General features: G+C 46.6%; 2 protein-coding genes across 2 annotated transcripts; one reads left to right on the top strand and one right to left on the bottom strand.

Annotated features, from left to right (window-relative positions):
* Window positions 1-27,238: 27,238 nt before the first annotated feature.
* Window positions 27,239-105,102, bottom strand: WDFY1 (WD repeat and FYVE domain containing 1). The gene is made up of 12 exons (XM_029069056.2): window positions 104,942-105,102; window positions 75,137-75,204; window positions 67,429-67,502; window positions 62,650-62,704; window positions 59,875-60,025; window positions 58,466-58,578; window positions 51,542-51,668; window positions 45,184-45,289; window positions 40,423-40,524; window positions 37,296-37,426; window positions 33,225-33,333; window positions 27,239-30,582 (listed from the first exon to the last, which is right to left on the bottom strand). The coding sequence occupies exons 1-12, from the start codon at window positions 105,076-105,078 to the stop codon at window positions 30,523-30,525; spliced, it is 1,233 nt and encodes a 410-aa protein (XP_028924889.1). The 5' UTR covers window positions 105,079-105,102; the 3' UTR covers window positions 27,239-30,522.
* A 3,698-nt stretch (window positions 105,103-108,800) lies between these two features.
* MRPL44 (mitochondrial ribosomal protein L44) lies at window positions 108,801-120,870 on the top strand. The gene is made up of 4 exons (XM_029069624.1): window positions 108,801-109,006; window positions 113,279-113,747; window positions 116,755-116,933; window positions 120,522-120,870. Exons 1-4 carry the CDS (start codon window positions 108,816-108,818, stop codon window positions 120,700-120,702), a joined length of 1,020 nt encoding a protein of 339 aa, XP_028925457.1. The 5' UTR covers window positions 108,801-108,815; the 3' UTR covers window positions 120,703-120,870.
* The last annotated feature ends 5,579 nt before the right edge of the window (window positions 120,871-126,449 follow it).

Here is a 126,449-nt window from a genome sequence, read left to right on the forward strand (position 1 = left end):
AAACCACGACCTCTGACTCCCGATCAGAGATCAGACTATAATCAGAGAAGAGTTACGGCCCATAGGCATCTTTAAATTTGTCCGTGCGGGATGAGTCTACTAACTCTCTTCTAGTAATAATAGTTATGATATTTGTTAAGCCCTTACTATCTGCCATGCACTGTTCTCAGCGCTGGGGTAGTTACAAGGTGAACAGGTTGTCCCAGGTGGGGCTCCCAGTCTCAATCCCCATTTTACAGATGAGGTGATTGAGCTGCAGAGAATAATAATAATAATAATCGGGGTATTTGTTAAGCGCTTACTAGGTGCCAGGCACTCTAAATTAAGTGGCTTGCCCAAGACCACATAGCAGACAAGTGGCAGAACCGTGATTAGAACGAATAAGTGTGCTCTCCCAAGCGCTTAGTACAGGGCTCTGCACACATGGTAACGGTTCAATAAATAACAATCTCTCCATTGCTGCAGAAGCAGCGTGGCGAAGTGGATAGAGCACAGACCTGGAGAGCCAGAAGGTTATAGGTTCTAATCCTGGGTCTGCCACTTGTCTGCTGATTCAGGTTGGGCAAATCGAATCCCGGCTCTGCCACTTGGCAACTGTGTGACTGTGGGCAAGTCACTTAACTTCTCTGTGCCTCAATTGCCTCATCTGTAAAATGGAGATTAAGACTGTAAGCCTCACGTGGAACGACCTGATTACCCTGTATCTGATTACCCTGTATCTACCCCAGTGCTTAGAAGAGTGCTCTGCACATAGTAGGCGCTTAACACATGCCAACATATTATTATTATTATTCTCTGGGCCTCAGTCACCTCACCGTAAAATGGGGATTGAGACCGTGAGCCCCACTTGGGCCAGGGACTGTTTCCAACATGATTTGCTTGTATCTATCCCAGCGCTTAGTACAGTGCCCGGGACATAGTAAACGCTTAACAAATACCATAATAAAAATTATTATTGTTATTGTTGAGCACTATATTAATGGTTGATTGATTGAAAGGTGGCCCTATATAAATCAGACCTTACCCAATCAAGCCTCTAATTTCCTCAAGTCTGGTTCTCTTGGCCTGTCAGTGGATCCCTTCACCCTGATTTTCCAGAAGCAGTTCCTGCCTGGACAGTGGTGCCTCCAGCAGGCAGAGGTCCCTAGGGCTCGCCCACCCCCTTGCCCCTCCGAGGGCAGCCTGATCCCGTTCCCCGTGAAGGGCACCAAGCTGAAGCTACAGTTCACAGTTCTGTCTTCCATGACAACAGAAGGAACTGCTGGGTAATAATAATAATAATAATGTTGGTATTTGTTAAGTGCTTACTATGTGCAGAGCACTGTTCTAAGCGCTGGGGTAGACACGGGGAATCAGGTTGTCCCACGTGGGGCTCACAGTCTTCATCTCCATTTTACAGATGAGGTAACTGAGGCTCAGAGAAGTGAAGTGACTTGCCCCCAGTCACACAGCTGACAAGTGGCAGATCTGGGATTCGAACCCATGACCTCTGACTCCAAAGCCCGGGCTCTTTCCACTGAGCCACGGGGTACTAATCCCAGCTCCCTCCATCTGTCAGCTGAATGACACTTCAAGTCACTTCACTTCTCAAGGCCTCAGTTACCTCATCTGTAAAATGGGGATTAAAACTGGGAGCCCCATGTGGGAGGGGGGCTGCATCCAACCTGATTACCTTGTATCTACCCCAGCACTTTGAACAGTGCCTGGCACAGAGTAAGTGTTCAACAAATATCATTAAAAATAAATTCATTCTTTCAGTAGTATTTATTGAGCGCTTACTATGTGCAGAGCACTGAACTAAGCGCTTGGAATGTACAATTCGGCAACAGATAGAGATAATCCCTGCCCGTTGACGGGCTTACATAAAAGGAAAAGATGTCTTACGTAGCCTGTTGAAGGCACATCTCTTCCAAGAGGTCTTCCCGAAGTAGGCCCTCATTTCCTCTTCTCTCACTCCCTTCTGCATCACCCTTGAATTTGGATTTGTACCTTTTATTCACCCCTCTCTCAGCCCCACAGCACTGATATCCATATCTGTAATTGATTTCTACGAATGCCTGTCTCCCTGTCTAGACTGCAAGCTCATTATGGGCAGGGAACATGTCCCTGTATTCTACCAACTGCTTAGTACAGTGCCTTGCACATAGAAAGCATTCAATAAATACAATTAACAGAGGCATTTGGGTCTTAAAGTACTTCACAAATTTTACTAATTCCTTGCAGTCCCATGCTGAAGCTTGCAAGAGACACACGATATTTAGTTTTTGGCAGTCTGTGGTAAAAGAAATGCAGGTGAACTGCAGCAGCACAAAATAGCCTTCAAAAACCTCAGCTTCATTGCCTGTCTACTTGTTTTGTTGCCTGTCTACTTATTTTCTTTTGCTGTCTGTCTCCCACTTTTAGACTGTGAGCCCACTGATGGGCAGGGATTGTCTCTGTTGCCGAATTGTACATGCCAAGTGCTTAGCACAGTGCTCTGCACACGACAAATGCTCAATAAATACGATTGAATGAATGAATTGCTAAATTGGTGGCTTCTCTTCCTTCCTATCCTCTTCTTCCTTTCTTCTAGACCCCGTCCCACCATTTGGCCTTTCATCTTTCTCCTTTAATCTTTAACAAACCTGCTGAGGAACAAAGAATCTGTCATATAATAATAATAATAATAATGTGGTATTTGTCTTAACACTTGGCATTTACTATGTGCCAAACACAGTAACTAAGCGCTGGGGTGGATACAAGCAAATCGGGTTGGACACAGTCCCTGTCCCACGTGGGGCTCAGAGTCTCCCCATTTTACAGATGAGGGAACTGAGGGCCAGAGAAGTAAAGTGACTTGCCCGAGGTCACCCGGCAGACAAGTCACGCTGTCCCCTGAGGGGAAGAGGTGGAGAAGCCGTAGCAAAACCCATAATCTCGCTTTAAGTAACTGAAAGTTGACTGTGTTTACAGGGGGAGAAGCTGGGCCCAGGAAGCTCAAGCTTAAAGTCACTTGGAAGTAAGAGGCAGAAGAAAGAGTAGATGATAATAATAATAATAATCATGATGGTATTTGTTAAGCACTTACAGTGTGCCGAACACTGTTCTAAGCACTGGGGTAGATGCAAGGTAATCAGGTTGTCCCTCAGGGGGGGGGCTCACGATCTTCATCCCCATTTTACAGATGAGGTCACTGAGGCCCAAAGAAGTTAAATGACTTGCCCAAAGTCACACAGCGGACAAGCGGCGGAGCCGGGATTAGAACCCGTGACCTCTGACTCCCAAGCCCGGACTCTTTCCACTAAGCCACGTTGCTTCTCTGCTAGATATCCGGCCTTCAGTCCATCAGTTAACAAGTACTTATTGGAGGCTCACTGGTGTGTTGCACTCTCATTCTTCTGCTTGAGCCTCAGGACTGCATTCCCTAGACAAGGAAAACATTCTTGGACTATTTGATCATCCCTGTGGGAAGAATTATAATATCTTCACATTCCCATACAGTTCCTGTCCAGCTACTTCCCAGAAATACCTTTTGGCCCCCTACCTCTTGTAGCACTTCGGTTTACTTCAGCTTCACTACAAATGCTAAATTTTGCAGACGTTAAATGGACATTCAAATACGCTGGAAAAAAATCAAGCCAGAACACTGTGATTCAAACGGCAACATCTTCACCAACTCTTCCTGTATTTCTTCATGCCACAGAAGTTATGCACTTCGCATCAATTTAATCCGTGGCCTAATGGAAAGAGGGTGGGCCCGGGAGTCGGAGAAGCTAGGTTCTAATGCTAATTCTGCCAGTTGCCTGCTGTGTGAACTTGGGCAAGTCACTTAATACCTCTGGGCCTCAGTTTCCTCATCTGTAAAATGGGGATTAAGGCTGTGACCCCCACATGGGACGGAGACTGCGTTCAACGCTTGAACGTATGAATCCCAGCTCTGACAGTGCTTGGTATATAATAAGTGCTTAAAAAATCCATTAATATTCAAGGGAAGGGTGCTCTTTTTTTGTCTCGGCTCTGAGGCCCCTCTGAACAAAGTTTCAAAAGTCAAAAAATAGACCTTAGAGGGTTATTGCTAGTCATTTCAGTCTATTGTGATGATGTGGATTCACCGACATTTTAGAATAGCTCTTCTGAGTCAGAAAATCTCTGTGAAATAGTAGCTGCTTATGCAGCTAACAATATCATTATCAAAGGTATTTACTGAGCTCTTACAAGGTACAGAGAACTGGTAGGAGCTGGGAGAACATAAAGAAGCGGTAAAAGATGAAGTCTCTGTCCTAGGGAAAGTTAAAATCAAACAGAGGGGAGGCAGATCAATTGATAAATAGGCCATGGTTAAAAGCGAGAGACTTCCCTCTACGCTGTGTGGGTAGGGACGTGTCTACCAACTCTCTTATATTGTACTCTCCCAACTGCTTAGCATGGTGCTCTGCACACAGTAAGTGCTCAATTAAGACGGTGGATGGAATACAGACCATAGACCCTAATGAGTAAGAGCATAACTAATTCTCTTCCCCTCTTCAAGAGCTCACCTCCTCCAAGAGGCCTTCCCAGACTGAGCTTCCCCTTTTCCCTCTGCTCCCTCTGCTGCCCTTCTACTCCCCCTTCACCTCCCCTCAGCTAAGCCCCCTTTTTCCCCCCCTTCCCTCTGCTCCTCCCCCCCTCCCTTCCCCTCCCCTCAGCACTGTGCACGTCTGCTCATTTGCATATATTTTTTATTACCCTATTTATTTTGTTAATGAGATGTACATCACCTTGATTCTATTTACTGCTATTGTTTTAATGAGATGTATATCCTGCTGATTCTATTTATTGCTATTTTTTGGGTCTGTCTCCTCCGATTAGACTGCATCAATGGGCAGGGACTGTCTCTATCTGTTGCCGATTTGTACATTCCAAGCGCTTAGTTCAGTGCTCTGCACGTAGTAAGCGCTCAATAAACACTCTTGAATGAATAAATGAAGTGATGAATAGATGAATACAGAGGTGGGGGATGGGATGGCAGGATTATCAGGGCATGCCTCCAGGAGGAGGTGACCTTTTTTGAAGAGCTTGAAGGAGCCAAGGAAGCAAAGCAATGTGAAAGATGTGAGACTTACTAGCAAGAGAGTGTAGAACGTGGGTCTGTTTGGAAAGAGTGAACGGGGTGAGGAGGAGGAGAAGAGAGCAGATGAGAAGCAACGTGGCTTAATGGAAAGAGCCCAGGCTTCGGAGTCAGAGGACACAGCTCTGCCACGTTTCTGCTGTGTGGCCTTGGGCAAGCTACTCAACTTCTCTGGGCCTCCGTCAACTCAGGATTAAGACTGTGATTCCCAAGTGGGACAAGCCGATTCCCTTGTATCTACCCTAGAGCTTAGAACAGTGCTCGGCATGTCGTAAGCACTTAACGAATACCATAAGTATTATTATTATTATTATTATTATTGTATGCAAGAGGGAACCAGTGGGTGAAGAGGTTTAAAGCTGGCTCAGTGGAAAGAGCACGGGCTTTGGAGTCAGAGGTCATGGGTTCGAATCCCCGCTCTACCACTTGTCAGCTGTGTGACTGTGGGCAAGTCACTTCACTTCTCTGGGCTTCAGTTCCCTCATCTGTAAAATGGGGATGAAGACCGTGAGCCTCACATGGGACAACCTAATTATCCCGTATCTCCCCCACCGCTTAGAACAGTGCTCGGCACTTAGTAAGCACTTAACAAATACCAACAACAACAAAAAAGCTAACGACGGAGTTTTTATCTTATGCGAGAAACAATAGGGAGTCTTTCTTTGGAGAATTTTGAGGAGGGGGATTGATGCTTTCCATTTTGTTACTCATCCCAGCCCCACAGCACTTAAGTACATATCCTCTAGACTGTAAGCTCATTGTGGGCAGGGAACGTATCTGCCAACTCGGTTGCCTTGTAGTCTCCCAAATGATTAGTACAGTGCTCTGCTCGTCGTAAGTGCTCAATAAATACCAAAGATGATGATGTCCTTATAGTCTACTATTCCCCCCCATCTATATTATACTTTAATGTCTGTCAACCCCTGTAGACTGTAAGCTCCTTGTGGGCAGCGACCACGTCTACCAACTCTATTGTACTGTCCTAAGCACTCGGTACCGTTGATGGATGGATCGATTGAAAAAGATGATATGTCCAGTTTTATGTGAGAGACTGATGTGCTTGGCATGAAACTTGATATTCAGCAGCCACTAGGTAAATACAGTTGACTGATAGATTGAAAAAAAATGTTGGTATTTGTTAAGCGATGACTACGTGCAGAGCACTGTTCTAAGCGCTGGGGTAGATATAGGGTAATCAGGTCGTCCCACGTGAGGCTCACAGTTAATCCCCATTTTACAGATGAGGTCACTGAGGCCCAGAGAAGTGAAGTGACTGGCCCACGGTCACACAGCTGACAAGTGGCAGAGTGGAATTCGAACCCGTGACCTCTTACTCCCAAGCCGGGGCTCTTTCCACTGAGCCACGATTGAAGAGAGGAGGGAATGGAGGCAGGCCCTAAGGAGGCTATTATTAAAATCCATCTGGGTGGTGGTGAGATCCTGGGTGGTGCTTGTACAGGCCGGGGGGCACCGGGAAAGTATTAGAGACAGAACCGGCCACTTTTAGAGAGAGACGGTGTAACTGGTGAACGAGAGTGAGGAACCAAAGCTGACATTAAGGTTACGAGCTTGGGGGTCGGGGAGGCTAGAGTCCACAGATAGACTCTGTGAGTTATGAGAAGCAGCGTGGCTCAGTGGAAAGAGCCTGGGCTCTGGAGTCAGAGGTCAGGGGTTCGAATCCCGGCTCCGCCACCTGTCAGCTGTGTGACTGTGGACAAGTCACTTAACTTCTCTGTGCCTCAGTGACCTCATCTGGAAAATGAGGATTAAGACTGTGAGCCCCACGTGGGGCAACCTGATTCCCCTGTGTCTACCCCGGCGCTTAGAACAGTGCTCTGCACGTAGTAAGCGCTTAACAAATACCAACATTATTATTAGTGGATAGAGCAGGGGCCTGAGAGTCAGAAGGACGTGGGTTCTAATCCTGACTCCGCCACTCGTCTGCTGTGTGATCTCGGGCAGTCACCTCACTTCTCTGGGACTCCGTTTCCTCATCTATGAAATGGGGATTAAGACTGTGAGCCCCACATGGGAGGGGGACTGTGTCCAACTCGATTTGCTTGCATCCACCCCAGCGCTTAGTAAAGTGCCTGGCAGTAGTAAGAGCTTAACCAATATTATCATCCTTTTTTTATTAGAGTCATCTCTTCTACAGGTTGATTTAGAGCTGGCCCAGGCTCTAGGAAGTGGAAATCTGGGCAGGAGTTGGGTAGTAGCTGCCTGGAAGTTCCAGACGAACGTCTCCTTTTCCCCCAGGCTTCCACACACAATGGGGGTAGAGCAGGAGGAGAGGAGCAAGATACCGCGGGGAGGGCAGAGTGCTTTTTGTGAGCCTACCAATAACACTAATAATAATAGTAGCAGTATTTGTTAAGCACTCACTATGGGCTAAGCACTGAGGTATATTCAGTACAATCAGATCAGGGACAGTCCCTGTCCCACGAGAGCCTCAAAGTCTAAGGGGGAGGACGAACAGGTATCCGATCCCCATTTTGCTGATGAGGAAACTGAGCCAGAGAAATAAAGCCATTTGCCCAAGATCCCAGAGCAGGCAAGTGGCAAAGTCAGGGTTAGAACCCAGGTCCCCTTAGTCCCGGGCCTGTGCTCTTTCCACTAGTCCGTGCTTCTCCCTCATTAGTTCAGCTGTCAGCATGGAGGAAATTCATCGGTAGAATTTTTGTTTTTTAAACGCCTAACCCAGAAGAGGTTAGTGCCCTGGACCCTGCCCTGACCTAGAGACGTTCCTAGTGATGGAAAAATTGGAGAGAGCCAACCCAGCCCGCATACTTCACTCCTCTAATGCCAGCCTACGCACTGGACCTCATTCTCATCTATCTCGCCCCCGACCTCTCACCCACGCCCTGCCTCTGGCCTGGAATCTTCTCCCTCTTCATATCCGACAGACAATTACCTCTCTCCATCTTCAAAGCCAGAGGCCTTCCATGACTAAGCCCTCATTTTCTCTTCTCCCACTCCCTTCTGCGTCACCCTGATCTGCTCCCTTGATTCATCCCTCCCTCAGCCGGTCAATCAGTCAATCGGTTGCATTTACTATGCACTTACTGTGGGCAGAGCAGTCAGCCGTTCAGTCAGTCGTATTTATTGAGCGCTTACTGCGTGCAGAGCACTGTATTCAGCACTTGGGAGAGTACAATATAATAACAGAGGCAGTCCCAGCCCATGACGAGCTTACAGTCCAGAGGGGAGATAGACATTATTATGAACAAATAAATAGCCGATACGGACGTAAGTGCGGTGGGGTTGGGAGGGGGGATGAATAAAGGGAGCGAGTCAGGGTGACGCAGAAGGGAGTGGCAGAGGAGGAAAGGAGGGCTTAGTCTAGGAAGGCCTCTTGGAGGAGATGTGACTTCAATATGGCTCTAAAGGTGGGGACAGTCATTGTCTGTCAGATATGACGAGGGAGGACATTCCAGGCCAGAGGCAGGACATGGCGAGAGGTCGGCGGTGAGATAGACGAGACTGAGATACTGGGAGAAGGTTGGCATTAGGTGAGTCAAGTGTGTGGGCTGGGTTGTAGTAGGAGAGTAGCGAGGTGAGATAGGAGGGGACAAGGTGATTGAGTGCTTTAGCCGTAATTCATTTATTTATATTAATACTAGTCTTCCCCTCTAGAGTGTAAGCTCATAATGGGCAGGGCATAGGTCTGCCAACTCTATTACATTGTTATATCGTACTCTCCCAAGTAGATCATCTTTCTACAAAAACGTTCAGGGCATGTCACCCCCACTTCCCCAAATTCCCCAGTGGTTGCCTATCTGCTTCCATATCAAACAAAAACTCCTCACCATTGGCTTTAAAGTACTCACCTTTTCCCTTCCTACCTCACCTCGCGTCTCTCATTCTACAACCCAGCCCGCATTTTTCGCTCCTCTAGTGCTAACCTTCTCACTGTGCCTCGGATCTCACCTGTCTCACTGTCGCGCCCTGGCTCACATCCTGCCTCTGGCTTGGATCGCCCTTCCTCCTCAAATCCAACAGGCAATTACTCTCCCCCGCTTCAAAACCTTATTGAAGGCACATCTCCTCCAGGAGGTCTTCCCAGACTAAGCCCCATTTTTCCTCATCTCCCACTCCCTTCGCTCCCTTTGCTCTTTCCCCCTCCCAGCCCCACAGCAGTTATATGTATTTAAGTATATCTCTATTGATGTCTTTCTTCCCCACCCTAGACTGTGAGCTTGTTGTGGGCAGGGAATGTCGCTGTTTATTGTTGTATTGTACTTTCCCAAGTGCTTAATACAGTGCTCTGCACACAATAAATACGATCGAATGAATGAATGTGCATCCCTTCCCTGCCTCTGTGTGTGTCTGCATGCCTTTTCCCTGCCTTATGTATGTTCCCCTCCTGGCTCTGTGTGTGTGTGTGTGTGTGTACTTATAGTACTTGGCAAAGCCCCTGAGACCACTTTCTTTTCAAGGTATTTGTTAGGTGCTTACCAGGTGCCAGGCACTATTCTAAACTCTGGGGTAGATTCAAAATAATCAGGTTGGACCCAGTCCATGTCTCACGTGGGGCTCACAGTCTTAATCCCCACTTTTTCAGGTGAGGGAACTGAAGCACACAGAAGTGAAGTGACTTGCCCAAGGGCACGCAGCAGACAAGCGGTGGATCTGGGACTAGAACCCGGGTCCTTCTGACTCCCAGGCCCGCGCTCTATCCACCAGGCCATGCTGCTTCTCAATCACTTCACCAGTAGCAGTAATTCAGATAGAACTTCTGCTCCGAGTGGCCGAAGCTGGTGAGTCCCTTGTGGAACAAAGTTTCTATCCTTCCAGACTGTAAAGCTCGTTGTGGGCAGGGAACGGGTCTATCAACTGTCTTATAATGTACTCTCCATAAACCCTCAATAAATACGATTAGTTGATTGGGATATTTGTGATGGGTGATAGGATTACCTTGTATCAGTCCCATCAGTTAGCAAAGTGTTCGGCACATAGAAGGCACTTATTAAATAAAATGATCATTACTATAGCCAAGAGAGGTTTCTGCCTGTTTCTCGACATATGTTGAGAACCTTCGCATGAAGCAAAAACTCCTCACTGTTGGCTTCAAGGCTCTCCATCCCCTTGCCCCCTCCTACCTCTCCTCCCTTCTCTCTTTCCACCGCCCACCCCTCACGCTCCGCTCCTCTGCCCCCCACCTTCTCACCGTCCCCCGTTCTCGCCTATCCCGCCGTCGACCCCTGGCCCACGTCCTACCTCTGGCCTGGAATGCCCTCCCTCCTCACCTCCGCCAAACTAACTCTCTTCCCCTCTTCCAAACCCTACTGAGAGCTCACCTCCTCCAGGAGGCCTTCCCAGACTGAGCCCTCCCCTCCCCTCTGCTCCTCCTCCCCATTCCCCCTACTCCCTCCCTCTGCTCTACCCCCTTCCCCTCCTCACAGCACTTATGTATATTTATACATATTTATTACTCTATTTTATTAATAACGTGTAGATATCTATAATTCTATTTATCTATTTTGATGGTATTGATGCCTGTCTACTTGTTTTGTTGTCTGTCTCCCCCTTCTAGACTGTGAGCCCATTGCTGGGTAGGGATTGTTACTATCTGTTGCTGAATTGTACCTTCCAAGTGCTCAGTACAGTGCTCTGCACACAGTAAGCGCTCAATAAGTACGATTGAATGAATGAATATGTATGTAACTCCCTGGTCAAGGACCTACTAAAAATCTGTTATAGGAAACTGCCTCTTGCTGATATAAAATGTAAGATTCCCCTTTCCAAAATCTAAATCAAAATGATACACTTTTTCCCGGAGTTAAAACTCATAAATTTTAGGATTTTGGTTTAACATTAAACTCATTTGTGATTGAACACTAAATGCATCTGGCCTGGTGATGGGCCCTAAAAACAAGGTGTGAAGATATAACATCTGAATCACAACGATGCCTCTAATTTATTTATTCATTTTTGCTTATGTATGTATTTATTTATTTACTTGGTTATTTATTTATTTGTTTATTTATTTAGATTGTCTGTCTCCCCTTCTAGACTGTGAGCTTCTTGTGGGCAGGTAATGTGTCTGCTATACTCTCCCAAGGGCTTCCTACAGTGCTTTGCACACAGTAAGTGCTCAATAAATACAACTGAATGAATAAATCTAGGGAAAGATAAGAAAGGAATATAAAGGACCACTGCCAGAAAAATACTACCAATTCAGAGTGGGGTTAGACATTGGTTAGTAAAGCAATTCAATTTGAGGTTTAAAGATATTTTAGCTGTGCCTTTACTTGACTTCCGTGGTGGTAACTGAGTTGAAGGGGGAAAAAATTGATTCTTTTAAATGGCTCCGTACTGAGCCCTAGGCCCTTAGAATGCAACCATCCATAATTAAACATATTACAATCTAATATTACACATTCCCTCCTCCTCTCACTGCAGTCAGCTGTCCAACTACAGGTAGATCTGACACTGGGCAGGCACACCCACAATACAGCCGGATTCTGTCCCTTGAATTGTGAAGGGCTATAATCTGGGATATGTTTTCCCATAGTTTTGCATGTTACAAATTCATTCATTCATTCAGTTGCAATTATTGAGCACTCACTGTGTGCAAAGGACTGTACTGAGCACTTGGGAGAGTACAATAAACGAGCACCCATTCCAGATCCTTGAGAGAAATCAAAGAAAATCCTTGGGTGAGCTATCAACTGTAATGATAAATATCACCAACCTATTGTTTAGTCATTTTGAAAGTAATTCAGAGCCTGTGTGGCTTTGGGCAAGCCACTTAACTTTTCTGTGCCTCAGTTACCTCATCTGGAAAATGGGGACTAAGACTGTGAGCCTCACGCGCGACAACCTAATTGCCTTGTATCTACCCCGGTGCTTAGAATAGTGTTTGGCACATAGTAAGGGCTTAACAAATACCATTATTATTATTACTGTTATTATAACACCACATTAACCTACTTTTCTCTCACTGCTCCTAAAAAGAAATCCATTCAAAAATGCTAAAGCACAGAGTGAAACAAGAAGAGATTCAATACCATAATCCTAAAATGACAGAATTACCCAACAGCTTGGAGACTCATGTGTTTCCTGGCAAAGTGCACTGCTCAGATGAATGATGTTAAGAAATGCGATATTTGTTGAGCAATAAATCAATCAGTGGTATTTACTGAAGGCTCACTGTGGGCAGAGCACTGTGCTAAACACTTATAGACTATATTAAGCATGTACAATTAGCCAAGCACTGTACTAAGCACTGGGGTAGATGCAAGACCATCAGGTTGGACACAGTGTCTGTTTCACATAAGGTTTTACGTAGCAGGGAGATTGGGTATTTAATCCCTATTTTATAGATGAAGTTAAGTGACTTCCCCAAGGTCCCACAGCAGAACGTAGTTCCGGTCTAGGTGATGCCACCTTCTGCCTCCCCCTCCCCACATTTTGCGTTCCTCGTTGTCCAGCCCCCAACGGGAGTGGAAATGACTTTCAAGGGGCACCCCAGTTATCACTTCTCGCCCTCTTCCCATGGCCCTGGCCCACCCCTTTTGTCAAAATACTTAATACTAGTAATTATAGCATCTGTTTACTATGTGCCAGACACTGTACTAAGGGCTGAGGTAGATACAAAATAATCGGGTTGGACACAGACCATGACCCAGAAAGGGCTCCCAATCTCAATCCCCATTTTACAGATTAAGTAACTGAGGCACAGAGACGTTAAGTAACTTCCCCAAGGTCACACAGCCGACAGTCGGCGGAACAGGCATTAGAACCCTGGTCCTTCTGACTCCCAGGCCCGTACGCTATCCACTGGGCAATGCTGCTTCGGGGCTCCTTGCCCAGCCTCTCTCCCTCCCCTCCCCACACCTGCCACTATTCCCAGCTCCTTTTCAGGTTCTCCCATGCTTATTATGCACTAAACTTTTCTGGGTTGCAGTCCCATTTCCCACAGCTAGAGATAGTAGTAATAATAATGATGATAATAATAATAATAATAGTGGTATTTGTTAAGCGCTTACTATGTGCAGAGCACTGTTCTAAGCACTGGGGGAGACACAGGGGAATCAGGTTGTCCCACGTGGGGCTCACGGTCTTCATCCCCATTTTCCAGATGAGGGAACTGAGGCACAGAGAAGTGAAGTGACTTGCCCACAGTCACACAGCTGACAAGTGGCAGAGCTGGGATTCAAACTCATGACCTCTGACTCCCAAGCCCGTGCTCTTTCCACTGAGCCACGCGGCTTCAATAATAGTGGTATTTGTTAAGCGCTTACTATGTGCAGAGCACTGTTCTAAGCGCTGGGGTAGACACAGGGGAATCAGGTTGTCCCACGTGGGGCTCACGGTCTTCATCCCCATTTTACAGATGAGGTAACTGAGGCACAGAGAAGTGAAGTGACTTCCCCACAGTCACACAGCTGCCAAGTGGCACAGCCGGGATTCGAACCCATGGCCTCTGACTCCAAAGCCCATGCTCTTTCCACTGAGCCACGCTGCTTAATAACAGTGGTATTTGTTTAGCATTTACTATGTGCCGGGCACTGTACTAAGCACTGGGTTGGATACAAGCAAATCTAACTGGACACAGTCCCCGTCCCACGTGGGACTCGGACTCTCAATCCCTATTTTCCAGATGAGGAAACTGAGGCACAAAGTGAAGTGACTTTCCCAAGGCACCACAGTAGCCAAGTGGCGGAGTCAAGATTAGAACCCATGATCTTCTGACTCCCAGGCCCGGGCTCCGTACTGTCAGGGCTAGATGGGGCAGTGGTCTCTACCAAGTCACCATTTGTCACCACCATGTCACCTTCCTCCATCCTACCCCCATCTATCACTGTCTCCAAGCTCCTGACTGCAAGATAGAGAAGGGAAAGTGATAATAATAATAATTATTATTATGGCATTTATTTAAGCGCTTACTATGTGCCGAGCACCGTTCTAAGCGCTGGGGTGGATACAAGGTAATCAGGTTGTCCCACGTGGGGCTCACAGTTTTCATCCCCATTTTACAGATGAGGTTTCTGAAGCACAGAGAAGTTAAGCACTTGCCCAAGGTCACAGAGCAGACAAGCGGCAGAGCCGGGATTAGAACCGGCGTCCTCTGACTCCCAAGCCCGGGCTCTTTCCACTGAGCCACGCTGCATCTCTGAGCCACCCCGCTTCTGGCAGCGGAGGTCGTCAGAGCCGTCGCAAGAATCCCGCACGCAGCACAGGTCCGTACACAGGAAGCACAGTGGGGTGGAGGTAGGGAGGGCGACATCATTTTAATATCTGTCTCTCCCGGGAGACCGTACGCTCTCTGTGACCAAAGATCGTCTGCCGACTCGATTCTATTGTACTTTTCCAAGTGTTTTGAATCATGCTCTGGACACACGGTAAGCGCTCAATAAATGCCATTGATAGATCGGGTCTGGAAGGCAACCGGAATTAGGGAAAGAGAGTCCAAGGGGACAAGAAGGAAACCGATGCCTGCGGCAATTGGACATTACGCCCGGGGCGAGTTTACAAATCCTAGGGTACGTCTGCAGTGTTACACGTATCTCTGGGGGTGGTACTTACGTTGGGGTTTGGGGGAAATGGCCTGTACTACAGGGCCTTGCAAGTACCTCTCTCAAAACCAATGGAAGGAAAATATCGACCTCCCACTGCTGCCTTTTAGACCTAGAGACTTAATTCTTTGATCACCCAGACATAGAAACCACAGGGCCTTCTCTGGGCCTCAGTTCCCTCATCTGGAAAATAGGGATTAAGACGATAAGCCCTATGTGGGACAGGGACTGTGCCCAACCCGTTTATCTCGCATCTACCCCGGCGCTTAGAACGGTGTCCGGCACGTAGTAAGCACTCAGTCATTACTATTATTATTTCTGAGATAATCAGACACTAGATTAGGAAGCAAAGAAATAATCATTTGGAAAGTGGGTAAGGAGGGCAGATGGGAGTAGATCTGTGAAGCTGATTCTTTTGGCTGGTCCAGTCCCTCCCTCAACAGCTAATGCCCCGGGTGCTCTGTGAAGATAACGCCCTGTACTACAAATTACCTTCCTCTGGACATTTCAGGTGGTGAGGTGAGCCCCTCCACCCCACACTCCGTTGGTTTCATCAAGGGGATTCTACTTTCTCTCTAAGATAGAAGAGAGGAAGAGAAAGACATGGACAGACACCCAAACGCTGGAGGATTAGTAGTAACTGATTGAACTCGAGCCACATCCCGTCGTAAGCGCTTGACAAATACCATTATTATTATTATTATTTTATTGTGACTCCCCCCAGGGCACTGGTCTGCTGCGTTACCTTGTGCGAGGTGCTTCACCCCACTGGGCCTCGGTTTCCTCTTCTGGAAATTGGGGATGGAGGCGGTGAGTCCGTGTGGGGCGGCCTCGTCACCCTGTGTAAACCCCAGCGCTTAGAACAGTGCTCGGCACCTAGTAAGCGCTTGACAAATACCATTATTATTAATATTGGGCAGGGACTGTATCTGTTGCCGATTTGTACATTCCAAGCGCTTATTACAGTGCTCTGCACATAGTAAGCGCTCAATAAATACTATCGAATGAATGAACATCTCCATTTCCCTCGCAAAGTAAAACCGAAAGGCAATCTTTGCCTGAATTATCCAGATCAACCTGTTTAAGCTGGGGGACACCCACCAGTACCAGGAAGGGAGAATAGGGGAGAGGGCCCATTTCTGGCAAATTTCACCTCGAGGATGGGTGTCCCTCCACCTCCCTGAGGGTGAGGACCTTCCATTCCCACCAGTTTTTCTCGCCTGTGGTCATATTGGCTCCCTGGATGCCAATCCCGATTCCAATCAAGAAGCCTGCAGGCTCTGACGGTGGTCTAAAAATGGCACCAGAAGGGCCAGAAACCAGAAGAACAGATTGCCTTCCCTCCCAGTCGATGTCTTCCTCCAGGGGGGTCACCCCCCACTTCTCTTCAACACATAATTGGGAAGAGCAAGAGAAGGGAGAGAGGTATTCTAGAGATAGTTCATGGGTCAAACCGAAATCTCCACATGGCCCTTAGGCCTGGGAAAGATCAGGATGATTGAGATAGTCGCTGTAATTCTCTTCTCCCCTTGAGCAATGGACAGCCGGTTGAACGATTTCAACCCTTGTGGTAAGCGATGTTCTTGCCATATTTTCCAGCCGCTTCAACTGCCTACTGGTTTGCAAATCTCTTACACTGCAGATTTTCACTTAATAAGAAACACTTGGGTATAAAATCCCCCCCACCCCCCCACCCCCAGCATTTCTGAACCTTTCTTTATATTCTGCTGCTTCTACTGTCAATGTCTGTGTCCTCAGCTAGATTGCAAGGTCCTTGAGGGTAGGGATCATGTCTACTTCATTCATTTGTCGATCGTACTTATTGAGGGCTTACTGAGTGCAGAGCACTGTACTAAGTACTAAGTACTCTCCCAAGCGCTTAGTAGAGAAGCAGCGTGGCTTAGTGGAAAGAGCCCGGGCTTGGGAGTCAGAGGTCGTGGGTTCTAATTCCCACTCCACCATTTGTCAGCTGTGTGACTTTGGACAAGTCACTCAACTTCTCTGTGCCTCAGTTACCTCATCTGTAAAATGGGAATCAAGACTGTGAGCCCCAAGTGGGACAACCTGATAACCTTGTATCTATCCCAGCGCTTAGAACAGTGCTTGGTACCTAGTAAGCGCTTAACAAATGCCATCATTATTATTATCATTATTATTATTCAGTGCTCTGCACACAGTAATCACTCAATAAATACCACTGGGATACCTTGGTCATTCATTTCCTTTCACCCAAATTCCAAATCATTCAGCTCTTTCAGGAAACATCCCTTTCCAAATCATTAGAAAAAGAAAAGCTAATTAGCACTTTTTAAAAATTTGCTTGATCTCTCTTTAAGGTGCCTGCTGGCTTTCACAAATAAAATGCAAAACAAGAAAACCAAACAAGACTTAATGAATGAATCAATCTAACCTTTCATATAGTTGGAAACTCAGAGGCCATTCCGAGAGGTTATACAGCAAGTTCTTGGTCCAGATGAAAGATGATTTTCTATCAACTGAACAAAGACTTCCTTTGAATTTAGTGGTTTTTGAAAAAGCGACCATCGAATACTAGTGTCTGGTTAAAAGCTAACTAGAAGCTTTTCCAAGAGTGGTCAACATTCCTGATTTGGTGATAGTCTGGCTGAAGGTTACCTCCAGGCTACCTAAACCTTGTCAGCTGTGTGACTGTGGGCAAGTCACTTCACTTCTCTGTGCCTCAGTTCCCTCATCTGTAAAATGGGGATGAAGGCTGCGAGCCTCACGTGGGACAACCTCATCCCCCTCTATCTCCCCCAGCGCTTAGAACAGTGCTCTGCACGTAGTAAGCGCTTAACAAATACCAACATTATTATTATTATTAATAAACATAAACCGCTGCTGGCTACAGAAAAGAAACAATGACTGTCATAAATGCATTTGCACAAAGGCAAAGAATTCATTCCATTTGTCTTGAGAAAAGGCAGCACGCTTGTTTAGATTTACCGATGGACCCCAGGAAATCGGAGCAATTTCCTCAGATGAATGAGTGGTCAGTTACTGGTTCAATGCCTATTGGCTACCCTGCAGCTTGGGATTTGTAAGAAATGGGTTAGAAAAAGTTTTATCATTTTAAATAGCTTAGAATTATAGCAAAACAAAGACAAGAATGGCTCTTTTCTTCAAAAACCACAATTTTCTCTTCCCGTTTTAGTGGGTCATTAGAAAAGCTTCTCTTTTGGTATTAATCGTAAGCAATATCCTGAATCTGAAAGATTCAAACGCAGAGGCTATCTTGGCTCTTGAGGGTTGAGATTTTTATTAGGAGGTCCCTAGTGTTACTTATAGCACCAGCTTTGAGTTTCTGCCTTTAGACACTCTTGCATTTCAGCGGTTTTCCTCCGAAGGCTCATTCCTGTGCCCTCTGCTCTTCTCCCTTTTAATTTATTCCTTCAATTTCCCACTAAATGCACCTGGTTCTCTCTGCACATCACCGCAACTACAGGCTCCCATTTCTTGTGGCCTCAACATTTGGAGGGTGCGAATCCTTACCTAAATCTAGTGATGGCAAAAAGAATAGCTTATGCTTCCCCTGTTTCACTGCCCCCGTGGAAAATCCAGCTTGGACTACGGCTATCCAGAGGCAGCAAAGGGTCTGGGTGGATCAATTAATGTAGGGGCATCACTGCTGAGTGAGAACCAATTAGGAAAGGGGTGTCCTGTAGGAGCTTCAAAAAATCAGGAAGATATGGAAGTCGGGGCAGGTACTGCGGGTAGTAAATGAAACAGTACCGCAAGGGAAAACTTTTGCATCCATGTCTCTAGTCTGTAAGTTCCTTATGGGCAGGAAACGTGCCTACCAAATCTGTTATATTGTACTCTACCAACCACTTAGTACCATGTTCTGCACACAGTAAACCCTCAATAAATATGATCGATTGATAAGGATGACCTATAGGCCTCATCAGCCACATTTAAACAACTAAAATCTCACAGGCAATATTTTTGTTTGCAAATCTTGAGAGACAGCACCTAGTATTTTGATCTGCATTGCCTCCTGGGTGACCTTGTACACGTCTCTTAACCTCTCTGGGCTTCAGTTTCCTTAACTGTAAAACGGCGGGTAAATATTTGTCATTCCTCCAGCTTAGATTGTGAATCCCATGTGGGACAGGGACTGTGTCAGACCTGTTCGTCTTTTATCTACCCCAGTGCTTAGGCCAGTGTTGGGTGTAGTCCAACTGCGTAACAAAAACATTATGATTATTATTGCCGGGGCCCCAGTAATTACTGTAGATAACCCTTTGACGTTCGTTTCATCAGCAATTTGTTGTGCCTTGGGTAAATAAATATTAATTAAAATGTTATAAGCCCCCATCAAGCAAAGCATCCAAAGCTACAATATGAAGGGGAAAAAGCATGCAGTGGGCTAAGAAAGCCCAAGACAGCATCATAAAAAAAAATTACACGCTGCTTTAGTAGTAGGTAGTAAAGAAACCAGAATTCTAGGGCTGGAATGGGAGTCAGGACCCATAAAGAGTATCCAAACTTCCCAGAAGCTGGTGTCTGAGCTTGATATGGCCATGCTCCCACCAAATAAAAGCAGGTAGTTTGGGCAGAGACAACCTGGAGCAGTCTTTGCCCAGTGACCACAGCTCTGAAATGCCGGATTTATAACATCACCATAAAGAGCTGCTTCCTAGGAAAGGCAGGAACTGACCTGCTGCTTATCAGAGTAATTGATAGGCATTTTCAGTCTGAAACCGGGTCTGCAGAGTGCAGTAAGTGTGTACCTATCCTTATGCCATCATCGATGGTATATATTGAGCACTTGCTATGTACAGAGCACTGTACTAAGAGCTTGAGAGGTTACTTCCCCTCCCTGTAATTTATTTTAAGGTCTGTCTCCCTCACTGGACAAGCCTACTGAGAGCTCACCTCCTCCAAGAGGCCCTCCCAGACTGACCTTCCCTTTTTCCTTCTGCTCCCTCTCTGCTCCCCCTCCGCCCTCTGTTCCCTCTCCCTTCCCCCCTTCACCTCCCCTCAGCTAAGCCCCCTTTCCCTCTGCTCCTGCCCCTCTCCCTTCCCCTCAGCACGGTACTCATTTGTACATATTTTTATGACCCTATTTATTTTGTTAATGAGGTGTACATCCCCTTGATTCTATTTATCATAATTATGCTGTCTTGTTTTTATCCATCTGTCCCCCGATTAGACTGTAAACCCGTCACTGGGCAGGGATTGTCTCTGTTGCCAAATCGTACATTCCAAGCGCTTAGTATAGTGCTCTGCACGTAATAGGCACTCAATAAATACTATTGAATGAATGAATGAATAGTAAGCACTCAATAAATACTATTGAATTGTAAATGCCTTGAGGACAGGAATTGTGTCTATTAACTCAACTGGATGCTCCCAAGTGCTTATTACATAATAATAATAATAATGTTGGTATTTGTTAAGCGCTTACTATGTGCCGAGCACTGTTCTAAGCGCTGGGGTGGACACAGGGGAATCAGGTTGTCCCACGTGGGGCTCACGGTCTTAATCCCCATTTTACAGATGAGGTAACTGAGACACCGAGAAGTTAAGTGACTTGCCCAAAGTCACACAGCTGACACGTGGCCGAGCAGGGATTCGAACCCATGACCTCTGACTCCAAAGCCCGTGCTCTTTCCACTGAGCCACGCTGTCCTTCGCACACAGCGTGTGCTCAGTAAATACCACTGATTGTTTGGACGCGCATTACCTATCCTAACACAATCAGAGCCAGTTGAGTCAAATGTTATTGCTTAGTTTAAGGCGATATTCATTATAAGAAAAAAATCATTTCCTAACAGCTATTTCAGATCATGATAAAGCATGCCCTCTTCTATATATGACACTGACATACTATAGAAGCATGATAAAGTAACAGATAATATTGGAAGTCTGTGGCTAGAACTTAAATATTCTAATGCTGAAATCATATCTGTGTTTCACATGAAACCGAAGTACATTTCATAGGAGCGGTAATTAAACGTTACTAGTAAAATTTGTTGCAAGTTTTAATAAAATGATTTCAAAGCCATTTATTGACGTTAATTAATGCTCACAACACGCCAGTGCTCATTATTCATATTGTACAATTCTTTAATGACTGAGGCTTTGGGCAGGTTTCTTTCCTACGCTACGCTACACTATTTCCTCAGGAAATTCTGGCTGCTGAGAACCTATTTATATAGTACAAACCAGTATTTAAAGAATGTTCATGGGTAATAGTCACTGGCTGTTAATAATCAGCCTTTTTTTTTATCAGGTTTCATGAGATTTTGTTTACACAACTGACAGGAATTTAGAGAGTGATGGAATTTTTCTGCTGAAACTCGACTGCTCCCTTTCCCCATTCTTCTCCGCCGGGTTCCTCTCCCTCCTACAGGTTTTTCTTCTTCCTGCCCTAACCATGTTTCTTATTGCTCTTCCTTGCCAAGCTGTTCTTCAGTTGTTTCCTGCTCAGCTGCCCTACGGTAACCAGAGCATTGAGCCTGAAAAGGTGGCAGCGAACCAGGAGCTCTTCTAGTCCGGCCAAGGACGTGTAATTAAACTAAAATGTTCAGCGGAATCCCCCCATTTGGCAGATTAAGAAGAATCAATTACAGTCACAGATATACTGCTGACACCACGATCTGTAGATGCTCACGATATTTTGGTCTCTTGACTGGTGAAACAATACGGAATTCCCTGATTAGGCATTTGGATCTTGCCACAGTTTCTCTCGTCCCAGAAGGCCAGGAGACGGAGATCCGGGAAGCCTGAATCGTCTCTTCCCTGTTTGCCTTAAACTAGGTTATTTTTCAATTCACGCCTGAACCCACGGTACCAATTAAACAGGAAAGACTTGAGCCTTGTTTACTCGCAGTATCAGAGATTCAGAACAAAAATAAGCCCAGTTTCTTACATAAAACACAAAAACAACTTGGTAGCACAATAAAGAAGTCAGGGTAAAGGACTATAGAATTCCCAAGGCGTAGGGTAAGCGGACACAATCCCTGCTCTCGAGTTTACATTCTAGTCGGGGAGACAGTCAACCTTGTACACAGCTTTCTGCTTCAGTATCTCCTGTATCGTCTAAAAATTATTCCCTTCTACTCTCACCAACACCTGACTGTTAGGGATTAGTTTATCAAATCAATCCTCCTTCCATGAGCGACGCTAATTCTTTTATTTATTTAAGAAGTGATCCTCAAGTAGACTTTGGTCTTATCATCAGGTCCCTTTGCCGATCAAAGAACATTCGCTGTGCGCTGTCGCCTGCCTTATCGAAACGTAAAATAATCAGAAAATATGAGGTCGACGCTCTCTTATCAGAGAGATTTGATTATTGGTAGCAAAATAAAAGAGAACCTTTAAGCGTCTCGAGGGATTAAATAAGGAATTTGTTCAGTATTGTGGCTTCTGGAAAAACAGGCAAGGACTGGGTGACCTTGGGGATATTTTATTCAGTTTTTAACACAGACCTTTGCATCTGATTAAGCCAGACAGAGTATCGTAGCCCTCTTGTGTTCATTTTTATTAACGGCCATTAGTCGGTGCGTCTTTCGGGATTGAAAAGCAGATTGAGTCAGCTGCCATTCTGTCTTGATCAGATGGGGTCATATTCAACCCTGGGGCACTCCTTCAGTTACCAGTGACCTCTTTCATTCACGAGACCGCGCATGCCATGAATGCCATGCTTCGTATGATGCTGCAGAGAGAGCCTCACTGTCTTCTAGTCCGGATTGGCCCAAGGTATTACGGATAAGCGGCTATATGGCCCCCCAAAACTGACTCTATAATGAGGTTGACGTTCGACGCCGAAAGCTCGGCGGAGACCCATAGTATGATAATGGTGGTATTTGTTAAGCGCTTACCATGTGCAAAGCGCTGTTCTAAGCGCTGGGGGATACAAGGTGATCAGGTTGTCCCACGTGGGGCTCACGGTCTCAATCCCCCTTTTACAGATGAGGTAACTGAGGCACAGGGAAGTTAAGTGACTCGCCCAAAGTCACACAGCTAAGTGGCAGAGCCGGGATTCGAACCCATGACTTCTGACTCCCAAGCCCGGGCTCTTTCCACTGAGCCACGCTGCTTCCACATAAAGTTCATGTCCCGGCTGTTTGAGAAGGATGTTAGACTGTGGGCCCCGAATGGGACCGGGACTGTTTCTGACCTAGATAGAAGCGTGCCTTAGTGGAAAGAGCTTGGGCTTGGGAGTCAGAGGACAAGAGTTCGTTCATTCAATCTTATTTATTGAGCGCTTACTATGTGCAGAGCACTGTACTAAGCACTTGGAATGTACAATTCGGCAACAGAGACTTCATTCATTCATTCAATCTTATTTATTGAGTGCTTACTGTGTGCAGAGAACAGTTGGAAAGGACAATTAGGCAACAGAGACAATCCCTACTCCATCAACGGGATCGGAGTCTAGGAGGGGGAGACAGACAACAAAACAAAACAAAACAAAACAACTAGAGAAATTCTAATCCAGGCTCCGCCACTTGTCTGCTGTGTGACCTTGGGCCAGCCACTTGACTTCTCTGTGCCTCAGTTACCTCATCTGTAAAAATGGGGATTAAGACTGTGAGCCCCAAGTGGAGCAACTTGATCACCTTGTATCTACCTCAGTGCTTAGAATAGTGCTTGGCACAAAGTAAGCGCTTGACAGATACCATTATTATTATATTATTAAAAGGCTTGGACCTACACCGGCTCTTTGAAGTGTCTGACATGTATAGTAGGCACTTCAGAAATATCATCTTTTTAAAAAGTGTCCAACCGCAGGACAGATCAAGACTGTGAGCCCGTTGTTGGATAGGGTTGGTCTCGATCTGTTGCTGAATTGTACTTTCCAAGGGCTTAGAACAGTGCTCTGCACACAGCAAGCGCTCAATAGATACAATTGAATGATCAAGGAAAAAAGTATGAGAGAACTGGAATCATCATTTGTCTACACTGCTTCCTAGCTTCCCAGTGGGACTGCACAAGAATGAGAAATCCCTTAGCGGCACACAATTGCAGAATTCCAGAGTCAGTGAGTTCCAGAGCAGTTAGGAGCATTTCAGCTAAGTCCACTGGAGATGTTGAGAGAGGACGCCCAGCATCCCTCTAGCTTCATTTAGGCTAGTGGGAAAAAGGGGGCATTTCTTCCAATCCTTTCCCATCCATCCCCTGTCCAGTCCATCCCATTCTCCCCATTTGGGTCGGAGCCGGCGGAAGCTGCCCTGTCCAGATCTTTTAAAGATGCGGGGGAGGAAGGGGTAAAGGGAGAAAAAGAGGACGACGGAGGTGGTGAGGAGGAGAGGCCGAGGTGGGTAAAGGAAGGCACTTACTGGCTCTGCCATTGCTGTGGAGATTTCTCTCGCTCGCACTCAGCTCTGGGGGATGCTCTGAGAAGAAGGGGTTCGTGGTCCCAGGGCCCAAAGGGGGACTGGATTAAACCCCGTGAGGCCGTAGTCTTCATCCTATTTTTGACCCAGAGCTACCAATCAATCAATTGTATTTATTGAGCATCGTACGAAGCGCTTGGGAGAGTACGGTATAAGAAGAGACACAGAGGGGGCGAGTTACTACTAATTACTACCAGTAACCGGTATTACTTGTACTCATTCATTCAATCATATTTATTGAGCATTTACTGTGTGTAGAGCACTGTACTAAGCGCTTGGAATACACTCATGCTACATAGCTGTCACTGCCTTGGGATGGAAGTCGGTGCTTCCCCCTTTTCCCTCTGCTCCCTCTACCCCCCTTCACCTCTCTGCAGCTAAACCCTCTTCTCCCCCCTCTCCCTCTGCCCCTCCCCCTCTCCCGTCCCACCCCCTCGGCACCGTACTCGTCCGCTCGACCGTATATATCCTCATCACCCTATTTATTTTGTTTAATGAGAGGTACATCACCCCGATTCTATTTATTTGCTATTGTTTTAATGAGATGTCCTTCCCCTCGACTCTATTTATTGCCATTGTTCTTGTCCGTCTCCCCCGATTAGACCGTAAGCCCGTCAAAGGGCAGGGACCGTCTCTATCTGTTACCGATCTGTCCATTCCAAGCGCTTAGTACAGTGCTCTGCACATAGTAAGCGCTCAATAAATACTATTGAATGAACGAATGGAAAGTCCCACAGACACCTTCACTGACTTCACATCGCTATACCCGAAAAAGATGGTTCCTTAACCGCTGCCTGGGGCAGAAGCCAGTTTTCTAACAGCCCCTTCTGGGTGGACCAATCATGGCCTAGTGGAGAGAGCATGGTCCCGGGAGTCAGAAGGACCTGAGTTCTAATCCTGGCTCTGCAACTTGTTGGCTGTGTGACCTTGGGCAAGTCTCTTCACTTCTCTGTGCTTCAGATATGTCATCCGTAAAATAAGGATTAAGACTGAGGGTCCACGTGGGACAGGACTACGTCCAACCTGATTAGCTTGTATCTACCCCAGCGCTTAGAACAGTGCCTGGCGCATAGTGAGCCCTTAACAAGTACCGTTAAAAAAAAAATCGATCAACATTTATCAAATGCTTACTGTGGATAGAGCAGCGATAGAGTTGGAAGGCAAAATCTCTAGACTGTGAGCTCGTTGTGGGCAGGAATGTGTCTATGGTTATATTGTACTCTCCCAAGCGCTCAGTACAGTGTTTCGCACACAGTAAGTGCTCAATAAATCCATGAGTGTCTGCCCTCAAGGAGCGACAGTCTAACAGGGGAAATGAAGGTGTCCCTGCCCGCACCGTGAAAGGCCTGCGGCTCTGAGAGGTTTGGAGATTTCCTCTGCCCTGGAATCCCTGCTCTGTACCTTCCTCTACTTCACACAGTTCCAAAACCTTTGTGTGTATCTGAGGCACATAAAGTCCCAACTTTGGGATTTGGAGAGCAGCGTGGCCTAATGGAAAGAACCCAGGCCCGGAAGTCAAAGGGATTCTAATCTCAGCTCTACCACTTACCTGCTGTCTCAACTTGGGCAAGTCACTCGACTTCTCTCTACCTCATTTCCCTCATCTGCAAAATGGGGATTCAACACCCGTGCTTAGAATGTTGGTATTTGTAATTGTTAAGCGCTTACTCTGTGCAGAGCACTGTTCTAAGTGCTGGGGTGGATACAGGCTAATCGGGTTGTCCCACGCGAGGCTCACAGTTAATCCCCATTGTCCAGATGAGGTAACTGAGGCCCAGAGAAGTGAAGTGACTTGCCCACAGTCACACGGCTGACAAGGGGCAGAGCCGGGATTCGAATCCACGACCTCTGATTTATTGCTCTGGGCCTCCGTCGCCTCATCTGTAAAAATGGGAATTGAGGCTGTGAGCCCCTCGTGAGAGAGGGACGGTGTTTGGCATATAGAAGGCTCTGAAATACCGTAATTATTATTCTTGAGGAAGGGGAGGAAGGGACTGCCATAAAACATCTGCAGATTACTGCGGCCATTACTTTGGCCTTTAGCGGCCCCCTCCTCTCTCCTGCTCTGATCAGGTCTTGGAGCTCTGGACAGTAGAAGCTGAGGGCTGGAAGTTGAAGAAAGAGGAAAGGTGATAAGGAGACTGGGCGGCAAACACAGAGAGGGGACAGGGATGACCCGTGAGGAGGGAAGGGAAAAGGTTATGCAAGTATCTCACTGGCCTGGAGCTGTCCAGTCGGACCCAATATTATTCATCTCAAAGAGGATGTAAACTCAGTGGACTTGCGAAAGCCAGTTTGGTGTATCAATCAGTCATAAATTGAGGACTTCCTGAAATTCCTCTTAGAAGCAAGCATTAACTTGTGGTTAAGGAACCATCAGAGAACAAACCATCTAGAGTTCCACGGCGTAGTATGGAGTCAGAAGGTCATGGGTTCTAATCCCGACTCCGCCACCTGTCTGCTGGGTGAGACCCTGGGCAAGTCACTTTCTCTGGGCCTCAGTTCCCTCATCTATAAAATGGGGATTAAGACTGTGGGCTCCATGTGGGACGGGGGCTGTGTCTGACTCCATTTGCTTGTACCCACCCCAGTGCTTAGTACAGTGCTTGGCACATAGTGAGCACTTAACAAATACCATGATTATTATTATTATTATTAGAGTGTAAGCTCCCTGGGGGCAGATCCTAGGTGTTGTGCTTCTGTTGTTTCCCAAGTGCTCGGTACTGTGTGCTGTATGCAGAAAGCAGTCAGTAAATATCTAAATACTAAATGAATAATAAAGAGGAGGAGTCTTCCTCCTCCTCTTGACAAGTTCTCGATGCCACATACCTAATCGCACCTGGCAGTTTAGTGTGGAAGCCTTACGGGTCAGGAACTGAGCCTGAATCATAACCCCTGAACCTTGCTCCAGGGTTTAGAAGAGGGCTTGGCATAATCTAAGTGATTAGCAGAAGTCAGAAATCCAAACAGAACAGTCAGTGATACCTGAGTCACTTTCTTCCCCTTTAAGTTCTTCTAAACAGAACAGTCACTGAGGCCTGAGTCACTTTCTTCCCCTTTAAGTTCTTCCAACGGTGTGGGGAGCGGGGAGGAAGTTGCCATCACCATTCTTCATTTTCCCCCTCTGGGTAAAGAATGTTCAGTTATATTTAACTGACTGCCCTGGAGGAAAGATTTGTTGGCAAAACACTACAATTCGGGATCTAAAATTACCCTCTCGATTTCCAAAGGGTCTTATAATGAACCATAAAGACAAGTTACAAACATTAACAAGCAAGAAACATTTTATTGTATATGTATTCAAAATTTAAAAAAAAAAAACACGCAGGGGGCAGAGGAAAATTTATTTAGTCCCTCTGACTTAAGTAGGATACAGTATTTTGCAAGAACACAGCCAGTAAGAGACAAAAAATACACTAAGTAGTAATATCTTTTTTCCCCCAGTCAAAAAAGCCATACAAGAAAAATGCATTAAACTGTTTCCTAAATATAAATCTGCTGCACAATTAAATTTAAACTCATTCAAATAGTTATTGTATATTAAACTGTATAAATTACAGTTGACATTCAATAATCTGCTTCCATTTAACAACTAAGCAATAGACACTTAAATACAGTCTGTATCACTCATTTGTTAAACCTCATAACGGACACTTGATATTTTGCTAGTAGTAGTAACTATTTGGTTAAAACTTGAGGAACCTAATTCACTGCAAATTGATGTTAACTTAATGCAAATCTGTGTTTTAAAAAGCACTGCCCGCATTTGAATTATTGCAATTTTTATGCAGTATGATCCAGTTTAAACAGCTTTAAAATTTAGAACTAGATTGCCAAATATAATTCTTCAGGGAAAGAGTTAGAAGAAAGAGACAAATCCTATAATATTTTGAGTTGCCTGAGGCCGCAAAGACAACCAAAAAGGCAGAAGCAAAAACACACTACACAAATTGGGATCTAATGTATTGGTGTCTACTTGTTGCTAAAGGATTAATTTTATTTGGACAAATACTGGGAAATAAAGAACAATTGGTTGTTTTTTTACAGCAACGGATATTTCTTTGCCATAATTCTTCTCTTGCTAAATCTAGTACATGATTCCTTTTCCCCCAAAATATAGGTTATCCATTTCTACTGCTGCTGAACAGTTATATGCGAATATGGCAAAGAAACTCATAGGTCCCTGTTGCATAAATCCTTTCCCGAACAAAATCACTGATGCAACGCTGTCTAAATAAGAAGGAAGTTGCTTCCCACAGTGGCCCATCCACCTCTTGTAAAAAACCAAGCTATAACCGAATAGTCGAAGAAGCACCACACGCCTCTCCGAATGTAAGAATTTCTTTCTGCTCCTGTATCGGTGACGGGGCAAAGCAAATTTCTACAATGGAGAGGGATTTGTTTTTTCCCCCATTTGTTTTAAATAGAAAGTAGACAGCATCTAATCATTTCTCCATCTTCCAAGTGCTAATACTTTTCTTCCCACCCCTCTTGCTTAAATAACAGAAACTGACAATGGAGGAAGGTGATAACTCAAGAACCAGTTGCGCTGAACAACTTTCAGATGATTTTATTATGTAAACAGTTCTAACCTAAGACTCCTGCCATCTACAATGACATGCAGTTTAACTAAAATCTCTTTGTTCAAAACTTACACAAAAGTGACAGTGAGGTGCAGTAACAACATAGTGTAATCGAGTCCATTTGAGAAAAAATAAAATCCCTGGGCTAGCACCCTTTTTCGAATAGGTGGAAAGGATAAGCATCTACCTGAGTTGGTTTCCACGATGTTTAAAAAAACCAACAACAAAGAATCACCAACTCACATTTCCCAACTGGACATTAGTAACAGATTTTCTGCTGAGGGCCCAAGAAATGATATCAAAACCAAAAATCTTTTCCACGTGATTTAAATATAAAATTAAAATGAATAATAAAACGCTGTCATTTCCAAAGACCAATAAACTCTCCTTAAGAACCAGTCACGCTGTTTCCCCTTTCACCAACATAGATGCTGGCTCGGATATTTAGATTTCAGACGGCGGGAACCAAGTTTCCGAAGTCCGATACTCCGGTTCCGTTGCTGCTTCTGAACAGCATCTAGGATTTACCTTACTATCATCTCGATTCTCAATTCTCTGAACGTATCACCCTGTCAACTTCCCAACTCAATGAAATAGAGCAACCTTACCAGACCACCTACATCAGTCAAGCTGCAGAAGGCATCAGTGACACTTATTTTAACTCATCCTCCAAAAATGCACACCCCCTCTATAATCATCTTGGCAGCCCTACACATCATGGGATTTGCAGTTTTAAAATACTACGTTGCAAATTTCTCTGTACGAACGTAAATGGAATGCTGAAAATTTTTCCAGGAAGTTTGAGCAGCCAGTATTTTAGAATATGCTTCTCCACTATGGCAACAAATTAATCAACCATTAAAACATGAGGGGCTGCCTATTAACAACAATTTCCACGCAAGGCCTTTATAAGACCCACGGTCACTAATCCTTCCCAGGAAGTCCCGCGCCCAGCAATCACCGGTTAAAATACATTCTACTTGGCATTTTTTTTTTAATAATTTAACATTTCTTCTGGGTAATTCCCTCAGAGTGCCAAACATTCTGCAGTCAACGTCACACATATTCATTTTAGAACTGGAAATCGGTTCTGTTAGGATCAGGTTGGTCTGAGGAGCAAATGGATTCTTTCCTACGGCCGTCAAGCTGGTGGAAAGGGACTTTTCCACCAGTTACACTTGAAGCAATGAGGAAAGGTGGTCAGATTTGGGAGACTTACGTTTTAACAGGCCAGGCACAGCTTCTCACCGAGCAACCGAGACAAAATCGTATGTCCGGAGCTGCCTTTACCATTATCAAAAGTGCACAACTCATAAAGAATACCAGTGGTGGTTTAAGTCAGAGGAAGAAAGCCACAGAAAATGACAGGTAGCCTGAAATTACAGGCAAATTAAACTACCTGGAAGAAACAGATATCAATAAATCTGCAAGTAACTTAAATGCACAGAAATTCTCAGATACCGCCAGCAGACTGAAGATATATTCTGGTTTCTGACTTCTATTGCCATCCCTCCAGAGAGAGAGAGAGAATTTTTAAAAAAACCAAACAAAAAAACAAAAAAACTCCTTCTTCCATCCCACTTCAACATAATAAAAATCTCCTTTTAAATCATCCCAGACTGACTGTAGATTTAACATTTGATGAGAATTTTGGCCTGGAAATGTCCATGATTTTCCTCCCCGCTAAAACTCACGGGGCTTTCAGAACACTGCTATTTCGTTAGAGAACACACTCTGTTTACGCTAAAAGGTAAATTAGGTCGAAGTAGGTCCACCGTTCAAGGAGCCGTGTTCTACGGAAACCTTTTGTATGATGTTCCCACCGGCCACGTAGGTGCCCTTTCTGTAAGACGATCTCGGCGTGTCCTACAGAACAATTTTGTTTTCGTAAAGGCCGTTGTCCAATTTGAGGAGGCGGAGGAGGAGGAACGCTATACATAAGGTGCATAAACTGCCAAGATCTCCGGTCAGCCGGAGGAAAAGCCAGTAGCCAGACTGCAACCGACGACAGGTGTCATATCCCAGATCTGGAAGACAAAATGAGAGCAACAGACACTCAACAGAGCCTGCTCGGTCAGAGTTCAAAAAAAAAAACACAACGACAACAACAAAAAAAATCCCACAGAACTTGAAAACCGGAAAGCTGCTGAAAATGCAAAGGCAACCAAAGCACGAAAACGAGCCGAAATACACAACTTAATGCATCAGGTAATTCACCGATTCTCACAACCTCCCTTAGATTGGGAGAGCAAGGACTTCGAAAGGTAACGATAAGAGAGGAGTCAAAAATAATTTCCCCAAGGAAGAGGCAGCAGGACCAGTGAGTGACCTGAGCACAACAGCAAGTTGAAGATTGGGAATTCTGCCATCGCTGCCAAAGATTTCCATTATGTCTCCCGCCTGAATTAAGATCCCAGTTTCATCTTGAAATATATAGTATGGGAGGGGACTGAAGCCCCATTGGGACCCAACTGGGGTTAGAATCAAGTCATTTGGGCTGATACAACAAAACTGGAAGAGATCTTGAACTTTCTTCTGAGATACATGAGAAGCAGCATGAGTAGCAGCATGGCCTAGTGAACAGAGCACAGGCCCGTGAGTCAGAGGGCCCGAGTTCTAATCCCAGGTCCACCATTTAGAGAAGCAGCGTGGCTCAGTGGAAAGAGCCCGGGCCTGGGAGTCAGAAGTCATGGGTTCGAATCCCGGCTCTGCCACTTGTCAGCTGTGGGACTGTGGGCAAGTCATTTAACTTCTCTGTGCCTCAGTTACCTCACCTGCAAAATGGGGATAAAACTGTGAGCCTCACGTGCGACAACCTGATTACCCTATATCTACCCCAGCGCTTAGAACAGTGCTCTGCACATGGTAAGCGCTTAACAAATACCAACATTATTATTATTAGAACAGTGCTCTGCACATAGTAAGTGCTTAACAAATACCAACATTATTATTATTATTATTTGTCTGATCTGTGACCGTGGGTAAGTCACTTCACTTTTCTGCACTTTAGGTATTTCATCTGTAAAACAGGGATTAAGACTGTGAACCCCATGTGGGACAGGGACTGTGTCCAACCTGATTATCTTGTACCTTAGAACAGTGCTTGGCACATAATGAGTACTTATCAGATACCATTATCATCATCATCATACATACTATCCACATTCCAGCACTCCTTGAAGTGAGGCCTAAACCCCTGGGGCTAATCCCTGCTACTGCCTTGGAATTAAAAGAAGTGGGAAAGGTTGAAGGAGGCCAGGACCAGCCTTGAATTTTCAAACTCTCACAGAGCCTGATCATCACAAGAGTGGAACCATTTTCTTCTCTCAAATCAATGGCTATTTCTCCTACTTAAAACTGTATTCACGGAAGTACCTGGAAGCACACTGAGAAATTAAACTATCGTGGCAAATATGTTGGTATTTGTTAAGCGCTTACTATGTGCCGAGCACTGTTCTAAGCGCTGGGGTAGACATAGGGGAATCAGGTTGTCCCACGTGGGGCTCACAGTCTTAATCCCCATTTTACAGATGAGGGAACTGAGGCACAGAGAAGTTAAGTGACTTGCCCACAGTCACACAGCTGACAAGTGGCAGAGCTGGGATTCGAACTCATGAGCCCTGACTCCAAAGCCCATGCTCTTTCCACTGAGCCACAAATATAATAACATGTTATAAAGCCTCATTAAGTACTATTTTTTTTAAAAAAGTTATATATTAGATTTGATTGGTTTGCATGTTTGTGGCTTGTTTACCTACAGTAATTTCTATTTTCAAAACAAATGGTAACGGTTTACAAAAAAAATCCTCTCTCGCCTATAGAGAGGGGGTTTAGTACGCTGGGGTTCTCTGGCATAGGAAAACATTTTCAAAAGGTTCTGTGATTTTCACAAGGATGGGAAACACTGCAGAATGAGTCAGAGAGAGCCTTAAAAGATAAATTTTTTAGTTTCCCCCCCTCACACACGCAAAGATTTTTAGAAACGTGAAGTATATGATATGGAAAAGGAAAACTTAATGGAACTTTAACAGATAAAAGTTGATAGGAACAGGAAGACCAAGGACAAAAGGAAATAGCATAAATTAACAGGATGCACTAGCTGAGTAAATAATTGAACAAATACGACTACACAACATGTTCATAAGTCCTGGCGACAGGAATAAAATACATAAGTCCCAAGGGTGGGTGCCGGGCTGATGTAACTTTGGTATTGTGAATCAATTGGAGAGAAGATTTATTAAGTACCTTAACAAGACTCTGCAAATTCTCTGAGGAAGGGTTTCTAGAGAATAAGGCCACACAACTGCTAAACAAAATGCAAATATTTGAGCTCTGTGATTTCCCAAAATGATCTGATTCTGCTTTATCGCATGTTAAAAAGAAGCCAAGGGAAATTATTTAGGCAACATCCATCTGCTAAGGAAACTGGATGAAAATCATAACCACCACCGCCAGCGTAGGGGCTCAAATTTTTTGCGGCGATGTTGCCACAGATGAACAAAGCCACGTTAAAATACACGAGGAGGAAGACGTTAAAATACACGAGGAGGAAGATGGAAGAAACATCTTTCATTGTGCTTTGGAAAATTCATTTACACAGTGTAATGGAACCAAGTGGTAATTCAACTTTAGAACTGAGATACTGAGACAGTTTGCAACGCTTACTTACCTTTACCACACGATCGCTCCCACAGGTCACCATCAGTCCCCTGGCAATATCCATAGACATATGGGAAATGTTGTGTTTTCCTTCATGAAAGGTTGCCAGGGAAGTGCGGCTAGCAGAGGGAAGAGTTCATTTAAAATACAATTGTTAAAGGAGTCATGAAGGGTCAAAACAACGCTACGACGGAACATACGAAAATATTTACAACAAACTTGGAACTGGAAAGAATACATTTCTGAGAAAGGAGTCATGATCCGTGCCCATCTATAGGCTACAGAGTACCAAAAGGACCACAGTCTAACAGAGCACATTCAGTTTACTATATCGGGACTAATCAAACCGTGGATCGCCCTTATGATTTCTGCTTGTACTTACCCCAAAGCTCATCTCCCAAGGCCCATTCTCGACTCACGCTCCTGGAATCCTTTTCATTCATTATTCATTTAATTGCATTTACTGAACGCTTATTGTGTGCAGAGCACTGTATTACGTGCTTGGGAGAGGGCAATCTACCAATAAAGCGACACATTCCCTGCCCACAACAAGCTTACAGTCGAGAGATTAGTCCCAATCACAAAGGTGGGACCATGAGCTCCCGAGAAGGGTCCGTCCTGCAAATATATTCCAGTGTGAGCTACGAGGGTGAGCCCCAAAGGACCCTAGATTGTGGGTAACTAAGGCCCAGGTGGGTCAACCATAAATCCCCTCCTCGTACCTTTCCCTTCACACCCTTCAAGAAGCTTGTACTCCTGGGCTGCCAAGGTGGTCTCGAGCAGTAAGATAATAATTCTGGTATTTGTTAAGCACTTACTACGTGCCAAGTACTGTTCTAAGCCCTGGGGTAGATACAAGGTAGTCAGGTTGTCCCACATGGGGCTCACAGTCTTAATCTCCATTTTACAGATGAGGTAACTGAGGACCAGAGAGGAGAGAGGTGCCCAAGGTCACACGGCAGACAAGTGGCGGAGCCGGGCGAGATCTTTTCCTGGGCACTATATGGAAGGGGTTTAAGATGTCTGAACTTTGGAACTTTTAAGGAACACTCTGCTGGTTCTCTTCTAGCACTACCAAAGATCACCATGAAACGAATACAAAGCACAGACAACTTTAAATGCTTTTTGGAGTTTGTTTTGAATGGCGTATGTTAAGTGCTTACTATGTGGCAGGCACTGTACTAAGCGCGGGGGTGGCTACAAGCAAATCAGGTTGAGTCCCTGTCCCACGTGGGGCTCACAGTCTCAATCCCCATTTTACAGTTGAGGAAACTGAGGCACAGAGAAGTGAAGTGACTTGCCCAAGGTCGCAAGGCAGGTGGCAGAGCTGGAATTAGAACCCAAATCCTAACACCTAGGCCCACTGTTCTGTCCCCTAGGTCATGCTGATTCCCCGTTCCAAAGTGCTGTGTTTGAGGGGACGTGGCGCTTGAAGTGTCTCCCCATTAAAATCGCTTTTCTGAACGACAGCTCTCCTGACATGGGAACGCAATGAATTCTGCGACTGAAGTCCTCTCGCGCACACCTCCTCTTCTTCCGTAGCGGCTAGTACTACGAAGGTGCTCAGAATACACTACAGTGGTACACTCGTTACGGCTGAAAACAGGCCTGATGTTGAGGGGAGGTGAAAGGCAGAAGGAACGTAACCTAAATCTAGTCCAAGTGTTTTGTGTTCATTCGCTTGTTTTGCAGGCCATCTGATATTAGAGGTTCTCCCATGCCCACGCAGGACTCTAATGGATTGACTATCAAAACTAAGAAGCCCCAGACCTGGATTAAGTCCAAGAAGACAGAACAAGGATGCTCTGCGCCTAATGTGCAGACTGATGTCGACTTATGCTTCGAGGAAAAACAACAGGTCGTTGAAACAATCCCAGTGGTACCCGATTGTCCACCCTTCCGAAATCTGGATGTGTGTGGTAAGAGAAGATGAAATACTTTACGCTAATTGAAAGGTGCACTATGATGCAAAGGAGTCCTTTGGGCTTTCTTCCATAGAAACCATAAAAAAGGACATGATTTATCATTATGTTGGTGTCCATCCAGATCACCAGGAGGAACGAAACGTTCCTCCTGCACATGTGCAAGCTATGCGGGCAAGGAATATGTGTGTTTATTGTTATATTCTACTCTTCCAAGTGTTCAGTACAGTGCTCCGCAAACAGTAAGCGCTCAATGAATTCGACTGAATGAACTGGGAGCCTCTGGAATTTCCCATTCCCTGTAGCAAAGCAGTGTCCATCTGGGGTGTACTGGTTTCCGTCTGCCCTTCCTTACCAGGGAGTTTTCACTCAGTCCCACCCACCTGGTCCACCTGGTATGCCTGATGATAACAATAATAATGATAATTATGGCATTTGTTAAGCGCTTACTAGGTGCCAGGCACTGTACTTAGTGTTGGGGTGGATACAAGCAAATTGGGTTGGACACAGTCCCTGTTCCACGTGGGGCTCACGGTCTCAATCCCCCTTTTACAGATGAGGAAACTGAGGCCCAGAAAAGTGAAGTGACTTCCCTAAGGTCACACAGCAGACGAGCAGCAGAGCTGGGATTAGAACCCAGGCCCGTGCTCTATCCACTATGCCATCCTGTTTCTCATGATACGGGGAAGCCACAGAATTGGTCCTTAGGGTGATACGCTGGAGACTGCAAACCTCAGCGGGGCCATTTTTGTCATCTGAGAGGAGTGCTCCCGGAGGACTGGCCCTAATCGTGCAGAGAAGGGCAACTGAGGTGCTACGACACACCAGAAGGGAGCTGTAAGCTCGACTTCTAGACTGTAAGCTCACTGTGGGCAGGGAATGTGTATGCTATATTACCATACTGTACTCTCCCAAGTGCTCAGTACAGCGCTCTGCACACAGGATGGGCTCAATAAATTCCACTGATTGAAATGACCCACATAAGCACAGGTGTTTCATTCCAAAGTACGCGCTCCCTGAAGGTGTGAGCCCAGCTCGGAGGCCTGGTTTCTCGGTTGGACCCGCTTGCCGAGGTGAAGTTTCCAATAGCCGGCAGTCGGCAGAAAACTGCCAGGTTAGCAACCCGGTCAGGGAAATGGTTTGAAGATAAAATAGAGCTGTCACTTTAAGTCTTTTACGGACCCAAAATTACATTAACCATAAAATAAGCTTCTTCATCGTCTCGGGTTAGACGAGACAGTAATAGTATCCGTCAACAAGGGAAAGCCTGCCATCTGGCAGCCTTGACTGCGGCACAGGCTGGAAAGACGTTTTCTAGGGCAGACCCGAGACGAGTAATGATACGGTCCTTCGGAAATGTCCTTACAGGTGGGCTACTGTGGTGGAAGGACTGAACCACGTTCTCCGGAACTTTTAATAAATTACACACGAGCCAAGCACACCTGAAGGGAAGACTGAAAAGCAGGTGATGGGAGAAAAGGTTCCTCTCAGTCAGTCGTATTTATCGAGCCCTTACTGTGTGCAGAGCACTTGATTAAACATTTAGGAGAGCACAATATAACAGTAAATGGACAAAAATTCCCTGCCCACAAGCTTACAGTCTAGAGGGGTAGACAGGCATTAATATAAATAAATTACAGATATTTACATAAATGTTGTGGGGTGGGGGGGAGGGGGAGAGTAAAGGGAGCAAGTCAGGGTGATGCGGAAGGGAGTGGGAGGAGGAGGAAAGGAGGGCTTAGTCAGGGAAGGCCTCTTGGAGGAGATGTGCTTTCAGTAAGATTTTGAAGGGGGAGAGAGCTACTCTTTTTTAGAAAGAGTTAAACTTCCAACTATTTACAAGATGACTTTCCACCTAATCTAATAAACTGCTTAAGGTGACCATTCTACATGGAACTATATATATTTAACACAGCAACTTAATCAGCTGTATGGCTTGGCAGGAGAGAGCAACCCAGAAGGGTCAACTTGGATAGGCACCCATTCATGATTATTCCATAAATAACTAACTAAATCAATCAATAAATCAATCAAGAAATGAATGAATGAATGAATAAATAAGTTCAGCCTCTTTTTGAAAAGTTGCTCAAGCTCTAATTGCAAGCTACAACACGTCAACAGATAGATGAACAGAAATGAAAAGATCGGAAACCACTTACTCTTCATCTTTGATAGAATCAAAGCAGGAGTCACAGACCCGGACCTGGAATTCGAAGCCCATGACTGGGTAGCTGGAACGCTTAGTGCTGCACTTTCCACAGACGGCTAGTCCACATTTCCGACAGTGATGCTTAGAGGGTGGGAAGAGGAGAATGAAATGCACATTTAAGACTGGATTTTACATTCGTAGTTCTTTGTAACTGAAGAAGATACCCCTGCGTAACTATCGCAAGTATTGGAGTAGAAGAAAGGTAGTATTTATTCCCAGACTGAGCTCCTCTTCCCCCTCTACTCCCTCTGCCATCCCCCCTTTACCTCTTCGCAGCTAAAGCCTCATTTTCCCCTTTTCCCTCTGCTCCCCCACCTCTCCCTTCCCATCCCCACAGCACTGTACCCGTCCGCTCAACTGTATATATTTTCGTTACCCTATTTATTTTGTTAATGAATTGTACATCGCCTTGATTCTATTTAGTTGCCATTGTTTTTACGAGATGTTCTTCCCCTTGACGCTGTTTAGTGCCATTGTTCTTGTCTGTCCGTCTCCCCCGATTAGACTGTAAGCCCGTCAAACGGCAGGGACTGTCTCTATCTGTTGCCGACTTGTTCATCCCAAGCGCTTAGTACAGTGCTCTGCACATAGTAAGCGCTCAATAAATACTATTGAATGAATGAATGAATATTCCAGTTTGGTTTTTTTTTAAATGGTATTTTGTTAAGTGCTTACTATGTGCCTGGCACTGTTCTAAGCGCTGGGGTGGATACAAGATAATCAGGTCGGGCAGTGTCCGTGTCCCACGTGGGGCAGACAGACAATCCCCATTTTAAGGATGAGGTACAGAAGTAAAGTGACTTGCCCAAGGTCAGGCCAGGATTAGAACTCATGTCGTTCTGGCTCCCGGGCCCGTGCTCTATCCACTAGGCCGCGCTGCTTCTCTATGTACTGCTTATTTTAATCTTCTAAATCAATGAGGTGAGATCGAAAACATTTCTTAATAATTCCAACATCAACCCTAATTTCAACAGATCCAGTCAATGCACATGCATTTCCCCTATCTGGAATGGCCTCTCCATCCCTCTCCACCAAATAATAATAATAATAATATGGTATTTCTGAGGCACTTACTCTGGGCCAGGCACTGTACTAAGCGCTGGAGTGGATACAAGCAAGTTGGGTTGGACACGGTCCTTGTCCCCTGTGTCTCAATCTCCATTTTACAGATGAGGGAACCGAGGCCCAGAGAAGTGAAGTGATTTCTCCACGGTCACACGGCAGACAAGTGGCAGAGCCAGGGTGAGAACCCATGATCTTCCGACTCCCAGGCCCGGGCTCTATCCACTACGTCCATGCTGCTTAGTCGGGGAAGGCCTCTTAGAGATGTGCTTTTAGGAGGGCTTTGAAGGTGGGGTGAGTGGGTTCTGTTGGATGTGAAGGGGGAGGGAGTTTCAGGCCAGAGGCAGGACAAGGTGAGAGGTCGGTGGCGAGACAGACAAGATCAAAGTACAGTGAGAAGGTTGGTATCAGAGGAGCAAAGTCTGCGGGCTGGGTTGTAGTAGGAGATTAGCGAGGTAAGGAAGGGGGAGAGCCGACCGAGTGTCTTAAAGCCACTGGTAAGGAGTTTCTATCAGATGTGGAAGTGGGTGGGCAACCACCTAAGCGATCCGTCCGAGGCTACGGCAGACAAACGGCAGCGCCGGGTACAGAGTCCAAGTCCTTCTGCCTTTCAGGCCCACGTTCTTTCCACTAGGTCACGCTGCTTCTCTAAATTTTCCCTACAGAGCAGCATTGTAAAGTAATAATTTGGGGCAGTTTTACAATGCATGAACTGAACTTTAACCAAGCCATTCTCCCCCCTGGAGACCGCTCTAGTAGTAAAATATTATTTTCAATTCGCCTAACACAGGTTCATACCTTGGGTGAATGCTTATTTCCAAAGCAAATGTGTGTGCCTATATTTGCAAAACTAATATTTTACTGAATGCACACTGTGGATTTTCTGCCACTTCCTGCTTTTCCTACCTTAGGCTAGACCCCAAAATGCCAGGGTCACAATCATCGTCTCTTATCTCCACAGGACTTCAATTCAGTATTTCAAGCAAAACAACTGCCTCATAAATGGCTGCGACAGTGGTACCTTGTGCTGGGAGAATTACTTTTTTCCAGATTCTCCCTTTCGCATTGAGTGCCTGAATTTCAACGGGCAGTTCTCGAACTTACAACACAATGGGAGCCTCAAAAATTGCACATGCATTTCAAAATGCATGTTGAAACTATCTTTCTCAGGGAGTTGGTGCCTGAACCGGGGTAAGCAAAAATAGCCAGAATTGTGTACTTAATCCATTACAGATGAGTTATATGGTTACATTAATGTATTTATATTGAATCCGAAAGGTCCGTCCCCTAGGGAACTTATATTTTACTTCAGAAATAAATAATAATAATGATGGCATTTGTTAAGCGCTTACTACGTGCAAAGCACTGTTCTAAGCGCTGGGGGAGATACAAGGTCATCAGGTTGTCCCACGTGGGGCTCACAGCCTTCATCCCCATTTTACAGTTGAGGGAACTGAGGCCCAGAGAAGTGAAGTGACTTGCCCAAAGTCACACAGCTGACAAGTGGCGGAGCTGGGATTTGAACCCATGACCTCTGAGTCCCCAGCCCGTGCTCTTTCCACTGAGCCACGCTGAAGTAAAGTGGGCCTGCCAAACCTGCCCGGTGGCCCTGCCTGGCAATCAGGTAAGCCCCTTCCATGTCTGCTGTGTGGCCTTATACAAGTCACTTAACTTCTTTGGGCCTCAGTAACCTCTTTTAAAAAAAAAAATAAAAGGGATTAAGAGTGTAAATCCGACGTGAGACGGACTGAGTCCAACCTGATTAATCAGCACTTAGAACAGTGCTTGGCACACAGTAAGTGCTTAACAAGTACCATGATTACTATTATTATTAGGAGGAGGTAAACCTTGATAGACTACTGCCTCCCTTCCTTTCCCAATCAAGTATCCACAGTTATGTTGGTTTTGAGGCTACAACCGCATAAAGGGGTGGGGGAGGAGGCAGTCCCCTCCCAGACCAACTGGAACCAATCCCTAAAACGCCATAAACACACCTGTAGAGATTATCTTCTTACCTGTCTTAATCCTAGTGTCTTTGTGTCCCACATCTGCTTTATATTCCAGAAGAAAGGTTGTTCACATTTTTGACAAGAGTCACTTTCTAACCATTGAGGCGCCTGGTAAAGAAGGAAAAAAAAAAATCAATCACCTACTGTACTTTTGGGTTTTTTTTCCTGTAAATGACTATTCAATAGGAGCAAACTTGCTAGAATTTATTTTTAAATTCTCAAAGTTTGGATGTTAACCTATTTATTTGCTATAGGCTCAGTGTTCAATAATCACATGCATAATCCAATTAAAATAACCACTATTCTGGGGGGGGGGGGGTTTGTTTGCTTCTTGTTTTTTTTTAAGGACCCTAATGGGTAATAGGATTGTGTCTGATCTGATTGTCTTGCATTTACCCCAGTGCATAGCACACGGTAAGCACTTAAATGCTGCAATTACCATTAAGAGCTTCTGTTTGAAGAAGGAACTGGAAAACCACTGGAGGTTTTCAAGGACTAGAGTGCTATGTGCCAAACAACACTCGAGAAAGATGATCCGGGCCGCAGAATGAAGTACAGTCAACAGAAGGGAGAGTTTGGAGGCAGGGAGACCAGTGAAGAGCTAACAAGGAATCCAGAGCGGAAATAACGTGAGCTAGAGCCAAGAGAGTGGCCTTATAATGGAGAAGATGGAGTGAATCCAGGAAAAACGGTGGAGGAAAAAACAGCAGAATTTAATAAGCGACCATGAGATATGAAAGGCAGACAGGAATCAAATGTAACACCAAGATTGGAAGGTTCGTTTCATCGATCATATTTATTGAGCACTTATTGGGTGCAGAGCATTGTACTAAATGCTTGCAGGAGTACAACAGTAGTGGTAGGCACGTTCCCTGCCCTCAACGAGCTTACAGTCTAGAGGAGGAGACAGACATTAATTTAAGTAAATAAATGAAATTACAGATATGTAAAGAAGTGCTGTGGGGCTGAGGGAGGGGTGAATAAAGCCTGCAACACCCTAGTGCAAGGGAGACGCAGAAGAGAATGAGAGGAGACGAAATGAGGGTTTATTCGGGGAAGGCCTTGAAGGAGATATGTTCTTACTGAGGCTTTGAAGGTGGGGAGAGTGAACTCCCGTTGGATTTGAAGAGGGAGGGAGTTACAGGCCGGAGGGGTGACGTGGTCAGCGGTGAGATAGAGAGGATCGAGGTACAGTGAGTTGACTGGCATTAGAGGAGAGAAATGTTTGGGCTGGGTGGAAGAGGAGGAGGCAAGGTGATGGTGTGCCCTAAAGCCTACCGTAAAGAGTTTCTGAAGCCGAGGTGGATGGGCAACTATTGGAGGTTCTTGAGGAGTATGGAAACATGGCTGAATGTTTTAGTAGAAAAATGATCCAGGCGGTAGAGTGAAGTATGGAGTGAGGAGAGAAGGAGGTCAGCAATTAGACTGTAAGCCCATCAATGGGCAGGGACTGTCTCTATCTGTTGCCGATCTGTACATTCCAAGCGCTCAGTACAGTGCTCTGCACATAGTAAGCGCTCAATAAATACTATTGAATGAATTTGTACTCAAGGCGGGATACGATAAATGCTTGGAATAATGGGGTAGCAGTTTGGATGGAGAAGAAAGGGCAGATTTTAATGATGCTCTGAAGGATGAATGGACAGGATTTGGAGACAGACTGAATATGTAGGTTGAATGAGAGAGACGAGTCGAGGATAACACCGAGGTCACGGGCTTGTGAGCGAGGGAGGTTGGTGGCGCTGTCTACGGTGATGGAAAAGTCCAGGGGGAGGGCAGGATTTGGTGGAAATATGGGTTCTCTTTTAGACATGTAAAGTATGAATTCTTGGCAGGACACGTGGCTCAGTGAAAAGAGCCTGGGCTTCGGAGTCAGAGGTCATGGGTTCGACTCCCGGCTCTGCCGCTTGTCAGCTGTGTGACTGTGGGCAAGTCACTTAGCTTCTCTGTGCCTCAGTTACCTCATCTGTCAAATGGGGATAAACTGTGAGCCTCACGTGGGACGACCTGATTACCCCGTATCTTCCCCAGCGCTTAGAACAGTGCTCTGCCCATAGTAAGCGCTCAACAAAGGCCAACATTATTATTACCTGAAGGCGGGAGGAAATACGAGACCGCAGAGGAGGACAGAGACCGAGGCTGGAGATCTCGATTTGGGAATCACCCGCACAGAGACGGTAGTCAGAGCCAGGGGAGAGAACGAGTTCTCCAAGGGAGTGTGTACAGCTAGAGAAGAGAAGGGGACCCACGACTGAGCCTTGAAGGATTCCCACACTAAGAGTTGGGAGGCAGAGGAGAAGGCCGTGAAAAAGAGTGAGGATGAGCGGCCACGGAGGTAGTAGGAGAAGCAGAAGAGGGCAGGACCAGTGAAGCCAAGGACGGATAATGTTTCCACGTGAAGGGGGTGGTTGATAGTGAAGGGAGTGCGTGTGGCCCGGTGGAAGAACCGCGGGCCTGAAAGCCGGAGCTCCCGGGTTCGAGTCCCGGCTCTGACACCCATTCGCTGTGTGACTTTGGGTAAGTCACTTAACCTTCCCTCGCCTCAGCTTCCCCAGCTGTAAACTGGGGGCCATAATACCTGAACCCTACCTCGCAGGGGTGTTATGAGGAGTAAATAACTAATATAAGGCGCTTTGGTAATTAAAGCACCACCTAGAAACACAGGCATTATTCTAAGCGCTTAGTAGAGTGCTCTGCACGTAGTAAGCACTCAATAAATACGACTGAATGAACTGAGAGGTCGCAGAGGATGAGGATGGAGTAGAGGTCACCGGATCTGGCAAGGAGGAGATCGCTGGCAACCTTTGAGAGGGCAGCTTCGGTGGAGTGAAGAGGGCGGAAGCCAGATTGAAGGGGGTCAAAGAGAGAACTGGAGGAGAGGAAGTGGAGGCAGCAGGGATACACGACTCATACAAGATTTCTGTTTATGGTGCCACTGTCAGCTGTGTGACTGTGGGCAAGTCACTTCTCTGTGCCTCAGTTACCTCATCTGTAAAATGGGGATTAACTGTGAGCCTCACGTGGGACCAACCGGATTACCCTGTATCTACTCCAGCGCTTAAAACAGTGCTCTGCACGTAGTAAGCGCTTAACAAATACCAACATTATTATTATTATTATTATTATTATTATTTGTTAACAAATGCTTAACAAATGGGGTCAAGGGAGGAGTTTTTTTTTCGATGGGGAGAAGAGCATGTTTGACAGCAGTGGGCAAGAAGCCATTGGAGAGTGAACGGTTGAAGACGGCAAGCAGGGAGAGAGGGAGGGGACAAGCGTTGTGATGAGATGCAAAGGGATGGGGGTGGAGGCCCAGATGGAGGGGGTGGATTTTGAGAGGAAGCAGGAGACCTCCTTTTGAGATATGTTAAACACTTAGAGAAGCAGCGTGGCTCAGTGGAAAGAGTCCGGGCTTGGGAGTCAGAGGTCATGGGTTCGAATCCCGGCTCTGCCACTTGTCAGCTGTGTGACTGTGGGCGAGTCACTTCACTTCTCTGGGCCTCAGTGACCTCATCTGTCAAATGGGGATTAACTGTGAGCCTCACGTGGGACGACCTGATTACCCTGTATCTACCCCAGCGCTTAGAACAGTGCTCTGCACATAGTAAGCGCTTAACAAATACCAACCTTAATTCAATTAATTACCGTGTTCCAGGTACTATACTAAGTGTTGGGGTGGATACAAGATAACCAGTTCGGACACAGTCGCTGGCCCTCACGGGGCTCACAAAAGGAGGAAGATTTAATCTTCATTTTATAGATGAGGTAACCGAGGCTCAGAGAAGTTAAATGACTTGCCCAAGGTCAGAAAGCAGAGAACTGGGGAGCCAGAATTAGAACGCTGGTCCTCTGACTCCCAGGTCTGCATTCTTTCCACTAGGCCATGCTACTTCTCCAAAAAGGAGGATGGGTTATTGTCTACTGTCCTTGGAAGGTGAGAATGACATTAGGAAGTGAGATAAGGAGCTCAAAGCTTAAGGGTCGATGCGGAGCCTCCGGTGCACCTCCGAAGCACCTCTGCAAACCCAGGCCAACGGTGACCATAACAGGGATTGCAAAGATGCTGATCTCCTAAGGGCATTAAACCGCCTCAGGAATAGCGGACCTCATCGAGACCAATTCGTTGAAACGAGCTACTTTCACGCTTCTTCATATCTCTTCCGTCTTGGACCCATCGCTTGTACCTTTCCTCAAGCCTACGGTGCCCATCCACTCTTTTTTTTTTTTTCTTTTAATAGATTTGTTAAGCGCTTACTATGTGCCAGGCGCTGTATCAAGTGCTGGGGGAGGTACGAGCAAATCAGGTGGACTCAATCCACACCTCACAGTCTTAATCCCCATTTTACAGATGAGGTGACTGAAGTCCCCAGAAGTTAAGTGGCTTGCCTAAGGTCACACAGCAGACAAGCTGCAGACCCGGGAATCCCTTCTTCGAGCCTTTCTAAAAGATCATCTCCCACAAGAACTCCCCAGTTCCCTTCCTTCCTCTCCACCTGTTTCACCAATTGACACTTAAGGGCAGGCATTACGTCTTTCAGTTTGACTGGGTTTCCCCAACCACTTTGTAAGCGGAGCAATCTGCCTTCGTTACGCGTTCGGTAAATACCGTTGCTGATGAGATGGGGTTTGCTCCAATAATACCTGCGAGGCGGCGGCGGTATTCGGCAGTGAGTTGTGGCATTACCGTGCCGTAGAATGGGGACGCCCCTGCCGACGGAAGCCTTAAGGGATCTCTCCCACCCAAATCTATCTAGACTTTACTCCTACCTCCTCTCTGCTGACATCCATATTCCAAACTGCGATTCCACCATCGGACGAACAGGAAATTAGTTGCCTTGTCAGTTGAAGGTAACAAATGGACTGCACCTTGTCACTGAAAACGAAGCACATAACATCCGTTGGGCTAAAGCTCGGAGCAAAGGGAAGGTCCTCAATTTGCCTACATTTCAGTCTGTCTTCCTCCTACAAGTTCTAAACTAAAGCTTGATGTGATGCCAATTTTAGTATTACATCCTAATTCAACTACTCTAAGCGCCCAAATGATAGCGCTGTCAAATCTCGTGGTTACTGTAATAACTAGATGGATAGAGAATTAACTACAGCCCCAGATTTCATTCCTCAGCTATACAATATCTCGCCATGAAAGGCCACAAAGTGGAGAAAGACATAATAATAATTTAGCGCTTACTATATACCAGGCTTAAGAGAAGCAGCATGGCTTAGTGGAAATAGCCCGGGCTTGGGACTCAGAGGTTGTGGGTTCTAATCCCTCTGCCGCCGCTTGGCAGACGCGTGACTTTGGGCAAGTCACTTCCCTTCTCTGGACCTCAGTTCCCTCATCTGTAAAATGGGGATGAAGACTGTGAGACCCACGTGGGACAACCTGATTACCTTGTATCCACCCCAGTGCTTAGAACAGTGCTTGGCCCATAGTAAGTGCTCAACAAAGGGCTTCATCAGGCACTGTACTAAGCACTGGGGTGGATACAAGCAAATGGGTTGGATGCGGTCCCTGTACTGAAAGGGTTCACAGTCTTAATCCCCATTTTACAGAGGAGGTAACAGAGGCACAGAGAAGTGAAGTGACTTGATCAAGGCTACACAGCAGACAGTGGCAGAGCAAGGATTAAAACCCATGACTTTCTGATTCCCAGGCAGATGATCTATCCACTACACCACGGTGCTTTGGAAGACTCTGTGTTATAGGAAATGTAGATGTAGCATTTGGGTGAAAAAACTCTTAGGTTGAAACGACCGTATAGCACTGCGAGCTTGTATTTACCACAGCTCAATCTGCCCAATTAAGAATTTAACATGGGGGCAATTATAATAGTAGACTTTTAGAACCAAATATGCATTTTACAAAAGCCACTTATTAGGAAGAATTATATACGATTTCATCAGTAGCTGGAGAGGAGGATGAATTATACAAAATTTCATCAGTAGCTAGAGAGGTATGCCTAGAGGGCAAGGACTATTAGCCGAATTTTTATTTTCAATCTGGTCTGAAAAATGTTACAGGAGAATATGGATTCTTTATTTTAATCTAGTAATGTTCCAGGTTTCACGTATTGCCACTTTTTGAGGTTGCACTTTAATAGGCCTCTTGCTTTTCTTCCCTGAATCTCAGTCCTTTTTAAAATCTAAACACAGAGTAAAAAAAAAAAAATCTTTTTGTGGTTATGCCAAAAACATGCTCCATCTTTAACTGAAATACAATCTTCCTTCGATCCAATACTTCATTTAAAAAAAGGTGAACAGTGTGGGTCTTTAAATATATACAGCCTTTAATTTTTAAGCTCTATTTTCATATTATTTTGTATGAACCTGATAAACCAGTGTATCGTCTTTCTGGAACCAGCCATCAATCTGTTGATTCATTGGTTTCATTTGTACTGTTAATGGTTTTTACTAAAATAATTGATGGATTATTCTAGGTACAGCACACTCAACAAATTGCACAGAAAGCTTGTATTTTCCTACACATTTTTGCTTCTTTGTGCTATAATTATTCTCCCCCTCATTTCAGACCTCTTCCTCTGGTCATTTTGTTCTTTCAGCCAACGTTTCTGCTTGGAGAGGGTGCTCAGAATGTCACCAGTCTTGCTAAGTTCTGAGTTAAATTATCTCCCAGCCTTGTCAAAAGCTAAACAACTTGACCACAAATCTGTACCCTTCATTATGTTCTCCTAGTGTCTGTAAGACCAACAGAACATGGACGCAATATAAGGACTGAAGGATGAACATGGGATAGGTGACTCAAACCTTGCCACTAAAATCTGCTCAAGCGAGTTTTACAGCTGACTTGTGGACAGCCTATAGGTAACCACAAGAATTAAATGTTTAGCCATTGCTTTAATGGAAGAAACCCCTGGGAATTTTGTCTAAAAGTGGTGTGGGACCCACTTTGGGGGCAGGGGGAGGAGGGGAGGCGGCAGGGGAATTGCCCCAGTGTGGGACTGGCATTTATGGACTCTGTGGGGTGGAAAGAGACAAATGTCCTTTGCCGGAAGGAGGTTTTGGTTTCCACCAGCCCAACCTGAACCAAGTCCATAAAGTGGGTCGGGAATTTCCACTTTCAAATTTGCCCCAAAGAGCATGTTACTTGTTTGCAGAGAGGGGCAGGATGGATCAGACCAAGAGAAGTAGCGAGGCCTAGTAGATAGGGCATGGGGGGCTGGGAGTCTAATCCTAGCTCTGCCATATGTCTGCTGTGCAACCTTGGGCAAGTCACTTAACTTTTCTGTGCCTCAGTTACCTCATCTATACAATGGGGATAAAGACCGTGAGTGCTATTGGGACAGGAATTGGGTTCAACCTAATAACTTCTATCTATCCCAGTGTTTAATACAGTGCCTGGAATATAGTAAGCACTTAATACCACTAAAAACAAAACGAAAAAACCTAAGGAAGGAGGGCCCTGATAACTGAGTTTTGTGAAGAGTGAAGTATTAGCATTTATTGAGCACCCACCTAATGCATTACACAGTAGTAATGCAATAAGCATTTCAAAAGTACAAAATGAAGCAACAGATTCCCCACCCCTAAGGAACAAGATAACCCATTATGGAATGAAACAAAAGCTGACTACCCGAAAAGAAACTTGAGGTTGTAGTTAATTTGTCAGGCACTAATTTCCTCCTTCTCTCCCTCACAGTGAAAATCAAGATTCCATTTGGAAAGACTGAATAAGCTCTCCAACTGAACTGAATTCTACAGCAGTCAAGGAAATTTTTAAAAAAAGTACCCACTCTTTCAGAAGGAATAAAAAAACCTTAAAAATGTCATACTGGATCAGACCAGTCAATGTTCTACCCAGCTAGCTTTCTGTCCCAAATAATTCTTGAAAGAATGTGATGGTTTTTCATCTCTGCTCTCATTTTTCCCTTGAACTACCCTACCATGGATCTATTGTCCTTAAATCAATCTTCATCTTTCTCAAGCTTCCTAAACTGGACATCAACGTGAAAGATGGGGGGAAAAAAGCATTTCTGCATTCATAAAAGTATGGCATGTCTACACTTCAAATATGTGCAATTCTGGTCCTTAAATCTTAAAGAAGGCATAACTGAGCTGGAAAAGGTACCGAGCAGGGCAAAGAAAATAATTGGGAAATTGAAGCAGCTACCACAGATGAAAAGATTAGGACTCTTTAGGTCGGGGTGGGAAAGATGAAGACATACAGGGGACAGGATTGAAGTTTAAAAATCTAAAAGGATTTGGAGGAGAAATACCACAAGCATCAGGAGGCACTTAATGAAACTTAATGAAACTTGAAGATAGTAGCTTCAAAACAAACAAAAAGAAACACTTCTTCCCAGTGGGTGGTAAGCATATGGAGTCTTAGCTCAGAAAGATATTCGGACCCAAACTACCATAATCGGAAAAGAGTTTAAATATTTTCAGGGAGACGAGATCTATATTAGGCTATTAAGGAATATGTTAAGGAAATTAGGTAATTGACCCAAAAGGACATCAAGACCATCACACTGTTCTTCTAAACATGATTTCACCATGGTCAGAAACAGAATCGTGGACTCACTGTATCCTTGGTCTGACCCAGTATGTCATGCCTTCGGTTCTTGTCTAATTTTTCTCTGTATTTTGGATGTCAACCTTAAATGTATCCAAACTCTTCTTGAAACTATTGGTATTTTCTGCTTACCCAACTAAACCTACTTCCCCACAGTGCAACAGTCTTGCGCCTACTACCTTCAAGCTGTAGTGGATTCCCCCTCGTTCAGAAATCTGAGACACAGGAAACCACAATTTTGTGTCTGGCTCTTCCACACGCTTTTTATCTCCAAGTGCATTTTTTACCCCTCAACCAAGAGGTAAACCACACTGATCCTAATCCAGCTTCAAATACGTTTAAAGAACCATGTATTACTGTAGCAGCTTTTAAAATGGGAGTACTCCTTTCTGGTCTAATTCCCCTTATGCACCTGACCTGCCATTCTTTACGGGCTTTCCTATTCTCACTTGGGTGAGTTTTCTTATTTTTTAAAGGGTGACTTTTTTCTATCAGTGGCCGGTTTTCCTTATCCATGGAGCTATCTGACCAACGCTCGCACTTCTTTTTTATTATTGTTTGATCCCCACATTTTACCCAGGTTTCGAATATCAAGTTTTAAAGAGATTCCAAGATTCACTGTGGGTTTTGTGGTGACTTTCAGACTTTTCCTACCTAAGATTTAAAGTTCATCATAGTTCTCTATTCTAAACTTTAGAATCCCCGTACTGGGTATTTTGGGCCTTCTCGCCCCATCGAGAATGCTACATTTCCTTGTTTCGTAACCATTATTGCCCTGGATTCCCCGCATGTTCCTCGTGCATCAGAACTTGGCCATGACTGAAAATTACATCCACTATATCATTTTTCTTTGGGTGTTCTGGAATAAGTTGTGTCAGAAAACAGTCATATCTGTACTGTTCATTCTGTCAACCTGTGTGTAATTGAGATCGCTCACTATTACTAACAATTTTAGTTCTGAAATTCCTCCATTCTCGTCTAACATTCTCTGCTCACTTTTCTCAGCACAGTCCCATTATATCTGTTATATCTATTTTAAATATATGGTATATTATATATCATCTGAGAGCTCGGACAAGAGGCCTCAGTGCAAGAGGGTCCAGTAGGATCATTTGCGGGATAGGTCCATTTAAGGGTTTATTTCCATCTGATCGTTTTCTTTCTTGCAGAGCTTGCTTTCTCACAATAGAATGTTAACTTCTCTGTGCCTCAGTTCCCTCATCTGTAAAATGGGGATTAAGACTGTGAGCCCCACGTGGGACAACCTGATTCCCTTGTGTCTACCCCAGCGCTTAGAACAGTGCTCGGCACATAGTAAGCGCTTAACAAATACCAACATTATTATTATGACCGGGAAGGCACAGAATCAGCTGGCAACAGTTGATCCCATAGGCTTTCTCACTCCTATGGTGGGAACCATATTTGGGGAGGTGGTATTTTAACTTCTTCAATCGCAAGGAAAATTGAAGCCCCGAAGTTGAGAGGGACCGGATTAAAAAGGAGCCCAGAGAAAAGGCCTCTTGAGAGATCTTAAAAAAGCACACATCCCCAATGTTAAAACAGTGTTTGACACATAGAAAGCACTTAACAAATACCATAAGAAGATATTGACACTATACAAGCGATCAACTTAGAGAAAAAATTCAAATATTTAAAAATAAAAACTGTACATAATTCAGGACTGATGCACTGAACTGAAGGCAGTTTTGGAGGAAGTGGGGGAGACGTGTCTCTAATATTAAAAGTTCAATTACTTGAAGCAAAGATTTAAAGTCAAATCAAGGCTCTTGGAATATGACTGTCAAAAAAGGAGCTGTAAATTCTAACGAATAAAGTTATGAATGTATCTTTCTAGAGAAGGGTTGCAGTGTCTTATCAACTAGGGTTATTACATTTCTATTCTCCCACAGCTCATTTGGGTATTCATAGTACATTCAATTTCAGACTTACTGTGGGGCAGGGAATGTGTCTGTTATATTTCTATATAGTAGTCTCCCAAGTGCTTAGTACAGTGCTCTGCACACAGTAAGCGCTCAGTAAATACAACTGACTGACAACTTTGACTACTGACTGCTTGTATTTAACCCCACCTATGTTTAGGATCCTGTATTTCCACTGACTGAAAGAAGGCAGTACAACACCTTATCTTTCCACGCATGCCATTTCCATTCCTTTCAGTCTTGAAAGTAGCTACGAAAAATGTAAGGTTAATAAGGTAATCGTGTTCAACTTTATTTAGTGCTTTTTAAAAAACCCATATACCTCTCATATTTGTACATTATTAAATCTCATTTACTCTTGGTGGAAATAACTTGTATAAGCGCCTCTATGCACTGAAACTGGTGACGAATGGATAAATGGACATTCTCTGGTAGGCCACAATGGCTGAGGAGATGAGAGAAGTTTGATACTGCCATTTACTCCATCCTTCAGCCCGAAAAGGGCTCGCTCGCTTTTCCTTGATATCTGGAGTCAACCGATGCTCAGTGAGATTTTTCTAAACCTTTCCTCTCCTTCCACCTACTCCTGTAAAAAAGTAGAATGCCAGGAACCCACATTTGATAGAATATTTGATATAAAGATGTCACATACTGATGGCCCTGAAGCAGCAGCGTCCGGCCTTTTCTTCCCCCAATGTCCCACATAATGATGCTGTTGTCGGATGCTCCCGAGAAGAGTAATCGTTGAAGGGGATCCCACCACAGTGAGGCAACACTACCTGGGGAGGGTTAAAAAAAGGTTTAATCCACTTTCCAGAAAACATAAATATCTGATAATGCCTGAAGTTTATAAGGAGATGAGCATCTATCTTGTACCATCCAAACATTCTTTTTCACGTAAGCGAGGGGTGGACCAGATAGACTAACAAGGTCCTATTCAGTTCTGAGAGTCCGTGATAACTGGAGCAAGCAAGAGGGAATCTTTTAGTATAGGCTGGAGGCTGACCAGAAACACCGTAAGTGCGCCTAAGCAGCGTGGCTCAGTGGAGAGAGCCCGGGCTTGGGAGTCAGAGGTCATGGGCTCGAATCCCGGCTCTGCCACTTGTCAGCTGTGTGACTGTGGGCAAGTCACTTCACTGCTCTGCGCCTCAGTTCCCTCATCTGTAAAATGGGGATGAAGACTGTGAGCCCCACGTGGGACAACCTGATTCCCCTGTCTCCCCCAGCGCTTAGAACAGTGCTCGGCACATAGTGAGCGCTTAACAAATACCAACATTATTATTATTATTATTACCTATGACTATTCATTGGGTTTTTCAACTCAGACACCAGGAATGCATTGAGACAGACTTGTCCAAAGAATTTCATATCTAAAATGAGATTTTCATTCTGGCTCCCCACCCCATTCCGAATGAGAAGAGAAAATCTCATCTTAATCTTGCATTTCCATGGCCATTCCAGTAGCATCGCAACAGATACCCCTACAATTCTTGGGGAGACTCCTGGAGAGGTTTTTCAAAGACACGTTACATTCGGCATGCCTGCTGATCGGAAGAAACAAGGATCCTGTATGCCCAGAAACTACAGTTTACAAGTATAGGAGTTGTACTTTATTACTCTGAATGAGAAGGTACGAAAAAACAAAGTTCTTATACCCTTCTATGCGCACTGTTTGCAAATTCATTTGTTCTTTGTCTTTTCTACTGGACTGTGAGCTCCTTGAGGGCTTCTGTTACTTCTGCTATACTCTCCAAAGCGCTTAATATGGTGCTTTGAATGAAGGAAGTGCTCAGTAAATCCTACTGATTGACTGACTGACTGATAGCCAGAGTTAATCGGCAACAACAGTTTTGGTTACCCATTTGACTCAAGTTTCTCCCAAGATGCTATACACAGTCGAACTATGTTTACCCTGGTGGTAGATTAGGATAAAGATCAGCTTAAAGAAAAAAACAAACAAAAATTCCTGAAAATAAATTTCAGATGTCATGCTTGGTAATAGATCACTGTCTTTCAGATAACAAAAAATAAATACATTTAAGCTCTAATCCTTAATACAGACTCGAAATAAATGCTTGCTTTGGTTTGATGATATTGTCGGATATGCGATGGATCCATGCCATTATTTTCCCCTACTCTTTTCAAAGTTATCTCTGCTTACTGAAATTTTTTTCTGGACCTCAGAGTCAAATAGCTAGGAAAATTTTTGCTAGCAGTGTATGTTGGGTCTAAATGAGCTGGTAGATCTATAACACAACTGTGCAAAAAAAAACCACACCTTCCATCCTGTCACATCTAGTTTACCTGACATCTAATTTGTTGCATTTTCAGTTGGAAGCAATTATGTTTTAAAAGCAAGTTTTCTCATATCCTCTTCAGATTCCTCACTTATGTAACTCCCCATCTCTATTTCACATTTATTGCTGCCTGCCTCGCAAATAAAAAAAAATCCCATTATCTAGAGCTCAGAATCCCTGAGTAAGGACAGACCTGAAATTTAATCAGTGCCCGCCAGACAACCAGCCAAATTACACTTCAGAATTGCCGGTGACCTCAACAGTAGGGAGGACCTCAACGAGAGACTGAAAATGGAAATTACCCTGCCACATTGGCTTTCTGATAAATGGCTAAAGGAGAAAACGCTCTGCTTAGCAGGCAGTGTTCCATACTCCCCTTGGGGCGGTGGTTGGTTACACTTGGATTGGAAAGTCTTTTTCTCTTTCGGGCCAGAATGACGGGACACAGCTATTGAGGATGATGGAACTTATATGCATCTGTAACATGGGGATTCAGACTGTGTGATCCATGTGGGGCAGGGTCTGCGTCCAACCTGATGAGCTTGTCTCGATCCCAGCGCTTAGAATAGTTCCTCGCATGTAATAAGTGCTAAACAGGCATCATTTAAAAACCAGAAAACCAACAAAGAAAAACCCACTTATCCAGAGTGAGCATCCACCACCAGGAGCATGGGTGTGACCATCAAAACCCCATCCCAATTTCTGGGTATTCCAAAAGTCAGCCCTGCTCAAGGCCATCTGGAGGAGGCTCTCGGGAACAGGCAATTGGGAAGAAAACCCTGCTTCCTTTAATACCTTAAAGCTCTCCAGAAACCTCTCAGCACTTAGTACGGTGTCCTGCACATAGTAAGCGCTCAATACATACCACTAATCGATTGATTGATCTAAAAAACAAAGCCAAGAACAAACACTCCAAGAGAAGGGAATCAGACAAGGAGCAGTATTAATGCCTGTAAACTCATTTTGGAGATGGAATGTGTCTGCTATTTCTGTGGTACTGTACTCTCTCAAGTGCTTAGAACAGTGCTCTGCACACAGTAAGCACTCAATAAATATCACTGATTGACTGGTCTCCCGTTACCCCAGTCGGCATGCAGAGTTACTGCTCAGATGATAGAAGTGGACAGAAGATGAGAAGAAAAAGGCTTCTCTTTCCCCACAACACCACTAGATTTACCCGAGGGTTGCCAGAACGGAGCATACAAAGAGAAGAAATGCTCCCATCTTCTTTCTTCCCCCTCCAGGGCTACTTGGAATTATTTTCCTCCCAGGGTTTTCAAATACCAGAGCTCTCAACTATTGGGGTAAGTAGCAGGGGGTGTTCATCAACACCACCTCCTTTTTCCGCTGTCTCCTTTTTCCCTAGCCTGCATCTCTGAAACTACCCAAGAGACTCATATGTGAAATTTAAGATTCTGCCTTTGCTCTGCCCTTCCCAAGAGGAGATAAATCTCGCCATGCACTTTTTAAAAAGGGAGATTTGAAGCATGAAGGGGATAATTCACCAAGTTTCATAATAACTCTCTCTGTTCAATTCATTACTCGACTCTCTAGGCCTTCCCACTCTTCATTCCATTTCCCACCCCCATCCTTCTCCGACACTGGCCTTACCCAGAGCCAGCAACCATTGTCTAAAGAGACAGAGAAGCACGGGTTTGGCTTTTTCTTACCATTTTTGAAGGTTCCTCAAAAATATCTATCCGTGGCACCCAGATTTCAGGGCTCAAGGAGCACCCAGAGCAAAGTTACATTTTTCAATCCTGTGTATACCACTGGAAGATTTGGGATGACAATGTTTTTGCCAAGATTTTCCATTTGAAATGCGGGTTTTTCCTTGGTGTTCTGATAATGGAATTTTATTTTTCTCCAATTTGTTATGCAAAATGCTTGAGCGTTACACTTCTTAGGCAACTCAAATCACTGATATCTCTTTTCAAATCATTATTTCTGAAATAGTTCATCAACCATTTTTTTCATGTCCTACAGCATTTTTCACAGGAAGGCCTAGTTCGTAAGAGCATTCTTTAAATTGAGAGGATCTAAGAAAAATTAAGAGGATTTGCCGGTCCTCGAAATTTGCTAACTTTTAGTGAAAAGAGGACTTGTGATTCAACTGTTTTCAAGTTCCATTAAATTGCTGGAGCTTCCTCCAGAGGATTCCCTCTTTCAGCTTATATGGCTAATTTAATAACCTCAAAAAGATTCAGTATAAAAACAAGATCAAGAGCAACATGTCTATAACGAACAAATACAATCCTGTCTCTTCTCATACACTTTCCAGTGATTTCCTTTTCCTAAAACACCATTAAAAACACATTTCAATTTGGGGCTTTCATCAGAACATGACCACAAAAACATGCATTGTATGACACTTTGGCATTCGGTGAGACTCCTTTACTGCTGTGTGGAGAAAACTCTAATAAAGCCAACAGCCTTTAGAAGCCCTGAAATAAGCCTTGCAGGCACAGAAAGAGTAAAAATGATGTCATTTCCCCCTCTCTGCCCCTCAGGACTCATCATCTCTATGTGGATTACAAAACCGGACAGATCAGTAAACTAAAAGGTAAAATTACGGGGACAATTCTTCCAAAGGATAATTTTACAGAGGTAAGAGCCAAACAGATGTTTTAGAAGAGGAATGTCCCAGTTTAATCCACCCAGCTTCTTCTACCCGCATGTTTTTTGTCTTTTCTTGTTCAGGCAGCCAATCAGCGGTCTTTACTGAGCACTACTCTCTAGGCTGTAAGCTTGTTGTGGGCAGAGAATGTGTCCATCAACTCTTGTTACATTGTACTCTCCCATGTGCTTAGTACAGCGCTCTGCATACAGTAAGCACTCACTAAATATGATTGATTACTCTATGCAGAGAACTGTACTAAGTCCTGGTGAGAGTACAATGAAGTAGAAACAATCCCTGCTCTCCAGGAGCTTACAGTCTGTGGGGTAGACAAACATTAAAAGAAAGTACAGGCAAGAGCAGCAACCAAAAATAAAAATGTGTAGTAAGTGTGGTGAGGTTGGGGTGGGGATGAAATTGGGCGACTAAGTGCTTAGGTGGTGGGACTAGGTGAACAGGTGAGGAAATAGGGAGGGAAATAAGGGGATGACAGCTTAGTCAGGGAAGGATTCCTGGAGGAGATATGACTTGGATTATAGTCTTGTGCAATTTTCCATTTGCCATCCATCTGATCTAAACTTGACTGATCCAATCTCCATGAGCTCAATCAGTGGTGTTCACTGTGTGCAAAGCGCTGTACGTGCATGGGAGAGTACACTGCAATAGTGTTGGTAGATACGAACCTCAAGGAGCTTTCAATCAAGCGGGCGAGGCATTAAAATACATTATAAATAGAGGAAAGAGCTAAGTGTAAGGATACGTGCCTAAGTGCAGTAGGGATGGGGTGAAGTAAAGTGCTAAAGGGATACACCCAAATGCACTGAAGACTTGGAAGGAGGGGAAAAAAGGGGAGGGGAGGGGAGAAGTCAGTCAGGTAAGGGTACTTGGAGTTAATGCGATTTTTTAAGAGCTTGGAAGAAGGAGAAAATGGAAGTCAGTTGACTGTGAAGGGGGAGAGAGTTCTAGGCCAGAGGGAGGAAATGAGCAAGAGGTAGATGGTGAGAGACAAAAATGAAGGTAAAGTAGATTGGCATTAGAGGAGTGAAGGGTTCGGGCTGGGTTGTAGCAGGAAGTGATCGAGGCTAAGTAGGGTGTGGAGAGCTGACTGAATGCCTTAAATCCAATGATAAGGAGTTGCCTTTCGATGTGGGGATGGATGGACCACCTTAGGAGGTTCTTGAGGAGGGGGAAGACACGGACTGAACTGTTTTTGGTTTTTTTTTAGAAAAATGATCCGGGAAGAAGTATGAAGTTCGGACTGCAGTGGGGAGAGAATAGCCGCATGGAAGAAGGCAAGTAGGCTGATGCGGAAGCCGAGGCAGGATATGAAGATTGTTTGGATCAGTGTATCGGCAGTTTCGATGGTGAGGAAGGGGGAGATTCTAAAGATATTATGAAAGTAAAACTGACAGGATTTGGTGACCAGTTGAAAACATGGACTGAATGAATGCTCCACTGTCCTCAAGTAGAGATCCGTAATAAATTTATTTATATTAATGTCTGTCTCCCCCTCTAGAGTGGATGGAGAACGTGGCTACCAACTCTGCTGTACTGTACTCTCCCAAGTGCTTAGTACAGGGCTCTGCACACAGTAAGCGCTCAAGAGCTATCACTGATTGAATGAATGAAATAGATGAGTCGAGGATAACGCAAACATTATGGGCTTATGAGACAGGGATGATGGTGATGTTGTCTACAGTGATAAGACAGTCGAAGGGAAGAGAAGGTTTGGGTGTGAAGCTGAATTCTGCTCTGGACACTTTAGGTTCGAGTTGCCATCCGAGGAGAGAGATCCTTAAGGCAGGGGGAGATGTGAGACTGCAGAGAAGGACAGAAGTCAGGGCTGGAAGGGTAGAGTTGGAAGTTATCTGCATGGAGATGGAAGCTGAAGCACAGGGAGAGGCTGAATTCTCCAAGGGAGTAGGTGGAGATAGAAAATTGAAGGGGACCCCCAACTGAGCCTTGAGGGACACTCCCAGAGTTAGAGGATGGGAAACAGAGGGGAAGGGGCCAGTGAAAGAGACGGAGAAGGAGCAGTCAGATAGGAGAACCGGGAGTTGGGGGTGTCAGTGAAGCCAAGGTTGGATAATGTTTCCAGGAGAGAGGACTGGTCTGCAACATCGAAGCCAGCTGAGAGGTCAGGGAGGATTAGGGGGAAGAAGATGACTTTGGATTTGGCCAGAAGGAGAGCACTAGTGACCTTTTACAGAAGGTGTTTCTGTGGAGAGGAGGGGGCGGAAGCCAGACTGCAGGGGGTCAAGGAGAGAACCGATGGAGAGGAAGTACATACTCAGTTTTAGAAGTGGAACACCTACTACTGAAATGTGCAGAAAGATGATCATCTGATCATATGCTACATTCCTAGAGCAAGCAGAAAATTTGCAGTTCAATTAGCTGGTTAGTTAAGTCCGCAGAATACACATTGCCAAAAACAAGTATGAATGTTCACTGAAATGAATGTCATTAGCCTTTCAGGTTCCCCTCTGTGACCACGTACATACTCTGACATGACCTACCGACTGGTAATTTTGGAGAAAAACTCATTAATCTAGCACGTGGTCTTCAGAACAGTCTCCAACCTTTGCAAGCAGTGTTTTATGTTTTAAGAAATTATCCAGCCTAGGCAGTGAGGTGGAATAGTCTGTGTATTAAGACGACTTACCTTCATGCCCTTTCAGGGTTGTAATAACCGAACAGGTGTTCTGTTCAAGCTTCAGTAGGGTGATCTGGCCAGAATAATCTCCCACAAAAGCATGTTGGGTGTCAAAATCATATCTGAATAGAATTCGTCAAGGACAGGTAATGAATTATTATTCTTGTTCTCCAATGCCTACTTTAAAAGCAAACGGCTCCCAGCTCCCGTCACAAGTCTTACATCCTAAAAAAGAAAAAAAAAGCATACAAAAAGACGCTAACTACAGACAAAAATTAACCCTTGAGAAATGGAGGCGAGGAGACAACCGTAGCCACACGAGGGCTTGGATACTGCCTTTTTTCATTTTTTCTAAAATGCTTAAAATTCCTGCAAAGATTATGGAAGAGACCATGGATAGCAAGTGCAAATGAAAAATGTCCCGCAGCAGGAAGGTTCATTGGAGCTTTAATTGTAGGATGTTTTTCAAAACAGTGAGAAACGGCTAGCAAAATGTACCGGATATATTTATTCATTTGGTCTAGATATTTCAGCTTGGACAGTTTACCTGCACATACTGGCAATTATTTTATCATTATTCAAATTACGGAGATGTTTTTCAGTGACAAATGTGTTTCTAAAAAAACCAAAAAACAAATATCAAAGCACAGTCGCTCATCGACTTCAACTTGCTCAAAAGCAAAAGGAGTTTGAACGTTAACATTAGACACAGATCGTGCAATTCTGACAGTGACCTAACCAGAACAGGAAAGGACAAAATGGGAACTGGATTGCGACTTCTTGCTTCAGTCATGTTTTCTTCAAATTACTCTACAATAACCTATGTTTATCTGGAAGAGTCATCCATCGGCAGAGCAAATTTTGCTTTATTATCAGGCGTAGCATGAAGAACACGACCTCTTTCCTGTTAAAAATAAAAACCCGGGCAGAAATCGTCTCCTGTGATGGTCTCCCAGCTCGATGTGGGACCTCTGGAAGCGCTATCTGAATATCCTCCCACTTATTTAACAATCTAAGCTTATGATGCTACCAAAATGATGCTTAATACAAACTACACCTGTTTGGAGGAACACTGTTCTAAAATGACAGGCATATAAATCTGATTCATAAGGAGGCTGCTAAATATCTATTACAGAAATAAATATTTCAAGGACTAAATGAAAACGCCACACTGAAAGGAACAGAAATTTCTGTCTTTCACATCAGAGAAAAAAATATATATATATATATACTTTCAAATTAGAGAATTCTTTAGCATCTTAAAATTCTTACTCAATGTTCATCAATTAAATTCAAAACTGAAAATACACTTCATATGTCTTGTAATGAAGGTTAAAGCCTTTCCACCTGATTTGCACAGACATAAAAGCAAGACCAACAGAAAAGGCCAGGGGAGTATGAACCCAGTTGTAGGATACTGTAAGCACGAAGCCCAGGAGGTGAAGAAGTGTCTCCCAAGCATGCTCCCACTCCTCGTACACATCCAGCTGACACACTTGTCATGGCCTGTGCTGATGACCCATTCAGCTCCAAGGCAGAAAATAACGGCAGATACTCGATTTTGATGAGCTACAGGCCAGGGAGAAAAAAATGTATTCACTTCAATTAGAAATGCTACCAAGAGAAATCACCTATCTATATTTATATCTATCTATATATATATGTATATATCTCCTCTACTGGAGAAAAATAGATTCCCAACATGCTAAGGCCCTTGAAGGTGACAGGTTCACAGGAATAATAATTGGAAGAATTTCTCTATTTTGCTTAATAGACCTAAGAGAAAGGCAAGAACTTTGGATTCTAAATTTAATTGGCCAATGACCAATAAATGGTAAAACTAGATGAGTCTCTGACCAACCTGGGCCTCAGGCTATTTGCCTGCCTTATGAATCACTCAACCAATGGTATTTACTGAGCGCTATGTGCAAAGCACTGTACTAAGCGCAGGGGATACCAACAGAATTAGCAGAAATGTTCTCTGCTCGTGACGAGTTTACAGTCTAAAACACACTTTCATAAATATATGTGTGATGTGAAGGGTTAGATGACCTAGTCTTAGAAAGTATTTTGGCATGACAAGAGACTGCCCGTTTTTATATAGATGAGTTACCGCTTCTTGAAAATTCAAATTACCAGTAAGAGGTTTGGGGCTAAAATATTTTTTAGAAGTTAAATTCACTTCTGTGCTTTATTAACACAGGGCTGCATTTTTATTGATTGAAGTACTAAGTGTCATTTTACATACCGGTCTTTTGGGGCTTTAACTAAAATTTTCTTTTTAGAAAATAAAAAGCTGACCAAAGTCATAAATTCTCTCCCTTTTTGTATACTTTCTAGGCAAACACTAAGGCAATCTTTTGGATGAGGAAAAGCAATTATTTGAGCTGGAGGGTACATGATGAATTTTAGTATGCTACTTTGAGCCAGATACAAACTAGCAGGGGAGCAGCGTGACGTCATAGAAAGAACACAGGTTTGGGAGTCGGAGTAGCTGGGACTTAATCCCGGCTCCACCTCCTGCCTGCGGTGTGACCTTGGGACCTCAACTGTAAAATGGGAATTGAATGCTATCCCTTCTTACTTACACTGTGAGCCCCATGTAGGTAGGACAGGGACTGTGTCTTCCTTGAGCATCTTGTACCTACCCCAGATCCTTAGTACAGTGCTTGGAACATAGTAAGTGCTTAAATACCATCATCATTATGATAATACCCATCAAAAAATTGTTACGGTGTTCATTTTATAAAGAGCCTTCACGTCTTTTATGCACAGTTTTACACTTACTGTACATAGTAAGCGCTTAACAAATGTCATTATTATTATTATTACAATGGGGCTTCTACCCCCTTTTCCCTCATACCCTCCTGTCCTCCCAAGAAATATATTTCTTATTCTCTTGTTCAAAAGTATAGACTGCACTGCACAGATTAAGTGCTCAATAAATATGACTGATTGATAATTACAATCTAGATCCACTTTTGCTGGAGATTGTGATGCACCGCGTAGAAACAGATGGCAGGGGGTATGTAACCTCCCCCAGGGCAGATTTTACACACACCAATTCTAGATCCTTTAAATTTATTATTGTTCAAGAAGCATCTGAAGAAGTTCAACTTTCCAAAGCACCTTAGGCTGGGTAAAAAACTATTTTTCATCATTAAAACAGTACGTGTCAGGAATTTTAACACTCAACATTAATCATAGATATTCCCTAAAATATACTGCATTTCAAGATATTTGGACCACCCAACTCCTCTATTTTAAACAGTACTTATGTCCTGTGTCTGAGGACAAGATGTATGAACTTAATACTGAGGTTAAGAAACTGTGATTCCTCATTTTAAAAGTTCTAAAAGGTAACGTAATAGTAATAATGGTATCTGTTAAGCACTTACTATGTACCAAGCACAGTGCTAAGCAACGGGGTAGATACCAGGTCATCAGGTTGTCCCACATGGGGCTCACAGTCTTAATCCCCATTTTAGAGACAGAGGTAACTGAGGCACAAGAGAAGTTAAGTCACACGGCTGATAAGTGGCAGAGTCAGGATTAGAACCCACTACCTCTGACTCCCAACTCCATGTTCTTTCCACTAAGCCAAGCTGCTTCTCTTGTTTAGACAAGACATGTTCAGACATCTAACATCTTTAGACAAGATAAACATAAGTCAATGGGAAAAGCGTAAAAATTACATCCACCATTTCTAAAACACGTCCCATGAGAAAACGTTTGATAACTATAAAATAAAAATGCTCCCCTGCACCTGTTAAAACAACAAATTCAGAGCATTCGCTAACAAAATTTCCTTTCAGTTTGACCTGTTAGCAGCATACTAAAACTTGATGCGTGATTGCAACTCTGAAAATTGGCATGAGTTTACAAGGCCTGAACGAAATATCACCATGACCGCAAGCCTTTCGACCTTTATATATAATCACTTGGATCAGTACCATATAATTAAAGGTAACTGGATCTGATGCTGGTGAAGAAACTAGAAAAATTATTATTCTGTGTATTATTTATATTTCCTTTTAGGATGCTTTGTCAACAAAAGTGTAATGAGAGTTAATAAATTCAACTGATTTATATATTTACACATTTTATGTACAAACTCGACTGCAGCAGGAGGCTAAGGTTCCAATTCTTAGGCACTTCCAAAGTGATTTTGCTAGGAAAACAAGGATGCATACCTGGGTAGGTCTTGACGAAGTTCATTTTATTAAAATCCTCAGAAACATGAAATTCCTACAATCAAAAAACAGCATCACCAAATTATTCAAAAATCAAACAGGCACAACGGCTAAAGGGAACGTCTAAGGAGAAGCAGCGTGGCCTAGTGAATAGGGCACAGGCCTGGGAGTCAGAAGGATGTGGGCATCTAATCCCGGCTCTGCCACTTGTCAGTTGTGTGACTGTGGGCAAGTCCCTTAACTTCTCTGTGCCTCAGTTACCACATCTGTAAAATGGGGGTTAAGACTTTGAGCCCCATGTGGTACGGGGACCGTGTCCAACCCAATTTGCTTGTATCCTTCCCAGTGCTCAGCACAGAGTGAGCGCTTAACAAATGCCACAATTAATTAAGGTCACAGTGAAATGGAGAAATAGTTAAGGAGATGCAGCAATCGGGAGACTAGCTTTAAGACAGCGTGGCTCAGTGGAAAGAGCACGGGCTTTGGAGTCAGGACTCATGAGTTCGAATCCCAGCTCTGCCACTTGTCGGCTGTGTGACTGTGGGCGAGTCACTTAACTTCTCTGTGCCTCAGTTCCCTCATCTGTAAAATGGGGATTAAGACTGTGAGCCCCACGTGGGACAATCTATGTCTACCCCTATGTCTACCCCAGCGCTCAGAACAGTGCTCGGCACATAGTAAGCGCTTAACAAATACCAACTTTATTATTATTATTATTAAGACTTATTTAAATTGTTTCCTTTACCAGAACTTCTTTCAAACTACCATCTCATTTCTTTGTAGGACAGTTTTACACAAAGCAAAATATTTTGAGTTGGATGCAGCATTCTTACTTACACACTCCTCTTTCCCTAGTTCCCAAGCATGTAATGTGACTACTTCTAGTTGTTTACACCAGAAATTCGTCAAGGAAAATGAATTATTAAAACCACACAAGGAGGGCTGCAAGATGCCTGTTAAACAAAGGGCTTTACTGCAGTCAAAAATAAGGCCGCGAGCCCATGTATGGAACTGTGTGGAAGAACTGAGTAGATTTTCCAGTCAGTATTTCTTTTAAGGAAAGATCGAACATTGTCCGATCTTTCCTTAAAAGAAATACTGACTGGAAAATCCCCTCCACGGCCTGAGTACTGCCTAATTCGCTCTTGCTTCCCTAGACAGCAACAACGATGACGACTGCTGACTGACTAATCTTGTTTCAAAATAAAATTGAGAATTCTGTTATGTCCTCATTTCAACAAAGGGATTGTACTGACCTCTTGTCAACCCCTGATTTTGATATGCAAGGAAATAAATGCCAATATTCGGGAGTTTACTTTGTGGGTACACACTTATGCAAAGAAAAGTGTTTAAGGCAAAATGAGCGGATAAAATACAAATTGGGTGAATGCGCGGTGCACTGGTTTCCTGCCCGGGGGGGGGGGGCACGACTCTGCTTCGCAATAACTAGGTCAGAAACAGACGCCGGAGGCAAATAGTACAGGTTACATTTCCTCACTAAATTCCCTCTACTGCCCAGCCTGCACTCTTCCGTCCTCCAATGGCAACTTGCTCACCGTCCCCTGATCTCGTCTATTCTCGCTGCCGACCCCTTGCCCACGGCGTAGTGGCTAGAGCAAGGGCCTGGGAGTCAGAAGATCATAGGTTCTAATCCCAGCTCTGCCACTTGTCTGCTGTGTGACCTCGGGCAAGTCACTTCACTTCTCTGTACCTCAGTTACCTCATCTGTCAAATGGGGATCGAGACGGTGAGCCCCACGTGGGGCAAGGTCTGTGTCCAACCTGATTTGCTTGTATCCTCTCCAGCGCTCAGTAGAGTGCGTGACATAACAAATACCATAATTATTATCATCCTCCCTCTGGTCTGGAACTCCCTCCCTCTTATCTGACAAACACCCTCCCCACCTTCAAAGCCCTACTAAAATCACACCTCCTCCAAGAGGCCCTCCTCGACTAACCCCTCATTTCCCCTAATTATCTTCCCTTCTGCATTGTCTATGCACTTGAATCTGTACCCCTCTGACACTCTGATACTCACCCCACCCAAGGCCCAGAGCACTTACATGCATATTATACGCTGCTCCTTCCCCTGTCTGTAATTTTATTTTGTTAATGAAATGTACATCGCTTTGATTCTATTTAGTTGCCATTGCTTTTACGAGACGTTCTTCCCCTGGACTCTATCTATTGCCATTGTTCTCGTCTGTCCGTCTCCCCCGATTAGACCGTAAGCCCGTCAAACGGCAGGGCCTGTCTCTATCTGTTGCCGACTTGTGCATTCCAAGCGCTTAGTACAGTGCTCTGCACATAGTAAGCGCTCAATAAATACTATTGAATGAATGAATAATTTATCTTGATATCGGCCTCCCCCACTAGTTTGGAAGCTCTCTGAGAGCAGGAGTCATGCGGATCACGTCCATCGTGCGTATTGTACTCTCCCAAGTGCTTAGTTCAGCGTTCTGCACACAGTAAGTGCTCCATAAATATTCTTCATCGATCAGGTGTCTGAACAACCATTCAACTAGATACCACTGTGTGTCTACGACTTTCCAGGAAGAAAGCTAAGAGCTTCCAAATATCCCATTTATCCTTACAGTGTCCTTACAAGAAAAGGCCGAGGGATCACTGCCTCTGAACACTCACTGCAGAGCTAATTTTTTTTAAGGGTTTAGGCATAGTTGCCATTTTATGGGAATTCCCGATGTTCAACACGAGAATGGTGTACTGAGATCATGGGTTACAAAAGTTCTGATCAAAGAGGCCGACTTAATAGGTAGATGCCGAGGTACTACTTCATAAAATTTTGCCTACAATACACTAACAATGATCAATAACAAGCATCTTTAAATACATATATTCCCCCAACATCTCTCAGATACCTGCTCTTCTCTCACACTGAGCTAATAATCATAAGGATGATATTCATTAAGTGCTTACTGTGTGTCAAGCACTGTAGATACCAGAGAATCAGCTCGGACACAGTCCCTGTCTGAGAGTCGAAGTGGGAGGGAGAACGGGCATTGAACCCCCTCTTTAGAGATGACAAAACTGAGGCAAATGGAAGCTTAGTGATTTGTCCAAAGTCACACAGCAGATAAGTGGCACACCTAGGATTAGAACCCAGATCCTCTACCCCCAGGCCTGCGTTGTCTATGCATTTGAATCTGTATCCCTTTGGCATTTTGATCCTCACCCTACCCCGGACCCACAGCCGTTTCTCCATTCTCCCTTCTGTTCATTTTGCTCTGTGGACGCCGTAACTCCACCTCTTTTCTAATGCCGTCTCTAATAAATTCACCCAAGAATGGATTATGTCATGACCCAAGACACAGCTAACCTACATAGGACCTTTATTTGCTTAAACAACTTTTATGAAAACAGTCTGCTGGGCTGCAAATGTTTTTAGGTATCTATACAAGTTTTTGTTCATGCTGATCAACAAATAAATCGTAACAGCTGTGGCTTGTTTTGAAATGATGCTTAAGATTGTACTCAAAGACACCTACTGTCTTTTTATACCTATCAAGCAAAAGATGTTTTCTTTTTGGAGATCACAAAATATACAGATTTTTGTTCAGACTGATCAACCAATCAATTGAAACCACTGTGGTTGGTTTCTGTAATGATACTTAAGACTCTACTCAGTGACAGCGACTGTCTTTTTTTTATACATATCAAGGATATCAAGCATAAGGTATTTTCTTTTTCTGGACCATAAAGGAGGAATTACTCCATTTAATCTGAAATTTCCTTGCCTCATTTGCAATACAATTGCAATACTTTCTCTTTTTGACAGACTTGGTGGTTTGCAGTGCTAACTGCTGAGAAAGCCCTGAGATTTAATTCATGCTACAAAATGTGCTACGTGTATGCTCCTGTCAGATTTTTTTTTTTTTATATACAAGCTGCACAGATTTTCAGGTTAAATCAAAATGACACAGCACCCACTTAAGAACTCTGCACATATTCACTCATGGAAGCCTCTCAGCTGTTACCCTTCCTCCTCACTTTCAAAGGCCCTGTTTGGCGTTATAAACTACAGCGGCATCACAAACTGATTTGAAAGACAAAAGTGACATTTCATACTCTAAATCTTTCTCCCATTAAAATTTAGATTATGCCTTCAGGCCACACAGTGACATGAACTTAATGCTTACCCAGCCCCACATCACTTACATATCCTTATACTTTCCCATTTCCCCTAGGAGTAATTTATTTTCATGTCCATCTTCCCCTCTAGACTGTATAGGTTGCTTGTTTTTTAATGGAATTTGTTAAGCACTTACTATGTACCAGGCACTGCACTATGCAGTGGGTTAGTATATACAAGATAATCAAGTTGGACACAGTCTCTGTCCCACATGGGGCTCACTAGTCTTAATCCCCATTTTACAGATGAGGAAACCGAGGCCCAGAGCACAGGTCACAGCACACAAATGGTGGAGTTGGGATTAGAACCCAGGTCCTCTGGGCCTCAAGCTCCTGCTCTATCCACTAGGCAAAACTGCTTCTCTTTATGGGCAGGGAAAGTGTCTACCAACTCTATTTCACTGTCCTCTCCCAAGTGCCTATACAGTGTTTGGCACACAGTAGCACTCAATAAACGCCGCCACTGACTGACCGATCACATGCCTGTGATTTGGCCCGTGAGCTACAATTTCAAAATCAATTTACAAAAACGTCTGAGAGCAAATCTGGTGGCCGAGAAAAGAAGGGAATTTTAGCTGCATTCACCGCGTCTCTACGTTTAAGACGCCCAACGAACTCCAGAACAACATACCATTATGGCTCCATTATCCTGGCCCACAAACACCCGTCTGCTGTCGTGATGGTAAGCCATAGCAGAGCAGGGAGCTGTCGAGAAGAGAAATCAGTGGCACATTAAGAAATGACTTCAATTCATAACTTTGCTATTACAATGTCCCGATGGAAGGAGCACAGCATTCACGGAACGATGATTGGTTTTGAAAAAGAGCTCTAAGTTTCAAATGATAACTTCTTCAATTTTTTTTAATTTGAAGGGGAACTGAGAGGTTCAAAAAAACCTTAATAGCTCATATCTTTAAAAAAAAAAAAATGAATATTTCCATTTAAGAATGACGGTGAGGAGGCTGTCCATTCTAATTAATAGTGACACATTCTAGGAAACATATTTGAGGGCACGAAAGACTAAAGAGCCCTGAGAGGAACTGAAATGCTTCTGATTCTATAGTATCTACATGAGCCATGCCAAGAACACAGTACTAGCACTAATACGACTACTTACTGAGCACCCCCTTAGTACAGGGCACCCTACTAGACACCAGGGAAGGACGCGATAAAAGATGTGATCCAGAATATGGATAGTTGGGCCACAGTGTGGGTTTTCACTACGGATTTTGTCTTAACACTGCTAGGGATTTAAGGAATGTTCATCTTATAACACCAACCTGATTGGCTATGGGACCATCATGTTGGAAGAAATGGTTTGTGCCCTCTGGCACATGACTGACACGACTTCTCCTTAATGTAGGACTTTGATAGCACACAACTTCTGCTTTATAAAAGAATTAGATGTGATTGGTTTAACACCTTCCCACATTTCCTCGCCTAGAAGTGATGATATCAAGAGTGAAATGGATACCAATAGGACCAGGCAAGATGCTAAAGTCTCCAGAAAAACAAAATAAACACCCTTAAGTGGCCATGTTTTAGATGCTTAAATATTGAAAAACTCTTTCATCCATTTTAACTTGAAGTATTTTGATTGCTGGTGGAGGAATTTTAATTGCTATTTAAACCAGAAGCCATTTAAAAAGTCCCACATTTAGACTTTTTAAATAGTTCAATCTTCCTTCCTGCTTATGTTTTTTCCCTCATTTCCTTACAAAAGAACAATATTCCGCAAAGAGTAAGAAGAGGAAGAGAAAAAAAATAAGGACCAAATGTTAAGCACAGTTCAAACAGTAGCGTTTATAAATTTCACATTGCCTTGATTAGTTTGGGAGACAGATAAACCAAATCTAATTTAGAATTGTCTAAATGCATGTACACCTACCAAAATCTCGATTTCAAGACTCAAGAGAAAACACGGTAAATGAAGCCAAGAGGAAATGATTATGCATCACAAACAGCAAAAATGGCAGTATTTTTGAGGAGCAAAAATATGTACTTGAACTGTCTGCTTCTTTTGTTTTGTCGTCTGTCTCCCCCTTCTAGACTGTGAGCCCGTTGTTGGGTAGGGATTGTCTCTATCTGTTGCCGAACTGTACTTTCCAAACGCTTCGTACAGGGCTCTGCACACAGTAAGCGCTCAATCAATACAAGTGAATGAATAAATCTGCTCAGTGACGAAGGCTTTTCGAATCCCGTATTCACGAGTCCCAAAACGGCTGTCATTCTATAGCGATCGAGCTCATTAGTACTTCAGGTACAAGTCGCTTTAAATTTGGGGGGGTGAAGTGGAGGTTGCGAATATAGCCATGGCCTGAAACAACTTCGAATCTGGACATTTAGTACCACTGTATTTTTGGTAACAATTTCAAACTTGGGCAGAAAGTTTATAAAGCTAATAAGGGGTGGCCATCTCAGTTCTCCTTGTTTTTTTTTTAACTTACTTCTCAAATGAAGCAGGCAGAGTCTCAAGTAGTTTATAAAGACTATACGCAGCCAACTTGTCTGAGCTTAAGGCTCTATGCTGGGAAAAGAGGGAAAATTAATCAGAGACAAAAAGCTGTAGGTGAGTGAGCTCGTGAATTCTTTGTCTAATTTTGCTGCTCTAGCTGTTCTCCTTCTCCCGCCCCTTACGCTGGACCCCTCGCGGTGAAGTAAATCATATTCCTGCGAAAACGGGAAGGGGGATTCTGTTACCCGCTTGAAGCAAGAAGCGAAGGCCTTTGGTGAGCTCAGGATAAAGGGGAAAATCCATTCATCTGTGGAGAAGGCTTTTTATAAAATCAAAAACATTACCAAATATCCAGGCAGAGCATCTTGTGGGTTAGCACTATCCAGTGCATCACTCTGCTTATTCATTCATTTATTCATTCAATCATATTTAATAATAATGTTGGTATTTGTTAAGCGCTTCCTAGGTGCAGAGCACTGTTCTAAGCGCTGGGGTAGATACAGGGGAATCAGGTGGTCCCACGTGAGGCTCACAGTTAATCCCCATTTGACAGATGAGGTAACTGAGGCCCAGAGAGGTTAAGTAACTTGCCCACAGTCACACAGGTGACAAGGGGCAGAGCCGGGATTCGAACCCATGATCTCTGACTGCCAAGCCCCGGCTCTTTCCACTGAGCCAGAGCGCTTACTGTGTGCACACAACTTCTGCTTTAGAAAAGAATTAGATGTGATTGGTTTAACACCTTCCCACATTTCCTCGCCTAGAAGTGATGATATCAAGAGTGAAATGGATACCAATAGGACCTAAGCGTTTGGAAAGTACAATTCAGCAATAGAGAGAGACAATCCCTGCCCACACCGGGCTTACAGTCTAGAAGGGGGGAGACGGACATCAAAACAAGTAAACGGGCATCAACGGCATCAATATAAATAAACAGAATTACAGATATACACATCAAAACAAGTAAACAGGGATTACTATAAATAGAATTATAGATATGCACTTATATACATAAGTGCGCTTAGTACAGTGCTCTGCACATAGTAAGCGCTCAATGGAGCCGTGTGACTGTGGGCAAGTCACTTCACTTCTCGGTGCCTCAGTGACCTCATCTGTAAAATGGGGATTAACTGTGAGCCTCACGTGGGACCACCTGATGACCCCGTATCTGCCCCAGCGCTCAGAACGGTGCTCGGCACATAGTAAGCCCTTAACGAATACCAACATTATTATTAAATACTATTGAATAAATAAGTGCCGCGGGGCGGGGGGGGGAGGTAGAGCAAAGGAAGCGAGTCGGGGCGATGGGGAGGAGAGGGGGAGCTGAGGAAAAGGGGGGCTTAGTCTGGGAAGGCCTCTTGGAGGAAGCGAGCCGTCGGTAGGGCTCTGAAGGGGGGGAAGTGTGATTGTTTGGTGGATGTGAGGAGGGAGGGCGTTCCAGGCCAAAGGTAGGACGTGAGCCAGGGGCCGACGGTGGAACAGGAGAGAACGAGGCCTAGTGAGAAAGTTCATAATGTTGGTATTTGTTAAGCGCTTACTATGTACAGAGCACTGTTCTAAGCGCTGGGGTAGACACAGGGTAGTCAGGTTGTCCCACGTGGGGCTCACACTTAATCCCCACTTTCCAGATGAGGGAACTGAGGCACAGAGAAGTTCAGTGACTTGCCCACGGTCGCACAGCTGCCGAGTGGCAGAGCCAGAGGAGCGGAGTGTGCCGGCTGGGACGTAGAGGGAGAGAAGGGAGGTGAGATAGGACGGGGCAAGGGGACGGACAGCTTTGAAGCCAACAGTGAGGAATTTTTTGCACGATAAGGAGGTTGAAAGACAACCACTGGAGATTTCTGAGGAGGGGGGTGAGGTGCCCAGGACGTTTCTGCGAAAAGATAATCCGGGCAGCAGAGTGAAGTATAAAAGTACAGTGAAGTAAATTCTTAGTCTCTTAATGTGGATGGGAAAAAAAGAGTTGACCATTTTGGCCAACTGCTAATCTTGCAGATAGATTTTTTTTCTGGAATTTAAAATCTGACTATTCAATAGTCACAGAAAGAAAGGTCAAAAACATTGCTTACGGTCCTCCTCAAATCAAAACTATGCTGCTCGTGGCACTGCCAGAAATTTCTTAAGAAATTGCAGCACACCCTTCTTCTCTTTGCTCTCAGTGCTCTGAAAAGGCAGGGTGGGTTATGCGGTCAGCTGACTATAGAAAGGAACAGCAGAGAAGCAGCATCGCTCAGTGGAAAGAGCCCGGGCTTGGGAGTCAGAGATCACGGGTTCGAATTCCGGCTCGAATTCCGGCTCTGCCACTTGTCAGCTGGGCGACCGTGGGCAAGTCACTTCACTTCTCTGGGCCTCAGTTCCCTCCTCTGTAAAATGGGGATTAACTGCGAGCCTCACGTGGGACAACCTGATGACCCTGTATCTAGCCCAGCGCTCAGAACAGTGCTCTGCACATACTAAGCGCTTAACAAATACCAACGTTATTATTATTAACAGTAGAGCTATCGGTCCTGCTGTGTGACCTTGGGCAAATCACTTAAACATCTCTATATCTCAGTTCCTCCATCTGCGAAATGGGGATTCAATACCTGTTCTCCCGAGGGGAGTCTAATTACCTTGAATAATAATAATAATAATAATAATAATGTTGGTATTCGTTAAGCGCTTACTATGTGCCGAGCACTGTTCTAAGCGCTGGGGTAGACACAGGGGAATCAGGCTGTCCCACATGGGGCTCACGATCTTAATCCCCATTTTCCAGATGAGGTAACTGAGGCACCGCGAAGTTAAGTGACTTGCCCAAAGTCACACAGCTGACAAGTGGCAGAGCCGCGGTTCCAACCCATGACCTCTGACTCCAAAGCCCGGGCTCTTTCCAGTGAGCCACTCTGCTTTTCTAGTGCTCGTCACAGTGCTCGGTATACAGTGAGTGCTTACCAAATACCACCATTATCATTATTATCCACGGAACTCCGTGACACTCCGCTTAGTCAATCTTATTTATTGAGCGCTTACTGTGTGCAGAGCACTGCACTGTGCCCTTAAGGGAGTACAATATCCAACTTTATCAAGAAGGTTTCAGCCACCGGGCTTGTGAATTGTTCTTCCCCGGGCCACGCTGCATGACTGTCAGCAGGATTGGTATTTTAGAGCTCCGAAGCCAGAAAAAAAAAGGGTGATTCCACAGGGCGAATGGCCAAGTAGAATTCAGAGGGCACTGCGAGTTATACGGAGACTTCAATTTAGATTAGGTTTCCCTGGAGCATTTTGGAGTTCTTAAAGTTTTCTTTGTGAATCTGCACTGCTGCACACTCTTCCACTCCTTGTTGTTCAATCTGTGAATTGGTGGAGGGAGGAGCAGCAAACCCCAATAGCAGGGGCAAAGGTCAGTAGAGAAGCGGTTTGGCTTAGTGGAAAGAGCCCGGGCTTGGGAGTCAGAGGTCGTGGGTTCTAATCCCAGCTCCGCCACTTGTCAGCTGGGTGACCTCGGGCAAGTCGCTTCACTTCTCTGTGCTACCTCATCTGTAAAACGGGGAGGAAGACCGTGAGCCCCATGTGGGACAACCTGATTACTTTGTATCTACCCCAGTGCTTAGAACAGTGCTTGGCACATAGTAAGCGTTTAACAAATACCAATATTATTATTATTATTTGCTCTTTGGGTGAATTACCATTTTGAAAATAATTATTTCAGTAAAATACACAGAGTCAAAAATCATTTAAAGTGATAAAGAAGTACTTTCCAAGCGCTCGGTACGATGCTCTGCACACAGTAAGCGCTCAATAAATATGGCTGAATGAATGAAATTAAAATCAAAAAGAATTGTTTCTGTCATTGGTCTATTATATGGATGTTTTTGGAGGGGAATTCTCTGCCTGTGCTATTTTCCCTGCGTGGGAACATCACAAGTTTCCTCCTCTCCTCTGTTCGGCCCAGGAGTCAAAGAGAGGGCAAGACGGCTTAGTTATATTCAGAGGAATTTTTCAGATTGAATTCTGTGGTTAATTATAACGGGATTGGAATGTCTTCAGTTACGGACAGTTGACCAGGACTTCTTCACGGAGTCTTTCATTAGATTATACTACACATAACAGAAGACGGAAGTTCTTCACTGTCACCTTCGTTTCCTGGAAATGTGTGTTCTCACTAAGCAATCCCTTCCGATTTGGGTGGGGCCATCTTGATGGGATTACCTAATCGATGAGCTGATGAAACCTAATCACCCCTGAGGGAATTATATGTTATGAATATTAGTTTTTATTTTATGGACCTTTAGAATTTCATCTGAAAACATTCATTTAGATGCAAATCCCCAAAAAAGGAGAGAAGAATCTATTTATTGCTATTGTTCTTGTCTGTCCCTCTCCCCCGATTAGACCGTAAGCCCGTCAAAGGGCAGGGACTGTCTCTATCTGTTACCGATTTGTACATTCCTAGCGCTCAGTACGGTGTTCTGCACATAGTAAGCGCTCAATAAATACTATTGAATGAATGAATGAAGAGTAGAATCTCCACTGGGTAAACATTCGAATTTAACATCGTTTATCCTCTTCAGGATCATTCTCTAGAACAGCTTCATACGATCCCACTCCTCAAATACATCGGTGGCTGAGCCAGCTCGAGCCACCAAACTTCTATCCCCTGCAGACACTTAAATCACAAATTTTCAAGCTATCTAAGCCTCAGATTCTAAACAGAATCTCTTGAAGAGGGCATGTAACCACAAACTGCTGTCTAGGTGAAAATGTCAGGAACGATATTTTTAAAACGAGTTTGCCTCTCAGTTTTATTCGCTTTTTCTCCGCCATTTTGGACCGGACATCAAGAGCGGGTGTTCCACCCAATACCCACTGAGGCGCCGGGAGGGAAAGCACGGCGAGAGGCTACGAAAGCTTGCTTGCTTCAAACTCCTAGACTCTACGAGGACCTGCAGGGCCCAGCTGGGCAGTGCTTTACTTCAGAAAAAACCGGCAAGGGGAGAGCGGTAACGTCCGTGCCAGGTAGGTAGCCGTCAGCAAGATGTACTGAGGTTACGTAGAACAGAAACAACGTCCATTTTTATCTCTCGACCGTGAGCTCGTTTCTACCAACTCTGTTGTAGTTTCACAAGTGCTTAGTAAATCCACTGATGAGGATGACGCAAAAACGATCGTCAACTAAGCCTCGGTTGAGGCTTCCCATGGGTGCTCTCTCACATCTCAAGACACAATCTAAAAACTCGGGCGGCAGGTGACCACGGCCAGTCCGAACACTCCTTCTCAGTTTTAAAATACAGGTCTGCTCCTTGCGGGAAAGGAACATGCCTACCACCTCTGTGGTACCGTCCTTTCCGGAGTACTTAGTACGGGGCACTGCACAGAATGAGCGCTCAAGAAAGACACTGGATGAGGATAATGCTCTAACGATCGTTAACTCAGGCTCTGTTGAGGTTTCTCAAGAGCGGGACCTCACATCTGAAGGCACACTCTAAACACTTGTGCGGCGGGAGACACTCTTTCCCATTTTAAAATACATGTAAGCTCCCTGTGGGAAGCTAACTCTCTTGTACCGTACTCTCCCAGGCGTTCAATACAGTGCTCTGCACACAGTAAGCACTCAATAAATACCCCTGACTTATTCTGGAGCTCACCGTTACTACTCTAGTACCATTTCTCAGTGGCCTTGGACCTTGCCAAGCAGAACCGGCACCGAAGACGAGAATGACATTTATTTTAACGTCTATCTCCCCCTCGAGACCGTGAGTTCGTTATGGGCGGGGAACACGTCCGCTAATCCCGTTGGACTGTCCTCTCCCAGCACTGAACACAGTGCTCTGTACCTAGTAAGTGCTCAACGGATACGACTGAGGGGTCGATGATCCCAAACATCAGGGCCTCGATTACTTACATGCCATTGTGTGGTAAATGCTGGGCCAGTACTGGCCACTGTCTCTTTTCAGCCATACTCGGATTGTTCTGCGTAGAGAAGGGAAGAGAAAGCACACCGTATTAATATTTATCTGATAAATTTTCTCACCGCTTGACGTCCCAAGCCCTTGGACTTTATCTTCCACAAAACCTTCTAAACGACATTACCACCGGAAGTAATTTCAACTACAAGACAGCATTCCCTTCCCGTGGGTCAGACGCTGTGTCCATTCTGCTTATTTCATATCTACCCCAGTGCTTGGCACATAGAAAGCGCTAAAATAACCCACAATTATTACTATATTCATTTATTCAGTGGTATTTATGGAGCACTTACTGCATGGAGAGCACTGTAATAATAATAATGTTGGTATTTGTTAAGCGCTTACTATGTGCCGAGCACCGTCCTAAGCGCTGGGGGAGATACGGGGCCATCAGGTCGTCCCACCTGAGGCTCACAGTTAATCCCCATTTTACAGAGGAGGTAACTGAGGCACAGAGAGGTTAAGTGACTTGCCCACAGTCACACAGCTGACACGTGGCAGAGCCGGGAGTCGAACTCATGACCTCCGACTCCGAAGCCCAGGTTCTTTCCACTGAGCCACTGAGCTGCTTCCACAAAACCTTCTAAACGACATTACCACCGGAAGTAATTTTAACTACAAGACCGCATTCTCTACCTGTGGGTCAGACCCTGTGTCCATTCTGCTTATTTCATGTCTACCTCAGTGCTTGGCACATAGAAAGCGCTAAAAAAACCCCCACAATCATTACTACATTCCATTCAGTCGTATTTATTGAGCACTTACTGCGGGCAGAGCACTGTACTAAGTGCTTGGTAGAGTACAATATAGCAGTAAACACAATTCCTGCCCACAGCGAGCTTGCAGTCTAGAGGGGGAGACAGACTCTATTATAGCAAGTAGTGTGCTTGCGAATCCTGAAGGCTAACTCCTTAAATATATATATATATATATATATATATATTATGGTACTCGTTAAGCGCTTACTATGTGCAGAGCACTGTTCTAAGCGCTGGGTTAGATACAGGGCAATCAGATTGTCGCGCATTTTTTAATCCCCATTTTTACAGATGAGGTGACTGAGGCACAGAGAAGTTAAGTGACTTGCCCCAGGTCACACAGCAGACAAGTGGCGGAGTCGGGATTAGAACCCATGACCTCTGACTCCCAAGCCCGGGCTCTTTCTCTAAGCCTCGCTGCTTCTCTAAATATGTTGGTATTTGTTAAGCGCTTTCTATGCGCAAAACACTGTTCTAAGCGCTGGGGTAAATACAGGGTGATCAGGCTGTCCCACGTGAGGCTCACAGTTAATTCCCACTTTACAGATGAGGTAACTGAGGCACGGAGAAGTGAAGTGACTTGCCCACAGTCACCCAGCGGAGCCGGGATTCGAACCCATGACCTCTGACTCCCAGGCCCGGGCTCTTGCCACTGAGCTTCTCCTTAAATAATTGAAGGACTGGGAAAGAAAGGTTTTTTAAACCTGGGTGCCGGGTTTAGCAAAGAGGACCCTCCGCTAATGGAAAATTAAAAACCTACCTGCCCGGGTCCTCAGTCGAAGTAACACAATTTTTAGTCACTTTTGGACATTTTTCTATATTCCTAAAATAAATGCTTAAATATTAAGATATCCGGCTGGTCAAGTCCACCCTTTAGAAAATTGCAGTATTATCATTTTTAAGCAGCGTGGCTCAGTGGAAAGAGCATGGGCTTTGGAGTCCGAGGTCATGGGTTCGAATCCCTGCTCTGCCACTTGTCGTCAGCTGTGTGACTGTGGGCGAGCCACTTAACTTCTCTGGGCCTCAGTTCCCTCCTCTGTAAAATGGGGATTAAAACCGGGAGCCCCACGTGGGACGACCTGGTCACCCTGTATCTCCCCCAGCGCTAAGAACAGTGCTCTGCACATAGTGAGCGCTTAACAAAGACCAACATTATTATTATCTATGGGAGAACGCTTCCGAGTTCCGATCCATCAGCCGTGCCACTACGGGAGGGGGGTTGGAAACTCCCCAATCCCTTTGGGATCGTCGAGACCGAGGGAGCGGGGGAAGGAAAACCGTACAATGGGTTTGGGAGAGTTGGCTGCCACGTTCCCCGCCCACGGTGACCTTAAAGTTTAGGGGAATCAAGAAGGGATGGCCTAAGCCAGAGTAGGCTCAGACCGCCGTAACCCCCGAGGTCACCCCGGTCCCTAAGACATCCCGGGACTCGGCCCGTCACTCACAAGTGAACTCTGGACAACGGCGGCCCCCGCAGCCGGGACTGTCGTCTAACCAGCCAAGCTGCCGGCAGCGGCAACACCCGCAGCGGCGGTGGAATAATCATGTCGGTATTTGTTAAGCGCTTACTATGTGCAGAGCACCGTTCTGAGCTCCGGGGTAGATCCAGGGTGACCGGGTTGTCCCACGTGAGGCTCACGGTTCATCCCCATTTGACAGATGCGGTCACTGAGGCCCAGAGAAGTGAAGTGACTCGCCCACAGTCACCCAGCTGACGTGGCGGAGCCGGGATCCGACCCCATGGCCTCTGACTCCGAAGCCCAGGCTCTTTCCACGGAGCCACGCCGCTTCCCATTTGTCAACTTGGGTCACTGTTACTTTTGACAGTTGCCCGTTCGGCGCCCATTTCCTCATTTGGGGAGGACGGGGAGGGGGCGTCTGGCCTAGCGGACAGAGCGTGGGGCTGGGAGTCGGGAGGACCCGGGTTCAGATCCCGTCTCCGCCACGTGCCTGCTGTGTGAACTCGGGCAAGGCACGTTACTTCTCTGTGCCTCAGTTCCCTCAGCTGTAAAACGGGGATGAAGACCGTGAGCCCCATGCGGGACAGGGACTGTGTCCAACCTGATCAGCTCGTCTCTACCCCGGCGCTCGGAACAGTGCTTGACAAATAGTGAGTACTTAATGCAGATCATAATTCTTATTATTACGTTCTCATTCCAAAGGCGAGTGTGGCAGCAGAGACCCCAGAGGTACGAATAAAAAAGACTACATTCGAGGTAACACCGCTTTCACCGATCCGCTTCTAACGTAACTCGGCGGATAGGTTTCCCGCCATTCGAAACGGTTGAAAATACACCTGGGGACAAAGTGTGCTCACATGAATTAGGAAATGCCATGCAGAGGTAGCACGAGAAGAGGAATGAGGTTAACGCTATCCACCGGCTTAACCTAAGCTTCCCGAATATGGGAAAAACCCATTCCCGGGATTGAAACACTCAGGTTGGGAAGGGTCTTGTCGGGAGCGCCGCCGTCTCAAAGAACCGGGGAGGCAGGAGGCAGATTTCGACCATCTTCACTCTATTTTAAAGGAACCGCTATCTGGCATAAACCGGTGCTCTCTGGGATTTTCATTCTATTTTAACGTTTTTATTACTAACCACCAGCCAACTGCCTGACTCTTACAAACTGTGACTCACCACTGCTCTTATCTGCAGAATGCAGATGACGCGCACTCTTCTCTCACGTCTCTGATTTTGTTCTCCTGGGCCTAAATTTCAATTTTCCATCTCTAAGAGCAGTATTATTCATTCAACAGTATTTATTGAGCGCTTACTGGGTGCAGAGCACTGTACTAAGCGCTTGGAACAGATAGAGACAATCCCTGCCCAGTGACGGGCTTAAAGTCTAATCGGGGGAGACAGACGGACAAAACAAGACAGCTTAATCACGCTAAACAGAATCAAGGGGGTGACAGACAACAAAATCAACATTTTGTTGATGATAAACATTTCATTAACAAAATAAATAGGGTAATAAAAATATATACAAATGAGCACAATGCGGAGGGGAAGGGAGAGGGGGAGGGGCAGAGAGAGGAGAGGGAAAAGGGGAAGCTCAGTCTGGGAAGGCCTCTTGGAGGAGGTGAGCTCTCCCTAGCCTAGCAATCGTACTCATTGAACACTTATTGTGTGCCCAGACCGTACTACGCATTTGGGAGAGTGCAATTATATTTTGATCACTCTAGTCGAGTGCTGTCTAATCTGAAACTGAAGGAGCCCAAAGATGTGTACTTGTTGAACACTTATTGTGTGCAGAGACCGTACTAAGCTCTTGGGAGAGTGCAATTATATTTTGATCACTCTAGGAGAGTACTGTCCAATCTGAAACCGAAGGAGCCCAAAGATGTGTACTTGTTGAACACCTATTGTGTGCAGAGACTGTACTAAGCTCTGGGGAGGGTGCAATTATATTTTGATCGCTCTAGGAGAGTACTGTCTAATCTGAAACTGAAGGAGCCCAAAGATGTGAGTTTCTACCCTAGTTCTTCGCGTCTCTGGATGTCATTTTCTCTGATTATCAATCGATGGTACTTACTGAGCACTTTCTCTGTGTGCAATGCACTGTACTATGTGCTCGGGAGAGTACAATAAAACAGAGGTGGTGGATACGTTCCCTGCCCACAACAAGCTTACAGTCTATATCACAAGAAAATAAAGTTTGCCATCGGTCTATATAAAGGACCGCTCACTTCCAAAGCAGGTAGGCAGCAGGTGTGCACAAGTGATTATTTAATAATAATAATAATAATGTTGGTATTTGTCAAGCACTTACTATGTGCAGAGCACTGTTCTAAGCGCTGGGGTAGATACAGGGTAATCAGGTTGCCCCTTGTGAGGCTCACAGTCTTCATCCCCATGAGGTAACTGAGGCACAGAAAAGTGAAGTGACTTGTCCACAGTCACACAGCTGACAAGTGGTGGAGCCAGGATTCGAACCCATGACCTCTGACTCCTAAGCCCACGCTCTTTCCACTGAGCTGCTCCTCTAATTTAAGACAGCTCCTACAAAATCTAGGGTGAACACCTATTACGTCAACTGCTGAGTCCCCGACAGTTATAAAGTACCGGATGCTCTTAAAGTGATAAATGCTAAATACCGAACCTAGCAGTTAGTCCGAAAGTCAAAAATACCGAAACTAACAAATCCAGCATTAAGGGGATGCTCTCGCCAGTCCTTTCGAAACATTAGTTTACTTGAAGGAGAGATCTTAATGTCACATTTGGTCGGCACAACTGACAGCCTAAGAAATGAAAGAAAATAGTAACGTTGGTATTTGTTAAGCGCTTACTGTGTGCCGAGCACTTTTCTGAGCGCTGGGGTAGGTACAGGGTCATCAGGTGGTCCCACGGGAGGCTCGCGGTTAATCCCCATTTGACAGATGAGGGAACCGAGGCCCAGAGAAGTGAAGTGACCTGCCCACGGTCACACAGCTGACAAGTGGCAGAGCCGGGATTGGAACTCATGACCTCTGACTCCCGAGCCAACATGACCACCAGTTGAGGTTTTGGTTTCAAACAGTCTTCCTTATACTCGGAATACGACAAGGTTTGCTTGGAAACAGCCTATAATTTGCCAAATACACCTGACTTTCACTGTCAGGCCCTCACCCCACTGGGGCTACACTGAGTTCGCATTCGTTTTCACACCGCAAGGATAAAACTACCTAATACGAAGAAAACAATCACTGTTTGGACCGGCTGGGCCGTAAGAGATGAGAGTCGACAGCTGTCCCGTCGGGACGACACTTGCCGTGGTCAGGGAATGTGTCTTTGCAGTCTCCCTAGCGCTCAGTACAGTGCTCTGCACCTGGTAAGCGCTCAATAAATACAACTGACTGACGGAAAAGTACTAGCTGCACGCCCGCCGACCAGCCGAGCAGACATCACCGTCTGGACCTGAAGCTCACTAAGGGCAGGGGACATTCATTCAATGGTACTTACTGAGCGCTTACTATGTGCAGAGCACTGCGCTAAGCGCTTGGGACGAACAGGTCGGCAACAGATAGAGACGGTCCCTGCCGTCTGACGGGCGCACGGTCCGATCGGGGGAGACGGGCGGACGAGAACAGCGGCGATAAAAGCTCGCTACTCCTGTCGTATGGTACTCTCCCAAACCCTTACAACAGCGCTCTGCACACAGTAAGCGCTCAATAAGTACAATTTACTGACCGATGATGGGCCTACGTGAAAGACGACTTCCTGGTTTTTGTCCCGTCTCCCCCGATTAGACCGGCAGCCCGTCAGTGGGCAGGGACCGTCTCTATCTGTTGCCGATTTGTCCATTCCAAGCGCTCAGTACAGTGCTCTGCACATAGTAAGCGCTCAATAAATACTACTGAACGAACGAATGAATGGTTAAGGACAGGTTACACCAGTGAGGTCACCAATGGATATATTTTCTTCCGGAAAGATCTACAAATTGTTTATATTACGGTCTCCACCCCGTCTAGACTGTAAGCTCGTTGTGGGCAGGGAACGTGTCTACCAGCTCTGCAGCGTGGCTCAGTGGAAAGAGCGCGGGCTTGGGAGTCAGAGGTCACGGGTTCTAATCCCGGCTGCGCCGCCGGGCAGCTGTGTGACCTTGGGCAAGGCGCTTCACTTCTCTGTGCCTCAGTTACCTCATCAGTCAAATGGGGATTAAAACCGCGAGCCCCACGTGGGACAACCTGATCACCTCCTAATTCCCCAGCGCTTAGAACAGCGCTTTGCACACACTGAGCGCTTTAATACCACAATTTATTTTATTTACTGTACTCTCCCAAGCGCTCAGTAGAGCGCCCTGCACCTAAATACCACGCAAAGTGTAGCCTACCTTGAGTCAGCTTTGCAGCGCGCCCATCATCTACCTCACGCCTTCTAAGCTTACGGAAAAACGATTCCCACTCACTCCAAAACGGAAGCCCAATACGATATCCTTTCCGTTAACGCAGCGGTCGCAGCTCCGTGAACCTCCGTGTTATCATTAGATTCCCGCGCGGTCCGCAACTGAGTCAGCGGTTAAATGAGGGCTCCGCGGGAAGACGCTTTCAAAACCGATCCAGATGGCACCCGGCTGGTCACGCTGGGTGAAATTCAAGCACGCCGCGTCAATCATGAAATTCTCCAAAGTCTGTTTCACGCAGTCTGCGTTACCTAACCGCTTCCTCTAGGGCCTTAAGGCAGCTTGTGGGCGGAGAACGTGCACTCTCCCGAGCATTTAGCACAGTACGCGCTCACGGATTACCACTGATTGACCGACTGCTTGCCAGGGCACTGGAAACCAACGGCAATAGCTTAGCGTGGCTCAGTGGCAAGAGCCCGGGCTTGGGAGTCGGAGATCATGGGTTCGAATCCCCGCTCTGCCGCTTGTCAGCTGGGTGACTGTGTTTTGTTAATGAAATGTACATCGCCTCGATTCTATTTAGTCGCCACCGTTTTTACGAGACGTTCTGCCCCTCGACTCTATCTATCGCCATCGTTCTCGTCCGTCCGTCTCCCCCGATCGGACCGTAAGCCCGTCAGACGGCAGGGACCGTCTCTATCTGTTGCCGACTTGTTCGTCCCAAGCGCTTAGTGCAGCGCTCTGCACATAGTAAGCGCTCAATAAATACTACTGAATTCACTTCTCTGGGCCTCAGTTCCCTCATCTGTAAAACGGGGATTAACTGCGAGCCTCACGTGGGACCACCTGATGACCCTGTATCTAGCCCAGCGCTCAGAACAGTGCTCTGCACGTAGCAAGTGCTTAACAGATACCAACATTATTATTCTCTGGGCCTCAGTTCCGTCATCTGGAAAGTAGGGATTAAGAGACCGTGAGCCCCATGTGGGCCGGGGACTGTGTCCAGCCCGATTACCCTGTAGCTATCCCAGCGCTTAGAACCGAGCCTGGCACACAGTAAGAGCTTAACAAATACCATTAAAAAAAAACAAAAACCAACCAAGCCCTCCCTTAATTGCTGGGACAGGTCACCCTGCTCCTCAAAAAACACCACTGGTTGATCATCCACCTCCGTACCAAACAACAACTCCTCTCCATTGGCTTTAGAGCAGAACATTCATTCATTCAATAGTAGCTACTGAGCGCTTACTATGTGCAGAGCACTGCACTAAGCGCTTGGGACCAACAGGTCGCCAACAGATAGAGACGGTCCCTGCCGTCTGACGGGCTTAAGGTCCGATCGGGGGAGACGGACGGACGAGAACGACGGCGATAGATAGAGTCGAGGGGAAGAACGTCTCGTAAAAACGACGGCAATTAAATAGAATCAAGAACATCACCTTGCCCCCTCCTACCTCACCTCCCTTCTCTCCTTCTCCGACCCAGCCCGCGTACTTGCTCCTCCAGCGCTATCCTTCTCACTGTGCCTCGACCTTGCCTGTCTCAACGCCGACCCCTGGCCCACATCCTGCCTCTGGCCTAGAACTCCCTCCCCGCCCCAAATCCTACAGACAACCACTCTCCCCTGCTTCAAAGCTTTATTGAAGGCACACCTCCTCCAAGAGGCCTTCCCAGACCAAGCCCCACTTTTCCTCATCCCCCACTCCCGTCGGCGTCGCCCTGACTTGGTCCCTTTGCTCTCCCCCCCTCCCCCCCCCGCCCCGAAGCACGTATATACATATCTGTCATCTTATTTACTTGGAGAAGCAGCGTGGCTCAGTGAAAAGAGCGTGGGCTTCGGAATCAGAGGTCGTGGGTTCGACTCCCGGCTCTGCCACTTGTCAGCTGTGTGACCGTGGGCAAGTCGCTTCACTTCTCTGTGCCTCAGTTACCCCATCTGTAAAATGATGTTCTTTTATTGTCATCGTTCTCGTCTGTCCGTCTCCCCCGATCAGACCGTAAGCCCGTCAAAGGGCAGGGACCGTCTCTATCTGTTGCCGACTCGTTCATTCCAAGCGCTTGGTCCAGTGCTCTGCACATAGTAAGCGCTCAATAGATACTACTGAATGAATGAATAAAATGGGGATTATCTGTGAGCCTCACGTGGGACAAACTGATTACCCTGTATCTGCCCCAGCGCTTAGAACAGTGCTCTGCACATAGTAAGCGCTTAACAAATACCAACATTATTATTATTCTATCTCCCCCACTCTAGACTGTGAGCTCGTTGTGGGCAGGGATTGGCACTGTTTATTGTTGCACTGTATTCCCCAAGCGCGTAACACAGTGCTCTGCGCACGGTAAGGGCTCAATAAACACAACTGAATGAATGAACGAACCACAGAGGGTGAGGCTGAGCAGGTACAGCAGGCCTGCCAACACGTGAAGTGGATTTCGCCACCCCGATTGTTGAAGAAGACAGCGCTTTTCGATGAACTGGTCCGTAATGACGGCTTGGGCTTTGCAGCATACAAGCTGATGGGTGACAATAATCACAGTAATAATGATCGTGGTGTTTGCCGAAACACTTACGTGCCAGACTCTGTGCTAAACCCCGTGGGAGGTACGAGATAATCGGTTCAGGCGCTGTCCCTTTCCCATGGGTTCACTATCATCAGCGTGGCTCGGTGGAAAGAGCCCGGGCTTCGGAGTCGGAGGTCATGGGTTCGACTCCCGGCTCTGCCCCTTGTCAGCTGTGTGACTGTGGGCGAGTCACTTCACTTCTCTGTGCCTCAGTTCCCTCATCTGGAAAATGGGGATTAACTGTGAGCCTCACGTGGGACGACCTGATGACCCTGTATCTCCCCCAGCGCTTAGAACAGTGCTCTGAACGTAGTAAGCGCTTAACAAATACCAACATTATCATCATCATCAGTGGTATTCACTGAGAATTTACTAAGCACCAAACACTGTACTAAGCGCTTAGGAAAGTGCAATAAGACAGAGTTGGCAGACACATTCCCCGCCCACGACGGGCTTACAGGCTAGAGGCTCTCTTAATATACAGCTGCAGCGATCAAGAATCCGTCAACTACTTCATTCCATCGCAGTTATTGAGCACTTACTGTGTGCAGAGCACTGTGCTAAGCGCTTGGGAAAGTACAATGCCAGGATATATGTCTTTTAGTATAAGTACAACAATACGCTTATACATTCAAGCGTAAGAGCAACACAAAAGGAAATGCGAGGAGGGGAAATGAGGATCCGGTCAGGGAAGACCTCTCAGAGGAGATGTCTCGGGGGTCACCCGTAATAGTGGCTTTGGGGCGCGTTACGCAGCAGGATCTCAATGGATAGTGACTTCTCTTCTCACTCTGGGGTAGCTCACACTAGCAGGAAGTATAGCGAGAGGATAAGGCCAGGATGGAAGGGTTGGTGGGAATCTCCAGGTTCCCAGGATGCTGCAAGAATTAGTAGTTGGGAGACAGGAATCCTCTCCGAGCCTATTCAAATCTTGGGAAGACGGGAGGGGGTGCCGAGAGGCAGCCCGGCCTAGCGGAGAGAACACGGGCCTGGGAGTCAGAAGGACCTGGGTTCTAACCTTGGCTCTGCCACTTGGCTGCTGTGTGACCCTGGGCAAGTCGCTTCACTTTTCTGAGCCTCGAGTACCTCGCCCGTAAAATGGGGATTAATTCTATGAGCCCCATGCGGTATACGGACTGTGTCCCACATGATAAGCTTCTATCGTCCCCAGGGCTTAGTAGAGTGCTTAGCACACAGGAAGCGCTGAACAAATACCATTTTTTTTTTAAAAAAAAGGGAGAGAGATCCCCTGAACCAGGACCTATACCGAGCCCTCTTCATGGCACCCTTTCCTAAAAAAGAATTCCCAACCGTCTGCTGGATAGCAAAAAATCTTCTGGTGTCATCCGGCCTCTAACTCTGGCAGCTCGACTATTCTCCTCCACCCACAAAATGGACATTTTCATCATGCCTCCTTTCTGGTTCATGATATCATTAAAGTGCTCCCATTCACTATATTAACCTGAAAAGCAGTATGCCTACAGTGAATTAAAAATAATTTAACTCGCAAGACAGACCAGTCTACTGATATCTTTTAAACCCCTCCAGAGGTGGATATGTTAAACGGTTGGTGAACGATCCCAATTTTACAGATACCGTAGCAGCGATCAGTAGTATTAATTAAGGGCCTTATCAGGTGCAGAGAGAACTGAACTCTTCGGAGAGTTCAATAGAAGACAATTCCCTGCCCTCAGAATTTAAAGACAAGCCGGGGAGACCGTCATCAAAAAATCTACCGATGAAGGGGAAAGTGCTCAAAAGGAAGACGACGCAAAAATGGACATGAAGAAGACAGAGCAAAAATGCTGATAAAAAGCCACCATGCTAGCCGTCACAGAAATGGCAAAAGAGATTCTTTCCAATAAGAATACTCAATTTAGGGGATTAGAAAGAGGTCACCTATCCACCCAATGAATCGCAGTGACGCAAAAAAATATACAATTTCTCCCTATTGTGACCAACTTAGAAGTCTTAAAACCAAGGAACACAAAACTGAATAATACCATTTCCTACCGGTTAGAAGAGTCTATCGTCGGACTTCAACTTCTGGAGGTCCTGAAACCATCTCACTATATTTAGGGTTAAATCTTTGCCAGTGGATAAACCACTGGATGATTCACAATTCAGCCCACTTCCTTATTTTTCCAATTCGGTGATTCACAACTGCTCTCCCTTCGGTCTTTTACCCCCTAGGACCTCGTGATAATTACCAAGTCGGGCAGAGGAGAAGATACTTCCTCTTGCCCTGTTTCCTTCAAAAAACACTTTGAGAAGTATCGTTCCACACAAAGCCGTTGTCTGAGCCGTGACCGCTATCCTTAGGTTTGTGTAAATACGGCATCACGAAGATCAATGACTTGTTAAAATGGGCTTCTAAACAATCGGCCCCTTTCCCGTTCGACTTCCTCTTTGACGGTCAGAGTCCAGTGTCACTTGTCTTCAATGTGTCATCATTCTTGCTCCGACAAATAATTCCCTCACTTCAAAACCGAGATCTGCACACTGTGACGTTTTGGATTTGGATGGAAACCTGCTACCTTGTATCGGGGGTTTTCGACCCTTTTAATAACAACTGTGGTATTCCTTAAGCGCTTACTACGTGCCGAGCACCGTACTACGCGGTGGGGTGGATTCGAGCAAATCGGGTTGGACACAGTCCCCGTCCCACGTGGGGCTCGCGGTCTCAATCCCCACCTCACAGACGAGGCAACGGAGGCAGAGAGAAATAAAGTGACTTGCCCGAGGTCGGACAGCAAACAGGTGGCACAGAAACCGAACCGTGCAACCTGAAGATTTCAGACGGTATCTTCCATCACCCTCTTGGCGTATTTTCTTCTCACCAAGGAGACTCCCCTCCCTCCCTCCCGGCAGGCCCTCAAATATACACCCTCACACGGAAATATTCACTGCAGCCAGGATGTGACTCTCTAGACTCTGAGGTCGAAGTGGGCAGGGGATGTTTATTGTTGTTTTGAACTCTCCCAGGTGTTTAGTACGGTGCTCGGCACTCAGTTAAGCGCTCAAATGCGCTGGAATGAATGAACGAATGTGGTTCAGGTGGAAAAAAACGACCCAAGAAATCGGTTCTGCGTGTTTCCAAGTCCTGTGGGAGGACTGCTCCACTGTCGCTGCTGATGCTGCTTCTCTCAGGACCCCAGAGTTCCCATTATCTGTTCCCATTTCTGTCCTAGTGGCTGTAACCTTAGGTAACCCAAACACGATGGGCATTTCTTGCGCCCCAAGGAGTTAAAACATACGGGAGAACTCTGCCCAGAGTGAGACTGTGAGGCAGCGGGGCCTAGTGGCAAGAGCACGGGCTCGGGAGGCAGAAGACCTGGATTCGAACCCCGGCTCCGCCAGACGTCTGCTGGGTGACTTCGGGCAAGTCATTTCACTTCTCTGTGCCTCAGTTCCCTCCACCTGCAAAATGGGGGCTCAATACTTATTCTCCCTTCTCCTCCGACTGGAAACGCCAAGGGGGACCTGATTACCCTGTCCCTGGAGCATTCATTCATTCATTCAATAGCATTTACTGAGCGCTTACTATGTGCAGCAGAGCACTGTATGAAGCGCTTGGAATGTACAAATCGGTAACAGGTAGAGACAGTCCCTGCCCTTTGAGGGGCAGCAGGAACAGGAACGGGGGAGAAGAGAACCTGCTTCCGATGCCGCCTCCCCTCCTGCTTCCCCAGAGTTGAGCTGCACTTGCCGAAACGATAAGCTCACTGTGGGCAGGGAACGCCCGTCCACTTCTTCTGTGGTCTCTCTTCCCCTTCTAGACCGTGAGCCTGCTGTTGGGCAGGGAGCGTCTCTATCTGTTGCCAAATTGTACTTTCCAAGGGCTTAGTACAGTGTTCTGCACACCGTGAGCGCCCGATATGATCGAATGACTGAATGTGTCCGTTACAGGGCGCTCTCCCCGTCTGTCACCCCCTCTGGACTGTAAGCTTGTTGTGGGCAGGGAACGTGTCTGTTTAGTCGAGAGAAGCAGCGTAGCTCAGTGGAAAGAGCCCGGGCTTGGCAGTCGGTGGTCACGGGGTCGAAGCCTCGGCGGCTGTGTGACTGTGGGCAAGTCATTTAACTTCTCTGTGCCTCAGTCACCTCATCTCTAAAACGGGGATGAAGACTGGGAGCCTCACGTGGGACCACCCGATTACCCCGTATCTACCCCAGCGCTGAGAACAGTGCTCTGCACACAGTAAGCGCTTGACAAATACCGTTATTATTATTATTTCATATTGTACTCTCCCAAGCGCTTAGTATGGCGCTCTGCACAGAGGGAGCGCTCGCTAAATACGACTGAATGAGCGAATGAACGCCAACAGTGCTCTGCGCGCAGTAAGCGCTCCATAAATACCAACGACGGACCGACGGAGCGAGCTTCTGCAGGAGGATAAACTCGGGGACGTGGCAGGGGTTGGCTTGGAGGGTGGTAGCAGGAAGGGCTTGGCTTCCCGCCCGGAGGGTTGCTCCTCTTCCACCTCTTGCTGACTTCCCTGGTTTCCTCATCTTGCTCAGCCGAAGGTGGAACTGTGGCTGCTACAGAAGCTGAACCCTCTAGACCCTCGGCTCGATATCCCGGCCCTGCCACTGGTCAGCCGTGCGACTGGGGGCAAGTCACTTCACTTCTCTGTGCCTCAGTGCCCGCATCTGGAAAATGGGGATGAAGACTGTGAGCCTCACGGGGGACAACCTGATGACCCTGTATCTACCCCAGCGCTTAGAACACTGCTTTTCCCTCCTCGCCTCCGACAATCTAATCCTCTTCCCCTCTTCAAATCCCTACTTAAAGCTCACCTCCTCCAAGAGGCCTTCCCAGACTGAGCTCCCCCCTTCTTCCCTCTGCTCCCTCTACCCCCCCCCCCCCTTCACCTCTCCGCAGCTAAACCCTCTTCTCCCCACTTCCCCTCTCCTCCTCTCCCGTCCCACCCCCTCGGCACCGTACTCGTCCGCTCGACTGTATATATCTTCATCACCCTATTTATTCTGTTTAATGAGATGTACATCACCCCGATTCTGTTTAGTTGCCATTGTTTTTACGAGATGTTCTTCCCCTCGACTCTATTTATTGCCATCGTTCTCGTCCGCCCGTCTCCCCCGATTAGACCGTAAGCCCGTCAAAGGGCAGGGACCGTCTCTGTCTGTTGCCGATTTGTACATTCCAAGCGCTCAGTACAGTGCTCTGCACATAGTAAGCGCCCAATAAATACTACTGAATGAATGAATAATAAGCGCTTAACAAATACCAACAGTATTATTACGTGGGCAGGGAATGTCACTGTTTATTGCTGTACTGTACTCTCCCAAAGGCTTAGTACAGTGCTCCGCACCCGGTAAGTGCTCACTGAAGACGATCGAATTGATGAATCAATAAACCCCTTCGATACTCTGAGGCGCCAAAACGGAGGAAGCCGACAAGCACGGTTACGGGTGAAGAACGATAAAATCCAAGTTGATCGGTTTCACCGTTTGTTGGGCTCCAGATGTCCCGAGACGTCCTTATTATTTAGTTGTCACTTAAGTGCATTCCCAGTTAGGGAGGAACATTAGGGCCGATAACTGATAAGGTGGATGATCCACCTCTCCTTACCCATGGCACTGATAAGCTTCCCCACCCCACGATTCCTCTAGCCGGTAAACTCGTTCTGAGCAGGGACTTCCCCCGTAGTCTCCCAAGCGTTCAGTACAGTGCTCTACCCCCAGGAAGTGCTCAATAAAAACGACCGATTACACCGCTGGATCTGAAGCCATTTCCCAGACGTACGTACCGAGCTTCTCGTTAACTTTTTCCTTCACGCTAGAAAAAAGGCAGAGAGTCATCACTAGCACAGCTTCCTCGGCGCCTTGGCCTAACCTCTGAGATTTGAACGGCATAAAGAGTTTCCGAAGGAAGTTGGCCAGACCAGAGGTATGGGATGGAGAAGTCAACCCCGGAATCAGGCTGGGGGACGGGAAAATCGGCCTAAGCCATGAGCAACTAGCGGGGAAGCCTCTCTGGACTGAGGGGGCCACGCGAGCCCACCCACCGAAGCCACAGCCCCGTGCCACCGTGGCGCTCTGCATCAATCCACTCATTCATTCAATAGTATTTATCGAGCGGTTACTATGTGCGGAGCACCGCACTAAGCGCTTGGAATGTACAAATCGGCAACAGATAAAGACAGTCCCTGCCCTCTGACGGGCTTACGGTCTAAACGGACGACCCAGCTGCGGGTCACGAGAAGCACTGCGCCAAGAAAACTTCGAGAAGCCTTAATTATCTGTCTTCGGCTCAACTCCTCCCCTGTAGCTACGACCTCCTCACCTTACGCATACAGCCTGAGAAAGGCAATCTATCCAACGACCATATTTATCGACATTTCCCGAACGCAGAGCGCCGCGCTGAGCACTCGGCACAGTAAAATACAACAGGGTTACCAGACGCGGTCCCCGCCGACAACGGCGAGCCCCCATTTCCCTGGGGATAAAACCAGAGGCGGGTGAGAATGTGAGGTGGGTGGCCACTTCCGGAGCTTGGCAGACCCTTCGGAGACGGTCAGCCATCACACTCCTGGAGCCAGAGGAGGGTGATCCCCCGAGCAAAGGCATCTGTAGTCGGTGCTTGGGAGAGTTCAGAACTATTCATTTCTGCCCTCGAGGAGCTTACGGTTTAGCGAGGAGGAGAGGAATCTGCCGCAGTCTGCTTGGCTTCCAGCCTGAAGCTCCCTTGACCTTGCCAGGAACCCTGCTTCGCTCTGATCAGAGGATTCCCTTCATGCCCTGGAATGACTCTGTCGGTAGGCTGACTCTGGCCCGGGGGCCGTCCGTGCCCGACTCCTTTAAACCTTAAAAAACCAGTCTTTGCACAGACATTCGACCATAATGATAACGACGATGGAATTTGTTAAGCGTTTACTATGCGCCAGGCACTTTTCTTTACCGCCCCCCTTCACCTCTCCGCAATTAAACCCTCTTCTCCCCCCTTTCCCTCTCCTCCTCCCCCTCTCCCGTCCCACCCCCTCGGCCCCGTACTCGTCCGCTCGACTGTATATATCTTTATCGCCCTATTTTGTTTATTTTGTTTAATGAGATGTACCTCACCCCGATTCTATTTAGTTGCCACTGTTTTTAGGAGACGTTCTTCCCCTCGACTCTATTTACTGCCATCGTTCTCGTCTGCCCGTCTCCCCCGATTATTCATTCATTCATTCAATAGTATTTATTGAGCGCTTACTATGTGCAGAGCACTGTACTAAGCGCTTGGGATGAACAAGTCGGCAACAGATAGAGACGATCCCTGCCGTTTGACGGGCTTACGGTCTAATCGGGGGCGACGGACAGACGAGAACGATGGCGATAAATAGAGTCGAGGGGAAGGACATCTCGTAAAAACGATGGCGACTAAATAGAATCGAGGCGATGTACAATTCATTAACAAAATAAATAGGGTAATGAAAATATACACAGTTGAGCGGACGAGTACGGTGCTGTGGGGATGGGAAGGGAGAGGTGGAGGAGCAGAGGGAAAAGGGGGATTAGACCGTAAGCCCGTCAAACGGCAGGGACTGTCTCTATCTGTTGCCGACTTGTACGTTCCAAGCGCTTAGTACAGTGCTCTGCACATAGTAAGCGCTCAATAACTACTATTGAATGAATGAATGAACTTTTCTAAACGCTGGGGGGAGATATAAGGTGATACCGTTATCCCACGTGGGGCTCACAGTCTTCAGCCCCATTTTCCAGATGAGGGAACTGAGCACGGAGAAGTGACTTGCCCATGGTCACACAGCTGATAAGTGGCGGAACCGGGATTAGAACCCAGGACCTCTGACTCCCAAGCCCGGGCTCTTCCCACTAAGCCACACTTACTAGAAATAAATAGAGAGAAGCGGCATGGCCTAGTGGATAGAGCACGGGCCTGGGAGTCAGAAGGATCTGAGTTCTAATCCTCTGCCATCTGTCCGTCGTGTGACCGTGGGCAAATCACTTCACTTCTCTGTGCCTCAGTTACCTCACCTGTAAAATGGGAATGGAGCCTATGAGCCCCAAGTGGGACATGGACTGTGCCCAAACTCATTAGAACAGTGCCCGGCATAAAGTGAGCACTTAACAAGTACCATAAAAGAAAGTAAAAAATAAAAAGACTGCTTTGGGAAACTTGCGCACTATCCCTTACAGCTTCTTCACTATTAGCACAAAAAAAAATGCGGTGTATAGGAATTCTCTCACACCCTGAGTTTTTTTTCTAGCAATGAGAAAATCAGAATTACCGTATTTATTTGTAGGAGTACTATGAGGGAGGAAATGCCCCACGGAGCTAGTGGTTTATCTTAAATTCGCTTTGAGCAGAGTTTCTTATAGAGCATTCAATCACGTAATAACAATTATAACGACTGCAGCGCTTGTTAAGCATTTACTACACGCCACGCACTGAATTAAGCGCTGGAGAAGATGCAAGATAATCGGGTCGGACACGGCCAAGCCGAAAGAAGACTGGTTTGGAATATCTCCGGCCGTTTATCTCCACTATCTGGGACCATCTGGGTGGTCCTATTTAGGGGTGCACTGCGCATCACCAATGGTGAAAAGGTTCCCTAACATGGTCTGTCTCCCCCAACTCAAACCCGGCTCTCCCCAAAGACCAGACCTGGTGTATCTTCAGCTTTCAGCACGCGTAAGAGTCAACCAGCTACAGACAGAATGTCATCTTCAAAAACTGAGGGATATAGATGAAGTACTTGAGCTAAGCAGCAACCCAGAAAGGAAAGAATTCTGGAAATTCTGGCTTCTCCCACCTCCACTGGCTCTCCTTTCTCCTTCTCCTTTCACTCATTCATTCGCTAGTATTTATTGAGCGCTCACTATGTGGAGAGCACTGGACTAAGCGCTTGGAATGGACGACTCGGCAACAGATAGAGACCATCCCTGCCCAATGACGGGCTCACGGTCTAAACGGGGGAGACAGACAGCAAAGCGAAACAGAACAAACACAAGACACCATCATCAAGATAAATACAATCAAGGGGATGTACACCTCATTACCAAAATAAATAGGGTAATTAATATATACAAATGAGCTCATCGCGGAGGGGAGGAGCAGAGGGAAAGGGGGGACTCAGCCTGGGACTTTCGGCTCCCCTCTCCGCCCGCTCCAAATCTCTGGGGTCGGGGACCTGAACCCATTACGGGGATTGGGTAAGGAGGACGTTTTTATCTTGAACTATACCTGAGAACGCAATCGACGATTAATAAGACACATGTCCAAATCGTTACAACCCGTAATTACCAATTATGTAATTTACTTAAGGGCAATCGCTGCTGTTCGTTCTTACGCACGATTATGAAGGCCATCAGTGGTGTTTACTGAGCGCTGTACTAAGCGCTTGGACGAGTACAACCTAACCAAGTTGGCAGACACGCTCCTCGGAAAGAGTGAGCTTACGAAATCATACCCCGATGAATCGAACCGATCTCTTCACTTCAAAACAAAGATGAAAAAATGTGAAGTGGATATTTTAGCACAAAGATCATTTCACCACACAGGATAACGTGCTCCACTACCAAAGCCATATACACCGTAAACCATGTCGAAATCTAGGGGAAGTTTGATCTGCTCACCAAATTTAAGCAGCTTTTAAATCACGACGCGATTCTCACGTGTTGCTACGGATGGGGGGAAAAGCTGATTACTTACAGAAAATCCAGAAATCTTAATTTTCTCATCATAATCATCTAATCATAATCATCTAATCATCTTTTCTTATAATAAATACTGCTGTTAAGACAGAGGAACGCGATCTCTAAGGGATGCAGTTGTCGCATTTATTAAGTCCTTTTTGAGTTAATGAAATGTCCTAAATTAGAAGAAAGGGATTGATTATTGTTCACTTCAGTTACATGGTTAAAAGGTACGTTTCTCTCACTGCTTCGTAAGTAGACGATCATTATAAGTCCCATAACCAGCATCTCAGTCCAAGCAATTTCTTTTTTACAGGTTCTAATATTGAGGTTCCTCCTACCAGCGTCATTATATCCCAAAACAACCCTGAAATAGGCAGATTTTGCCATACACTGGTCTTGCAGTTTCTTTGCGACAAATATCACAAACTCTCGCTCAGATGCATATTTGGAGTTGCGTCATTTGTTCCCAGACAGATAAATTCACTGCCTCAATCACTCATCACAAAACTAGCATCTGTTGCAAGTCTTGCAGTATCCTGTGAAAACAATTTTCTCTCAGTGTGTTAAACTTGGAGAGTTATTAATTCTCTCCCCAATATACTGCAGTTTAATGGGACTTACAAAGATCGACTACTTATGAAGCAATGACAGAAACCTACCTTTTAACTATGTAACTGAAGTGAACGATAATCAATCCCTTTCTTCTAATTTAGGACATTTCATTAACTCAAAAAGGACTTAATAAATGTGACAGCCGCATCCCTTAGAGATTGCGTTCCTCTGTCTGAACAGTAGCATTTATTATTAGAGAAGCAGCGTGGCCTAGTGGAAAGAGCAGAGGCCTGGGAGTCAAAGGACCTGGGTTCTAATCCCGCCTCTCTCAGCTGGCTTCGGCGCGACCTTGAGCAAGTCACTCAACTTCTCTGTTTCTCAGTCACCTCATCTATTAAATGGGGATTAAGACCGCGAGCCTCTTCGTTACCCTATTTATTTTGTTAATGAGATGTACATCGCCTTGATTCTATTTATTTGCTATTGTTTTAATGAGATGTTCTTCCCCTCGATTCTATTTATTGCTAGTGTTCTCGTCCGTCCGTCTCCCCCGATTAGACCGTAAGCCCGTCGAAGGGCAGGGACCGTCTCTATCTGTTACCGATCTGTACATTCCAAGCGCTTAGTATAGTGCTCTGCGCATAGTAAGCGCTCAATAAATACTATTGAATGAATGAATGTGGGACATGGACAGTTCTAATCCCATCAGAATAGTGTCTGGCATAAAGTAAGCATGTTTAAAAAACAAAAAAGGTGTCTGTTTTTTGTAAAGCACTGTACTAAATGCTTGTGCAAAAAACACAGATGAGATTGCAAAGTAGGCTCTAATAACCATTCACTCTTCAAATACGTTCAGTGAATGAGACAATAAATGTAATTTCTTTTTTGGAATGGTATCTGTTAAACACTGACTGTGCGCCGAGCACTGTACTAAACGGTAGGGTAGATATAATAATAATGTTGGTATTTGTTAAGCGCTTACTATGTGCCGAGCACTGTTCTAAGCGCTGGGGTAGATACAGGGTCATCAGGTGGTCCCACGTGAGGCTCACAGTTAATCCCCATTTTCCAGATGAGGTAACTGAGGCCCAGAGAAGTTAAGTGACTTGCCCACAGTCACACAGCTGACAAGATATAAGATATAAACTATATAAGATAATCAAGTTGGACACAGTCCCTGACCCACAGGGGATTCAATCCTCATTTTACAGGTGAAGAAATTAATAATAATAATAATAATAATAATAATAATAATAATGGCATTTGTTAAGCGCTTACTACGTGCAAAGCATTGTTCTAAGCACTGGGGAGGATACAAGGTGATCAGGTTGTCCCACATGGGGCTCACAGGCTTCATCCCCATTTTACCGATGAGGTAACTGAGGCACAGAGAAGTTAAGTGACTCGCTCAAAGTCACACAGCTGACAAGTGGCGGCGCCGGAATTTGAACCCATGACCTCTGATTCCCAGGCCCGGGCTCTTTCCACTGAGCCATGCTGCTTCTCTTGATTAAATTCAATTAAGGTGCAGAGACGTTCAGTACCTCGCCCAGGGTCACCCAGCAGACAGGTGGTGGAGCTGGGATTAGAACCCAGGTCCTTTGATTCCCAGGCCCGTGTTCCACGTATTTTTTCTGCAATAAATTAAACAGAACCGAGCTGTGGGAAAACTAAACCGAGTGTGATCCTGCAAAGCAGAAATCCTGCAGTCGGTTTCTGCCTGCCACTATGCTCTTGGGAAAATTTAAAAGGGGGAATTTTCCCTGCTTCCGTCTCCTAGGAATCAGGATTTGCGGAGTTTTAGTAAAATCGCTTACAAAGCAAACCGGAACTATCTGTCTGGGGAGGCCGCAGGGCCCAGTGGAAAGAACATGGGCCTGGGCGTCAGAAGGACCCGGGTTCTAGTTCCGGCTCCGCCACGCGTCCGCTCTGCGACCCTGGCTGAGTCATTTCACTTCTCTGGGCCTCAGTTCCCACCTCTGTAAAATGGGGATTAAGACTGGGAACCCCATGTGGGCCAGGGACCGCATCCAAACCAATTTGCTTCTACCCAGGGCTTAATACAGTGCCCGGCACACAGGAAGTGCTTAAAAAATGCTATTGAAAAAGTCTCTGGTACTAGTTAGATGAAAACTAAAAACAAAAGCAGCAGAAAATTTAAAAGACCGTCTGTAATAATGAGCAGGCACACTTCTTTTCTTGCAGGGTTTTTGTTCCTTGTTTCACCCGACCCCGATTTCAAGACCAAACCCTGTTAACATTCACGACTCTACACTGCACGGGAATAAAAATCAAAGCAGTTTCCCTGGTTGTTCCGCAGATCATCGACTTTCAAGACCGGCCGAACTGAACCGCAGGAGGAGAAGCATCAGTCGGAAGGGGCACGTGTCTGCTGGGTGACCTTGGGCGAGTCGCTTCACTTCTCTGTGCCGCAGTCACCGCATCTGTAAACCGGTGACTAAGACTGTGAGCCCCATCTGGGAAATGGACACACGTGCTGTCGCCAACCTGGTTAACTTGTGTCTACCCCAGTGCTCAGTACGGTGTCTGGAAGGTTTTAACGGATATCGTTAAAAAATAAAGAAAAAGCGGCCTCGCCTTCTTTCACCTATGCTTGAGAAGGAGCGTGGCCTAGTGAAGCAGCGTGGCTCAGTGGAAAGAGCCCGGGCTTGGGGGTCGGAGGTCATGGGTTCGAATCCCGGCTCCGCCGCTCGTCAGCTGGGTGACTGTGGGCGAGTCACTTCACTTCTCTGGGCCTCAGTGACCTCATCCGGAAAATGGGGACGAAGACTGCGAGCCTCACGTGAGACCACCTGATTACTCTGCATCTACCCCAGCGCTTAGAACGGTGCTCTGCACATAGTAAGTGCTTAACAAATACCAACATTATTATTATTATTATTAGCGGGAAAAAATACCCTAAACCATTCCTAGTGAATTATGCAGACTACGAAAATACATAGCGCAAAGTACATTATTTGAAAATACCTGAAAACAAAAAAGGATATGCCCCACTGATCCTGATTTTGGCCTACACACCCAAAACCAAATCTCGTTCCAAACATCTCCATCTCGAATCAATGCTTTTAAATGAAAGCCACCCAGCTGGCAGATTTAACTTGCTTAGAAAAGGCCCTTCCTAAATCTTAATCCCTTTCAATGCTTTTCTGCAACCCCTCTCCTCATCTTATTCCCCCCCTCCCCCGAATGCCATTTTGGCACTTTCTGGTCATCTAAGCAATCCTTTCCCCGAGCTAGCGTGATGTAGTAGAAGAATTACACAACTGGGAGTCAGGAGGAGGAGAATATTAAGCGCCTACTGTGTGAGGAGCACCGTGCTAAGGCCGGGAGAGAACACGGAGGTGGGAATTAGAGAAGCTGCGTGGCCTAATGGAAAGAACGCGGGCTTGGGAGTCAGAGGACCTGGGTTCTACCCCCACTTGTCTGCTAGGTGACCTCGGGTAAGTCCCTTGACTTCTGCGGGTCTCAGTTTCCTTATCTGTAAAATGGAGATTAAAGCTCTGAGCCCTACGTGGGCTATTTTAACTGTGTCCGATCTGATTAACCGGCATCAACTGCAGCGCTGAGTTCTAATCCCAACAGATATCATCGTGATAATTACGCCCTCCCTTTCGCCCGGAGCTCCGTCCCCGCTCGCATCTGGCAGATCACAGCCCTCCGCCTTCAAAGCCCTTCCGAAATCTTAATCGCTTCTCTGTGCCTCAGTTCCCTCACGTATAAAACGGGGATGGAGACCGTGAGCCCCGTGGGGGACAGGGACCGCGTCCCACCTCGTTGCCTTCCATCTCCCCCAGGGCTCAGAACAGTGCACGGCACATAAGAAGCCCTTAACAAATTACGATCCCCATTTTACAGCTGGGGAAGCTGAGGTGCAGGGAAGTTCGGCTGGTTCTCCCGAGGCCGTACGACAAGATCGTCGGTTGACTTTCCAGGCTCGTGCTCTCTCTGCTTGGTCCCAAGGCCTCCGACTGACAAAGGCTAACGGAAGGAGAGTCACACAAGGACGGGCCCGGTCAGCCTGGTCGACTAACCACGCCGAGGGGAGAAATGGGCTGCATAAAGCGATGCGAAGGGAGGGCTTGGACCCCGCCTTGGCAAAAAGGAACACGGCCCGCGGCCTCGCCTCGCGCTGCCGTCCTGGGGAACTGCGAGAAATGCACCACAACCAACCCGGGACATCGGACACACGCACTCAGAGAAGCAGCGGGGGCTCAGCGGATAGACCAACGGGCCTAGGAGTCGGAAGGACCTGGGTTCCAATCCCGGCTCCACCACGCGCGTCTGCTGAGGGACCTTGGACACGTCACGTCACTGCTCTGAGCCTCCGTTACCTCCTCTGTGAAACGGGGATTAAGCAGGCAAACCCTGCGTGGGACGGGGACTCCGTCCAACCTGATTAACTTGGATCCACTCCAGCGCTTAGAACAGCGCCTGGGACGGCGTGGCTGAGTGGCGAGAGCGTGGGCTTGGTCGTGGGTTCTAATCCCACCTCCGTCCCTTGGCAACTGTGTGACTGTGGGCAAGTCACTTCACTTCTCTGGGCCTCAGTTCCCTCATCTGGTAAAATGGGGATGAAGACTGTGAGCCTCACACGGGACAACCTGATTACCCTGTATCTACCCCAGCGCTCAGAACGGCGCTCGGCACATAGTAAGCGCTTAACAAATACCAACATTATTATTATTATTATTATTAATGCTCCTCTAAAAAATAGTTGAGCATGATAATTCCCTTCTTTTACAAATGGACAAAACTGATTAGGGACTAAAAAAATTTTCACAGATTTTATAGTTCGAAAGCAAATCTCGAATTTTCGATTACCAGTCTTTCTTTATTCTCACAGGGCCACGTTCCTTCCTCCCAGTATCATATTTAATGAATTAAATGGTATTTACCGAGCACCTACTGAGTGCTAGTCACGGTTCCGAGCACTCCCCCCCTCTAGACTCGAAGCTCATTGTGGGTGGGGAATGTGTCTGTTTATGGTTATATTATACTCTCCCAAGCGCTTAGTACAGTGCTCTACACACTGTAGGCGCTCAATAAATACAGTTGACGGACATGAGAAAGTAGAAGAACAAGACACGTCGTCCCTTCCAGGTGTTTACAGTTTGATTTCACTTGGACTAAAGTTATAGTGTGCTTTCCCCTGAAAAGCCCCCTCAAAAAAAGTGTGAGAATTATTGTGGCTATTTAAGAGGCAGCAGATCTACTTCAAGGAGAAAAAAAATGACTTCTTGATGGTATTTGTTAAGCGCTTACTCTGAGCCCGGCACTCTGCTGAGCTCTGGGGTCGATGTGAGCTCATCAGGTCGTTTGAGGTTCATGTTGCGCATCGAGTTCACAGTCTTAATTCTGATTTTACAGATGAGATAGTTGAGGCTCAGGGAGGTTAAATGACTTGGCCAAGGTCACACAGCCAGGAACTAGGATTGGAACCCAGGTCCTCTGAGTCCCAGGCCCATGCCCTTTCCACTGTTTCTTGAATGGAAGTCAATCCTTGATTATCAAGGTGGATCATCTACCTGCTGGCTTAATTTGGCGGAGAATTTAAGCCCTCACTGGTCGGGAGCCATCTTTTTCCGGCCTAATAATAGTAATAATTATGGTACTTGTTAAGAGTAATAATAATTGTAATATGTGTTAAGCGCTTACTACGTGCCAAGCGCCGCTCTGAGCGCTGGGGTAGATACAGGGTAATCAGGTTGTAATATCAATATGTATCAGGTTATTAAGTAATAATGTTACTTAATAATAATAATGATGGTATTTGTTAAGCGCTTACTATGTGCAGAGCACTGTTCTAAGCGCCGGGGTAGACACAGGGGAATCAGGTTGTCCCACGTGGGGCTCACAGACTTCATTCCCATTTTACAGATGAGGTCACTGAGGCACAGAGAAGTGAAGCGACTCGCCCACGGTCACACAGCTGGCAAGTCGCAGAGCCGGGATTTGAACTCATGACCTCTGACTCCAAATCCCGGGCTCTTTCCACTGAGCCACGCTGCAACTGTGCCAAGCACTGTAAGGAGCATTGAGATGCACCCAACACAATCAGATCGGACATAATCCCTGTCCCTCAGAGGACTCGGTCTAGAAAGGAGGGAAAACAGGGCATTTAATGTTCGTTTTCCAAATGAGCAAACTGTGTCACCGAGACCGTGAGCCCGTCACTGGGCACGGATCGTCTCTATCTGTTGCCGAATTGTCCATTCCAAGCGCCTAGTACAGTGCTCTGCACATAGTAAGCGCTCAATAAATTCTACTGAATGAAGGAATAAATGATGTGCCCAAGGTCACGCAGCAAGCAAGGGGCAGAGCCGGGCCTAGAGCCCAGGTCACCGGACTCCCAGGCCTCTTTCCATTAGGCTACTCTGTTTTATCCGTCCTGGCTTTGTGGATAGAGCCTGGGCGTCGGAAGGTCACGGGTTCTAATCCCGGCTCTGCCCCCTTGTCCGCTGTGTGACCTTAGGCGAGTCACTTCACTTTTCTGTGCCTCAGTTCCCTCATCTGTAAAATGGGGACTGAGCCCGGGAGCCCCACGAGACACAGGGACCGTGTCCAACTCAATTTGCGTGTAACCACCCCAGCGCTCAGCACCGCGCCTGGCACATAGTAAGCGCTTACCAAGGCATTTTGAGATCCTCAAACATAGTGGAATTTCTCCGCATAGTACAACGGAAGAGTGACTAGTAACAAAAAGGTCTGGACTAGTCTGGAACACGGGAGGCCTGAAAGTTAAACGCTGCCTTCAAGGCATTTACACTACCCAAAAAAAAAAAAAAAAAATGACGCGAAGCGCAGCACGCCAAAACAAAGACACACTAAAATGTATGAAACGTTTGCTTCTCCACGGAGCAGAGAGATGACACGAGTTCAAAAACGGGAATTAAGACGGTGAACCCCATGTGGGACGCGGGCTGCGTCCGACCCGATTAGCTTGGTATCTTCCCCGGTGCTTAGGACAGTGCCTGGCACACTATCGGCAGTCAACAAATACCATTAAAAACAACTCCCTGAAAGCAATTCTGGCCACAGCGTCTCTCCCAGGACACTCCCCAACCTCGATTTATTCTTCTTATTCTTAACTTTCATTAGGACTACTAGTGCCCGGATGTTTTCCGCAACTCCCAGCATTTAACGATAATAATAATGATGTTGGTATTTGTTGAGCGCTTCCTCTGTGCAGAGCACTGTTCGAAGCGCCGGGGGAGATACAGGGTGATCAGGTCGTCCCACGTGAGGCTCCCAGTCTTCATCCCCATTTTACAGATGAGGGAACTGAGGCTCAGCAAAGTGAAGCGACTTGCCCACGGTCACACAGCTGACAAGGGGCAGAGTCGGCATTCAAACCCATGACCTCTGCCCGGGCTCTTTCCGCTGAGCTACGCCGCTTCTCTAATTTAGCAATTTCTGCTATAAAAGTTTGTCTTCAATAAGACGAGTGATCCGGCAAACGCTGCTAGTGTTTCGGAAACGGGCGCCTGGATGGAAAAATATTTACATCCCCGAGACTTTGCTTTGCTTCACTCCTTCCTTCCAGCTGTTCTACTCCCAACTCCGCAACAGACCCTGTCTCCAAGAGCACTAACCATTTTCTCATTACCACCATTAATGGGAAGCAGCACGGCCTAGTGGAAAGAGCACGCGCTTGGGAGTCCGAGGTCGCGGGTTCTAATCCCGGCTCCGCCACTGGTCTGCTGTGTGACCTCGGGCAGGTCACTTCCACTGAGTCTCAGTTACCTCATCTGTAAAATGGGGATTAAGAATGTGAGCCTCACGTGGGACGGGGGCTGTGTCCAACCTGATTACCTTGTATCTATCCTAGCGCTTAGAACGGTGCTAGGCACACAGTGCTTCACAAATAGCAGAGTTATTAGATTATTATTATTATTAAATCAGACCCAGAGTTTGCTTACATGCAGCACAAAGCAGCTGTTCCCACAGACTCTTGATTGAAAATTTCGTCCCATGAAGAATCGATGCCATAAACTTTATCCCACCATTCAGTCGCCCAAGGCTCCCCATCTGTTCAGTCCATTCGTCTTTTTCCTTATTTTCCCCCACATTAAAAAGCCACCTACTGTACCACTACTTCTAAAATCATGGAGCAAATCACCTTTTACCACCAAATCACCGAGGTGTTTCAGGAAAGGGGTTTGCAAGGGGAGGGAGGGAAACGGATCCATTTCCCAAGTTGGGGCTATCGGACATCTTGCAAATTAAAACCGAGAAAGACGGAGAGAAAGGAGGAAAGGAGAGAAAGAAGGAAAGGAAGGGAAGGAAGGGAAGGAAGAGAAGGAAGAGAAGGAAGAGAAGGAAGAGAAGGAAGAGAAGGAAGAGAAGGAAGAGAAGGAAGAGAAGGAAGGAAGGAAGGGAAAGGATAGAATTAATGACGGTATTTGTTAAGCACTTACTATGTGCCAGGCCTGTACTAAGCACTGGGATGGATACGAGCAAATCAGGTTGTACACAGTTCCCGTCCCACCTGGGCTCACAGTCTCAATCCCCATTTTCCAGATGAGGTAACTGAGGCCCAGAGAAGTAAAGTGACTTGCCCGAGGCCACACAGCAGGGAAGTGATGGAGCTGGGACTAGAACCCACGACTTTCTGACTCCCAGGCCCATGCTCTATCCGCTACACCATGCCGCTTCCTTAAAACAGAAAAGAAAGGAAAGAGAGGAAAGAAAGAACAGACAGGAAAGACCAGACAGAACAGACAGGAAAGAAAGGAGAGAACAGACAGAACGAAAGAACAGACAGAACGGACAAGAAAGAAAGAACAGACAGAACAGAGAGGAAAGAAAGGAAAAAACAGATAGAAAGAAATGAAAGAATGGACAGAAAAGACAGGAAAGAAAGGAGAGAACAGACAGAACAAAAGGAAAGGACAGACAGGAAAGAAAGGAGAGAACAAACCGAAAGGAGAGGACAGAACAGAGAGGAAAAAAAGGAAAGAACAGACAGAAACAAAGGAGAGAAAAGACAGAACAGACAAGAAGGAACAGAAAGAAAGGAAAGAACAGACAGGAAAGAAAGGAGAGAACAGACAGAACAGATAAGAAAGAAAGGACAGGACAGGGAAGAAAGGAAAGAACAGAGAGGACAGACAGAAAGGAAAGGAAAGAACAGACAGGACAGACAGAAAGGAAAGGAAAGAACAGACAGAACAGACAAGAAAGAAAAGGAAAGAACAGACAGAACAGACAAGAAAGAAAGGACAGGACAGGAAAGAAAGAAAAGAACAGAGAGGACAGGAAAGAAAGGAAAGAACAGAGAGGACAGGAAAGAAAGGAAAGAATAGAGAGGACAGGAAAGAAAGGAAAGAACAGAGAGGACAGGAAAGAAAGGAAAGAACAGACAGGACAGACAGAAAGGAAAGGAAAGAACAGACAGAACAGACAAGAAAGAAAGGAAACGAAAGGAAAGAACAGATGGGGAAGGAAAGAACAGACAGGGAAGAAAGGAAAGAACAAACAGGACAGGCAGGACAGAAAGGAAAGGACAAAAGAGACAGAACAGACAGGAAAGAAAGGAAAGGACAAAGCAGACGGGAAAGAAAGGAAAGAACAGACAGGACAGACAAGAAAGAAAGGAAAGGAAAGAACAGACAGAACAGACAAGAAAGAAAGGAAACGAAAGGAAAGAACAGATAGGAAAGGAAAGGACAGACAGGACAGGCAGGACAGAAAGGAAAGGACAAAAGAGACAGAACAGACAGGAAAAAAAAAAAGGAAAGGACAAAAACAGACAGGAAAGAAAGGAAAGAACGGACAGAAAGAAAGGAAAGCGAAGGACAAAACAGACCGGAAAGAAAGGAAAGGAAAGAACAGACAGGAAGGGAAGAAAAGGACAGGAAAGGAAAGAAAGAATAAAAAAAGAAAAGAAAGAACAGAAAAGAATGGAAAGAAAGAAGGGAAAGCGAAGAACAGAAAAGAGGAAAGAAAGGAAAGAGCGGGACACAACAGAGAGGAAAGAGCAGGCGGAACAGAAAATCAAGGACAGAGAGGAGGAGAGAGAACAGAGTAGAAAGAAGGGAAAGAGAGAGAAGAGAAGACAGGGAAGGAAGCGGCGGGGCTCGGGGCAAAGAGCCCGGGCTGGGGAGTCGGAGGTCGTGGGTTCGAATCCCGCCTCCGCCCCTTGGCAGCCGGGCGCCTTTGGGCCGGTCGCTTCACGTCTCTGGGCCTCAGTGGCCTCATCTGGAAAATGGGGATGAAGCCTGGGAGCCCCAGGTGGGGCCACCCGGTGACCTCGTCTGCCCCAGCGCTTAGAACAGCGCTCCGCACCTAGTAAAGCGCCGAAGGAACGGCAGCCCTTTTTTGAGCGGCCGCAGGGCCCGGGGCGTGAGGGAAGGGAGAGGACCGTACCGGTCGTCGCTGGCGGTGATGAGGCCGTCCTCCTTGGGGATGAGGAGGGCGGCGGTGACGGCGTCCTGGTGGCCCTCGATCTTGCTGAGCAGGACGGGCCGCCGGCTCTGCGGCCTCGAGTGGATCTCCGCCGCCATCTTCGCCGCGTCGGGCGGGGCCGGGGGGCCGAGGGGGCGGGGCCCGAGGGGGCGGGGCCAGGCCCGTCCAATCGGGGGCCGGGATCGGGGGGGCGGGGCCCCGTCCGGCCAATCGGCCGACGGGACGGCGGGGGGGGCGGGGCGAGGCGGCGGCGCGGCCTACCGGAGGTCCCCGAAGAGGGCCGCCCGCCGGAGGCGGAGCCGTAATGTCTGAAGGAGAGCCGCCCTCTCGGAGACCAACGGGACGGCGGGAGGGGGAGGCGCGGCCTACCGGAGGTTCCCGAAGAGGGCCGCCCTCGGGAGGGGGAGCCGTAATGTCTGAAGAAGAGGCGCCTCCCTCGAGACCGACGGGACGGCGGGGGCGGCGGGAGGGGGAGGTGCAGCCTACCGGATTTTTCAGAAGAGTGCCGCCCTCGGGAGACGGAGCCGTAATGTTTGAAGAAGAGGCGCCCTCGTCGAGACCGGAGGGAGGGGGCGGGAGGGGGAGGCGTGGCCGACCGGATTTTCCAGAAGAGTGCCGCACTCGGGAGGCGGAGCCGTAATGTCTGAAGAAGAGGCGCCCCTTCGAGACCAACGGGACGGGACGGGGGGGGGGGGGCGGAAAGGGGAGGTGCGGCCTACCGGATTTTCCAGAAGAGTGCCGCACTCGGGAGGCGGAGCCGTAATGTCTGAAGAAGAGGCGCCCCTTCGAGACCAACGGGACGGGACGGGGGGGGGGCGGAAAGGGGAGGTGCGGCCTACCGGATTTTCCAGAAGAGTGCCGCACTCGGGAGGCGGAGCCGTAATGCCTGAAGAAGAGGCGCCTCCCTCCTCGAGACCACGAGATGGGGAAGTCACGAGGACCTGGGTTCTAATCCCGAGGCTCCGCCCCCCCCCCTTCCTGCTGTGTGACCTTGAGTCAGCCGTTCCACTTCTCTGGGTCTCAGTCGCCTCGTCTGGAAGATGGGGATGAAGAGCGTCAACGTCAGGACTCTGCCCATCCTGATTAAGTTGTATAATAATGTTGGTGTTGGTTAAGCGCTTACTATGTGCCGAGCACCGTTCTGAGCGCTGGGGGAGATAGAGGGTCATCAGGTTGTCCCACGTGAGGCTCACAGTTAATCCCCAGTTTACAGATGAGAGAATTGAGGCACTGAGAAGAAGAATAATAATGTTGATATTTGTTAAGTGCTTACTATGTGCAGAGCACTGTTCCAAGCACTGGGGGAGATCCAGGGGAATGAGGTTGTCCCACGTGAGGCTCGCAGCCTTCATCCCCATTTTCCAGATGAGGGAACTGAGGCCCAGAGAAGTTAATAATAATGTTGGTCTTTGTTAAGCGCTTACTATGTGCAGAGCGCTGTTCTAAGCGCTGGGGGAGATCCAGGGTCATCAGGTGGTCCCACGTGAGGCTTGCAGTTAATCCCCATTTGACAGATGAGGGGACTGAGGCCCAGAGAATCGTAATAATAATGTTGGTATTTGTTAAGCACGTACTATGTGCAGCACTGTTCTAAGCGCAGGGGGAGATCCAGGGTGATCAGGTGGTCCCACGTGAGGCTCACAGTTTTCATCCCCATTTTCCAGATGAGGGAACTGAGGCCCAGAGAAGTGAAGTGACTTGCCCACGGTCACCCAGCTGACAAGGGGCAGAGCCGGGAGTCGAACCCATGACCTCGGACTCCCAAGCCCGGGCTCCTTCCACTGAGCCACGCTGCTTCTCTGCCATCTACCCCCAACGCTTAGAACAATGCGTAGTGACCACTTAAGAAATACTACAATTATCATCGCTATTATTATTACCGTCGGTGCATTCACTGGCGGTCCAGGCAAACAAGGTACGATCTGTCATTTCCAGGAAGTCCGTAAAACTACTGCTCTGTCTCTAAATGATGGCGATAATAATAATGTCGGTATTTGTTAAGCGCTTACTATGTGCCGAGCACTGTTCTGAGCGCTGGGGGAGATCCAGGGTCATCAGGTGGTCCCACGGGAGGCTCACAGTCTTCATCCCCATTTTCCAGAGGAGGGAACTGAGGCCCAGAGAAGTGAAGTGACTTGCCCGCAGTCACCCAGCTGACAAGGGGCAGAGCCGGGATTCGAACCCATGACTTCTGACCCCCAAGCCCGGGCTCTTTCCTCTGAGCCACGCTGCTTCTCTATAACTGCAGGGGGTTATGTGCTATTATAGTTCTCTATAACCGCAGAGGGTGTCGCAGGGACTTTCTCGTCCCCGTCACAACCCCAGCCACCGCTCAGTGTGCTACTCTTAACAAATTGACCCAGATTGGTGGTATTTCAGCGTGGCTCAGTGGAAAGAGCCCGGGCTTGGGGGTCGGAGGCCATGGGTTCGAATCCCAGCTCTGCCCCTTGTCAGCTGGGTGACTGTGGGCAAGTCACTTCACGGCTCTGGGCCTCAGTTCCCTCATCTGGAAAATGGGGATGAAGACTGTGAACCTCAGGTGGGACCAACTGATCCCGACTCTGCCCCTTGTCTGCTGGGTGACTGTGGGCAAGTCACTTCACGGCTCTGGGCCTCAGTTCCCTCATCCGGAAAATGGGGATGAAGACTGTGAGCCTCACGTGGGACAACCTGCTTCCCCTGCATCTCCCCTAGCACTTAGAACAGTGCTCTGCACGTAGTAAGCGCTTGACAAATACCAACAATATTATTACTCTGTATCTACCCCAGTGCAGAGTAAGCACTTAACAAATACCAACATTATTGTTATTATTATGAACGAACGAATGAATGAATGAATGAATGAATGGAAGAACGAATGAACGAATGACCAACTGACTGAGCGAGTGGGAGCCCCCAGTGAGTCCGTCAGGGCATGAATGAATGAATGAATGAATGAATGAATGAATGAATGACCGACTGATTGCCTGACTGAGTGAGTGGGAGCCCGGGTGAGTCCATCAGGACCTGAATGAATGAATGAATGAATGAATGAATGAATGAATGAATGAATGAATGAATGACCAACTGACTGAGCGAGTAGGAGCCCCCAGGAGTTCGTCAGGGCCTGAATGAATGAATGAATGAATGAATGAATGAATGAGCGAGCAGGAGCCCCCGGGGGTCCGTCAGGGCATGAATGAATGAATGAATGAATGAATGACCAACTGCCTGAGCGAGTGGGAAGCCCCAATGAGTCCGTCAGGGCCTGAATGAATGAATGAATGAATGAATGAATGAATGAATGAATGAATGAATGAGCGAGTGGGAGCCCCCTGTGAGTTCGTCAGGGCCTGGATGGATGAATGAATGAACGAATGAATGAATGAACGAATGACCAACTGCCTGAGCGAGTGGCAGCCCCCAGTGAGTCCGTCAGGGCTGAATGAATGAATGACTGCATGACTGAATGACTGCTTGACTAATCGCCTAACTGAGCGAGCGGGAGCCCCCGGGAGTCCGTCAGGGCCTGAACGAGCGAACGACCGACCGACCGACCGACCGACCGACCGACCGACCGACCGACCGACCGACTGACCGACTGACCGACTGACCGACTGACTGACTGACTGACTGACTGACTGACTGACCGACCGAATGAATGAATGAATGAGTGAAGGAGCGAGCGGGGGGGCGGGGCTGGGTGCTCCCGCCTCTGCCTTCCGGCGCCCGACTTCCGGGGTGCGGGTTTTCGGGGAGCAGCCGGCGGCGCGCGCCCTTCCGCTTCCGGCGGCGCGCGCCCTACCGCTTCCGGCGGCGCCTCTTCCGTCCCCCGCGGCGCCCTGGGGACGCGGCCATGGCGGCCCGGCTGTGGCGGGCGCTGGTCCCCTCGCCGGCCGTGCCGCCGCCGCCGCCGGGCCGGGGCTCCGGCCCCCGCCTCCTGCCGAGCCGGACCCTCAAAGGGGGGCTGAAGTCGGCCCTCCGCTTCGAGGCGGAGCGGGAGCGGCGCCAGCGCCTCAAGTGCCCGCCGCCGCCGCCGCTGCGCCGGTAGGCCCCGGACCCCCTCTCTCTCTCTCTATGAGCCATTTGAAGCGCCGGGTTGGATCCGAGAAGAAGCCGCGTGGCTTAGCTGCAGGAACTTGGGTTTGGGAGGCAGGAGACCTGGGTTCGAATGCTGCTTCACCGCCTATAACCGCCCTCCTCATCATGACGGTGTTTCTTAAGCGCTGACTAGGAGCCAGGCGCCGTTTGAAGCGCCGGGGTGGATCCGAGAAGAAGCCGCGTGGCTTAGCTGCGGGACCCCCGGGTGTGGGAGGCGGGGGGAGCTGGGTTCGGATTCTGCTGCACTTCCTATAACCGCCCTCATGATGATGATGATGGTGTTTGTTAAGCGCTGATTAGGAGCCAGGCACTGTTTGAAGCGCCGGGGTGGATCCGAGAAGAAGCCGCGTGGCTTAGTGGCAAGAGCCCGGGCTTGGGAGTCAGAGGGCCTGGGTTCTAATTAGTAATAATAAATAATAATAATGGCGTTTGTTAAGCGCTTACGATGTGCCAAGCACTGTTCTAAGTGCTGGGCGGGGGTGGGGGAGGGGTACAAGGTAGTCAGGTGTCCCACTTGGGGCTCACAGTCTTAATCCCCATTTTACAGATGAGGGAACTGAGGCCCAGAGAAGTTAAATGACTTGCCCACAGTCAGCTGACAAGTGGCGCACCGGGGATTCGAACCCAGGACCTCTGACTCCCAAGCCCCGGCCCTTTCCACTGAGCCACGCTGCTTCTCTAATCCTGCCTTCACCTCTTAGGATCATCATCATCTTCATCATAATGGTGGTATTTGTCAAGCGCTTACTATGAGCTGGGCACTGTTTCAAGCGCTGGGCGGGGGGGATCCAAGAGAAGCCGTGTGGCTTCGGGGCAAGTGCCCGGGCTTGGGAGTCAGAGGTCGTGGGTTCTAATCCCGGGCTTCACCGCTTGTCTGCCTTGTGACCTCGGGCAAGGCACTTCTCTGAGCCTCAGTGACCTCATCTGTAAAAGGGGGATTGAGTCTGAGCCCCTCGTGGGACCACCTCATTACCTTGTATTCACCCCAGTGCTTAGAACAGTGCTTGACACACGCGTGCTTAAATACCGTCGTTATTAATTATCATTACGACAAGACAGTCGGGTTGGACACCGTCCCCGTCCCCCGGGGGGCCCACAGTCTCAGTCCCCGTGTTTCACATGAGGGAACTGAGGCACAGAGAAGTTACATGGCTCGCCCAAGGTCCCGCAGCAGACGAGGGGCAGAACGGGAATCGGAACCCCTGACCTTCTGACTCCCGGGCCTGCGCGCTATCCACTAGGCCGTGCTGCTTCTCCACTCCGCGGTGTGACCTTCTCCGTGTCTCTTTCCTCATCTGCAAAATGGGGATTTAATACCTGGTCTTGCCGTTAGACACTGAGCCCCACGTGGGGCCTGACTGTCTTGTATCTTAGCGCACCGCTCAGTCCACTCCCTGGCACAAAGCAGCGTGGCTCAGTGGAAAGAGCCCGGGCTTGGGAGTCCAGAGGTCATGGGTTCTAGCCCCGGCTCTGCCACTTGCCAGCTGGGTGACCTTGGACAAGTCGCTTAACTTCTCTGTGCCTCAGTTCCCTCATCTGGAAAATGGGGATGAAGTCTGTGAGCCCCTGTGTGGGACAACCTGATTGCCTCGTATCTACCCCGGCGCTTAGAACAGTGCTCGGCACACAGTAAGCGCTTAACAAATACCAACATTATTATTATTAACAACCACCCTTCCCCAGGTAATCTCCCAGCACCCTGATTTATCAGCCAACCCAAACACTGACAAATTTAATTATATCGATCCTCCGTTCCCTCTCCTGTGTCAATTCAGTTGTACCTTGAATCGTTTGTAAATATATTCTTGTCACCAGCTTTAGAGTGGACGGGGAGGGTGGCCCGTCTTGTTTCCTTCTCAAGTGCCTAGTACAGTGGACCGCACCGAGTTGGGTGCTCAACAGATACGACTACTAGAAGGGTTTCCCTCGTTTATCGCAGCGGCTCAGGAGCAAAATGGAATGATGTTAAAAAAAGACTACCCAGTACCGACTTCCAAAATGGACTAAGAAAACCGCGTTAGGACTGTGGCGGACTGCGGAAATGCTTAAGTTTATGCGTCCGGGATCTCAAACTGGGTCCCGGTTAGATCGCGGATCACGTTTGAAGTCACTCTACTTGCTCGAGTTGGGCTCTTCCGAGATCCAAAGCGGTTTGCTCCGGTTCTGTGAATCTCATGTGGGACGGGGGGGGGGGGCTGCGTCCCACCTGATTACCCCGTATCTACCCCAGTGTTTAATACAGGGCCTGGGACATCACGTCATCATCATTGTGATGGTGATCGATCAAAAAGTAGGACAGAAAGCCAGGACCACGGCACTTCTCTTCCCCACGATCATCATTAATACTATTTATTGACCACCTGGGTGCAGAGCACTGTATTAAGCACTTGGGAGAGTACAGTGGTTAGCGGTCACGGTGCCTGCCCTCATTAAGTTTTCTTGGCATTGGGCTGTATTTGTGAATCGCTCTTTAAAGGTTTAATATGCATTATTAAGTTCTCGTTGGGCGGGGAACGTGTCCTCTACTTCAGTTGCGTTGTACTCTCCCAAGCGCTTAGTACAGCGCTCTGCACATAGTAAGCGCTCAGTGACTACCACCGATTGATCGATATTCGTTTCTCCTTCTCCACAAGTCCGCCACTGCTTCCGGCCCATCACCGGTCTTCAGATTTTCAATATCCATTTACAGTAATAGTAGTTATTAAGTCCCTACTGGGGGAAGTACTTACCCTGTAGATACCAAGTAGCCACCAACAGCAGCGGCGGACCTCTGGTAGCCCTGGGGAGACCAGGAAACATAATAGACGTCAGTTACGTGTGCCACGTAGGACCATTTTGAGAAATCTACAGAACCTAGAGACCCTGTGGGACTGCTGACTGCCCCTTCCCTACCCCAGCGTTTTTGGACTGTGAGTTTGGGTTTTCATTTTCTTTCTTGGTAGAAAAGCTGTTTGCATTCATTCAATGGTATTTATTGAGGGCTTACTATGTGCAGAGCACTGTACTAAGCGCTTGGAATGAACAAATCGGCAAATACTGTTTGCATATACTGAGCCTTCGCCTTGGGCAATACAGAATTAAGAATGACACGTCCCCCGCCCACAAGGAGCTTACCTTTTGACTGGGGAGATAGATAGGCAGAAAATATTTAGGACTAGATTTGCCAAACTAAATAATCAAAAGCAGTAAACACATACGGAGAAGTCCTGAGGACGGTGAGGAAGGCAGCGTGAATTTACGCAGTGTGTGCCCTCCCCTTCCCCCCAGTCAAAAACTGAAAGTAGAATGATTTGCTCTACTCTGAATAAAATCACAAATTCTTGGTATGTTTTAACGGCTCAATTTGGGGCATGTAAATGCAAATATGACAGTGTCCCTAAAACATATAATGATGGAAAAGTGATGTTCAGCTCTTTTTCAGAAAGGCCACGCCTTGCTTCAAGGAAAAGTGATATTCATCTCCTTTTTAGAAAGGCCACGCCTTGCTTCAAGGAATATTTATTGGCTCTCAGAAGAGCTGTTCTTTGCACTGTCAGTGAACTATTGAATGTCACCTCATTCCAGCTCCCGGGACAGGACCCTGCTGGGCTAATGGGAGCAGATTTCAGGGAACAGAGGTAGAGGGTGACTGACGGTGATCGTACAGCGGCTCTCTTTGAGAATAATGGAGGGAACAACTTTTCAAGCTCATCCTCACTACCTCCGTCTGCCAAAGCCGGCTACGCGTGTCTCTGTGTCCGTGCCTTAGTCTATATATATAGGTCAGAGAGAGAGAGGGTGTATTTAACTGAACGTATGTGTTTGTGTCTGAACGTATGCTCTAAAGCGTGAGAAGCAGATTGCCGTGCTACTGACTGTGAATAACAAGGAAAAGTGTCGGCCTGATCAAGTAAGAATGAACGAGAAGAGGCGTGTGTGTGTCAGTGTGCGATAAAGGCAAGGAAAGATCAGGGGAAGAGAGCAGAGATGGAAACGGGTTGGGGGGGGCCCGAGAAAACTAGGTGAAAATATTTTTGATTTTAGCTGCTGCTTTCCCCCTCACCTGTGGGAAAATTAGTCCTGGGTAATAACGGTAGGCATTTAGCACTTTTTTCCTCCAGTGGTTTCCTGCCGGTCTTTGATCGCAAACGACAGGTTAGGCTTCGTGGGCTCGGACGGCGCTGCCTTCCTTGTTCTCCTCTGTGCCATTTCTGAATGTGTTCTCTTGGAAATTTTCAGATCACACAAGCCCAATTGGGATTATCAGGCCGAAATACAAGCATTCAGCCGCCGACTTCATGAAAACTTTTCCTTAGAGCTCCTGAAGACGGCGTTTGTTAATAGATGTTACATTCAAAGCGAGGAGGCCAGGCGCCAAGAACTCGGAGTAGAGGAGCAAGCGGCGGCCCTGAAGCTCAAAGATAATCAAGAACTCTCCGAACAAGGGGCTGCCTTTTCCCACACTTACCTCACTCAGCTGTTTGAAGATACTTTCCCAAACATGCCCCCGGAAGGCGTAGCCGCTCTCGTCGGTTTTCTCACCGGCCCCGAAGTCGTGTGTCACGTGGCCAGAAACCTGGCGGTGGAAGAATTGACGCTGAGCGCCGATTTCCCGGTGCCCCAGACCGTTCTCCGCCAGACTTTCTTCGCTGTACTGGGGGCATTACTGAAGAGCGATGGGCCTCAGAGGACAGCAGTTTTCATCAGGGTACGTAGCATCTTTCCCACAGTGGTGTACGTATTATGGTTAATACGGTATTTGGTAAGCGCTTACTGTGTGTCCAACACTGTTTTAAGCGCTGGGGTCGATACGCAAGTTGTGAAAGAGGAGTTGCCACCGAGCAGGAGTATACTATCGATTCTCCTCCGAAATGTTATAACCACTCAGGGGTCTGTATCGAGGGATGCGTGCGCAGAGCGCTCTCCTAAGCGTCAGGGAGAGCACGGGCTACAGTCACTGCACATTATGTTCACGCCGGGGAAACGACCGGCTCTCACCGTTAACTCCTAGTAATAATAATAATAATGTTGGTATTTGTTAAGCGCTTACTATGTGCGGAGCACTCTTCTCAGCTCTGGGGGAGATTTACAGGGTGGTCAGGTTGTCCCATGTGAGGCTCACAGTCTTCATCCCCATTTTCCAGATGAGGTAACTGAGGGACAGAGAAGCCAAGTGACTTGCCCGCAGTCACACAGCTGACAAGTGGCAAAACTGGGATTCGAATCTGTGACCTCCGACTCCCAAGCCTGGGCTCTTTCCACTGAGCCACGCTGCTTCTCTACATAATCATGCTCCCAACGCTACATCTGAGAATAATAATGGCGTTTGTCAGGCGCTTACTATGTGCCAGGCACTGTACTGAACGCTGGGGTGGATACAAGCAAATCAGATTGGACACAGTTCCTGTCCTATCTGGGGCTCATACAAGCAAATCGCATCGGACACAGTTCCTGTCCTATCTGGGGCTCACAGTCTCGATCCCCATTTTACAGATGAGGTAGAGTGAGGCCCAGAGAAGTGAAGGGACTCGCCCAGAGTCACACAGCAGATGAGCGGCGGAGCCGGGATTAGAACCCTTGACCTCCTGACTCCCAGGCCTGCGCTGTCTGGAGACAGCGGTTCATACAGAACCAGCATTTGTTTAAGCACTCACCCAATCCCGCTGATGGATCGGTGGCTCCGTCACCCCATCCCGCCAGACAGACCATCCCCGGTCTTGGCTTGGGCTCGGAATGCCAGACCGCCGGACTCCCCGGGAAACGGCTCCCCGACGGTCACCGACCCTTTAAGTCCCCCCCCCCCCACCCTCTCTTTCAGCCTCTTCATCTCCTCGACCCTCTTCTCCCCGTTCCCCCGTCTCCATTTTTGATGTATAGTGCGGCATTTTTTCATTTTAATTGTAATTTTTAGCGGCAGCCCCCACCTCCGCCAATCCCTCACTCACCCACCATGCCGGCCACGGAGGCAGTGTCAAGTCGACACCCAGGCAAGAGGCAGTGGGAGCCCGAGAATAAACGGCGTCCATCCTGCCCCTCGTCTGTCCCCGTCTCTTTGGCTGTGTCAGGGAGGCAGAGAAGGGAAAGGGGACAGGGCGGCTGCCGTTAAGAATTCGGGTAAAAATGATAGGATAAAACTACAGCGCTCTACAGTACAGAGGGAGCGTAGTAGGGAAATAGGGTGGGCAGGGGCGGGCGAAAGTGGAAAGAAGGAGTCAGGGATTTTGTTTTACCTGAAGTCACTTCGGAGGGGTCCTGGAATGACTCCCGATTTATAGCCAGTAAGTTTACGGGAGAAACGTACCTCGGGATACCGTTTTGACGCAACCGCTTTTCAAGGAACGGAACGTGTCTGGAGCTGTGCCTGTCGAAGATATGATCCCTGGGTCGAGGAGCTTTCAGTCTCGTGGGGGAGGCAGAAGGAGGCAGAGCATTTATGAACAGTGAGGGCAGGGGAGAGAAGAATGCTGCCTGTGTCGGTAGCGGGAATGTGGTAGAATTAGCAGAGAAGTTGAGACATGTAAGTGCTAAGGGCGGTTGTGGGATTGACTCAGGCTGGCAAGGAAGGAGTTGATTGGGGATGCCAGGGACTGGAAGATTTGAAATGGAAGTGAGTCCTAGGAAGGGGAAATGGCCTGAGCAAAGGGGCAGAGGCTGGAAAGTGAAGAACAAGGCCCAGAGATAAGAAGGGTGTGAGGGGAGCAAAGAGGAAGAACTGGGTTGTGGTGGGTGAAGAGAGTTGACCTTAAGGAAGAGGAAGACAGCTGACGGACACCTAATTGGCCATTTTCCTCAGATCTAAAAGTAGCAACTCGGTTTTCCAGTGATTTCTGAACTAAGAGCCGTGTCTAAGGGCAAAAGTCAATTTGGGATCACTCGCGAGCCTTGGGGGTGCTGTGGGAATCCTCTCAGTGGACCCATCATCAGTGGTAAAGGTGGGCGAAGGTCTCACAGATTTGGCTTTTTGCTGATTTGGCTTTAACGCTGTACTCACCCCGCCCACCCCTGCCACTTAGGTACGCATCTTTGTACTTATCGTTTCCCCGCCTGTAATTTCTTTTAGTGTCTCAACTGCCCCACTAGACCGTAAGCTCCTTAAGGGCAGAAATGGGGCCTGCTTAACAGTCGTACTCTCCCAAGTGTTTGGATCATCGCTCTGTACATAGTAAGCCCTCAATAAATCCCATTATTGATTGCTTGGCCGGTCGCTGTCTCCCCCTCAGTTGAGAGACAGCCGTGGAGGAGTAGTCAGGTCTCTTTTCTGTGGGGAATTGAGTGATGATAACAAGGATAATTGAGCTTGACTTGTTCATTCCAAGCGCTTAGTACAGTGCTCTGCACATAGTAAGCGCTCAATAAATACTATAAATACTATTGAATGAATGAGCTAGTAGATTATGCGGGACCCTCGATTCTCTTCCTATTTGCTACCAGCCCTATCAGAGTTGTTGACAACACTAAACCCCTTTCGCGATAGCTGTCGAGATAGCTTTCACGAGATGAGTTTGAAAAAAGAGTCTTAGGAAGGAAATGGAAACGTAGGAAGACCTAGATGCGACCCCAAAATGTGAATATATCCTACAGTTTGAATTTAAGAGGGTTTAATCGTACCGTTTTGTGTCTTCACTTGTTCTCTTTTGTCGGGAGAGCACTTTGACTCAAAGCCGGTTTTTCCCTTCCTCCTGACCCATTCTCACAAATGTGATCTCGACCCACAGGACTTCTTGATCCCTCAGATGACTGGAAAAGAGCTGTTCGAAATGTGGAAGGTCGTGAATCCCATGGGACTCCTCGAGGACGAGATGACGAAAAGAAACGTTCCCATCCCCGAGCCCAGGCTTACCAGGCAGTCTGGAAGTAGCACGGTTTTACCGGTGTACTTCGTTGGCTTATACTGGTTAGTGACTCTCCGATCGTGATGTCCTTGTCGTTTCAGAAGGATCTCAAAGAAAGCCAGTTCTTCCCGGTCCAGAAAAGACTCGTTGCTGAGAACCTGGCACCACAGAGGAACTTGCTTGACATCTGCTGCCGCGAGAAGCAGCGTGGTCTTAACGAAAAGAGCAGGGCCCTGGGCGTGGTCAGAGAATCTGGGATTTAATCTCACTTCCGCCTAATAATAAGAGTAATAAAAATCATTGCGGTATTTTTAAGCGCTTACTGTGTGCCGAGCACTGTACCAAGCGCAGGGTGGATATAAGCAAATTGGGTTGGACACGGTCCTTGACCCACGAAGGGCTCACAGTCTTAATCCCCATTTTCCAGGTGAGGTAACTGAGGCCTAGAGAAATTAGGTGACTTGCCCAGGGACACACCCACAGCAGCCAGTGACAGAGCCGGGCCTAGAACCCAAATCCTTCTGACTCCCAGGCCTGTATTTTATCCGCTAGGCCGTGCCGCTTGTCTGCTGTTTGTCCCGGGGCAAGTCCCTTAACTTCTCTGGGCCTCAGTCTCCTCAGCTGTAAAATAGGGATTAAATACTTACTTGCCCTCTTACTAAGACTGTAAAGCCCCACGTAGGGCAAGGGAATGTGTCGGACCCAATTATCCTCTAACTGCCCCAGGGCTTAGTTTAATATTAATGTTGGTATTTGTTAAGCACTTACTGTTCTAAGCGCTGGGGTAGATATAGGGTGATCCGGTCGTCCCACGTGAGGCTCCCAGTCTTAATCCCCATTTTACAGATGAGGTTGCTGAGGCACAGAGAAGTGAAGTGACTGGCCCACAGTCACACAGCTGCCAAGTAGCAGAGCCTGGATTCGAACCCATGATCTCTGACTCCCAAGCCCGAGCACTTTCCACTGAACCACGCTGCAGCGTTTGGCATAGAGTAATCACTTAGAGCGTACCCCCAACAGAACACATAGTAAGCGCTTGCCAAATACCGTCATTATTACTTTTATTATTATGGCCCCACCTCCCTCTAAGCGTTATTGTAGTCACTGAAAAATTTATGTCAGCCATTTTAAAAGAGGGCAAGTGATGAGTTTTCCACTCTGGGTTTTGGTGACCCACCTTCTGATGAAATGCCAGTCTCATTCCATAGCTCAGATGTTCATGGGCCCAGCTGGCAGTCTCCAGAAGAGCCACTGCCAGACAACGGTGCAATAGAAAGCCTGGATCACACTAGTCTCCTGCAGCGGCTACGCAGTGCGACTGTGCGACCGCGTCCATTACCTCGTGCGTTAATGTCCGTGGGTGCTCCGTAGAACGCCTCTTTCCACGAATCGAAGGGAGGGCCTCGAACAAACGGCCTTCCTCTGGAAAGGAGGATAAATCTAGTGGTCGAGGTCCCAAAATGAGTCTGGGTTTGGCATCTCTTCTCACTGGGCAGCTTAGATCCTCATTTTCTAGTTTTCAAATCAGAGAACAATTTGAAAGGTCTTCTATTCTGAGGATAAAAAAATGTGGTGTACAGTTTTAATTTCATAATACATACATTAGCACAGAGTCACCCTCATCCCTGTGTTGTCAGCCCAGAGGGCTTTGTCTGAATGTGAAAGGGTTCTAGACTTAGGTAGGGGGTCGGGGTGATAGGGACTAGCTGAGGCAAGACGAGAGCTGTGTACCTTGGCCGAAAGTTGAGGTACGAAGAAACCCTACCCACTCTTAGGGCTCAAAAGTCACAGTGTGTGAACTGGTCTGTGTAGAACCAGACTGTGAGCCCATCATCGGTCAGGGATTGTCTCTATCTGTTGCCAAGTTGGACATTCCAAGCGCTTAGTACAGTGCTCTGCACATAGTAAGCGCTCGATAAATACTATTGAATGAATGAATTTGACCACAAAACGTTTTCTAGTTGGAAACCCTTATTTAGCCACCTTATTTCAGTGTCTTAAGTGTTTATTTTGATTATAATGAGCCTCCTCCTGTATTTCAATCAATGGTATTTCCTAGCGTGGCTCAGTGGAAAGAGCCCGGGCTTGGGAGTCAGAGGTCTGCCATTTGTCAGCTGTGTGACGGTGGGCAAGTCACTTCACTTCTCTGTGCTTCAGTTACCTCATCTGGAAAATGGGGATTAACTATGAGCCTCATGTGGGACAACCTGATTATCCTCTACATCAGCGCTTAGAACGGTGCTGTGCACGTAGTGAGCGCTTAAATACCAACATTATTATTATTACTATATACAGTACAACAGATGAATCTGAACACTCAACTTTCCTAGGAATCTTGGATAATACCATTTGACCTGAAAGCTATTCTCGACCGTCCCCGCAGTGGGTAAAAGCGGAGGAGAACTCGGTAACGTCACGTCCGTATGTCTTCAAGTAGCTGGGTATAACCTATCACTGCCCAGAGCTGTCATCCTTAGCCCCTTCCAAAAATATTACTGACTTGAAGAAGGAAAAAAAAAACCAGCCAAAAACCAAAACTGTCGCAACTGAAGCAATGGTAATGAAATAACATAAAAAGATACATACCGACAAGCTTATCTCCCTCCCTACTTTCCCCACCCTTGCCCACTCGAATCCCATGCTCCTACTGATGTTTGTGCTCCATCTGACCCCTTGTCTTAAGCATGTGGTTTGGGGGCAGCTCCGAGCCTTGCAATCATCAGCCCTTTAGGAGCAGTGATAGCATTAAGCGCTTCGTCCCGCATGCATCATACTAGGGGTTGGAAAAGGATTCTGTGAGTGGGGTCAGCCAGTCTGTAGGAGAAACCCACGGGGAAATGGGAAGGCCCAGGCGGAGAACTGGTGCAGAGGTGCAGGCTGAAGCCTCCCCTGCCATTCTCCCCCTTTGGGAGTTGCCCCTGAACTAAAGTGTTGCTACACAGCTCCGGCCCTGGAAAAAAAACCAGAGGTGGAGATGAGCCAAAGGGGGGGGGAAATAGTCTTAGAAACACACAAAGATAGGCTTTAGAGAAGCAACAGATTATCGGTAGCCTCATTTTGCTTGTCGGGTACTCTCCCAAGCCTTCAGTACAGTGATCTGCACACAGTAAGCACTCAGGTATACAACTGAATGAGTTGAATGAAGGGATTAATGAATTTGAGGGTGCGCGGGCACGGCTAGCGGGAATTGCACAAGAGTAATTCAAAAAGTGACTGTCGGCTTTCTCCCGGCCGTATGTCTTGTACCACGACCATTCGAACTCAAGATTCCTATCAATAGATAGCGTTTCCTCTGGGGATCGTTATGACGGAAAGGAAGATTCAAAGTGCAGTTCATCCACATGGTTCCTGTTTGCGTAATAAATCTCATTTCAGACCGGTGACCTACAGCGACACGCTCATGCATTCTTACAGAGTTTGGGGTGCTTTTGAGCCAACTCAATTCTCTACTCTTTCTCGGCATCCTAATAAAAGCTGTTGGGGTGAAGCTGCACCCAAATGCCTTGGGCTAACTTTGGAAAGTCCTGCCTGATTAATAACTTAAAAAAAAATAAGATCTCCCAGACTGCCATGTAAAAACATATTAAACGCGATGGTCTTTTAAGATGTACGCCTGTGGGTACTTACCATTTTCTCACTTCTTTTTCTAGTGATCAGAAGCTAATAGCGGAAGGACCAGGGGAGACCGTACTGGTTGCAGAGGAAGAAGCCGCTCGCGTGGCCCTGAGGAAACTTTACGGCTTCACGGAAAATAGGCGACCTTGGGATTATTCAAAACCGAAACAAGACTCGAGAGCGGAAAAGGCTTTCCTGTCACTGCCTGCTAACTAATCAAGCCCAAGGTAGCGCAGAGGCAGAAGAATTTAAGAAGCAGACTCGGAGAGATCTCGATTTGGTAGAAGAGGCTGAGTTGTAATTAGTCCTGATTTGAAGTGGAACTGTTTAAAATGTTTATTTGCCAATGCTATCAATAAAAAAAACTTCCTAAATGGTCATTAATTTGGGGGTTGAGAATTATATTAGGGGCTTACAAGGGGCCAGCAGGTATTGTACCAGGCACTGGAGTAGATGCAAGATAATCAGATCCCACATGGGGTTCACAGTCTAAGGAGGCGGGAGAACAGGGTTGAGGTTTATAAACTCTCAGTGTGTTAGGAGCTGAAAAAGTGTGAGTTCACACGGTGGCGATTTTCTTGACACGGGGATTGCAGTCTTGCAAAACTCATGAATGCAAGCAAGAATGCAATCCCTGAGTTATAGGAGAATAACGTTAATAGTGGTATAGGTTAAAGCACTTACCATGTGCCAAGCATTGGGGTAACTACAACATATGCAGACTAGGCACAGTCCCTGTCTCACAGGGGGCTTCCCATTTTACAGATGAAAAAACTGAGGCATACAAAAACTAAATGACTTGCCCAAAGTAACACTGCCGACAAATGGGAGAGCCGGGATTAGAACCTAAGGCCTCTAAGTCCCAGGCCCATCCTCTTTCCAACGGTCCATGCTGCTTTTCACCCAAGAGAAATGGGGGTGTAACAGGAACAAGCCCTCTAGTTCAGTGCTCTGCGCACAGTAAGCGCTCAATAAATACGAACGAGTGAATAAAAGGGAAACCATAGCTACTGTTGGTAATGACAAAAGTAAAATGAATTTAAAAAAAATAAGGGGGTCTTAAGGTGATCAAGATTAGTCATGGGCTGCCTCTTGGTGTAGGTGTTTTGAGAAGGGCCATGAAATTGGGGAAGGAGGTAGTTTGCCTATTTCAGGGGAGGGAAGCTTTAATGGGGCTCTACTCACGCTGATGGTAGGGATTCTATGTTCACCTGTCCCCACTCCAGATTATCTTGTAGACTTCCATCCCATACTTCTCCAGTCTAGCGTGACTAATTGCTTTAACTCTTTCGCTTTTAACCCCCCAGCAAAACTTCTCCCTTGCCTTGACCATCCTGCTGGCCCTTTTTTGTACCTGCCCAAGCTCCATTACTTTCTTCTGAAGGTGAATGCCTAAGGGCTCGTCGGAGAGCTTGCAGTAAAGTTAACTAGACGAACAGCGGTGAAACCTCTCCAGTTCCAAAGCAAGTTAGCAGCAGTGTAAAGGAATCCAAGTTCCTTTTTGTAATACATCTTAAACTTTCATTTTCCCACTCCCAATTTTCCAAATACACCATCAATGTGCTGTCACCCAATAAGGTGCCTCATCCACACCAGAGCACCTACCTGAGATTCTGCTGTATGCGAAGCACTAGAATGAGAGCACGAGGACATAAAATCAGACATAGGATGTCGGATGGCGTCTCTGTTCTTAAAGGAATTTAGACAAGTGGACACAAATGGTCAAATCAGGAAGTTAAAAGAATCGTCAGAGATTAGAAGTAAATAAAGAATACTGGGGTGGCATGACTGGGAAAATGGGGAGTTTGGTTAGGAATTAATAATGATGGCATTTTTTAAACACTACGTGCCAAGCACCGGTCTATTGATTGCCCTGGTGGAGGCGGAGAAGGCTTTAAAAGAGGAGAGGATATGGGTTTGGTGAACCAGGAGGGAAGCAAGGAGTTCTAGTGGAAAGAGCAAGGGCCTGGGAGTCAAAGGATCCGGAATCTAATTCCATCTCCATCACTTGTAAGCTGTGTGACCTTAGGTAAGCCCCTTCACTTCTCTGGGCTTCAGTGACCTATTCCGTAAAATGGGGATTAAGACTGTGAGCCCCAAGAGGACATGGACTTTCCAATCTTGTCTCTACCCCTGTGAAGCTATTAACAATTACCACTAAAAAAACGTTATCTGCAGGGGCAAGGGTGAGTAGTGGGTTGGAATTAGTAAAATCTGGTTCCTTAATTAAGCAGTATGAACAGAATACTGTAATTAAAAATGAAGTAAAGATACAAACCCAAGAAACCCAGCTACAAAGTGATTTGTCGTTCTCAAAATACATTTTATGTAGATCTAAAAGAAAAGTATTCTCAGAAGACAAAACGGGGCAGGATTAATTGTGGGTTTTTTTTTCTTTGAAAGAATGACTTGCTCAAATGCCATTAATCTCCCAAATTAGCAAAAAACGGAAACCAGAGATTTTTTAATGAAGTAAAATATGTATATCGGTTGCGACCAGCAGAGGGTACTCCAAATCATCATCACTTCAAATTAGAGAAATAGGCTCTTTTTATAATCCCTTGTAAAACCCATTTGAAGGATAAACACATTTATGGCCAATACACAACAATAGTTTTGTGAAAAAACCTAAGTTGTCATATTAAGCCTTCCTAGTAGGATTTAGCATGTATTGAGACACCTCCAAAGAAAGTTTCCAGTGGAAGCAGTGTTGCCTAGTGGATAAAGGCTTGGGAAGCAGAGGACCTGGATTCTCATCTCAGCTCTGTCACTTGGCTGTGTGACCCTGGGCAGGTCACTTCACTTCTCCGTGCCTCAGTTACCTCATCTGAAAAATGGGGCTGAAGACGGTGAGCCCCATGTGGGACGTGGGCTGTGTCCAACGTGATTAGTTTCTATCTACCCCAGCGCTTAGTAAAGTGCCTGACACGTAGTAAGCACCTACCAAATGCCAAAAAATCAGTGTTGAAATAGGTTTTTTTCAAAACATTCAATTGAGCGCTTACTATGTGCAGAGCACTGTACTAAGCGCTTGGAATGTACAAATGGGAAACAGAGACAGTCCCTGCCCTTTGACGGGCTCACAGTCTAATCAGGGGAGACGGACAAGAGCAATAGCAATAAATAGAATCAAGTATTCTAGATACTATAAAGATTCTATAAAGAATCAATAGAATCAAAAATATATAGTGTAACATTTGTAATCAGCCAGAATCTGAAGGAGATTTTTAAAATTACATGATTTCCAACCAGTAAATCGGACAGTGTATATCCTTAGAGAGAAATTTAAAAAAAAAAAAAAGCTCAACTTTCTAGGAGTCGGCTGTCATTTTCACTTTTCCAAAACACACTGTGTGGGCTGTTAGATTCTGTGACTTTCCAAGGGCACTTGGATCGAGGATGTACGCGCTGAACGAGTGGAAGGCCATAATGGAGTTAAGCAATATCTACAAGAAAGCAGTTATGCTCCTAGGAAATTGAAATGGTGTCCTTCAGAATCATGCGCTTTATCTCTCCAAGCTTTCCTTCACTCACTTCTTAAATGGCAATTACAAAATGGATATAACAACCGAGGAACTATACAAATCTTCATAATAATGTTGGTATTTGTTAAGCGCTTACTATGTGCAGAGCACTGTTCTAAGCGCTGGGGTAGATACAAGGGAATCAGGTTGTCCCACGTGGGGCTCACGGTCTTAATCCCCATTTTACAGATGAAGTTACTGAGGCACAGAGACGTGAAGTGACTCGCCCACAGTCACCCAGCTGACAAGTGGCAGAGCCAGGATTCGAACCCATGGCCTCTGACTCCAAAGCCCGTGCTCTTTCCGCTGAGCCACGTATACTTTTATCTGCGCTCAATTCAGCTCGAGCCTTTGAGAGGAACGAGAATATCTTTCAGACTAATTTGAACTAAAAGTGGAGACGTGCGGTTGCTGCACGGAGTCGCTGAGGCACCATGACTTTACGGGAGATGCGCTTGCGTGAAACAGCGAGTCAGCCGGTACAAGTTACCTGGCACCAAGGTGGTACTTGCCAAGCGCTTAGTACAGTGCTCTGCACACAGTAGGCGCTCAATAAATACGACTGAATGAATGAATCAGAATCCCTGAAGCTTGGCTGGTTGCGACGGATGAGAATGGCCGCTAGCCAAGCGGCCGAATGGAGACCTGAAGCAAGGAAGGCAGACCAACTGTGTCTCACCTGAAGATCACCTATCGCCCCAGTGCTTAGGACAGGATTTAGCGCTTAGATGTCACAATTATTAACAACAAACTTCTAAAAAATGGAGTGCGGCACAGTCTCGAGCAATAGCGTACTAGCAACGGGTAAAACAGTCCGGTAAGTGAAAATGGCAAGTGAAGCGGCGTGGCCTCCTGGAAAAGAGCACGGGCCTGGGAGTCAGAAGGACCTGGGTTCTAATTTCAACTCCACCACTTGTCTGCTGGGTGACCTTGGGGAGGTCACTTCTCTGAGCCTCAGTTACTTATTCCGTAAAATCAGCATGGCTCAGTGGAAAGAGCCTGGGCTTCGGAGTCAGGGGTCATGGGTTCGACTCCCGGCTCTGCCCCTTGTCAGCTGTGTGACTGTGGGCGAGTCACTTCACTTCTCCGTGCCTCAGTTCCCTCATCTGTAAAATGGGGATTAACTGTGAACCTCACGTGGGACGACCTGATTACCCTGCATCTACCCCAGCGCTTAGAACAGTGTTCGGCACGTAGTAAGCGCTTAACAAATACCAACATTATTATTAACAATAAAGACACACCTCCCTTCTTTTCCTTCCCCTTCTCGTCCCCACCCCGTGTTCCCAATGGATATCTTGATTTCAGAACAATTGGGAGAGCCTCACCATTCATTAGAATTGGACAAACCGGTTCCTGCCCTAATGCGATTTGCTTCTTTTGCAATTTATCACTTCAGAGTCCCAATGTGGAAAACAAAAGCGTCAAAAAACCACACCTAAATGATCACCGAAAAATCCTCCCTGTCAAAAATTGAAGTTAAGTCTCTGGTAAACTCAGAGGTACGTAGGTCATGTCAGAAGTTTGTGATCAGTGCTCTGCCCAGATCAGGTCCCCTCTGTTAGATCAGGAATAGCCTTTTTTTCATTGTTTGTCTATTTTCTTTCTTTAGGGAACTTATTAAGCACTAACCATGTGCAAAGCACTGTTCCAAGTGCTGGGGTAGATACAGGATAATCGGATTGGACACAGTCCCTGACAGACATGGGGCTTGCAATCTAAATTGCAGGGAGGAAGATTTAATTCCCATTTTACAGGTGATATAACTGAGGCACCGAGAAGTTAAGTGGCTGAAAACCGGGGAAGGATCTCTGCTCTGAAGCTTATCACAGGCAGGTTTCAGAAAGATGAGCTAGAGTGTTTCACACTCGCCTGTAGTTAGTAGACCTTTCCCACCTGTTTACTTAAGATAAAATACATTTGCTAGTCCCATTCAAAGTTCAGATAATACAGTAGCAGAAAACGGGGCTTATTCTGCCATATCTCTAGATGTTATATTAACTGTCCACTTCTGAGTTTTTCTCTGGCTGTTGTCTGAATTGGTAACGCTCCTATTAGGATTTCTTCTGGCATTACCGTGTTGACCTGGACACTTAGTGGCAAATAACCCCCAGTTCTTGTTTAAGCTTTTATCTCTGTTCCCATAAATCCTCTTTGGAAACTCACATCCACACTGCCCTCGTCTGCAGTCACCACGCCGTTCATCCCAGGGGTGAGTTTTAAATACGTGTTCCACCTTGTTCTACACCACGCCAATACCCAAGGCTTCTATTTTCCACAGCTACTACTAGGACCTTCTGACAAGTGGGTGAACCATAACGGAAAGCAACTAAAAATCCAAAGCTGAAAACAACTCTCAACAGATCACAGTTCGTACCTCTCCTTCTTCCTCTACCTCAGCTGGTGAGTCTTCAAGCAGTAGGTCTTCCACTGGAGAGA

Source organism: Ornithorhynchus anatinus, chromosome 7 (assembly GCF_004115215.2).
Source record: "Ornithorhynchus anatinus isolate Pmale09 chromosome 7, mOrnAna1.pri.v4, whole genome shotgun sequence".
Lineage (NCBI taxonomy): Eukaryota > Metazoa > Chordata > Mammalia > Monotremata > Ornithorhynchidae > Ornithorhynchus > Ornithorhynchus anatinus.

Excerpts from the sequence above, each read along its gene's own strand:
- MRPL44 (XM_029069624.1), top strand. The coding sequence starts at position 108,816 with ATGGCGGCCCGGCTGTGGCGGGCGCTGGTCCCCTCGCCGGCCGTGCCG. Across the intron at positions 113,748-116,754 it reads GGACAGCAGTTTTCATCAGG|GACTTCTTGATCCCTCAGAT; the intron begins GTACGTAGCATC and ends CTCGACCCACAG. Across the intron at positions 116,934-120,521 it reads TACTTCGTTGGCTTATACTG|TGATCAGAAGCTAATAGCGG; the intron begins GTTAGTGACTCT and ends TTCTTTTTCTAG.
- WDFY1 (XM_029069056.2), bottom strand. The coding sequence starts at position 105,078 with ATGGCGGCGGAGATCCACTCGAGGCCGCAGAGCCGGCGGCCCGTCCTG. Across the intron at positions 67,503-75,136 it reads CATTTACCACACAATGGCAT|CTCCCTGCTCTGCTATGGCT; the intron begins GTAAGTAATCGA and ends TCTTCTCGACAG. Across the intron at positions 62,705-67,428 it reads AGGATAATGGAGCCATAATG|GAATTTCATGTTTCTGAGGA; the intron begins GTATGTTGTTCT and ends TTTTGATTGTAG.